General features: G+C 46.4%; 1 protein-coding gene and 1 pseudogene across 1 annotated transcript; both read right to left on the reverse strand.

Annotated features, from left to right (window-relative positions):
• Positions 1–27,789: 27,789 nt before the first annotated feature.
• Positions 27,790–55,761, reverse strand: LOC120847360 (annotated as a pseudogene).
• A 24-nt stretch (positions 55,762–55,785) lies between these two features.
• LOC8041578 lies at positions 55,786–83,084 on the reverse strand. Its single transcript, XM_029970620.3, has 4 exons — positions 82,941–83,084; positions 67,545–67,783; positions 60,981–61,140; positions 55,786–56,097 (listed from the first exon to the last, which is right to left on the reverse strand). Exons 1-4 carry the CDS (start codon positions 83,082–83,084, stop codon positions 55,828–55,830), a joined length of 813 nt encoding a protein of 270 aa, XP_029826480.3. The 3' UTR covers positions 55,786–55,827.
• Positions 83,085–144,179: the final 61,095 nt, after the last annotated feature.

Here is a 144,179-nt window from a genome sequence, read left to right on the forward strand (position 1 = left end):
CTCTATCCCCACCGCAGGTGTCACATTCTTGCGGTACTTCAAATTTCTGCAATGCGAAGTTTACTTACCCTTGACCGAAAAAACACGGTTCTCTTTTCTCGGGAGCTCCCTGTATATCCCTACACGACTGGCCTCCTTCCGCTTCAAAGTATGAACAACTATTGTCTTCAACGCGTGTAGGATAATTTCTGCTAGGATATATTAATTAGTGTTTGTTTTGTTTTCCGGGTTGTTTTCTTGGTGTGCTGCTCTTTTTGCGCCTCACTGGTGGTCAAGAGCACGCCGAGCTGTATCATTCAGCTTTCTCCGCCTCATGAGCTATAGAAACTATCAATTGAAAAACCTCAGAACGTGGCTCATAATTAGCATTCATTGTTTTAAGAGTTTTTTTCTCGTTAGATTCGGAGAGCCTTTTTAGGAGTACAATTTCGGCCCATTATTCGGAGTTTATCGTAGTTTATTTTTCGTTTGATTCCCAATCAACCGATGTAGGAAGAGTACTTTTGCTATCACTCCAAATTTTCAAGATTGAAAAATAAAAATCGATTAACCGGTGGCTACAATCCAGCCCTAGATTACTACGATCGCACAGGCACTATGTCACAGTGGCGGCCTTGCGATTACTAATACTAACTGTCCCTGTTGATAAAGACATTAAACTCTAACTGTTGAACTAACTGTAGAAAAAGACATATCAAAATCTCTGAACCCCTTAAAGTAGTCGTTTGAGCGGTTTTTTCTTAAATCCTGTTATATTGCTTCTCCTTGCGGCTGCGGCTTTGCGGGGTGGAGTGTGTTTATAGAAGCCTCAGCTGTCCCTCCTATGATATCGAAGGCTTCAGAACTTTCACGATTACTAAGTCACAAGCCTACCTACACCCAACGAGTTCCATCTGGAAACCAAAACAGTAGTTTGTGTCGTGATTCAGAATTACGGTGTCCCGTTTCTCGAACAAACCCTGACGGGATAAACAGTGAACCTTTTTTGGTCAATACTACGAGATTTTGAAGGAATTTGGGGTGCCCCTCCTGAGGACCGCAGTACCTGCACTCTGACCAAACCATTTTTGTAGAAAATTGCCTTTTTTGGTTCTTTTTAGCCATTGTGACCTCCACATTCGGACTTTTTCCGATTAATCCGAATTGAAGAAAACTTTATCGGGAAGTGTTTTTCGGATTTTATCGAATTTATCCGAAAACAGGGAACCCTACTTATAATGTCCACTCTTCTTGCGTAATCTTCCTGTCTGCAAAACGCTCATAAGACGCTGCTAGCAATCCAGAAGCCCAATAGATCTGAGTTCTGAGTTCAGAGTTTCAGAGTTTACTGAGACAACCGTGTCGAGGAATACAGTTGTCTGGGGGCAGTCACTCACAAAAGGCATCGACATACCTAAAAAGGCGACAGCCCCCTCCCCCTCCCTCCCGCCCCCCCCCCCCCCTCCTTTTCAGGGCCAAACCATCCAGCATGCCCAGATGAAACGAATGTCTGTGACACAGGACGAAAGGCGACTTGACCAGGACAAATAAAAAAAAAAAAAAAAACTCGCTTCCTTCTTATCGCAAAGGCGTTCGATGTTTTCAACGAACCTGTCTAGTCGTTTCCATAGTCTGCACTATATCGGAGTCGGGTTAGGACTCAGTAAAGCCCCGTCTCTTGCTTGCGCTCGTTGCCTACAGCTGGGTGGTGTCCGCGTGGGTGACGAAGTGTCATTGTTCTCTTTTGCCTCATGAGCAGGGCGAGGACGCGGAGAAAGCACAGGCGCACAGTCTATAATAGCCAGGGAGTGTTGTGATGGGTGACTCCTAAAGACCTTTTCTGCAAGTGCGCCACCATATTGAATTGACGTCACTTCCAGTATGGGCGAAAACATTGTTTTGCCTTTGCCACGCCAATAGGAGGCATTTAGGATATAAGCGTAAACGTCGCACTTTGTCGTTTTGCCTCCCCTTTATTTTTTACAATTTGCAGGTTGAAACGTCGGATTATTTTTTCGTCGCCCATACCGGATACGCCTATTATGTGGCTGGAGACGAGAGTACACAGAAAAGGTCTATAGCGTCGTGACACGCGACGCGCGCGCGCGCGAACACGCGTAGTTTTGGAACTGGATGGGAATTCCGATGGATCAATGTTAACGGGTGTACTTTTTGTAACGGGCGGTAGCTTGCGCCACCTTGCGGCATGGATGTCTGGCGGTTGGCAAACTCTGCTGCCTTCCGCGTTCCTCTGAAGGCACGCATCAGGCAACAGAATATCGGAGTTAGCTTTTAAGACACTAATTCTGCACTATATTTTAAATGCATGTATATTTTACGAATAAAATCGGGAAACACACAGTGCAGCGGCGGGACGCGTTCCTTCCTCTACTTGTGCTTAGTTAAATATGATTATTATTGAATTATAACTATTAGCGGGGTTCATTAAATTAAGCACAATAGGCGGAATCTATGCCTAATAAATTCAGCGGCCATGTGACTTTTTATTTTGCGAAGCTCTCCTAACATCTAGCTCATCTCATGGCAGCCATGCTTAAAAACGCATAAAAACCAATAACCACGAGAACGTTCCCAATAGCACATTCATGTACTATGGTTGTTTACCGGTTCTCGTTGCAATCCGCCGGCACAGTGGGCAAAAAGAAAATCAAAAGCGAGAAAAAAAGACTCTTCTGATCAAAGACGATGAAGCCTGCGGTCGGAAATAAGTTTTCCCGAGGCGACGAGGAAGCAAGTATACGAGCAACAGCGCACGTAGGCCCAAACCGCAGGGCTTCCCACTCCGCTACCGAACTCCGGAACCAGACCCTCACCCCCTCTCTCCTTCTTTCTCCTCCTAACCCTCCCCTCTTCCTCTCCTTTCCCCTGCTCAGAAGCCGAGCCCCGGGCAACACTTCCTACATAACAAGGCCGTAATCTTCGGTTGTGACGTCACGTACCGGAGGCCAGCTCGCACATTGGACGCATGTGCGTAATCTTGTTTGTTACTCAAAATAAGTAATTGCTTACAATATGAATTTCTCTTGGTCAAAAAAGTTATAAATTACCACGTTTTATAGATTATACGTCGCACGCGGTTTATAATTCAAAGAAAAACAATTCGGCTGAAAAAACAGTATTTTCCCTTACTCGTTTTTACTTAAAAAACCGTGGTGGAAAACGTCCTCGCGGGGCCGGACTTTCCTCCTTTATGTGGAGATTTAAAATATACGTAGATGCATTTTAGATTAGATATACCTTATCTTATCACAATGTGCACATTTCAAACGCCAATTCGCTTCTTCCTTCGATCGGCAACCAAATCCTGTAAGAACTAATTTGCGCAGCGTATGAACATTGCTCAAAACTTAAATTTGTTTACGTGAATACAAACGTAGACTGAACCGGGTACATGGTTCGTGCCTAATACGTATTCTGCGAGTAAAAAGAAAACTCAGATACACAGCTTACCTCGAAAGGTAACTGCGTTACTAGCGTAGAAATGAGCTTGCATCCCACAGGAATGAGCATTGGCCACCATCGGTGACTCCTAGGCAAAGCTTCGGCCGGCGTGTCCACCAGGTGGCCTGTCCGAACTCCGGCTGAGGTGCCCGCAACCCGAGGGAGGCGTATTGCGTAGAAGACTCCGTGTAACCGAGAATCAAATTGGGCGTCAAAAGATTTTCTGTTTTAAACATCTAATTCTGGAGATTAGAGTCCGGAAAATACGTTTGACTACTTGATCACTTGAGAGAAAAAGACATTGAATGCTACTTACAAAAAAGTAACCGTTCCCTTTTCGATTACTTTTGAAGCTTTGAGTCGTTATCTCACGAAACTAGAGATACAATGTTTAAACAAAGTTTGCTGTGGCAAAAAATACATATACCTTTCTCTGGAATTTTCAGGCGGTTTGAAGACGAGCCATTTATATTGTTTGTGTGGATTAGATAGGTCACCGGATTACAAACTACTTATTTTCTCAATACTTATGGAACATTCCGCTTGTCTTGCATGTCACAAAGAGCTCGCGTTTTTGTGACGCGTTATTGTTTACATTACGTAGTCCTGCCCGTTTGCGTGCATTCCCAACAGTCGGCTTGAACACCGGCACTATTTCGCACTTTGCTCGGACAGGCAATGATGAAGACTAATATAATAATTTTTGTTTTCATCTAGGTCATGCCCTAGATTAGAGCGGTCCACCGTGCCGGCAATGCATTTTTTTTCAGTACCGAGCGCCGTCAAGCGGTTTGTTTTAGAACTGCAAACTGAGGTCACTCCAAAATAGACAAAGAATCGTCCGTCGTAAGACACCTGTTTTTTTTTTTTCACTCTCATTATCATTGTTCTTTTGCAACTAACTCATATGTCATAGCTTTTTTTCTCTTGAGCTGTGCACAAGCCTCGCGGATGTCAAGAACTAAGCAATTTTATTCATTACTTTATTAATGATAATTATTGCGTTTATAATCGTCTTGTTTTAAGCGAAGTATTTTTTTATAGTAATTTCTTATTTCGCTAGCATTTTAATCGACAACTTCGCGGACGTTTTTACACAGAACTCTAAAAAAAAATACTTAAAGGGCGAAGCGAAAAACGGTCAAAAACACCATCAACACTCGCTGATGAAGGGTATATCTAGGGTTTATTAGACCCGAAATGTTTCCTTGCGCTCTCTTCCACAGAAAGTGATTCTAAAAGAATACACGGGCGTTATTGTTTGACTTTCCACATGCGTTGTATACACGAGCACTGTTCCTCGGCTGCCAGGTCAATCTCCGGTTTCATCAGATAAACAGCCGTGATTTACTTCCTTGGTTTCGACAGGGTGTGAAATATAAACCTATTCGTACTGTTCCGTTTGCACACTTCAGATCTTCACGCCCGCTAAGCTTTCGAGGTGCCCACAGTCCGATAGGCAACGTTAATGCCTACAGCTTTGGCGTTTGCTCTTCTGCGGCAGCTGATATCAAGAATAAAAGACCAGAAACTCTCTGATCAACACCTTCAAAGTGATGGATGAAACGAGCAAGCAAGACTGGCGAACGGGCCTTCCCAGTGTTGCAAATATATTTTGAGCTAGACGCCACGACGCGTCGCACCGAACTTCGTTGCCCCGAGGCAATGAAGTTCGGTGTTGACAGCGAGACAGGATAGTCAGGTGAGAGGTGAGGAGAGGTGAGACAGGACTTGAGACGGCGAGACGGGAGGGTCGAATATTGTATAGTAACCTGAAGAAGCAAACGCCGGGCACAGATTAATTAAGCGCGAGTCCTGTGTCAGCGTTCACGGGTGAGCCTCCTCACCTAAAAGACACGAGTCCCAGCCTGACTCTGGCCCCGCACTCCTCGCCCAATCTGTGCTGCCCGCTCTGGCCTTCGGCGGGTGACGTAGACAATCTAGCAGCGAGGCCTCGTCACCCAGGAGGTTGCAAGCACCTTCTCTCTCTTGCCGGGGGCGACGTGCGCTTCCGCCAAGCACCGCTCCGACTCCCCCGGAGAAGCGAACGTGCGAACGAACCCGCAATTAACGCCAGTCACGGATACCGGAGGAGAGAGAGTAATGGGTCCCTTGGGACGCGACGCGTGTTGATGCCTCTGCTCTTTGGACCGCGACTGCGGTTTGCGTACACGGCGTCGCCGAGCTGTTCCCAAAACAAGAGTTACCAAACTCTGTGATGTGGTACGTTGTGGTTGAAAAAATAGAACTCGACCGTTGGGTTACGCGCGGTCATGTTGTTTTGTCCCGCTGAGGCGCCAGCCGGCTTGGTATGGGATTCTTTAAGCCGCATCAACGCTGTTCATACGTCATAAAGACCCTTTTTATGGCCAACGCCACCAGGCATCGCTCCGATCTTTGACGTTCCAGAGGACTTTCGGTTTATTAAATATATGAACAAGGTCCACATTGAAGGGGAACTCCGCCGATTTTTCGGTAGACTTCGATTTGGCTGGAAATTTGCAGACCGCATCAATAACCCTTTCTCAAATGATAACCAAAATTTGCAGACCGCATCAATAACCCTTTCTCAAATGACAACCAAAATATTTTAAGCAAAGAAAAATTTTTCCGTGAAGTTATTGAATTTTCAAGTTACGCCGGCCGCGAGGGTTCCAGGAGGCGACTCTCAACTGGCAACAATGAAAGATCCCTACTTTTCCCTACCCGCGTACGTCACGAATGTGCAGGCAGACGAGCGACTCGGGCAGCCGCGGCCCGCGAAGTGGCTTTCCGGACGCCAGCGATCGAGATAATTTTCCCGCACCTTCAAGGTTGAAAGTTCCTTTGCAATGGGTAGCAGCAGTATGTGCTCCTCGATAGATTGTAGAAACAGTGCCGAGAAAAAACCTCTTTTTTTACCCTTGTTTTCGTGGGAGAAAAAAAAGCGTTCCCCGGCAGCAATGGAGGCCAGCCGCGTCAAGGTGCTTTTGCGCGAGCTGTGTGCCGAGAAAACTAGTGTCACGTGAAACATTTTCACTTTTGCTCGGAATACTCTATAGCCCCGTGCTGCGAGTTGAGTATCCTTCAGCAGCTGGAACAGCTTCAAGAGCGGCAAGCGCAAACTCAAGCCGCCGGACCATTACGACACCCGTCTAAAGAAGGGCGCTAATATTATCGAGAAATATAGTACACGATCTAGCACTATAGTCGACATTTTCCACAGTCACATTTGTTATTCACAATTGGTTCAGGGATTTTTTTTATTTTTTAATTTGTTTCTTTATAAACACTATATTTGTTTCGGACGTCGAGTCTAGCTCGGGCTACTCTCGGAGTTCCACTCACGCGGCCGATATGTTGAAGACGAGAAGTGACACGTCTAAAGAAAGTTCAAGTCTGAATTTAGACATGACTTTCGACATATTGCTACTCCTATCTGCTATTACAGAGGTTTATGGAGCAGGTGTTGAGCCCCATTAAAATACGATAGAGCCTCGCCTGGTTTGTTAAATGGTTGGCGCGCAATATTCTTTGCGGAAAAAGTGGTGAAAACGTCTTTAATTTGTTCTATTGCGGAGAAATTTTATATAGGGCTGCAAAGCTTTTTTTAAACATGAAAATATTAATGTTGTTGAGGGGATGCATTCAGATTTACAGCTGATAAAAACTGTGCTAAACCAACTTAATTTTTAAAAAAATCTTATATAGAATTACCCTTTTCCCAAGTGCTCTCGTGCATGGGTGTTTGAACGAGTTGCATTCTACTCAAAAAGTAAAGAGAAAAAATACGGGTACATATTTTTTAGCAACTTTTGTTAACTTATTTTTAGTTAACAGATTTATGATGTCTGTCTGTACCTCACGCACTATTGTATTTTCAAGCAAATATTCTTCATTTTGAGATGAACAGTGTGTTTGTGTATTTTATAGGCATTCCAAACCAGTCCCATGACCCGTATTCAAGACTTCTACAATACCCTCAGGGGAGCAGATATTGATGTTTTTAACCCAAATTTCGTAGCTTTCAAGACTGTTGTAACTAACCTGTGAACATTTTGTTGTGCATCATTACCAAGGCGTCAAGCTGTTCATGAGCACAGAAAATAAACAAATGAATGAATGAATGAATTCCATTGCACCTTGATGTTTGGCTTGGTGGTTGCGAAGTTCATTTAATCGTCATTTTAACACGATCTTCATGACCAGTAACCTGCCATCTGATCTACACAAATGCAGTTCATTCTATTCTATACATTCCATTGTTTACGAGAATCACAGTCTACAAGTCTTAGGTCCCAGCCCAGCACGAACATGTTCGTCGCTTTGAAGGAGAGCAATGTACGTGCCACACGCACGAACGCTGAAAATGGCATCAAGCGCTTTTCAGAAATGGTCTACAGATCTTTTGCTAAATTACTTAAGCACCAAGCAGCCTATTCTTGCCACATGAGTAGTTACACGTGCTGACGCCTGCAACAGCAACTTTTCAAAAGGAGATCTAAAACAAATGGCAGGTTCCTTCAGGTCATACGAGCGTGTGGGGCATCTGTACCCACATTCCGAGCATTTTCGGCGGTGCTTTGGCAATTCGTAAAAAATTGTATTGCGTGACTCTTCGACCTTTCTTCGCCAGCCATCTTCTAATAAAAGGAGAACGTGTTTACTGGCGATACTACGAAACTAGCGAGCCGCGGCTTAAAGGGGTATTCCACCGATTTTTTGAGCTACCTCAACTAACTATATTTTCTGACTCCCCGGCCTTTAGCCTTTCCGGTATGCTATTTAGCATCGCGAAATTCATAATAGGTATTGTGAAATCGGCAAATGAAAATGGTGCAAAAACCAATATTCAAACATTCGCGCACTTTTCAGTGCCGTGACGTCAGTGGCAGGCAGGCTTGCCAGTCGTGCAAGTAGTCTAAAAATAGAATATGCCAATCATTTGTTCCGTGCTGGAGCGTGGATACGGGAGCGAGCTTCCAAAGCACTCATTTGACACCAAGAAACTGCTTCAAATCTGTTGCGAACAACTTCTGTAGTCCAAAAAGTTAACACCTGCCTTCCACTGACGTCACTTCGTTGTTGTTGCCAGTAGAGACTTTCAGTTTGAAAAACATGGTCAAGACCAAAACTGTAAATTCAATAACTTCGCAAAAAAAAAAATATTTTGACCTTATATTTGGGATACTATTTTAGCAATGTTTGTTGGTTAGTTTAGCAAAATTTCAAGCAAATTGGAGACAATTAAAAAACCTTTAAGGCCTGTTCACACATGCAGCGCAGCGCTATTAGCGGAGCGCTTACCTCGCGCTAAGCACTTGCCGACGGGAGCGTTCACCAGCTTTGTATGGCACCGTCAAAAACTCCCCTTGTCCCATATAAAACAGCCCAAAACTTCAGTTCGACGTACAGCGCATTGGCACCGAACCCAAGGCACCAACTTTCATGAACCACTTGATTGCCGAGTTGTGCAACTTATTAAAATAGGTAGTGTACGTATTACTGTCTAAAAAAAAATCGGGGTTTTTCTAGCCCTATTGCAAAACCTCAGTGTTTTTTTGTGGTCTTTGATACGTACTTTTGCTATTCAATAAGTTATATCGCACCGTTATCAAACCCCTCGTAAAAGTTGGGGCCATCAGTTCGATGGCAGTGAGCTATACTTCGAACTTAAGTGTTGGGGTGCATTATATGGGGCAAATGGGTGTACGACAAACTTTTTTTTTTGTAGAGTGTACCAACTGGTGCGCGCTGCTCGATAGCTGTTCGATATAACTTACTAAATAGATAATATACGCATCAAAGACTACAAAAAAAGAAACACTAATGTTTTGAAGCAGGGCCAGAAAAACCTTGAATGTTTTCCTGTCGTCTTGAATATGTACAGTCGCCCAATTTTTTAATAATATCACGCGAGCGTCGACCGCCGGGACGGGCCGTGCCATGCCGCAGAGAAATCCGGCGTCACGGGAGAGATTAAAGGCCGACGTACACTTCGCGCTTTCCACTTTTGTCCTCCCCCTCCTTTCCTATATCCTCTCCACATCTAAGCTTGTCCCAACTTAGCCCCCCTCGCAGATTAGGACAGGGGAGCGCTAACAGGATTATCTTCCCTGCAGAAAACCGAGGTTGTACGTCGGCCTTTAAGCGCGTGCGCACAAAGCCTTTTCCGGGGAGCATCGTCTGCTAGGCTATTCCGCTGATCGCACACAGCCCCTGCTCTGTAGCAGAGAAGCGCGTTGCGCGGATTGTTTATACTCCGTTTCACTTTGTGTTGTACCGCAGCCGACGCTACGAGCCATTTTGGCCAGTCCATCGCTAAAAGTGTGTCACGGGGGGGGGGGGGGGGGGGGCAGACTGAGTTTTTCTAGGGGGGGGGGGGGGGGTGCTGCGAGTTTCCTTCTTGCCAGAGCTGGAGATTGAAGCTAACGAAAGCACGCTGGGATTCAATTCCCCATGTATTTTTTCAATAAAGGCAACGTGGGCGTTATTTTGTTTACATGCCGCTACTACAGGGTGATTCAAGGAGAGGCCAGGCTCCTTAAATCGACCGCAAAATTCTGTTTCTTAATCTATCGCGCTACGACTTTGTGCAGCTTTGCCCACAGATGGTGCATTTTTTTTTGTAAAATTTACAAAGAGCGAACTTACCCGAGAAAAAAGGAAAGAAAGAAAAAGGCTTAGCACTTGTTGAAACGCAGCGAAGCCACCGGTCTTCAAACAACACGGCACCGTTTCGCACGGTAGACAAGAGATGGCGCAAGGAACGTCGCCAACGTAACGTCCCTGGATATAAAAAAACATCGAGGGACTTAACGCCGACCAGGGATGGGCAAAATACATGCAAATATGTATCAAAATAGAGATAAAAAATACTTCGTCAAAAATGTATTTAATTACAAATCTGATTACATTTCCAAAAAAAAACAAAAAAAAAAAAAAAAAACAGAACATTTAAGTACAAGATACAAATACAACCAAATGTATTTGGTCTCCTCTAAATACTTTTCCAAATACAGTCCTCAAAATTTGCGTGAGCGACTTCAGGGCACCTGCAACGGGGTTCTGGGTATCGCATTTTAATTTTGCATCGCATACTCTTGTGTTAGTGTCCGAGGCTCTAGTAACGTAATAGAAATGAAAAAAAAATCAGAAAAAAAATGTAATCAGCTTGGACGTAATAGGTGAAAAAGGTACAGTGCTTCAAGCAGCTTTTTTTTGTAGATTACACTTTGGTACAGACTAACAAAGACCGAGACGACCAAGACGCGCAGCACTACACTCGGCGACAACTTTTCTTGGCAATGCAGTGGAAGGTACAGGCCAACGAGCTTGAGTAAACTTAGAGCGGTAAACCAGCGGTCAAAAATGGCCCCCCCCCCCCCCCCCGGTTGCCGCCATCTTGTCTGTTTGCCACATTAGTGATCACGTGACGTCAAGATGGCTGCGCCCAAAGGTGGGCCAGATCAGATTGATCAGATCGCGGTCAGCAGATGGGCACTCTGGGGCTGCGTTCGAATCTTACTCGAATGGCGCCGAGTTAATCCGGTGGATCAAGTCACGTGACAAGACAGCTGCAGCAACGCTGGACGCGGGTAGGTTTTCGAACGCAACGGGTAAGATAACTTCACCCAGGAGTGAGATAGAAGCTGCGTTCGATTTACTTGCACCTCCTGCGCCGGTGCAGCAAAGTGCAGGGCAGTCTACTTCGGGTATATGTATTGAGATACAACCAGAAGTATACCGCCCCACATTTTTCTGCACCGGTGCAGGAAGTGCAAGTAAATCGAACGAGCTTCTATCTCACTCCTGGGTAAAGTTATCGTACCTGTTGCGTTCGAAAACCTACCCGCGTCCAGCGTTGCTGCAGCTGTCTCTTCACGTGACTTGATCCGCCGGATTAACTCGGCGCCGTTCGAGTAAGATTCGAACGCAGCCCCAGAGTGCCCATCTGCTGACCACGATCTGGCCAATCTAATCTGGCCCACCTTCGGGCGCAGCCATCTTAACGTCACGTGATCACTAATGTGGCAAACAGGCAAGATGGCGGCAACCGGGGGGGTGCCATTTCCGCTGCAGGTAGTGGGTTCCGGTTTACCGCTCTAAGGTAAGACTCAGGCTCGTTGGTACAGGCCTGCGTCCCCTCTCCCATTTTGAGTGTACGCAGGCTTTCCTTCTCTCCCCGGAAATGGGGGAGGAGGAGAGCCTTCGTACACTCAAAATGGGAGAGGGGACGCGGGCCTGTACCTTCCACTGCATTGCCAAGAAAAGTTGTCGCGGAGTATAGCTAGAGAATTTTTTATTGCTGCAACTCGCACCAGTTACGAAAATCTGGACGACCCGCGCATTTAGAATGTTCTAGGCAAAAGTATGGATGAAAATCAGGCTGGAAAGCATCACAAGTTGTCACAGGCACTTATTTAGCCAGTCTGCTTGTGAACGTCGATTTCGTAACTATTATTGCCCTGGACTAGCACCGTGATCACTAAGTCACTAAACGCTTGTGCTTGACTGAGAGACACTGCATTCGGTGCAGAACGTAGTTTTTTTCCTGCTCTGGACACGTTCTAGGATGAGGAAATTGAGTCGTGACAATAAATTGGAGGGATGTATTTTCGCCCACAAAATTGTATTTAATTACAATTGTATTTGAAGTACCAAAGTTTTAGTATTTAAATACACACGTCAAATACGTTACCCAATTTCTAATTAAATGCAAATGCAAAATACACAAAGTATTTGAAATACGTATTTCAAATACTTGGATTTGAAATACTGCTCCTCCCTGACGCCAACGAATGAGCATACGGCGCCGAGAGCCGGCGTCTTTAGCAGACGATATTTTCGACTCAAAAGCAGCGCGCGTTCCGAAGGCGGCGACAGTCGCAGAAACAAAAACAGGCGCGGTAATAACAAGGAACTGCAGTTCCTTGCCTGCTAAAGACGCCGGCTCTCGGCGTTGTATGCTCGTTCGTTGGCGGCAGTTGGCGTCACGACCGCTTGCTTTATCTGCGGTCAGTTATGCCAGAAAATAAGGAACAGGGGCTGTGTGCGGTCAACAGAATAGCCTAAAGCGCCGTTCACACTCCTGCAACCGAGTACGACCGAGAGAGATCAGACCGGTTTTTAATCTTCTTGCGACGTCCTAACACCGGATGCTCTGCAGCGGAGCTGGTCTTAAAGGGGCCCTGCAGTCATATTTAAGCGTCTACTTTTTATGCGGTTTCCACGTCTCTTGGGGTTCGGGCAAGCCAGCGGGCACGGAAAGAGTAGCTGAATATCAATGCACCATATTTTAACCGGACGACACGGAAACCTCCTCCACCGATGAGGGCGACCCGCGGTACCGAAAGTGCGCAAAATGTGACGTCTTTGGTCCTGGGCTTACTACTGGTCAGAGTCACTAAAAACTTCTTTTTGGTCGAAATACAAAATATAAGTGGCGCGAACCGTTTCAATTATTTATAAAAGTAGTCTTTGTTCACCATTATAATGAAAAAAAGAAAGAAATGCAGTTTATAAAGTACGGAAACAAGAAATGACACGTCGACATACCCGCCGCCAAGCGGTGGAAAAGGCGGCGCATACTAGAAAGGAGTAGTGGGATAAGGCGCCGACACGGAAAAATCCCGGATGTACGCGGTGGCGCTGCAGTCGTATGGGCAGGAGGATACGACCGGCTCCGAGCGTTCCGAAGGCCTTCGGCGAGAGGCTTTGTCTTGCGGTTTGGCCGTTTCGCGGTATGGCAGCGCGAAGTGGCTCCCTTTCTGAACTGATCTTTACCCCGTGTTTGCTGTCGTTTGTGGCCAATGAAGTGTCATGCCGAATTAGTGTTTAATCGCGCAGCAAACGCAATGAAAGCCGCTTTGGCTGCCCGCTGCATACAGCCTATCCAGAACATGCTTTAGTGGTGCCCTCTGGCGCCGTGAACACGGAGTGCGGCGGCCGTGAGCGCTCGATGAGCTCACTATTCCTCCTCTAGTTCACGGCCACTCAAGCCAGGACCTACGACGTCATGAAGGAGGTTATTTTTTGCTTGTTTTTGTAATTCTAAATTGCCTATAACTTTTAAAATAAAGCGAATTTCGCGAAAAGAAAAGTTTCACTAGGTTACTACGTTCAGTGCGCTCAGGTTCGGTGCAAATTAAAAAAACAGTAAAAAGTCCTTCCAGGGCCCCTTTGAGACGTTGCAAACGGCTTAAGAAGCGGTTTGGTCTCTCTCGGTCTTACTCGGTTGCAAGAGAGAGCTTTGTGCGCACGCGCCTAATCTCTCCCGTGACGCCGCATTTCTCCGCGGCACAGCGCTGGCCGTCCCGGCGGTCGATGCTCGCGTGATATTAATAAAAAATTGGGCGACTGTACATTATCGATTTTAATAAGTTGTATCGCTCGACTCTCGAGCCGCTCGTGAATATTGGTGTCGTCAGTTCGACGTCAGTGGACTGAACGTAGAATTGTAGTTTTGGAGATGTTATACCTGGGGGGACAAGGGCTGTAAGTTTTACACCTCCCCCCCCCCCCCCCCCCCCCCCCTATTTCTGAGGGTGTACGTCATACAGATGGCAGTCCGCAGACACCGTTTAAGGCAGGCTATTTCTTTGCATGATGGTCATAAAACTGTCCCATGTTCGAAGTATTATGCAACATGTATTATGCAAACTCGCTTCGAACATGTCTGAGTCGTGTCCAAACATAATATTGCCGTCCTGTTTGCCTCGACGACTGTGTTGTTCGTGCAATGTGTGCGCAATGTGACTGCCGCTAAACACAGTAAGTGAAGTCGAAGACGGTTCCTTTGCGCTCTTTTTCCTGAAGCCGATTTACTGGGGTTTTGTTCTTCGTAGAGGTAATTACGGTACATCACCCTCGGCAAAGCGAGCTCGGCTTATTTTTCGGTGCCTTAACTGCACCCTCTTGCGGGTTACTGTAGCGAATACTTGTTAGAGAACAAGCTGTGGGCAAAACGTGTTTCTCCGACGTCCCCTCGGTTTCCACTAATTGGTCCAGGGAGGACAGGGGGATGAAGAGCCGAAGAGAAGGCAAACACACTGCCGTGGTTCCCTGTCGTGTTTGTCTTTTCTTCGTTCTCGTTTCCTGAGATGTTCATTCCCATCATGTCCAATGTTTACCAACTCGTCCAATTTGGCACCCTAGTAAAGGACAAAGAGGTCGGGCTCGTTAACCTTTCGCGCGAACGAATTTTCCGAGGGTGTTAAATGGCGGCTACGAAAGGTCACAGTGTCCTTTCGGTTAGGATGGACTTAAGACCTCCCACGCCTTGAATTGAGTCGCCAAGGCGTCATATTACCGCCCGCTTAGCCAAGTCAGCGTGACTAAGTAGCAATAAAAATTAAAAACAGAGAAGTCGGCGTAGTTAAGTCGGCAGCGTTCTTGGCTCCCACGCATGTTGCCGGGACTCGATCCCTAGCATCGCCTGTCGTTTTTATCTTTCCCTGAGTTATTAGGAGATTCTAGAGTGTATACCTTTGTTCGTGCTCACAATGTATAGTTTCAAAACAACCGAGGTCGTATGCTCAAGGCGTCCAGGGAAGCGTTAGGGGAAGCTCTTCCGCGAAGTGGAGAGTCAGTCTATGAGCCGAGAAAGCGAGGGAGAGGAGGAGATGAGAGGGGACGTGAGGACGCCAAGTTATGGTTGAAAGGATTAGTGGGTAAAGCTGCCAGTCTTTGTCTACACTGCGCTCGTCGAACGTATTCGAATGGGATCGCCAAACGCGGGATGCCGGCGTTTCGTTTTCTAACGCGTGCCACGAGTGTAGCAGAGACGAAGGCCAGCTTTAGGCCTACCCACTAATTCTTCCAACCAGAGCTCGGTGTCCTGATGTCCCCGCGAGTCTTCACCTCCTCCTTTCCCTCACCTTCTCGGCTCATCGCCAGCGCTCGACCCTGCTGTTACGCCGACATTCGACGCCTGCGACTCTTAGGCGCGAAACACATGTACGACGAAACCGTCCGATCCGACGTCCGACCACGCAATACGACGGTCGGAGGCGAGGGTTTTCAACGCTCTCCGATGCTACGAAAACCCCAAGGTCATTCCGGCAGTCCGCACGTCGGATTGGAAGGTTTCGTCGTACATGTGTTTATCGCTTTAAAGGGCAACTCCGGCCAAAATTCAAAATGAAATAAATTACTGGTACCACTGTAGTGACACAAAATACGACCCCAGCCAAAATATTACGTCCGAGAGACGCTGCATTCTCAACTAATGCCAAAATTAAAAATGCGACCCGCCGCGAGCCGCTGCTCCTTAGCGGGCGGCCAGCGGGTTGCCGATCGCTAAAGCAACATGGGGCCGTGACGTCAGTATCGTTCTCTTTTTTTTTTCTCCGGTCCGGGCGTTGCGCAGAGTGCGCTTCTTTGAGCCGCTACCCCCGCTACTTCGGCTTGTGATTGGCGTGTTTAGCCGTTGCTTTTATCTGTAGCCCGTGTAGCTTCGGAATAGCCTTTTGTTTATTTGCTTGTGAGGACTCCAAAACTCGTTTTAGCGAGCAACTCGGTGCGCCCAAGACTGCCCAGCTGTTCCTCGAAAGATGCCGAGTACAACTTGTAGCGCTGTGGGCTGCTGAAACAACCCGCTGCGCAACCGGGAGGTGCTTTTTCACAAGTTTCCAACGGACCGGAAATCGAAGAAGGTGTGAGTGAACGCTGTTCGACGACTGGACTTTGGACTTCGGCTTTTACGCGCCCGAGGAAAAATAATGAAAAAAAAAAAAAACAGACGTGTACAGCTCAGTACACGTGTGTTCGGGCCCCGCGGCCCACGCCGGAAAGCCTCAAAGCTTTGTGTCTGGGACTGACCCGCAGCGCGAAAGCGAGAGGGCCCCCGGTACTGTACGTCACTGGCAGCGCGGCGTAGAGCAGCGCCGCTCCATCCACGGAGCCACAATGACAATTTAGCCCTAGCGACGAGTACGGAAGACCGCACGCACGGCGACAGCCGCCGAGTACGGCACCGAACGAGTTTACTCGTTTTCCAGTCGCTAGCTTTTGGGTGTACAAGCGACGAGCACGTCACAGCGCACGCATGGCGGTGGCCGCCGAGTACGGCTCCGTACGAGTTCACGGGTTTTCCATTCGCTAGCTTTTGGGTATACGTAATAACCCTTGCTACATATGCTGGATAACTACCACGTATACAGAATGAAAACGAAATCAGCTTACCTCCTATCTTTAGGCGGCTAGCGCAACAGAGGTAGGTGCTCTCGGCCTGCGTACTCGTTGAACGAGAACGATCCTGACGTCACGTTCACATAGCGGCTGATTTCCAGTGTTGCCAAGGCCTGGAGCGGCTAGTTTCGGTTTTGCTGGCCGCGCCTTAAACAAAAATTTGAGGCGTCGATATCTTTAAACCTACGCACAATAACGAGAAAAAAAATTACACCTTGCAATTCAGGGACGCTGAATGCACTAAAAACAGTCATGATCCCAAAATCGAAAGTATGAACCGGAGTTGCACTTTGAAGCGCGAAGCACATGCACGACGAAACCGTCCGATCCGGCGTGCGATCAGGCAATACGACGGTCGGCAGGCGCGTAGCCAGGGGGGGGGGGGGGGGGGGGGGGGGTGTTCTATCGTCAGAACACCCCCCGAAATTTTACTCTCTCTCTCTTTCTCTCTCTCTCTCTCTCTATATACATATATATATTTAATTATTTTATTGTGTGTGTGATTGCACTAGCAGCTTGAAACACCCCCCAAAAATGTTTTCTGGCTACGCCATTGACGGTCAGAGGCGAGGGTTTTCAACGCTCTCCGATGCTACGAAAACCCTCGCCCCCCAAGGTGATTCCGGCAGTCCGTCCATCGGATCGGAAGGTTTCGTCGTACATGTGTTTCACGCTATATTCTTCTCTTTTGGTTTCTGGTGCAACTTCGCCACAATAAACCTTTCGTTCCTTTCGTTATTTCCTGTCTCTCTGCCGGTCGTTCGTGACAATACAGAGAGTATTTATTTTTAGGCTTTACATATTTGTGTTTTAGAAAGCTGAAGAGGCTACACTAATTCGGTCTGTCCAGATATGTCGTACGACCAGGGAGAGATAATATATAGGGCTGATTATTGTCTCGATTCGTCCGATAAATGCATAAAATGTGTGACGGAAATTTTCTATTTGTGCAAATGCACATATATGGTTCCAATTAGGAACTTTCTGAGAGTCATAAAAAACACCAAATCAATACAGTTTAGAAAGACTTCAGGCGCCTGGGAGCACAGTGGCGCGCTAAAATTACAACGGGTGCAACAGGCAATAAACTGTCGGTGCAAAAAACCCGTCCGCGCGGTTTTTTCATCTCTTATCCTCAACGAGGATAAGAAATGCACCGTCATTATTGCATGTGTGGTACGAGTGGTACCTTTCGAATATTACTGTGCTTCAAACGCGCTCAAATTCTTCCCACAGTTTTCTGACTCAAGCCCTAATCAGATGGTGTGATTATGCCTGTGATTTTGCATTCGCGACGTCGGTCACCGCAGCATTCACCTTGCCTTTTTGCCCCACGAACGACGCCGCAATTGCGAAATCGCAAGCAATATCGTTTTAGAGGTTTTCGATGACACTCGGCAAGTTTCTTATTGAAATCATATGTTTATTTTCACTAATTGAATGGTATTAAACAAATTTTAGTTAGTTATACGACTGATCGTGATAATGGACCGCCTATATTATTTCCCCCTGATCGTATAACTCATCTGCAGTAGTTTTTACGGCTTGTTTAAAACAAATCTGTAAACGTTAAAAAGAAAGCTCTATTTTTGTTTCAATGAGCGCCTCCGGAAATATTTCGATTGCTGTTTAAGCGTTGTTCGTGAATGCCTTCACGAATTTTAAGATCTGAATTGATAGCTTTGTATATTTGTCAGCCGGGGATGCGAGGTCTGATATTTAAATAAATCGATGGCTTCAAGAGTACTACGAATCATACGCACTAGATCGCTGAATTATTTATTTATTTAGAAATACTACCAGTTTCCATCGGAAACTTCAGTAGGGTGGTTAGAAGGTAAAATACAACTTTCATACTTTGTAATGGAATGTTGAAAAAAAAAAAAAAGACAGTGAGGAGAATGGGGTTACTCAGTAGGGACACGGGAGGATTTTAATACTATGTATTTCACTTGTAAATGGGGAAAATAAAATTAGACCAGTAGAATAGGATGAATCGATGGGAACAAGTAGAATACACATCATATGAGGTGATTGCCCAAAGCAGTTGAGAATGATTCTTTGGATGTGGAACGAACAATGTCGTCAGGTAACCTAATCAACTCAGACACTACTCGCGGGAAGAATGAGTATTTGAAGAAGTTGTTGTTTCTCTGATATTCCGTGAGTAGCCTTCCGTGATTCCTTCTCGTAGCTGTGGAAATGTGCGAAGTAACTTATTTCATTTCGTCTATAAGGGTTTGGTCACTTAATATTTGAAACAGCAACCTTAGTCTTGAGATGTTTGCCCTTTTCTCGAGTGGTGCTAGTTGAGCTGAATTGCATGAGTCAGAGTAGCGAAATTTATTAAAAATAAATCTAGCAGCCAAGCGCTGCACCTTTTCTAGTTGAGCGACGTGTGTTTTATGGTGGAGGAACCGTACGACATTAGCATATTCCATTATGGGACGTACCAGATCCTTATAGGCTATTAGCTTTTTTCGTGGGATGCTGATTTTAAAACTCTTCTTAGATAACGTAGTTTGTTAATTGTTTTGGTAGTAATGAAGTCGATGTGAGTTTCCCATCTAAGGCTCTGCTGAAATCGGAGTCCGAGGTGTTTGTACTGTTCGACTTTTTGAAGGAGAGTGTTGTCAATGCTTTTGGGAAATCACAGAGTACTTTTTTTTATTACTGATTGTCATGTAAACAGATTTTTTTTGCGTTTAATACCATTTGCCAATCAGAACACCAGTCACGGATCACTTGCAGTGCACTCTCTATTAAAATCTGGTCGTTTTCAGTTTTGACTTCGGTGTACAATATGCAGTCGTCTGCGAACAGTCTAATGTTTACATCAATGGTGTCTACTATGTCGTTAATATAGAGCGATAAGAGAAGAGGTGCTAGCACAGATCCCTGTGGGACTCCAGAAGTAACTGTGGTTAAAGGTGAACTGTGCCCGTTAACTTTGACGAACTGTTTTCTACCAGTATGGTATGCTTCAATCCAACTAACAATTTGTCTTGGGCCAAGTAAGGTTTTAAGTTTTAGCCATAATTTCGTGTGTGAGACTCTGTCGGAGGCTTTCGAGAAATCTAAACGGATAACGTAAGTTTGGCTACGATTATTAATTGCTCAGGATAAATCATGCACACATTCTGTTACCTGCGTTACTGTTGAAAGTCCAGATCTAAAGCGATGTTGACGGCTGGTTAACAGGTGATTTGTTTCTATGAATGCAGTGATGTGTTTTAGTACAACATGCTCAAGGATCTTGGAACAAGACGATGTAAGCGAAATGGGCCTATAATCTGACGGGTCTTTCTGATCACCTGATTTGTGAATAGGTACCACGTGCGCAAGTTTCCAGTCAGATGGTATTTGGGCTCTTTTTAGTGATTTAATAAATATTAGTGTCAGATACTTAGCAGACCATTCCGCGTAACGTCTAAGAAATACGTTTGAAATATCATCTGGGCCACACCATTTCTTAGTGTCTAGGCTTAGTGGGAGGGAGAGAATGCCAGGTTCAGATATAGTGATGTAATCAATGAATGGGGTCTGGCTGTGATTAAAAGGAGGTGTCCGTCCATTATCTGTTGTAAATACGGATGCAAAATAATCATTACATCCTGAGTGTTCGTGAGAGAGTGATTCGGTAGCGCTGGATTTCCGTGGGTTCACGCATCTCCAAATTTTGTCTGGGGAAGTTCTAATAAATGACTGAAGAGTGGAGTTCAAATACGATTGTTGGGCATCACGCAGAAATGAGTATTCCTTTGAAACCTGTGCACAAGGGACTCTTACGGCGGGCACAATTGCTGGACACAATCCCTGCTGCTACTCTTGCAGTAGTTGTGGCGACGTCAGAACGCCGTGCTCTGATTGGCCCTAATTAAAGAATAATGGGTAGACCTCCAGGTAACTTGATTTAAGGTCTACCCACTATCCTTCAATCAGAACCAATCAGACCTCGGCGTTTTGACGACACCACAACCCCTGCAAACGAAATAGACGAACTTTTTTGTCCGCACAGATGCCCACAGGAGCGAATGTAATTAATTATACAAAGTGTCTAAAAAAGAGAAGTATTTTTCACCCCAAAAATAAACGACGCATGGCGGGAAGCTCAGTCTCCGCAATCATGTAGCGCTAGCAGTCCGCAAATGATTGCGAAGTTTTAGAACTAGTCGTTATCTTATTCCAAAGTTGTAATTATCATTTTCTGAAGCTTTCAACGCGAAACTGGGGCCCGTCCGCGGTAGCTGACGCCACTAGTCTACATGCACTATTTGTGGGGCTCCGCCGGCCACCATTTTCCCAATGAAATGTTCAGAGAATCTTTTATACCTTTTTGATAAAGTAACCATTCGTTTTCAGACTTTAACATAGGGTCCGGACCAAGCGCTACATCTTGGAGAAATACTGGGCGTTCTACGAGGCGTCGTTTATTTGTGCGATGGAAACGAACAATGTACTTCTTTTCGGGGACACCGTGTATTTCTCGGACATAAAAAAAGTGTGGTTCTTGAGGTTTTAATTGTTAATAATGAACATGGTATTAGCGGGGTATATAATTGTCCAGGGAGTATGACAATTTATGTATTTTTATGAAAATAACATCTCGCAACACTTTGCTAATGGGGTAATGTCCTAAAATCACTGAGCAGGATACAAGAAAATATTAGGCACTTAGCAAATTTGAGCAATTATCTCCTCGAAACATGATAGGTTGGCTTATTTCCTAACAAAGGGACTTCCCCAGCAGTGCAATAGATATCTCTCGACTATGCTTTTAGTTTGTAAACTGAAAAACAACAACAACAAAAAAAGAAGAAAAGAATTATGCGTCTTTATTGCCAGAAAGCATGACCCATTTACAGTGCGATGTAACGTGAATCGTGATGTCATTATTAAAATACTGCTTTCTTTTTTTTACGTGTGTAAGGCGTCCAACGAGTTGCTAACCAGCGGAAATAAATTGCATATTTCGAAGGTGCCTCCCACCAAGGACTAGGAACTGTTTCAACTAAAAAGTGCGCTCTCTCTTTCTTTCCAAGGTGACAAGGATTTTGGAATGTGTTTCTACTCCTGATTAGCCAGAGTTTTGGAAGGTGTTTCTACTCCTGATTAGCCAAAGTTCTCTAATAATTTTCGTTTTTTTATTTACAAGAACTAGAAAACGCAGGGATATATTTTTTATGTTTGATAGGAATTGGTAGCACGGAAGCGCCACGGTATTCAGTGCGTCAGCAGGTTTTTGGTACTTCGGTTATGCGTTATTCGAAAGCGCGCAAGAATCAACGAAACCTGCTTCTTGGGGAAATTAATGACCGACTGCATGTTTGTGTGAGATGCCTTCAAAACCATTCTATATTTTCATCTCTTTCTTCTCACAAAAATCTGCGCAAACAGGAAATAAACATAAAAAAAACGAGCAGCAATAAGACAGGAAGCAAGGAGGGATCCCCCGAAAGCAAACGGCGGGGTTGGGAGCTACATTATATTAAAATATAAGTGAACGCAACGTTTTGTTCCAGAAGTATACATGTTAGACTTGCTTCCCGCGCACACAGCGTTCCATGTAAAAAAGCCTTCTTTGCTTGGGGAGGGGGGGGGGGGGGGGTGCTGCGGCTTCTGCAAATTGCCGGACAGGATCTGTGTTAATAAAACGGCTCGTTATTGCTTTGCAACATTGTGTATTCGAAACATTTTGACACGCCTCCCAGATGCACCAACCACGTACGAACTCTACAACCTTGAGAAAGTAAAGACCGAGGTTATCAATTCTCCAAAACTTGAGTGGCGTCATTGTTTTCATACATTTGGTTGTTAGAATCAAGCACTGTATTCGGCGTCAGCATTTAAATGCGATACTTCGTCAAGACTAGCGATTAGTCTCCCCTTTTGCACGAGCAAGTGGCTTCATCCAGCATCTCAACTGCAGCCGCTCACGCTACTAGCCTATATAGAAAGGCGGTAACTTTTCTAGTCCTAATAGCGGTGCGGAAAAATATTTACGCCGGCATCTATAGTCAGTATGAACCTCAAGAACGCGGGACAGTGCGACCCCGAGCGTCTCATTTCCGCTTTATAGCCCGTGAGACTGCAGCATTTGCTTATAAGAATGCCAAAAAATTAATCACGAAGTAAAAAGTGGGAACATAATAACTCATACCTGCGTTTGTTAAACTGCCAGTGACCCACTATAGTCACGTACGAATTTGTTTTTTAAATTTTCTGGAAAGTGTCATAATTTATTTAAAAAAAAAAGAGTATGTGGAATCGCGTTGTGAAAACATGAATGACTTTTATAGCGAATCCCTCCTTCCTCAAAATTCTGTCCGTCCGTCCGTAGATTTTCCGCTAAATTTAGCGGGAAAATCAATGTCTCGTGACGTATACCTCAATTAAGTGCCCGCTAAATTTAGGAAAAAACGTTTATGTCACGTGACCTGGCGTACGAGACCAAGAGACCGATTCGGTTTCAACGCGAAATTTAGAGGTAAAACTGAAGTCACGCGTCGCATACGCCGATTCAGCCTCCTTGCTAAATTTGGCGGGGGCAATCGAAGTTCTGTGACCTGACGTCACGATACCCGTACATCGATTCGCCTTTTTCGTTTAATTCCGCTGGAAAATGGATGTAAAGTGAGCTGACCTCACGTGACTTATTACGCCGCATTACTTTCCCCCTAAATTTAGCCGGAAAATTGACGTTACGCAACGTATGTACGTGACGTCACGCGCCAGGCCAGTTTCCCTGATAAATTTGGCTGTGTAATGTCTTTTAAACAAATTCAGAAAATAGCTCCTCAAATACTGCAGTTCACGCATTAGAAAAGCTTGGAGATAGAAATCGCTGTCAGTTTTTGAGATGACCGTTTCATAAGCTCAATTTACGCTGAAAAAAAAATAGCTAGTTTGCTCTGCCAAATTAAATACTGCTTTTGAACCCTATTAGCGTACGAGGTGTAATGCTTTGAAAAATTTCCCTATTAACTTGCCGTTTTTGCTTGTGTTGTTCATTGTCTGATAACCACCATAAGTACGGGCAGGTGGTTACTAATTCCCAAAATTACCACGTCACTCTGGACGTTCTTCGTGTTGTAGTGTGAAATATAGTTCAATTAGGGTAGATCTTCGTGTCATAGTGGGCCGGTTTGGGCTGCAAAACAACATTTGTGAAATTATTCGCAGTAAAAAGCCCCGACAATTCAGCGCTAATATTGATGTATTCTATCTTAATAATAACCCACGTCACCTTCATTAAAAAGATATTTCCGGTCATTAATATAACAGAGTAGCTCGTCAAAAAGATAAGAAAAAAAAAAAAAGAAAGAAAAGCTTTCTGCTGCATTGCCGGCCGGCGGACATCACACAGTTGTAAATATCTCAGGGTTTCATGAAATAATGAGCATTTCGTAATTATCAGTGAAAGTGGTATATTCCGTTACACTCTCAAACTTCCCTTATAAATTATATGCAGACGCTTATGCATAAAATCTACGTAGATAAAAAAAAATGCTCCGTATGAAGAATAGTCTAACACACGTATGACGCCACAAAGCCATTGAGTACTGTACCTAGCCTCTTCAGTTCCTTTAAAGGAGATTTCTGGCGAACTTTTGATACTCACTGATTGACGTCGACATTTATTCGAAAAATTATTAGAGACATCTGAAATAGCAACCCAAACCGCAAGTCATAATCTTTATCGTGTAGTTATTGAATTTTCAAATTTGGTGAGGCTCAAAGAATCTACTAGGAACGCTTTTTCCTTACGCATTAAAATAACTTTGATAGAGGGGAATAAATTCCGGGCAAATCTACGCCAGCAGAAAGAAAAAAAGATGCGGGAAACGCTGTGTTTTTAGACATGCCTGCTTGACTTGCAAGTTAGGTGACTGCACCAGTCATCTAGTTGTGTTTGGAGATTTATGTTTGTCCTTTGTCCCTTTGTTCACCTTCTCCAGGGTTCATTATTGTCCTTCTTGTCCAGCTCGCTTGAAACTTTGGATTAGTTGCAATGATCATCATATGCATAAAAAGCAGGCCGTTCACCCTTGTTGGCTTTAGACTGGCGGCAGCTGTTAAAACCCGTTTGCTCTACTGAGGTCTAACTCTTGGCTAGCTGTGTTGGTAAATCGCTCCAATGGAAGTGGAGAGGAGGTCATTTGTTCTATACCAGGACCAGTCGGATTTGTTTCGGTCACGCACCAGTCACCAAGTTGTGTTTGAAGATTTGTTTTGCTACGTCCTCCTTGTTCCCATTCTCCAGGGCAGTGGTTCTCAAATGGAGGTACGCGGACCCTATGGGGTCCGCGAAGGCATTTTAGGGGTCGGCAAAGCCCTGCCTCATCAGTCGAGTCCCCCAATAAAAGTTGTCCTTTAAATTTGTTTTCAATTTTCGGGTGTGTTTTTTTGTGTGTATGTAAAAAATAGAAGTCTACTTCACACTAGTCCATTTAATATATCATTCTTATATATAACCTATACCTCTTCTCTCTCCTCACCACGAACAAGGTCCTCCAGCATCTCTGCCGATCCACAAGGGGTCCGCGAAACTTCGATGGTTGAGGACAACTGCTCCAGGGATTCTTATTGCTGCATCTCAGACAGCATCGTGTTTCCGGGTGCGTGGGAACGCACTAACGTTGACGATAAAGAACGGCCTCATGAGCGGATGCGCGAGCCAGGTCGAACTTGACGGTCTCAGCGTTCTGCCGATGTCCCGTTGGTGCATTGAACATACCTCGTTGTAAGTAGTTGTTCATAGATTAAAGAGCTTCAGCAACGTCTCATGTAATATCTAGCAATTATAGTGATTCTTGTTCAGCTCGTTTGCACCTTCCACGTGGTTAGCAGCGATAGCGTTCGCCGAGACCTAGAGAAGACTCGCGCCGTCGAGGCATTTCCAGCGCCAAAAGGCAAGAAGTCCTTGCGAAGATTTCATAGGCTATGTGCGTACTATCGGCGCTTCGTTTGCCATTTCGCAAGGATTTCTGCTCCACTCACACACCTCGCGAAGGACGCCGATAAGTTCGAATGGGCCGACGTGCAACAGCAGGCAATCGACGAGCTGAAGCGATGACCCCAGACTCCTCCTGTTCTCGGACACTTTGACCATACTGCGGAAACCGAGAATCACACGGACGCAAGTAGCGCAGGACTTGGCGCTGTACTGATCCAAGTGCAAGAAGGTACCGAGCGAGTCCTTGCTTATGCAAGTCGGACACCGTCCAAGGCGGAAAAAAATTACTCCAAGACTGAAAAAGAATGTATTGCAATCGTCTGGGCAATCACGAAGTTTGGCCCGTACCTGTACGGGAGCTCGTTCCGCGTAGTCATGGACAATTACTCGCTCTGCTGGCTTGCGTACCTCAAGGACCCTTCAGTATGCCTCGCTCGATGAAGTCTCCGACTGCAGGATTTTGAAATGACTGTCGTCTACAAGTCAGGCCGCAAGCACAGCGATGCCGACTGCCTGTGCAGAGCCCCCTTCGAGACACCTCCCGACAGCAGCGACGACGATGACGACGAGTGCTTCCTAGGCGCAGTGAACACCGACGACATGGTACAATTTAAAAGAGATGATCCTGAGCTGCGCACGCTAATTGAGCATCTCAAAGAACGAGGGGGTACTATCCCCCGTGTCTTCTCAAGAGCCCTGCCGACCTTCGCCATTCGACAAGGTGTGCTTTACAAGGAAAACTTCGAAAACAACCGCTCGCCATGGCTGCTGGTAATTCCTCCATATATCTTAGAGAGATCTTCCAATCCTGCAACGACGACCCGACGTGGGGACACCTTGGTTACAGCCGTACGCTGGCCCGAATTCGTGAGAGGTATTACTGTCTCAAGCTCCCGAACACCGTTCACCTCTACACATGACCGTGCCGTGAAATCGCCGACGAAGCCGCCAGGTCTCCTGCAGCCGATTCCTCTCCACGGGCACACCGTTCCAGCAGATTGTAATAGATTTACTTGGCTCTTTTCCGCCATCAACGTCGGGACACCCCCGGATAATCGCCACCACAAATTACTTCACCTGGTACGCCGAAACGAAAGCCCTTCCTTCAGGAGCGGCTTGAAAGTCGCCAAGTTTTACATCGAGTCCATGATCCTCCGCCACGGCGCTTCCGAAGTTCTGATTACAGATCGCGGGTCATCGTTCATGGCACAGTTGATGCAAGTGATCCTCCGTCTCAGCCTCACCAACCACCAACGAACCACAGCGCACCATCCTCAGACTAATTGCCGGACAGAACGCCTAAACAAACTATCGCCGACATGATGTCGATGTGCGTCGCCGTTGAACACAAGACGTGGGACGAGGTCCTGCTGTATGTCACATTCGCCTACAACACAGCGATCCAGGAGACCACTGGTTTTACACCATTCCAGCTAGTGCACGGTAGGAAGGTGACCACGACGCTTGACGCCCTGCTACCTCACGAGCCAGCGAGCGACTGAAGTGACGACGGCAAAGGGGTTGCGCAACGAGCAGAAGTCCGCAAGCTCGTCCGAGTCCGGATCTAAGACCAGCAACGTGTCGATTCTGGCCGCTACAATCTTCGTCGTCTGGACGTTCATTTCCAGCCCGGAGACCGGGTGTGAGTGTGGACACCGATATGACGTCGTGACCACAGCGAGAAGCTCTTAAAGCATTACTTTGGACCAGACAAAGTCCTTCGACGCCTGGGAGATCTCAACTACTAAGTAGTGCCCAACGGAACGGACGCATCATCGCGACGCCGACCGCGACCAGAGGTGGTTCTCGTCGTTCGACTCAAGCGAGTGTACGCTCAATAGGACTGTACCCTTTTGTGTTGTAAATGACGTTTTAGTATACCGTTCTTCATATTTGCTTTCTTTTGTTCAGTTTCGTGTTGCATCGAGGCGATTCACTTTTAAAGTTAGGAGTAAGGCCGCGCGCGCAGCTGGCGTAGTAGGAAGAGCGCCCGTGGCCTAACGGTTATCTTGCTTGCCTCCCACGCGAAAACCCGAGGTTTGGTGCCTGGCCGCGGATACACCTTCTTGCTACTTCTCTAATGTCGCGTCCTGGTAAATTCGAGAACCCTGTTGCTAGTCCAAGGTTAGAATTTTCTACAGGCCCAATCTTCTACGCCGATTGTTCCAAAAGCCCGCGCTTCTATGTAAGCCCGCAGGAGTTAAAAGCCCGCCTTGCTTTCCCTAGTAGGTTTCGTATTTCAGCGTTAAACCAGGGTTTTTGTTTACGCCTTTGCCGTACACGTCTGAAGGTACAAAAGCCTCAACTAATTCCAATATTTTATCGCGAAACTGGAACTAAATCTTGTGCGGGACTCAGATAAACATATAAAAAGTTAAGACATATTTCTGTAATGCAATATTGTTGGCGTCAAAGTTTCCCTTCTCAAACATGAGTACCCTGCGTCTCACTTGTTGCTGTTCAGGTACGCCTAATACCTTCGATTCAGGAACAACAACGCCGTGATCACTTCTTCCAGGATATACCGGGACCCTAGAAGCGATATTTGAGTCGTTGCATAAAACAAGGTGTAAAACAGCCGTCAGTTTTGTCGGTTCTATATTATACTGACTCAGACCAAACGTATCTAATAATTTTGTGAACATAGAATAAACTCGAGATTTCTTGCTTGCTGTCGTCCAGGTTAACGACAAATATATGGCAAATTACAATCTCTTCCCAGAAAGACGGTGTCTGATATCACTGATGACAGACCTGATAGCAAGGAAATGCTTTTTTTATTGCCATCGGGTGACGGTACACAGTTCGAAACACATTAGTGTTCCCTTTGGGAAAACGAACGCTACACCATACCAATTCTTAATAATTTTGAAATTTAACCTCACAACTGGTTCACCAAGCTGAAGTTAGCAAAAAAACTCCTCCTCTATGTCAATGTTCCTCTTAACAATAAACCGTAAATCCTGGCGGGAAAACCTCAGTTTCAGAGACTGTATCGTCTAACCAAGGTTTGGTACTCATAACACTTTGTGGTTTCAGAATCATTATTAAAGATGCAACCTCATCAACATTGTTCTAGATGTTACGTCAGTCCACGACCAGCGCCTTAGGCTTTTCTGGCGTAACAACAATGTCATATTTTCTTGGGCTGACGTTAGAGGATAGGTGTCGTCACTCTGCTACATTCTGGGAATCAGGCGCACGGAGCAAGACTAGCTGTCCCGTGTCGCTGTCCCAGATAAATGCCTGCCCGAATGGTAACTTATTTCTCACACTTCAAAAGAACCCGGTTTTCTCTGTTTTGCTTTTTGTCTTCGTGTGCAGTTCCAAAGTTGACGCCGCTCTTTTTGAACTGAGAAACTGAAATCTGCTGAGATACCAAACCGGGTTCTTTTAAACCTAAATTTCTTTCGCTTCACATTTTCTCTAGCTTTCCAACTAGCAAAATTAGCGACGTTTGGTCGATTTTTCCCATCTTGAAATGCTCCAATGCGGCGGGCCCATTCAATCGGAACGCTGTCAATAGATAAAGTTTCTCTGCAGATGCCGTGATTAGGTTTTCATGGTATAATCGACTGGTTAATTTCCAGCCTCTTGGAGCACAGTGAAAAGCCGATGTCCATTCGGCTGGTCGTACACAGGTCTCTTAGTGTATTCGGCTGGTTCATTCATGGCGCTCTCAGATTTTTGGAAAGCGCCGTCCTTTGACTTGTGGCGCTATGAGGCACTCGGACTTCAAAGTGGGAGGGGTGGCGTGCCAGAGGACGGGTCACGTGGCTCCAGCCACTTCCGCTGTTGAGCTGAAAGAGAAAGATGCCGGTACGGCCGAGAGGCGCCATTGCCTTTGGGTACCATACAGATGCCGCTGTGCTGTGCAGTGAGTTCAGGAGGTGCTTGACGCTTGACGGGGACTGGATAGCAGCGACAGTCATTTTTCGTGCGGGCAAGCGGTTATGCGGCGGGGCTGCTGGATGGATGACCGGTATTGACTTTAGCCTTCGTATCGGACGGTAGCTTGCGCCATGACTGTGGTGCGGTAGCGGAAATTGCCCTCGGTATCCGGTTTTGTGTCAGCGCTCGGGGGCTCGGGCTGCTCGGAAAAGTGGCCGATCGTTCGGCTGGTGCGCTGTTCCTCTCGCTTGTATTTGAAGTCGATCGCGTACCTCTCAGATCCGATTCAGAGGATTGGAGCGCTGAAAAGCGACCAGCCGAATATACCATTCGATTCTTCCCACGTTTCTTTTCGCGATATGTGGGGAACCACGAAAAAGACTAGGTTTGATTGGCGACTTCTATTTTCAAGGTCATTTAATTTGGCCTAAAGTTTCAGTTCACTTTCTTGAACACTCGGGACTCGTCGTCCTAGTATGTTGGCCTTTGAGATTACTCTGTTAATTTTATTCTCAAGATCAGTTTGCTTTCTTTCTATGCGTGTTAATTTTGCCAAGACAGCTGCCTGTCCAGTGTGCAATTCTCAGGGTATGCTTTTAATGTTTCCCAACTGTTCGGTTTCCTCTATAGACATGGGGCGGGGGTTTTATTCCACGTCACCTGCCAAGAGGAGCAACGCTTCCGTGAACTAAAGACACGAATAATAAATCAGGAATGCCAACCCATCAATCGCTCAGTAACCAAAACTATAAGTACAACAATGCAGCATGCGTTTGCCGATAGGACACGACACTCCAACAAGCAGTATATTGATTGTCAGGAAGAATTTAGAGCATTTCAGGCAACTAACCTGATACATGAAACAACGTGAGTACGGGCCGAGAAGTGTGTCGTGCTCCACTGTCGCTTGACTAGGTAGCTTCCTTTCATGGCCGTAGCGGGGAGGATCCGGAAATGTCCCTCGGAGCCTGACCATCGGCCGGTCTTAAAGATAACACATAAAAGTTTCTGTAACCTTCGTTAGCTCAAATGGACTGTTGTTCGACGTCGCAAATACGGATATTGGCGTCCATGGCTCCGAGATGGGAACCGCCGCCGCCCCGACGAAGTTCGCCGCGAGAGCAAGGGTCCCGGCGAGCACCTGTACGTGAAGCAACGTGAGTACTTATAAGAGATGTTGACTTTTCTCTGACTTTTCGAGTGATATGGGTACTTAAACGTGAAATGAATTCGGCCGTGTCGTGGAGAATACGCGTAAAATTCTCATTATAAGAAAAAAAAAGCAGTTTGTCCCTTAAGGTCACGCTCACAGTCACGAACTCGACAATTGCCAGGAAAGTTTAAAGGACTTATTTTTTGTAATTGCTTTGAGGGGTTGAGAGTTGCCTAACTTGCCCTTCGTTAGTTATTCACTAAGGTTTACAGTAAAGGACGTAATACAGGCAAGAAAAACAAACATTCCGGTGGCTGAAGCTGTGTTTTTGTAATCAAGCCACTTCGTCTACACCGTTCTGTAACCAAGCCCCCGTGTCCCAAGCAGGCTCCTGCAAAAAAAAAAAAGAAGATAAACTGCATGCGATTTTTAAACATAAACCACCGCCACGTGAGCACATTTAGATTCAAGGTATTTTTCATAAAAATTAAGGAGATATCTTCGAACCCTCGTACATACATGAGGCCTTTTTGAATCAAGAAATATGGCGAGGAGTTTTGGAAATAATCTTGCTCTTTTTAATTACAGTAACTTAAAATTTTCAGGGCATTTAGACGCATGACTCTTTCTTATTGCTTGTTTTAAAGTCGTGGTTTTGGAGGGATTTCTATATGGAACCTCGCTACCTCGCCAAATGGTTGAAAACACAAAAAATAATGTGTGCCAAGTGTGTTGCTTCACTAGTCTTTCGGAACACTCGCTAGCCTTCTGGTTCATCGTTGTTCGTAAACGACGCCAAGGTGGCCCCAGTACAAAAGAGAACTCTGTGCCCGTCCTTTCAGGTCAACGGGACCGTCAGAGTCGACAGCTTTGCCCCTTTCGACCAGCCACCGCGTTACATTTTGTTGCTCTGGCTGACTCTTGTGCAATTTTATAAACACCAGCTAGTCTAGCGACGGGAACCCCGTCTCGGTGTTGGAAAAAGGGAAGAGGCCGAAAAAGGCCAAGGCGCCGGAGGCCCCTCTGCGTAATCCTATTGGGAATTTATTTAAAAAAAAAATTGAAGGTTGAGCACGTTTCCCTTTGGCAGCAAGGAACCTCCTGACAGTTTAGCACTCCGTGCTGGAGAACCCTTAGCCCGAACCTTAAACCGGCCCTCCTCTAGACGCTTCCTTCTACACGTTTTAGTCTATATTTTTTGGATAAAAAGGAGATCATGGCCAACTTTCTGTGACGTTCCTTGGAATAAAAAGGTTTAAAGAACATGTCAATAGTATAATATATTTGCGGTTTATGATACACAGCCAATTACAGTTCTCGGGGAAATTAGATTTGTTTTTAAAGAAAAACAGAAATTAAAACTTTTGTGACTGTGTCCCACATTATTCAATGCAAAACATAGTTGTAGAGCCTTAGAGTAAAAACTATACGCATCCAAAATTTTAAGCATGGGAACACATGTAACATGCAGACGACTCATGAAAACTTCTCTTGTGTGTACAGGTCCTTGCCTGGTTTCCACCTTCGGCTTTCGGGTCTACAACAGTCCACGAAGAGGCGCTATCATGTTTTTTCAAGACCCCGTGCTCAACCGCATAGATCATCGCGACGGCTCGTTTACGTCCCGTCAAAGTGCGTGTACGGATGAATCGCTCTACGGACTTCGAGTACATCTTCGGCCTCCCATCATCTTCCAAAACCACGAAGACATCGCTACCATCATCCGATGCCGATATATGCGCCTGGCCTTGTCTTGCCGCTTTGAGTGAGCATGGGAACATTTGTAACATCGCGACGGCTCATGGACTCTCTTCTTGTTTGTACGGGTTGGCTTCGACCCCCTCAATATATGCTAAACGAAAGAGCAATACTTACCTCCTGGTGTTCCCGTGCTCACAAGTGTTATTTGAAACCAGGTGTTAATGTGTTAATATCGCGAGTCTCCTTTTACTAACATCTGGAGACGCAGGAACCAACCCTGTTACTATGAATGCGGAACGGTTGAAAAAACTTGATGATATGCATTATATGTTGGTTCCTCTGACTCAACAATTAGCTCAGAATCAGGAATCGCAAACAGGAATACTTATATTCATCAATGTAATAAAACAAAACCAAGAATCAATGCGGTCAAGCATGGCAGATATTAACTCGAGACTTGTTCCCGTGGAATGCAATGCTTCCAAAGTAGGGCAGCTTCAACGCACAGTAACATAGACTATAATTGCCGCCGATTACACCCAGAAACAAAACGCGACATAAGACAAAACGTGCTAAGTCAGAAGACCAGTCTCGTCAAAATAATTTGCTATTTTTATGTGGTTACAGACGCAATCTCACAAACGTAGGCGCAGACGGAAGATAGAATCTTCTCTCTGTTTTTATTGAGTGTTCTTGAGCGGTCCCTTAATATGCAAGTCACTGGTGCCGCGATCGTTCGTGCCCATCGTCTCAGGAGATTCTGCCACGCAAAGTTCCGCCCTATCACCATAAAATTTGCATCTTTCAAATAACGTGAACAAATTCTGCAGTCAAGATCACCATCAAAATCGCTCCGTATCACTGTAAGCGAGGACATCTCGCTGTGTACGCCCAATGCCATAAAAATACTATTAAAACTTGGCAAGACAAATTTTGAGATGGAATAGGCTTCACATTGCGGGGTTGCTCTATAATCATCGCCGCCTGATCGGTCCGTGCCTCGCTGGCGTCCCAGGAAGCGACACTACGCAACGAGAAAACAGCGAATGGCTTACTGCGCTTCCCGGTCGGCCGTCCTCGAGGGCCGGCACTCCGAGTCCGGCAACCTCGGTTGTCAGCCGTCATTCAGAGCTTGCAGTCGTAGTCCGTGTCCAGGCCTGCGGATCGTCCATCCCACACCAGTGCTGCGTAGGCCAGTGGTTCTCAAATGGGGGTCCGCATACCCTTTGGGGTCCGCGAAGCCCTGCCTCATCAGTCAAGCCCGGTAATAAAAGTTGTCTTTTTCCAGGTTGAGAAGAAATGCTTCAGTTTTCGCGCGAGTTTTCTCTAATGTATGTCAATAAGTGAGATCAACTTCGCGCTAGCCCTTAGTTATATCCATTTATTAAATCAATATTATATTTTACCTATACTTTTCCTCTCCTCTCACCACGAACGGGGTCCTCCATCATCTCCGCCGATCCACAAGGGGTCCGCGAAACATCGATGGTTGAGAACCACTGGCGTAGGCGATCAATCATAGCCCGAGTTTCGCTGCGGAACCACCCCGGGATCATCATGACCCAAGCCGGTATCAGGGCTCGCCGTTCCTGCCATCCTTGGTCCGAACCTCACCGGTGGACCGCTCCGGGAATCGCTATGGGCCGTACCAGTCAGAACGGCTTCGTCGTTCCTGCCTGTCCCCAGCCTCGCGGTGCACTCTCTCCTACGCCAGCTCGTGTCTCTTCGGCCGACCGCCTGTCACGTGCCCTCCACCCCGTCGTCTTCTGCCCTCGCCTCCCACAACATCAACAAGTGCTACGCTTTTAACCCTTTGACCGATGAGGTTTACGAGTTAAGTCCGCCTCGTTTTTCTGTCGTACCTCACGCGCAGCCGGCTCTCTCAGACACAGCCAGCAGTCGTCCAAGGTTCATCTCTGGCAGTTTCGCCGGCATGAAATTTGTCGAGTTGTAGAACATACCCATCCTAGTTTACCGATATTTCTGTTTTGTTTACCAGCATTAGAAAGATACTAAATAAACGTGAGGAATTGAGTTCCATTATTGATACTACTGATTCTGATTTTATTGTACTAATTGAAGCATGACTTTTCGCAAAGGTACGGAGCTGTGAACCTTTGGATGGTTGATAAATATTAAGTGTCGACAGGGGTGACAGACAAAACAGATGCGTCGGGGGGGGGGGGGGGGGGGGGGGGTCCGGTTTGCGGTTGCTAACAGTATGCATTTTTTTCTTTTAAACACTGCATCTGAAGTAGAACCCTTGCTTTTATGTTATTCAGGAGAAATAGATCATAGGACTATGTTGCACCACCGTCATATTGATTATCATTTCATGAAACTTTGCATAATGAAATGCACAACATAGTGCTGCGCTTTCCCAGTGCGCCTGTCTTTCTTCTCGGTGATTTTGACTTTCCCGCTATATAAAGGTCATGTGACACCCATTGCATAAATGTGAACTCAGCAGAAAGTAATGCCTTTAAGAACTTATGCTTAGATTTCAACTTTTTGCAATTAGTCCTTGATCCCATGAGAGTGACACCATCGACAGCAAGTGTTCTAGACATCGTTTTAGCAAATCACCCGGAACATTCAAGTTTCGCATCATATCTGCCGGCGATCAGTGATCATACTGTACTGTATTTTGTTTTAGAGGCGATAGTGTCGAGGCCCACATTTAACCAAAACAAATAGGAGATTATAGTAATGCGAAATTTTATCAGATTAATAATGAACTTGAAATTTTTTTATCAATATTTGACAGAAGTTTTGATGCGTTCTGTAGAAAAGAACTGGAACTTGAATAGGCATGCATTTATTTTTCTAACTAATAAATACTCACCGTTTATAAGTATACTTGTAAACACCCAGTCACCATGGTTCAAAAGAGCCCTAAAATGACTGTCAAATAAGAAAAAGCGCGTGTATCGTGCTGCAAAGTTTTGAACCTGTAAGAGCCACTAAACAGCTTATCAGACTTAAGAAAACGGATAGAAGAAAGCGATGGAAGATGCAATGTCAAACTATTTTGCACATAGCCTCGCAGAGCAGTTGATGAACAATCCCTCGAAATTTTGTCAAATCGTAAAAAGAAAAGACTCTTTTTCAGTGTTACTTAAGTCATAAAGTGTTGATAACGTGCCCAGCGACGAATGTGCCGATATGTTAAATGATGTGTTCAGTGATGCGTTTTCTATTGTTAGCAATATTGATAGCCCTTTAATGGGATGTGCCATTACTTATCAATCAATACTATTTCAGCCGATACTGTTGGTATAACTAAGATTATTGTTGGATTGAAGTTGTCTTCTTCATCGGGTGTGGATAGAATTAACTCCAAGTTTCTTAAAACTACTAAAATGTACTCTTTCCTAATTCTCACTAAATGTTTTGAACAGCCACTCCAAGTTGTTTTACTCTTTGATTAGAGAGTTGGGAAGGTGGTTCCTCTTCCAAAAGGTAGCGATAAACATTCTCCCAACTACTACCATCCCATCTCATTAACCAGCATCTCAAGTAAACTTCTCGAGCCCATATCTATTCCAACCTCGTAAGCTTCTTAGAGACGAAAAGTTTCTTCACCACAGCACACAGTGGATTTCATAAATTATTGCAATGTAAAACTCAGCTTCTGATTTTAATAAATGACATTCATTCTATCTTTAATCATGGCTCATAGGTAGACTGCATTTTCGTAAGCTTCGCCAAAGCATTCGATAAGGCGTGTTTACCACTAAAGTAACTAAAACTGGCCATATTCAACATCGTCCCTAACGTGTATGATTCTAATATTTTCTGACTGACCGTTCGCAATTTGTTGCCGTCAATAATACCATGTCTCCACATGTGTCCGTTCATTCCGGTGCTCTAGAAGGGTCGGTTTTAGGGCCCTCACCATCTTTAATATATACTAACGACTTGCAACGTGCTTTCGTCTACCTATCTCTCTGCCAATGATTGTGCAATTTACAATAAAATTCAAGATGTATATAATTTCTTTGCACTTCAATCCGACATTAACTCTGTCCCTCGTTAGTGTGAGTCGTGGATAATGAACCTGAACACTAGTGAATGTAAACACAGGAGAGTGCCGGGTAAACCTTACGACAGTCCTTGTTATTACCTTGAAGGCAGCTTTTTGGAACAAGTATCATCTTACAAATAGCTTGATGTTCACTTAACTTCTAACCTTTCATGAAAGCCCCACATTCAGCATATCACTTCCCGGGCTAACTGCATGGTGGGCTACATAAAACGTAACTTCTCATTGGCACCTGTTTCACTTAAATGGGTTTTATAAAAAAAAAAAGAAATTAGCAACATCAAGGTTGAAATATTCAGCCTATATCTGGGATCCGGGTCGCGATACCCTCATCATGGCACCAGAGTCTATTCAAAATCGCTCAGCTCGTTTCATCCCATCGAACTATCATCGCACTGCTAGTGTCACATCGATGAAAATTAGTTTGCGTTTACCATCTTTCTCTCTGCGCCGTAAAATGTTACGCTTATGTTTATTTCACAAAATGCATTTTCATAATCCCATCTTCCACAATCAAATGTTAATTCTCACCCTTTACATTTCTTCCCGTATTGATAATCAGCATAAAGTTTGAGTCCCGAGCTCACTAACTGCTGCATTTCACTCATATTTTTTCCCTCGCACAGCACAAGAATGAAACCGCCTCCCCGGTTTAATTGCTATCATCACTGATCCTAATTTATTCTTAAATGCTATCACTAACCATTTTTCCAATGATCCATGACCTGTTACATTGTCATATTATTATTATCGCAAATTTGTTACAGTTTGCCCTCCCATCTTTTTGTACCTGCTCTTCTCCTCTATAATGCCTTCGGGCCCTATGGGTGTGTTCAACAAATAAAATAAGTATATTACTGCCTATCGATATTCTATGACTGCCATATAAAATATTACAGGGTACATTGCGATACTTGTTGTTGCTCGGCTGAAATTCTAATTTTAGTGCATGCCCCGAGGCGTTGATGTCCAAGAAAGTTAAGGATGGGTCAATTATCTGAAGAAACTGGTTAGAAAAGTGGATACATTGTGGATAGAAAATGTTCTTATAGACTGTCCCCAGTTTTACAATATAAAGTTTACAAACTCCGTTCTTACACATATGTCTATATAGTTCGAATCCAAAAGTAAGCCATGTCTGAAGAAACTTGTTAGGAGACGAATACGCTGTCTATGGCAAGTATAGATACGGAATTTTTTGCTGAATGCCTGTACACTTTTTTCCGAAAAGTTTTGCATTCAATCTATAACTTTGAATAAAAAGGAGGGGCGAATTATCTGCAGGAATTCGTTAAACTGTAGATACATGTTTGATAAGAAATTTATAGAAAAAATCCACAGTTCCTGCATAGAATATCGTTAAATTTTATCTTAATGGATTCGTTTCTTGCAAGCTGCTGACTCTTTATGGGACCATCGCTGCCACTGGTAAAAAGAAGAAGACATACTACAACAACACTAATTTTGTGCACGTCTGAAGCAAAATTACTCGTCAAATATACTTTAAGTATAGCTTCAATTTTTGATGTCTACTTTTGAGATGTACAGTTAGTGTACTTCGTATTTTAGAATTGTGGTCCGCGCGTTAACGCAGTCTGGCTTCTAATATAATATGTACATACAAAATGTACAGGCTTAATATAGTATTTCTGAACTAAATGCATTATTTAGTTAAGTTTAGTTATGTGTAGTTTAGTAGAAGACCAAAATGAGTACACTATTAGTGCATTGCTTTGTACAAAGGGTGCCCTTATATATTAATGGTTAACAACGCACTTGCTCTCGGCTACCCAATAATATATGGTCTTCAAAAAAGGCGCTTCATCTGGACTCTGTAACGACCAGTGGAATTCTCAATTAGGCTTTAATGGTGCAATCTGCCCGCGTGCAGTCGAGCTGGAGCCTGGAAATAAAAAAAAAGGTGCCTCCTAATAATTTCGACATCATTAGACGTCGATGCGACTCTAGATTAATGGAATGTCCTATTTTACGCAATAAACTGTAGTCGGCTCCAGACCTGTTCTTTGTTTCTGCGCAATCAGATGTATTTAGAATTTCGTTCATTTAGGAGAAATCACCGCATATTAAAGAGACGAGCCGTCTGTTCTATGGTTCGTTCATTCATTCCGCGTAAACAGAATTCCAAAACGAGGAACTTTAGGATCATAATTATTAATTTTCTCTTTCCGCTGCCATCATTACCTGTATTGCACAATCGTTGCGCAAGCTAGACTAACTATTCCCAAATGTTATCGTATTAAAAAATTCGGGGTATGCTACTCAGGGAGTTGCAAACGCAACTTCCTGAGTAGGGATCGTTCAAAAGGGGTCTGGTTCCCACATGGAAAGGAGATGCCAGGGGTAGGGACCTAGCCCGGTTTCGAACGAGGGTCGTGTGTATGACTATACTCTGTTTCCTTTTATACCATGGATCGCAGTGGAGGCTACGTGCCATCCTATTAGGACCGCCCAGGATATGCATCGCTATGACGTCACGACTTGCGAGGTCTACATGACGCCGAATCGTTGTGGAAAGAAGGAAGCTTGCGCTGGAGGCGGGACAAATAAAGGTCCTGCGTTCCGTTCTCCTTCTGGTACATGGGATACATGGGAACATGGCACTTGACGTGGCGGCACGCGCTTCGCTGTGCCCTTTTTTTTTAAGGTCACGCGACATTCACGCGGCAAGGGATCGACGGCTTCGATGGCGCACAGCGTCCTCTGCGCTTCGTCGTTATTACGAAAATCTGTATGGTTTGTCTCTTGCCACCGAAGATCGGGATTCTGTTTATTTGCAGCAATTTGTCTCTCCTCCCTTCGTGCTCCTATTCTGTAATACCCTATGTCTTTTTTAGCCTTTTTGAGTATTGGGAAGGAAGGAAGACGCTGTCCAACGGGGTTTAGTAACACAAAATAAGACTTTGTTCTTTGGTGTCCTGGTTGACCGAGTTACATCTGAAGTCTAGCATTGTAAATCTGTGCAAAGCGCGTTGCCAAAATAAATAAATTTATACGTATATGTATAAAGAGAGAGACATAGAGAGAAAAAGAATTGAATAGAGTGGAAGGCGTCGGAAATCGGGTCAACGTTTTTCCGACGAGAGTTGTGAACTAGACCGGAAAATGGCAATTTCGGTTTGAGACGCGGGTATTATATGCGCCGACATGTCTGTAAAGAAACTAATGACGCGAAATTACAGTAATATCTGGGTTAATGAATCAGTATTCTTCTTTGATGCTAAAAAAAAAATCACCATTTTATGGTCTCGTTCTTTTTTGGTAGCTTTAATTCTGTGGAGCTCACTTGTAAATGAAGGACAAGCTTAAAAATATGGAGGCGGAGGAGCGGAATGTCTCAGACGTTTGTTTCCGATTTGTTCACTTCATTTAAGTGTTTCCTGCTTTAAAAATATCTGGATTTGTAGAATATTTAGCTGCCACGAATCCAGCTGCAACAAGCGTCAATCTATGTCACCCCCCCCCCCCCCCCTTTCTATGTATTGATGACCATCGGAATAATATTTAAAATCCTTTGATGGCCAAAACATTACTTTAAATACTGGAGATCTACAAACCCTCACGTTGTTTTAGAAGAGAAGTTTATAGACACCTGATCTTTGAAAAAATACCTTTCTTCTTGAAAATGTTCCTAAAATGTTGCTCGTAGGTACAATTCTAGGTTTTGCAGCACTACTTCAAGTCGAACGATTAAAAGCAGTTACGACTTCGTAGGTGGCACAAGTGCAGCTTGTATTTTTTAGAGTAGAGATAAGTGCAATTAAATTTGTAGTGTGTGCAGCTGCTTTATTCTTGCTGAATTGAAGGTAGGGGTACACGCCATCATACCTCAAGTCCACTTTGGGCTTGGATTTTATTGGACAAGGGATCTTCTTTTAGAGATCACTCTCGATCCTCCGCTGCTAAGCCCAAGCTTTCTCGTGCCTGATATATAGTGCGCTAAATCTAAAAAGGTGCACGTTGTGTGGGAGAAAATAAACAAACTTGATTTGTTGTTCCTGGGCAAAGTTGACCTTCAAATGAATAATAGTTGGCTACTCGTCTGACTAAGGCTACTCATAGACGAAATGTCTATTTAGGCTTTCTACCGTATTTCTTCAAGGAGCCAAATCTCCAACCGTACCATCAATGAAAGTATGAAATTGCCCTTACTACCTTAAGAATTTTAGAGCGTACACCTTCCCCGGAAAGCACTTGGGAAAGCAAACCACTGCGATCTACGTACCTGCTCTGCGGCTGAGAGCATGCCATTTCATGTGTTTAAGGGGGCGATGCAACGATTTTTGTATTTTGCGCAAATACCGCTTAGAACGGATCCCTGACGTTAATGACCTGAAAAATACCCGTTCGTTTTTCACCACACGCAATCGAAGTCGCAGCAAAAAAATTAAGAAAACGAGCAAAATTCACTCCCTCAACTCGCAGCCAGAACAAGCGGCCATGTGATCTGGAGCCAATTATATGCCGCCAATGTTGATCATAGCCATGCGCTGGGGTTGGCAAAACACAGGACACGCGCTGCGTTTCAGACATTGTTATGGTTGGGCTGTTTTCTTCATTGCAGCGATTGGACACAGGACACTACCCGAATGCTTCTCGAGGTATAGATTATCACGAGCCCAAATTGAGTGCCCACGCAATGCTCGGGTCCAATCTATGAGCCGCATTCAAATATCGCCCCTGGGCGGTACTGCTACCGCCCAGCTTCGTCATCAGGTTTTGCGAAGGAGAGATTGAATGAAAACGCTCGGTTTCGTCCTCGAAATTAGAGCCCAACAAAGGAGTTCCTTGGTCAGTGGCGTTGCGTGCGAGCATCCTTGAGTCACACTAGTGCCAGTAAGCTCGCGTAAAGTGAAAAACATTCCAACTGAATATTGTTGCACCGGCCCTTTAAGGCACATGGAATGGGCCTTAAGGCACAATATGACTGCCGGTCCCACGATGGCAATCTTGAACACACCATTAGTTTAACCACTAGATGACGACATACATTCGTGTAGCCAAGAAACTAGTATGGCTCGTTGCACTGATGCTACTCCTCAGTTCTTAATTTCCTCCTTTCTACCGTATTCTGCATACTTTGCATGTTTGCCGGGTGCTCTTATCCGTGTCACGCGGTGCCAGTGCTGCCCAGTTTGCACAGCTGCTGAGCTAGCCCAGCTAGCCCAGCTAGCCCAGCTAGTTCATCTATCGAAGGAAGCCAAGCTGGGTAGCTTTTATTTTTTGATATGAGCTTCTGGTCCGCTGCACAGTGATTATCACACGCCTTCGTGAAAAAGATCACTCAGTGATTAAAGATCTTGCGGTTGGCCTGATCCATATTTAGATTTTTTTATTTGACAAGGATGTCGGCTAGGAAGCTAGTAACGCTTAAAGATAAATTTTTCTCATCAATTAAACAATTGCAAAGTAACTGTATGTAACAACATATTGTTTCGCATGAAGGCGTTGCATATTGGTTAAATGCCTCTAAAAGGGGCGCTTACAGAGAACGGTATATCTTGAGGTGCCGACTAGGACTTAACATTGTAGTGACGAGTACATAGTTATGATAACTCCGATAACCATATTCAATACTTTGCCGAGCCATTTCGCGGGCCTGACTGCAAACAACAATATTAGAAGTTTATAATGGGGGATATTTTAGGAATAATGTAGTAGCGTATTGGCGTGAGCCATGAACTAACAAAAAAAAAAACCACCATTCTTTCCCTGAAACAAAAAATTGTTCGTCATGAGAGTTAGTCGGCGCTGCCCGTAAAAATTGGTATCAGGTATCACAGCATAAACATGTATATTCCTTATCGCAGTAAATCATAGCATAGTGGACGTGAAAGCCGATGAGGAAAATTAAGCAGCGCCAGAAACACTACGTCAAGGAACTCGTCGTCTTCTAGTGCGTATGTTGTAACCAGCAAAACCAATAAATCGCAGAGCATGCGCCATGGCCCTGTGTTTTTAGTGTGCATGTGCTTGCGTGTCTTATATCTTTCAACCACCCTTTGATTTAGAATAAAACAAATACAAAACCTTTTTTGCTTACTCTCGTCCTCCGAGACCTAGTAGACATATACGATATGGGGGAAAAATAAAACATTACAATTTGCAGATAGTGAAAAAAAAAATTAATAAAGGTGAGGCAAGACGAGGACGGGTGGCGGTAACGCTTATGCCCCGAATGTTTTTTTTTTTCTTGGGGGGTGTGTGGCGACATATTAACAATGTTTCCGCTCATACTTAAAGTCAAGCTATTCAAGATGGCGTCTCTCACCTGGAAAATTGCTATAGCAGACTTTTTTTGGAAACATAGGTTGAAAATGACACTATATTTACTTTATCATTGAATGATAGTTGAAATGCGACTGGGTGCCACAGGAAGTAACGTGTGATAAAAATGCGCTCCCGGGAGGTTGTAGAGTTCCTAGATTACAAATGAGCTTGAAAAAATAAAACCAATTCAGAGGCGACTATAGTTATGTAAAAGTGTCTAGAGTTAAGGAACAGTACAAATGAGAAAATCACAATGGCCAGGCAAACACAATTTCCTTCTAGTTTAGGTTAGTGTTCCAAAGTCACTAGATTATAGAAACGAAGCGCCAAGCTCCTTGTTTGGTCGCCGTTTTGGTCCATGGAAAAAGCAGTCTTTCCTTGACCTCTCATGTTTGGGCGAGCCAATGCTAATTCGCGGCGAGTGGTTCCTTCATAAAGACATTCTTGTACAGTTATATTTTGTTTCCACACCCAAGACTAACAAGCACATCTTCACACCAACACCAACATGAGGCGTTGCCGCGCTTGGTAGCATTGAAAAATAACTTTCCTGTCAGGAAATACGCACGGAAAACAACATAATAGTATGAGATTATGGCATAAACCGAATTGAACAGATGATTGCATATACAGTTCCAGGGACGATTACATTGGCGAGGAACGCTTTCAGTACAATGACTGGCCATCATGATCTTGGCGCCGCTGGTTCGGAATGACCCTTTCAAAGCTTGGACTGGACGGAAATGGCGATTGACATGGTAAAAAATACTGCTATTCCAATCGCCTTGTGGGATTTTGGTCCTCTGTATGCTACTACCCGTTTTCATCCTCCAGGCAGACAGACGGAAGAGGCAAAGGTGCTGCTTTTCCATCGGAATCCAGTAACTAAGCGTCCCCAGTGATCACTCTTCACCAAACTATTAACGGTGACAGGTTGAGGGTGGAGTATAAGCATGAGGGCTGACAAAGGCACGGGCGTGAGCGCTCCAGGGCTTGCACGCTAGAACCATGGTCAAATCTCTGAAACAGCGTACGATGCAGAGAGCAAGTCGCCTGCTTCTTGTACCAGAGTTGAGGTGACCTGAGAATGACACCGCGCTCTCATTGGCTTTGATTGAAAGGATAGTGGGTAGACCTCAATCCTAGATGCCTTGAGTTTTACCAACTATATTTTTTTTTTCAATCATCCGATAAGAGCTGGACGTTCTGACATCATCGCGACCCGTGTACAAGAAGCAGACTAACTTGCGCTCCGTATAGACAATCTGGTAACACTCTTAGCGTCGTGTTCCTTCCTTGTGCGATGGCTCATTCACACAGGTCATACAAAAGCGGTTTTTAGAAGCAAACATCATTTGAACCTACTCAAGGCATGTCCGTATGTAATGTTGTCGTCGTGTATGATGTAGGGGAAGTGTTACTGCGGCTGGACGGTGTCACGTAAGACCCTTAAAATGCTGGTGAACACACTAAAATAGAACGCGGACGATGTTAGCATTTTCCCGAGGATTCGTTTTAGGAGCAACAAGTTTACAAGTAACATACAGTGCATGCAATCGTTACATGCACAAGAAAAAATAAAAGAGACGCAATGAATCGCACATGAGAGAGGAATCATGACCCTGCTGACTGCTCTATCGCCTTCTGAACACGACAATTTAAAAATACTCATTCGGAGCTGACCAGCTCCATGTTTAGAAAGGTTACACGTGTGTTTATTTGTTCTCGTCAGTATTTCGTGTAATGCGTAATATATTTACGTTCAAGGAATGTATCTGAAAGTAAGAAAACATCAGTACAAGCAATGGCATTTTATGATTGTAGCAAAAAACAAAAAAATTGCCTCACTTCACAATTGCAACCTTATCATACCCTTAATACAGCCTTCAAAATAAGGGAAGTTCAGTGCAACAGCACCTTATTTTACGATTATAAAATGCGCATTTAGTCAAAATAAAATGGCTGAAAGATAAAGTCATGGCCATATAAGTCGTTGAAATAGCATTTTTAGGCGCTTAAGGATGTCATATGTTTGAAGTGTGTGGCTTTGAAAAGTACCTTATATGCGCGAGTTATCGTGCAAACAAATTGTTTCGCTGTGCGAGGCTCACGCTCCGGTTACTTACTTTACCTCCACTGTAAACTTTTGTGAGCTAGATATTTTTTAAATGGTCAGTTGAAGAGAGTGACAACTGCAGGAAGATCTTTCAGTTGCCAATAAAGCTCTGCATAATTGGTATCCTGGAAGCAGTGCCACCTTGCATTCCAGGACTAGAATACAAGCAAATAAAAAAAAAAAATCAAACACGTTTACAATTCCCTGTAACGCCGAATTAGAGCGCAGCTCTTGAGGAAGAGGAGGGGAAGGTAGGGAGAGGAGGGCATGCCCCTCCTCCTCTCCTCCCAATTAGTGAGACGTTTGCGCTAAATTCCGCGCTAAATGTAGCCGGAAGTTTTCCCGCAAAATTTAGCGGGGAATTTTTCCGCTACATTTAGCGGGATAAATTTGCCGCAAAATTTAGCGGAAAAATTCTCTGCTAAAGGTAGCGCAAAAATTTTCCCACTAAATTTAGCGGGAAATATTTTCCACTAGGTTTAGCGGAAACATTTTCCCGCTATGTTTAGCAGAAAATTTGTTCTCACTAAATTTAGCGAAAAAACTTCCCCGCTAAGTTTAGCGGGGAAATTTAACCATATGCAACGCGCGGTGACCCTCGTGACGTCACACGTGACGTCATTATGGGAAACGTCCCGTAATGCAACGCGCGGTTATGCCGACGCCGACGGCGACACCTCTCAAGCCGGAAACGGGCGTCTAAGAGCTGCGCTCTAAAATGGGTGAATTGAGCATCCGCTAAATTTAAGAAAAATGTTTTCCGCTAATTTATGAGGGACATTTTTTTCCGCTAAACTTAGCGCGAAACTTTTTTCGCTAAACTTAGCGGGGAAAATTTTCCGCTAAATTTAGTGAGGAAATTTACCCATAATGCAACGCGCGTTGACGTCACGAGTGACCCTCGTGACGTCACACGTCTGACGTCATTATGGGAAATGTACCGTAATGCAACGCGCGGTTACGCCGACGCCAACGCCGACGGCGACGTCGCCCAAGCCGGAAACAAGTGCGTAAGAGCCGCTCTAAATACAAAAAGTACATGGTTTTTGGAGTAGCGGCGCTGCTGCCAGCTTACAGATGCTACCATCCATTACGAAAATGGCAGATCTGTACTTATATAAAAAAAACAAATATGGATATATAAAAAATTGGGCAGATCAGCCATATCAAGAACATCAGTTTATAAAAGCCTTATATAACCAGATCTGCCTAATTTTTCATATATCCATATCTGGGTTTGCCAAATAGGGGTACATCTGCCTCCCATATCAGGGTGCTTTTTTATTTTTATTCTTGCAGATTTGTTCTTAAAAAAGTCATGGAAGCTACACTTAGGCGGTTTCTGCGAGTGAGTTTTACGCCCAGGGGGACATTACGTGGGCGCTAAGCTTTGCGATTACTCGGGTAATGTATTAAAATTCACCAATGAACTTTTCAATTAGTGAAAATAGACATAGGGTTCCAAAAAGCAGCTAGCGGGGCGTCGTCCAAAATCCCTAAATCAGTCATTTTCAGAAAGTCTTTCGACACTGAGAAGCGCACTAAAGCCACCACTCGTGGAGCAGGTACAAGGCTGGCGGTTTCAGTAAGGCGCCCGCGCAATTTTTCTCTCTTATCTAGCCAAAGCCTCGTACCTGGTCCACGAGTGGTAACTTCAGCGCACTACTGCGCTTCACACGCGCTCAGTCTTTCTAATAATCACTGGTTTAGGGGTTTTGGACGACGATGAGCAAGTTTCTAATCGAAACGATATGTCTAATTTCACTAATTAAAAGTTAATCAATGAATTTTATTTACTTAGCCGACTTATCGTAAAGATTAGCAAACTACATAACGTCCCCCTGGACGTATCACTCTCGCACAAACCGCATAAGTGTAGCGTTCACGGCTTCCTTTAAAACAAATCTGCAACAATACAAAAACAAAAAAAAACGGTATCTATTGTGCTGGTAGTTGACTCTTCGGCCATCCACAGTGGGAGCAATGGTAAACCGTGCCGCGCTCGGCTGCGCTCGGCCGATCGCCGGTATCCCGACGATCGTTTCGTCGGCATGAACCGCGAGACAGAGTGTCCGTCAAGTTAGAGAAAGTACGAGCGGGAGGAGAGGAATACGCCCGCGGATGACTTAGCGTTTACCAGTATTTTGCAAAATCATAACAATCATTCTACAAGCGATTCGTCAAGCCGCTCGTCAAATTTTGGAACGCGTAATTAAGAGTCTGTGCTGCAGTTGTTTTTTTGGCGACACGTCAAAACTTTGTCGGCGGCATGTCGAAACTTTCTGCTTGTAGCGCAATCGCACCAATGCCGAAACAATCTGCATAATGATTCTCCAGGCCGCCAGGAGATAGACACGGCCTAAATCTAGAGGTAATGTGGAAGAATACATTTAGGAAAAATGATTAATTGTCACGAAGTAGGTTGCAGCGCACAATACGTTGACAAGACGCGACTTGAAAGGTGTTGTCCGAGGGAGATGTCGACACGGCCACGGCAAAACCACCACTCGAACACAGAAACGAGAAGGTGCCCGTGAAGATTCAACAGGATGTAGCACAAGCTGTCGTTTGTCGAACCGAACACTGAACGCATCACAAAATATTATTCGGCTTCTTTGAAGAAATCGCTTGGAGAAGCAGACATACGCATCTGCCACAGAGGGAGAATTCACACGCCAAACTAAGTCCGGCTAAACGCATTCCGAGATCGGCAACGGCTATTGCGTTATCCGTCAAACGACGTGACCACTCACCTTTTACAATGCTTTCAGCTTAGGGAGAGAGAAAAAAATCGAAGGAGAGGCCAAAACGGGGTTTACGAACACAAGGCTTATCTTTAGCGGCCACAACGAGGAGATGTGTCACTTGTAACGAAGGTTGACAGTGCTGTGAATGCTATGTGTGGCCTTGGGCGCCAGGCAGGTGCAATGTCCTGCTTTGTCACCAGATTCTAGACTGTAGTCACGTGACCCTAACCGGAGACACGATTCGCCTAAAACACGCGTAGCGTCTACCCTGCTGTCAATACCGAGTGAACATACAGCTCGATGAAGTCTAGCTTTTGAACTCAAAATGATGCGAGTTTCAAGATACTATGTTTTACGCTGTATAACCTACAACACAATTTTAAATGAGAAAATTAACGCGACTATTTTTTTTGTGCATGATGTCGACAAATAAATAGATAAATAAATATGTATATATATATATTTTTTACTAATGAATTTAAAATCACGTGTACACTGTTTCAACTTTTTTTACGAATGAGTTATACATAAAAGACACCGCGGACAGCACATCTTCCGACTTTCAACACACGATGAATCGGCATCGCTCGCAAACGAACGGATGCGATACTGCTCGAACGGTTTTGAAAGAGCTGCGTATTGCACTCCGGGCGCAACGGCTTCCATTCGAAAAGAAAAGGACTCGGGACGGCGAAGTAGCGTCTTGCATCTTGAGTAAGCTAACGGTTCGTGTTTACCCGCTCAATTTAGCGAGGAAACATGAAAAAAATTTAGTTTCACTGCCAGACTTCGCGGAAAAATTGACGTCACGTGACATACGTACCAATTCATTTTCTCGTTAAATTTAGCGGGGCGGCTACAGCGATGGCGACGCCGACGCCGCTTAACTCGGAAACGGGTGCCTAAGAGCTGCGACTAAAATCCATTTGATTAACTCGCGTTCCGATCGCACTTCGTCATATTGTCACACATCAAACATACAACCAAATTTCATTTTTCTTTCAATCTTCGAATTGCGCAATTGATTAATTGGTCCAAATACCTGGAATAACTTCACTTTAAGGATGTTGACAATAGTTAACCAATTACATGAGACTCATGCAATATCGATCAATCAACTAGTGTCTTAGCGAGTACATATTACTTGTTGCTTGCACGACTGAAACGGGCCCATATATCATTATCAGGATGGTGATATATGGACGTATTTACGCACTTATACGGCCAGATCTGGCAGTATTTGCCCACCTATATGGCGAAAGACGGCCGTATTAGCTCCCAAGCTCCCATATCTGGCAAAATACAGCCCTATTTGACTGCTTATATTATCATATCTGAACGTATATAAAATATATCAGGGCCATATCTGACATTTTCGTACGGGATGCCATGAGCCATGAAGCATGAGACATCTCTCGGACATTAAGACAAGCAGGCGATCTCCCCACCTCCCGTTCTTGCCCAACACAAGAAACCTAAACGGCGAAAGCGCATTCGCTGAGTCGGTGGTTAGACAAATTCGAGATACACTGCTACCATCAAAAAACGAAGCCTACGAAGTAAAAAGATTCCTGAATGCCTATCGTGCTATCTGCTGGTACAGGCTGCCCTCGCACTCTGCTCGTGATCGTTTTGTGATCCAAAGTTGAAACCCTTTTGTTGTTTTTGTAAACTAAAACATAATCTCTCCTCTTCCTTTTTTGTGGAAAATAAATATTAACATTGATTAACATTAACACCGGTAAACTCAATTTATTAGTCAGACGCACTACATGAATTATAAATTTATCAATCAACCGTGGAAGCGTTCCGTCTCGCTGAAATAAAGAAAAAGAGAAGAAATTGACACTGTCGATGATATCAGGCCCCTTCATGTTTCAAAAGTAGGTCAAGGTGCGTCGATGAACGAGGCACGTGCCACGTGCAGCGCTTTGGAAGATCATGGCGGCACAGCGCAGCACTGAGTTAGATTTCAGACGCCATGCTCTTTCCGAGAAGTTCCGCGCGGCACGTGTCTCGAGCATTTACAGAACAATGAATGGCGCCACTTTTCCTAGGATAGAGGGACTTTACCGATGGTATAGGGTGCCTACATGTCTGTCTGTCTCAGGGTGAAGACATCCATTGTTGCCCTGAGTGTGCAAGCGCGTGACGCTCTCGCGCACTTGGTGCGTGACTTGGGCGGTAAGATGGCGCCTACGCATTAGCAAAAGCTACGCGCTCGAGCTGAGTGACACCAGATTGCCCGCACTTCAAAATGCATAAAAAAAGATTGGGCGGAAAAATGACTGAGATGTCACCACTCAAGCAAAAGCGCGCGTGTGTATGAAGGCACTCTACGATGGTAGAGGCGCCAGCGCCGCCCTCAACGATTTCCTGAACTTTAGGGATGAACAGTTTTTGTGCCACACATCAGGTGTCTCAGCAAAGCACCAAAACAGTTTTATTTTAGGTTACCTAAGCTATCCAAATGAGACGACCGAATGCCAATCACGAGGGAAGTCTGATATATAGTAACATATGTATACTTATTACAATTCGCTTCATTTGGTGACATTAATTTCGTATGTTGAAATGCAGATGCGCCAAAACTGTAAAATTTGATAGGCTGCTAAAATATTAATAATTCAAAAATAACCAAAAGCCCTTGTCCACTTCCTCATATACCTACGGAGTTCAAACGTTTTGCGAACATTATATTGCAGCTATATTATACTTTCAACGAAGTGGAAACTGCCACCAATCGAACAATAATATATTGCTATGTTTGCAATCAAATAATGTATCGTCATTATTAAACCTGCGCCTCAAAAGTTATTTGGATGTTGAAAATGCCAAAACCTAAACGTGCAGCTAATTAAAGAAAAAAAATCTATCTAATATAAACAAGAAGATGCTCTTGCTGAAAATGTGATTTTCGCCCAATATCGGAGATGTCAAAAACGAAGTAATACACAATTTATAAATGCGGTCGTCCCTATCTTCTTTTTATATATTCTTAAAGGCCGACGTACACTTCGCACTTTGTACTTTTGCCAGCCCCCTCCTTTCCTATATCCTCTCCACTTTTTATATTGCCCCAACTTCACTCTATTTGCAGCTTAGGAGAGTGGAGCTCTAAGAGGATTATCTTCCCTTCAGAAACCTTAGGCTGTACGTCGGCCTTCAACAAACAAGCGTAATCAATTTGTGTTACTTTTAATGGTCCCTTCAAAAAATAGGAACTAGAGGAGCAAGTGAAATTTCGCGCCTTCCTACCTAAAACATAACTTGTATAAAAGGAAGGATGATTTAATTACATTTCCAATAAAACCGCTCATTCAAGAAAGTATTCAGAATGAGACGAATAGCGAGTTGGCAAAGAGCGCCTAAATGGCTAGAATCAGTGGGACCGTGGCCTTAAAAAGGTACAGAAGCAAAATCGTAGCGCCTCTTTCTTTATGTAGACGTGGACTTGGCTGCTAACAAACACAAGTCTTTCATTCGTAAACCCAAGAAAAGCATTTCTAAAACGAATAAAACGATTTCCCAATAGAACCTGGTAGTTGGGGGAGGGGGGGGGGGGGGGAGCTTCGTTACAATGTGTCACGTCACGGGCCTGTCAGGAGCAGCGCCACGGCGCGGCGTGTCCGATGGAGGTGCCAGGGAACGAGCGGCGCTTGGCACGCCTTTCCGATCTACATAGTTTACCATACCTCGGGTACCCCACTTGGCGAGATTGTAACGCGTTGACGATAAAGCTGGCGCCAACTAGGGACAACGATCGTAATCACGGTATACCAGTGGCCGCTTATGGGACCGTGATTTTGCGAGAGTGACGTCACGGGAAAATATATCGAGACGCATCGCGCCGCCTAGATGGATGAGTTTGAAGCGCTCGCCAGAATCCGTCGGTTGAAACGAAAAATATAGCCATACGCTGAAAATACGAGAGTGTGATCATCATTTACGGATGTCATGAATCATATTTCTGCCGCTTCGAAGCATTCAGGGAATACTTCAAGTTTCGATTCTGTACCACGTTAAGTCATGGTGAAGTCAATATATCTTCAGTCTCTCCATTCGCCGTGCTCCGTCCGTAGGTTGCAGCCATTGGCTTTCCAATACGCTTTACAAAAACGTAGACGCTCCAGATTTCTTAAAGGGGTCATTAAAAGATTTTTGTCCTTTGCGCATATACCGCTTAGAAGCAATCCTTTAACGCTAATAACCTATGAAACACGAGTTCGTTTCTCACCACACACAATAGAAGTTGCAAAAAGAAAAGAAAGAAGAACGAGCAACGTCCACTTCCTCAACTCGCAGCCAGAACAAGCGGCCACGTGATCTGGAGCCGATTATATGCCGCCAATGTTGATCATAGCCACGCGCTGAGGTTGGCCAGGCACAGGACGCGCGCTGAGCTCCGAACATTCTCACTGTTCTGCTATTTTTGTTGTTGCCGCGATTGAACGCGGGCCACTACCCGAATGCTTGTCCAGCTATAGACGCTTTACACACGCGCCAAATTACAGCCGCCATTGCTGACCTTCTTTTGTCTTACCGAGAGGCCGAGCAACTGAAACGGTAGTTGACGATCCTGTACGAAGGCCGATGCTTTAGAAAAAAACACAGTTGAATCTAATATGGCAATAACCTGGCCTGTTATGGTAATGATGAAGTGAAATAAAGGGAATAAGAGGAAACAAAAACTGAAGGTCAGTTATGGCGGCGTCCATGCACAGCTGCTGCAAAGCGTCTATATTGCTCATCCTGAGCCCAAAGCGAGTGCCCACGAAATGCTCGGGTTCAATCAATGAGCCGCATTCAGATACCGTCACTGAAGGATACTTCGACCCCCACGCTACGTCATCACATTTTTGGAAAGGGGAGATTCGAAAAAAAAAAAAAAGCTCTCGCTTTTATTCTCGAAATTACACCGCAACAAAGCAGTTTCTTGGTCAGTGGCGTTGCGCGCGAGTATCCTGGAGTCCCACTAGTGCCTGTAAGCTCGTGTAATGGGGAAAAAAAAAAGAAAAACATTTTAAGCGAATATTGTTTCACGGCCCCTTTAAAGGGGAAAACTGACAGTATGCAAAAAATATAGGGGAACTTAAAAAAGATTCGAATTAAAAAGAAACGAAACAATTGCGAGTCACTTTATCGAGTAAATGACAGATATAATATCGCCCACCGTGATGTCTTTTCCTTCTCCGGAACCCGGTGAAAAACGAAGCACACTCCGCTATGCTTCACAGCCACGCTAAGTCCGAGCGCTGCCAACGAATCGATGCATCCAATCAAACGGAGCAAGAAAGGCAACGTCACGGCGCTAGTCGCTTTTGTGTGTTTGTTGTCATCGGCTGAACCAATTACGCAAAGAGCAAAACAACAACACCAGCAGAACAAGAAAAAAAGAAAACAAGATTACGGCTTATTAACTGTGCTATTGTCTCAGAAAGTAACATCAAACTCACTGAAGCAACCGGCACCGTGACGATGCATTTTTTTAAGCTGCTTGATCTGCTCAATCGGGTCGTAGCGTCATCTTGACGTGCAATACCGTGTATTCACCAATACAGTGTTTCCAAACAAGCTCCCTTTTACCCACACTAGATGCGGGCTCTACGGGTGAGCAGAAACCAAATTCAGGGAGAGTGAAGCGTTTTGCGCATGCGCAGTACCGACAGCAGCGCCACCTCAGGGACGTGACGTCAGAGAGTTGAGACGGTCTATAGCAAACAGCGCGTGGCGTTATCAGGTGACGCGAGAAAGGTGACGAGGCGTTTGTAAAACGCTGAGAGCGTTCGCGCTTCTTACGTCCGCCCTGACGTGGGCGCAGAAACAGTAAACTGAGCCGTAAAACGTAATGAAGGCCGGTGAATTTTGTACACGGCGAGCACTTCCGTAGGCGCGTATACGTCGAGGCTTCGTCGTAAATTCCTCATGCAGCAAGGAGAGCTTGACTTTCTATGTTATGGGTTTTGTCTTTAGCGTTTCGGGCAGACTCATGGACGTGTTCTTGGAAGAGATCGAGATTGGTGCGGTATATATGCCTCCTTGGAGAAAGTGACGTCTTGATTAAACCGAAGATTTATTCCTTCCAGAATAAATAACAGGAACACAAAATCAAAAACAACAAGAACAGAAGTTGGTAAGAACAATTGAGAAGAAAGCTTCGCCTTTGTGGTCGTTTCGATAAAACTAAGCCCGCCTTGGGAATCAACCTTTTTGGAAATACGTAGTGCATCCGTCTGCTTTGGGCATTATGGCGTTCAGATGTACGGCACGTGAAGTTATCTGAGAAGCGAAGACGAAGTTTGTGGTATGAAAGGACCTGCCACCTACTGAGCAACCTAACAACGAAGTTGACGCTGGTTTAACAGTTCGTGGTTTCATCAGAACCACAGTGTTATCAGAACGCAGAAAAGGCAAAAGGAAAGGAAAACAAAGCACGTGGTTACCTTTTTTTTTCGGTTAGCTCTACTTTTTTTGTTGTTGCTTGCTCTGAGCTTTTAATGATAAGAAAGAATGAATCATGCCGCTGCCAGGATATACAAAGTCAATGAGTCGGCACCGAGCGTACATCGAAACAGCATCGCAGTTCCCCTGGTTGCGAGGTTTCCCGAGATTTTCGGTAAAGGTCCACTGCCTTTGAGCGCGATGTGTTTAAACGGGCCTTTCGGGAAAATCAAACCCTTTTGTACCTCTCGTCAAACCGCCTTGCACCACGCCAAGCGGGCAATTGTGTGGCTGCTCTGATGTGCACTCGGGCCGGTGCTTACGCTCCATATGAACGTGGAAGTAGCTCAATTCCTTCTCCCTTACCACATCGAGTTCTGAACACAATGAAAACAAAGCGAACCCATCACAAAGATACACACCTTGTTTTTGTTATCGTCCCAATTTCTTTGCGTTCTGAAATTGCAAAATGGTAAAAGAAACATGTACCTCTCCTTCAATCTAGGGATGCTCCTCCACGCGCGGTCTATCGAATAGTCATAGTGGGTCGAAAAGATCATGGGAGGAGTTGCGCATTTCCGGAGTAGTCTATTCTGGAAGGATTAAAGCGGGGAAGGTATGCTCAGATCGTGTAGGCAAATTGGAATAAAACGTAGTCGAGTGCAGTGAACGAGTAGTCGTAACTCTCAATCAACGCTCGAGGCCGGCACAACGGTAGCCAGCAACTTTCTGGAACAAACCCGGCGGAACCCGACGGGAGCGTTGACATAGCTTCGTTCCATCAGCTGGCTCGTGATGGCAGGATGGCTCAAAATAACTGTGCCGTAAAGTACCACGGAACCGCCTACTTCGTTCAAGCGCTCACTGTAACCATTTCCCAAACTTGGAAATTCTGCAAATGATACGTTAATCGCCCGATTTGACCGGACAACCGCCCGTGTCTAAATCAACCCAGTTCTCAGTGAAAGTGGTGTGGCTGCTCCCCCGGTATTTTACGGTAATAGGCAAACAGGATTGTTAGAATTTTAACGTGACGGAAACATTTTTGTACTTTTATTAAAAACTAATTAGAATTAATTTTTCACGTTTAGAGTTGATCATTCACGGTCATGTCCCACAAAACACGCATGTTTTTTCTCTCTAAGCCGTTCTAATCGCAACAAAAAAGAAAAAAAAAACGAGCAGCGTTTATTTGCTCAACTCGTAGCTAGATCTATTAGATGTCGTGATTGTGCATCGATTACATATCTCCAATATTTATCACGGCCACGCGCAAAGGTTGGCGAAAGCACACGGTGCGTGCTTACTTTAGGCATTGTCGTGCTTTGGCTATCACCGTCATAACAGCGACTGGACGCGTGTCACTGCCCGAATGCTCGTCGAGATATTGATTGAGGCGAGCCCAAACGAAGTGCCTACACCGTGATCGCGTCCCCGGTCTATGAGCAATATTAAAGTATCGTCCCAGCAGCGAATACGCCATGACCAAATCAAAACCGCAATTCCCATTACTACGTCATCAAGTTTAGCGAAGAAGATGAAGGAAAAAGTTGGCCCTTGTCCTTGAAATCACACCGCTATGAAGAAGCTCCTTTGTAAGTGGAGCTCCGCAAAAGTCTACTCGGATCACAGTGGTGCCAGTAGGCTTGTGTACAGTGAGAAACCTTTCAGCTCAGTATGTTTGCTTGGCTCCTTTAACTGTCTGAAAAAAGGCAGGTTAGATAAGGAGAACACCGGAGGATCCAATATTACTTCTCCCCAAAGTGTTCTAGATAGCTACAAGGTGTTTGACCTCACCTTTAGGTAATACATTTGAAGACTCCGGTTGCTGGCATATCTCGAGAATGTTTTTATTTGCGTTAGACTGCTCAATCGCCCCTAAAAGTACTTGAGGATGTAGGAAGTCTCGTAGACTCTCCTGAGGAGAGGGTAGACACGGCCACAGGATCCTCGCACGTCGTCCAAATCCACGTCGACGACGCCCACGCAGAGGAAATGCCAGTGCCGCAGTACCTTGGCGATCTTCTCGAAGACCGTGAACTGGTCTTCGTGCGTCACCCAGAGGTCGCCTTCTGAGGAGTAGGCGGCGTCGTCTTCGACCGTTTTGGTTCTGCCAGCACGCTCGTCGCATGTCTCCGAGAAGGAGATCTGTCAAACAGAAACACGACGAAAGATGCTTAAAAGTTCGAAAAAGAAAAAAAAAAAAAGAAAAGAGACAGTGTAAACTAAAAAAAAAAAAAAATGAAAAACGTTTACAATCCCCTGCAACGCCGAATTAGAGCGCAGCGTTTGAGGAGGAGGAGAAGGTACGGAGAGAAAGCCATGCTCTTCCTCCTGTCCTGCCAGCCTCCCATTTAGGAAAAAATTTCCCCGCTAAATTTAGTGGAAAAAAATTCCCGCTAAATTTAACGGAAACATTTTCCCGCTAAATATAGTGGGAAAAATTCCCCGCTACATTTAGCGGGGCAATTTTCCGCTAAATTTAACGGGAAAGTTTTCCCCTAAATGTAGGGAAATTTTCAGCTAAATTTAGAGGGAAATTGTTCTCACTAAATTTAGCGGGAAGATTTTTCCTCTAAATTTAGCGGGGGAAATTTTCCGCTAGATTTTGCGGGGAAATTTTCTTGCTAGATTGAGCGGTGAAATGTTTCCGCTAAATTTAGCGGGAACATTTTTGCGCTAAACCTAGCGGGGAAATTTTTCAGCTAAATTTAGTGGGGAAATTCTTCCGCTTGATTTAGCGGGGAAATTTTCCTGCTAAATTTAGCGGGGAAATTTTCCTGCTAAATTTAGCGGGGAAATTTTTACGATAATTTTAGCGGGGAAATTTACCCATAATGCACCGCGCGGTTACGCCGACCATAGAGTTGTTATAAAGTATGCTAGAGGTTCAACTGGCGCTAGTGTCTATGGGACTTCCGTGACGCAAATTGAAGCAGACAGCAACCAGTCTACTTCTGCGGTGTTCCTGTGCATTCCTATGGGAAAACGCGCGTGCATTTTGTCTCTTCGCCGGAAAATAACACGGAGCACTTTGGTTATTTGGGTCGTATCAAATAGTATGTACCTTACTTAACATTGTAAAAGTGCAATTGCTTTAGTTAGCGCATTTTTCTTCATCAGTGATCGATGTCCAACTTCGCTACATTTCAATCCCAAACGTGTGTTCCGCAGCAGGTGTTTAAAAACAAGCGACGATTCAAAGCAAAATTACAATCGAAATGAATATAGAGTGTGTTCATGGCTCTCCAGCATTCCGGTGACGCTTACATATTGATAATGTGCCAGTCCTGTCACTATATGAAAATGACCCCGTCGTGCATGAGGGGATAAAAGCATTCAAAACGAAAATAATAAAGTACTTGGCTGTGAAAGGTGTCTCTCCGTATTGTTTCATCTACAGGGAAGCTTTTATCGGGCACTTGTTCTCAAAGATTTCGAGCGTGCGGGTGATATTTTTAACTTAGAACATGCATCTTCGCACAGAGCAGAACGAATAAAGCGGTACTTACTTATTTAAAATCGGAATATATTACGTGGCCTTCAATTTATTTTGATAGTACATGCACGGGTAGTGGCTGATCTAGTGTTACTGCGTAGTTCTTGCCGCCTCCCTTAATTTCCAGATGTCTTTCGTTCGTTTGGCACGTATATTTCCCATGCTCAAAAGCGCCGACATGGTGTTCGCGCTAACAGTGTCCGACAGTGCACACAAATACACGTACGAAGCCGTTTTAGCACTCTTATGATCGAGCGCAGGGAGAAAATGCACTCACTCTTTCCCATAGAAATGCATTACCGGAAGTCAATTTCGGACTGGTTGCTGTCTGCTTCAATTTGCGTCAGCACACTAGCGCCAATTGAACATCTAGCGTACATTATAACAACACTGTGACGCCGACGACGACGGCGACGGCGACGCCGACGCCGACGCCGCTCAAGCCGGAAACGGGCGACTAAGAGCTGCGCTCTAAAAAAAAAAAAACATGAGCCATTCCATTCTGCGAAGGTAAATGACCATCGAAGCTGCCTACCACACGACAAAGACGCGCACACGCGCGACGGTACCCCCATTCTGGGAGAGCGGAAGGAAAGGAAGCTAGGCACTCAAGCGCTTGGAACGACGGCAAAGAGAGGGCGCTGCGAGCGTAGACATGGCCGACGCGGGTCGCACATCCACAAATCTTTGATAAATCTTTATTGTCTACCTGTGAGTCTACTGATCTGGAAAATGGTGCCTATTGCTAGCTAATCTATTAAAAACGCATATCCAAGTGATGAGACGTATAAGCGCAAAGAATGAAGCGGATTTGCATCGAATTCGGGACCTGGGCTTTTGTTGACGCACATGAAAACTCCACGGAACCCTTGCCATAAACAGGTTCGCTGTAAAAAAGGCAAAACAAGGGGCGTTCAAAATACAAACCTGTGCCATTGAGTTTAGCGTTAGTCAGACACAAGCTCTTTATCATAAATCATAACTGATAAGTATATTAATAGATGGTGCAAGCTGAGGCAATAATGGCGAAAAGCGCGCGCTTCGTCACTTTTTGGCGTTTCCTATTGACAGCCTTGTGATTGTTTTGAGATTTTCACTCACGTGAGCAAATTTATGATTTATATTTGTGTGCAATCTGGCACTTTTCTCCCCAGCTTTTATGTTGATGTCAGTGCAGTACCGCTGAGATAGACTTGTACGTTTACTGTTAACAGGATATTAACCAAATTGTTGACCTTTCGTTCTCATTTTTTTTAGAAACAGTTTGGTATATATTTTGGCCTGCATTTTTATGTCGCAAATAAGAAATAAACAAATAAATAATTCTAGTCTCACTTGTTATGGTAACAGCTTGGGCGAGTTGGGTGCTTATATTAACATGCACTACAGCGCTCACTGCACACGCTCACCGTTTACTGTTTATTGTCACTATAGGCTCACTGTTTATTGACAGCCAAAACATTAATAGACCATTATGAAAATACATGGCGCCACCACCGTCTGCTTGTTGCATTGTTACGATTTGTTGTACGGCACGTTGGTTTGTTTTTCTTATTTTAGAACGCAAAGTAAGTAGAAGGAAAAAAAAAAACAGACACTGAGTCTTACGCCGCAGAAATAACCTGGTCACATTCTTGGTATTAACGTTATACTTTGGTCCAATCAATGAAATTCTAATTGCCGCTTATAAATTGGTACCTTGCTGTCTTCTTTCCCACCTATAGTACACAAAGCTCTAACCCTCCTCACCTACGTTGGTAAACTTACCCTGTTAAATGTAATGAAGAAATGAATTAAATTAACGTCACACAGTAATGCAGTTTTAAAGCGGTCTCCTGTGCGACACTGATTTCAGGGCACCGGTATTAGCAAAGCTGAAAGCGTATTTGCAGGATTGCGCTTCGCTACAAGTTACTATGGCAACCAAGTACTGCGTTGCTTGATCGCCGTTAAAGATTACCGTCGTATCTGTACGTAAGCTCCTGCAATGTGGTGATGCGTGGTCAAATGCTACTGCGTAAACTGGCCTTTATAACACCATAGCTCACGAGGGTCGGGTTTTCCTCTGCTCTGTGAGGAAGTAGAAGATAGATTGCAATGAGCCTGCGCATTCACGGAACAGACCTGTTTAAACGGAGACACTACAAAAAAAAATCTGCAAACAAGTAAATGTTTATACAAATGCCATAAGGCATCCGCCAACATCTAGAGAGTATTCTCAGAAAGCTTCATTTGTTTAGACTGCGTAGTTATTTTTGAATAATTATTTTCAGTTCACTAATGGACTTTAAAAAAAGCTCGTGAGTCTGCCTTCCCGCACAACACTCGAGAGCCAATTACCGCAACTTATGGAGGCAGCTGAGCGAATTACAGTGCCGAAACATATGTTTGGACCAAAAAACGCAGTCTGAGTTGTGACGTTAAGCATTGCAAAACTTGCATTGCTTGATGGCACAACTCAGACTGCGTTTTTGGTCCAAACATATGTTTCGGCACTGTAATTCGCTCAGCTGCCTCCATAAGTTGCGGTGATCGGCTCTCCAAGTGTTGAGCGGGAAGGCAGACTCACGGGCTTTTTTTAGAGTGTGCTAAATAAAAGGTAGAGGTTCGAGCACTTTAAACGCTTTTATATCCATTCCATTTTTTGGCATAGTCACTAAATAAATATATATCGTTTCAGTACGAAACTATCGGGAGGCGTAATTTTTGTGTCTTATATACCGACATTTTATGGGGCAGATTATTATGAACTTAGTTTTCTGCATTTTAACGTTCCTTTGTTACAAAAAAAATAATAATTTGCGAGGCTTGGCAAATGTGGGAAAATCTTGTTTTCTCATTAATTTTTGTTTAGCTGAAAAAATATTGTTTTCTGAGTAATTTTATTTTAGTTGAAAATAATCCTATTTTGTGAAAATCTTTTCTATAGGAATCGACAAAAGGTATTCCAGTATGTATTCCACAGGAAAAAAAAAGTGGTTGGCAACACCATTTCTTAACGATAGGTTCATTGAGCAGATTCCATGCAAAGCAATGCTTAACTTCGTTCCGGGGGTTGAGTACCTCATAAAATTGATTCACCGGGCTGAAACTTTGCACGCCCTCCTTTTATGCAGCTACAAACACCGCCTGCAGGTTTCACGCAGATTTAGTGAACGGATCAAAAGTTAATATTCCCAGGTAGCGTCCTCCCTTAAAGTCCTAACAGTCCAAGCAGGAGGTGCTCAACGAATTATGGGAATGTCCTGTAGAACCTTCATAGCTCCAGTAGTCTCTACCAAGTGACACTGAAGTGAGCGAGCGAGAGAGGTTCATATGAAGGGTGAGTAACCCTGTTGCTTGCTTGCCCCCGCCTAGTCGCTGGCGTAGCCCCCGCTGTCTGCTACAGCCGACTGTGTGCAGACAGTTCTCAAGAGCTCGTTCTGGCACCGGTGAAGGGCGCTGGACGCATTGCAAAACGGTTGCTCGCAGAGTTCGTAAGACTTTGCTTGGGCAACGGTTGTGGGGGCTCCCATGATCAGCGAAAGCTTACACGCTTGAGAGGCTCCGACTTGATTGGGTCCCCAACTCCGTGCAGTAATGGCGACTGTAGCGTGAAGCCAATCCCCGATAGCGAGATAGTGAAGCAGGTCCTCTTGTTCAGACCAAACTCCAGCTCCTCCAGCAAGGACATGACGGTTTTGACGTTTGATCTGCAACGGGGATATTGGGCTCGTCTGTCGCCACGGTCTGAATTGTGGGTATAATAAAAAAGACAATAACTGGCTAATTGCAAACCTTTGATTGTGCAATGCACATTCAGTGGATGGAACCGACCTAAAAATGTTACAGATCAGTTTGGCATGCTCCGACGTTTTAATGTACCACGAAGATGAGGATGAATGGTGCATTTGCAATTTTATAAATTTCGAAGTGCAAACTTGCCTAAATCAGATTTTAAAACCGAAAGACAAAGATTTCTTCTATAACTGCGTATGCAGTTAAGCATTTTTGGACCAAAAGAAAAATTATTTCCATGGGACATTTTGGGGCGTTTTCGTGGACAAAGAAGGGCACGAGTGCATACCCATAATTATTTCCTCCCCACTCTCTTTCTTTGTGTTAAAACAAGCTTCCCATACTCCCACAGCATATTTTCCCCTTTAAATAGACACCAGAAAGGGTTAGCTCTTTTTTCGTTTACACGAAGGTTATGGTTCTTAGTTCTAACTTTTGACTGAAACAAGTTTTCTCTTATACATTTTCAGTAAACAAATGCACTACCGATCCGCATTTTTCTTACAAATTATCTGGCGTCGGAACATGCAAACTTTATACCTTCAGAGCTAAAAAAGGTGTGCCCTGTGGTACTCAGCACGGTGAAACGTTATGTCCAGTGACAGAGAGCAATTTGTCTTTCTAGCTTTAAACATAATATCAGCCTTGTCAGTTGCCCTGCTCCCTTTGTAGATCGCAGCGATTCGCTCTCCCAAAGTAATTTTCGCGCAATGTTCGTATGGTGGGAGTAGTAGTTCTTACAAAATTGGGTCATTGAAGGAAGAAGCGATGCTTTTGGTGTTTGAAGCATATGCGTCTCGATAAGAAAGCATATGCCCCGATGAGACAGCATATTCTCTATATAAAGGGAAACATTAGTAATTCTCCTCGAGGAACCGAACTTTTGTTGAGGATAGACACCCCAGATTTCTTGACGTGTAACGTCAAGGGCATCCTGTTCTCGCTAAATTTAGCAGGCAAGGTTTAGTCTTACATTTCGCGAGGGAAGTTTTGCTATTTACATTTCGCTACTACTTGACGTCGCTACCAGGGCCCGTTTGCTCGAAGCGCTAACCGCGGCTAAAGTTAGCCGCAGTACCTAGGAGAGGGATTTTTTTTAATCACGTGACTGGCTCGGTAGGGATGCGGGGAAACATGGCGGTGCCACAGGGAGTGAGCGCCGCTCGCTTTGGAAATATTATGTCGTTGTAGCTGCAATATCGGGCGCGTTAGTCAGCAACGAATGGTGCAAGATGCTTTTGCTTTGCTTTACCTCACTTAAACCGCAAAGCATGGGCAATGACATCGCCGCATTTTCTAGATAATCTTTGGATTCTGGGCATTCCTAAGCCTAAATGAACGCGATAATTGTCGCCATGGCAACGCCTTTGCAAAGCAGACTGTTGATAGCACACAAAAGCAGACAGCGTCCCAACAGACCTCTTTTTCTAAATTATCCAACCACCGAGGTGCATGCTACGACTGTATAGTTGCACGCGTCGCACGTTCTGGCGTCTGCAGCATTAACCGTTCTAAAGCAAAAAGTATAAAACACATTTTGCCTTGCACGCGCGTTCGTTAGAGCCTTATCATGATTATTTACTTCGAATCTGTTATATGAGGAAGACCAGCGCGCGATGACCGTAGAATTATACTTCCAGCGTTCTACTCGCGATGCTTGGATAATGGACCTTTTGTAGAAATACGCGGTGCGCATGCGCGGAGTATTTGATGCGCCTGGGTTCGAGAGTATCTAGTTCTAAACAATCCGCCATCTTGCGTTTCTAGCCTTTGCGCGCCTTGGAGACCATTGAGACTCAAGTTTCGATGTTGCGAACAAGGTGAACACGAGTCATCGTACTGACGACGCCCGTTCTAGATTACGACGTGCACCGCAATCATGCCGGTGAACTGTGTAGTTTTCGGCTGTCGGAACTATTATCGCCCGGGTTGTGGAACTAGCTTTTTTGGCTTCCCGTGTGCTAAGCTTCATCCCGATAAGCGGGTAGCCTGGAATCGTGCCGTCAGGAGAGTTGACAAGTCCGACCCCTCGAAGAACTGGAAGCCGAGTCAGCTGTCCAGACTATGTAGCGCCCATTTTATTACAGGTAAGGTCACTTCCAATTTTTGCAAGCGATAGAGCTTTGCGAAGTGCGGCGGTGATCACAGCCGGCGTTAGACAAGGCACACCCGGACTATGTCCCTACACTGATTAGCTACTCGCGTCCACGGCCGTCAGCCCTCGGTCGGTTTCAACACTGGTCCTCCAGATCATCAACCCAAGGTGAGAAACTTTTGTTGGAAATCAGGTCAGCTGAACACGAAAAAACAAGGACACGATGAAAGAACTGGACAAAGAGAACGCTATCAACTGAATTTTACTTTGTCTTCTTCCCGGCCTAGGCCCTTTTTTTCGTTCTTTTTCTTCGTCTAACGGCAGAATAAACTGTTATAAAAACCTTTTAGCCTAGTATTTAACGGGGTGTGGCAGACCGCAATATTCTTTTTTTTTCTTTGGTGGCCAAGGCCTCCAGCACTTCACGCGCAAAGGAGTTCTTGTTCCTATGAAGGACGGTTATGCTGGTGAGCTCGGCATCGCATCCACAGGTCCGGCAATGAGCTGACAAATGTCCTGTTGATGTGCTTCTCACCGAGGCTGCGTGCTCAATTGCTTTATCGTTTATACATCGGCCAGTTTGGTCGATGTATAAATGCGAGCAGCGAAAGAAAACTAAGAGCAGCAAAAAGAAAACGAACCGGTAGCACACAAGAAGCCTAACGTGGACGTTGTTTTCTCTACAAATACTCTCCAATCCAGTGCGCCTCAGGTTCGCCCATCACCCCATAGGTGGCAGCATATATTCGCCAAAAGGTCCATTTAGAAGAAAGTCTCCTGGGACGCTGTCTGCTTTTGTGTGCTATTAATACCCGGCCGATTGGGTCAAGGCAATCCGCTTTCCAAAGACGTTGCCATGCCGACAATTATCGCGTTCATTTAGGCTTAGGAATGCCCAGAATCGAAACACTATCTAAAAAATGCGGCGATGTCGTTGACTATGCTTTGCGGTTTAAGCGAGCTAAGGCAAAGCGAAAGCCTCCTGCACCATTCGTTGCTGACTGACGCGCCCGATATTGCAGCTACAACAACATATTATTTCCAAAGCGAGCGGCGCTCACTCACTGGGGCGCCGCCATGTTTCCCCGCATCCCTACTGAGCCCAGTCACGTGATTTCAAAATCCCTCTCCTAGGTACTGCGGCTAACTTTAGCCGCGGTTAGTGCTTCGAGCAAACGGGCCCAGGTTGCGTGACACCGGCAAACTTATTCCCCGTTTAAGTGAGTTTCGTGGGAGCCCAAATATCTTGTAAAGAGGCTCAAGGAATGGGACTACTGTCCGTCTTCGGAGTCTGGAAGACACATATAGGTGAACTGAAGTTCTTTGATAAAAGACGTCCTTCGTGCTCCCTACAGGTAACACAATGCATTAAAGGCGCGGCTGTGGGAAAGGTGCGACTTTTAGGAAGGAACTTGCGGTATACAGCAGAAGGAAGAAATGAAAGACGCCTTTTTCTTTGTTCAAAATGGGCTTAGTCATTTGTATTGGCTATTACTACTAGGGTAGGGTCACTAAACTTCAGTGTAGGAGGCGGGACAATGGGAAAGAGAGAGGGCAGACGCAGAAGCTGGTATTCAGTTCAACATAAAAACGCACACCTTTCTGGTCTCCTTCCTTAAGAACGCAGACTTCTTTTTTAAGCAACTTTTATGCATTGGGGAAGAGATGCTTCCATTCCATCTCCAACTTATAATTCAGGGGTGTCATAAATGGCAAATAATTTTAAATTAATATAAATATAAATCGCTATCTTTTTACCGTAGTTCACATGTTCTATCCTCCTTTTACCACCTTTCTAGCATCCCAGTAACTGCTTGTTCATCGTATAAATATCCAGGAATTCATCTGACATCTCACCTGTCATGGACCACTCACATAAAATCTGTCATCGCCGATGCTAACCGCACTCTCAGATTTCTTCGCCGTAACCTCAGACAAGCTACATCGCCAGTAAAAAAAAAAAAAAAAAAACTAGCTCATACTACCTTGGTCAGAACTAAACTAGAATTCGCTTCTTGCATATATGGTCACACTGGCAGGCATACCTAATTATACCCCGTGTCACTAGTTACGTGCAGTACGGGCGAAGGAAACGCCAAGAGAGGGGAGAAAGGGCAAGCACTAGAAAGGCTGGGGTAGAAGAGAGAAACCTCCTCTCCTCTCTAACGTTCCTAGTGCTCTCCCTTTCTCCCTCACCCTTCAGTGTCATCCTCTCCCGTTCCGCCTTCCTAGTGGTCGCCCTTCCTGTCTTCGACTGGCGTTGCCTTCGCCTGCACTGCACACAACTAGTGACGCGTAGTATAACAACCTGGAATTCGTTCAAAGCAGAGCCCTCTGTTTTATTTATTCGGTTCTTCTGTTTTATTTATTCCCCTTACGCAAGCACATCAGTATTTCGCCAATCATCCAACCTTGACACTCTTTCTCACCGCCGCAGGGTGTCTCGTCTTTCTCTTCTTCATCGGATCTTTTATTACAACAGTCATCTCAGACAGAGTTTGCTATCGCCTTCTTACCGCATTTTCCCTCGTCTCGACCATTCTTGTAAAATCTGTCCAATTTCATCGTCAACCGTCACTCACCAAATGTCCATTTTACCATTGGCCATTGACGACTGGAACTCACGGCCTGACTTAATTGTTTCCTTATCTGCCACTAAGAATTTTTTTAAAGCCATTACCTTATTTTTTTCCTAACCTAAAACTAGATTGCGGCGTGTTTTTGTTGATAAATAGTCGTGTTATTTTTTTTAGGTGTTCATTTCCTTGTATAATGCCCCCTGGACCTTCAAGGAATAATAAATTATGATGATGAACCGAAGCACGTGGAATTCGGTAATATAGAAGTTTCCCGTACACACGACCATGCGAACATACTATACACTTCATGGTGTACAAAAATATTATGACCACCCGTACATTGCGGGAATGAGTGGGCCTAGCTGACGTGTCATCCGCGTTTTCTGTAATCTTCTGCGGATGATGGTTAACGGCTGCCAGGGAGACAGTGTATCATTTTGACGACTCTGTGTGCGTGTAATAGAACACACTGCTGATTTAAGCCACTTTTACAAAGAGTAGATCGTGATGTCAAGATCACTGCAGACCAGATAAACCCATTCATGGCTTTTCTTTCCCGCAGCAACCGGAATTTCCCATCAGGAACACGCTTTATGCCACTAGGCCAAAATTGTGCTAGACTGCAGGACTGAAGAGAATGATGAAGAATTTCACTTAATGCCCTGGCCAGCTAATTAGTCATCAGTCCTATTCAGCACATCTGATATGTAATGTGCCGCAAGCTCAGAGCTCAATGACCACTTTCTCGTAATCTACAGTAATTGCGCGACCTGCTCGTACAAATCTGGTACTATCTTACTCAAGGCACTGACCAAGGACTTGAAGAATTTATGCCAAGATGGGTTGCAACGGTTTTGCGTGCCAAAGATGAATAAACAGGGTGTTGGGTGGGTTAAAGAGTATAGCAAGGGTAACCAACTCGCCCATCAGATTATTATAGTTCAATTCCTTTCTTCTACAATGGACTCTTTTCAGTGTTTATCCCCCGTGGACGCCGTTTTTTCGAAAAATAATTTAATCGTCATATCTGTGTGTAGAACAATATCCCGTTCTTTCGCCATCAAACATCGTGTGGTGCTTGACAACATCCCGGAATTTCAGCGCTTGTCCTGTCTACGTCTTTCACTTGTCCTTGTCCTTTGTGCTGCGGTGTGTATTATGTTGGGTAGGTGGTCATAATGTTTTGGGTGTTCAGTGCATAGTGTCGTATAAAACCGCAAAAAGAGCTCAAAATTGTACCTTATGGTAGGTAGGATCTTCATGGAAAGTTTTGTTCTTTCAAAATTACAGAACTTGTGCGAATACAGGTTTGAATAGAATGGCCCAGCGTTAATCCAGATTTAACGCTGTTAAGAATACCGGTTCTTGTGGCTTTCTCTTTCACTGCGAAGGCCACGTATGAGGAAGTGTTTTTAGATTCCAACCAGAAATCGCACGCCCCTAAGAATTACGTCACTAACGAGTAATACTTTTTTCAAGTGTCCTTCACCCACTAAATGCCTTCGCAATTATGCACGTTCGCAGAAAAACGGTGCAGGAGGCTTCGTTGATGTCAAATGACGGTACGGCAGAAATAAACCTCTAAATTGGGACTTCCCTATATCCCCTATATTAAAAAAAAGTATCAAGGGACTTCAGGATGTACCTTCGGTGGACAAGACCAGCGTCGTTGAGGGGCGCTGCCAGCTGCGTTCTTCCGGCTGGTTCGTCCAGCAATCCGTGAGTCCTGACGAACACGAAGTCCAGCAGAGAACGGAGATCGTCCTTGAGGAGGAGGGTGGCCCCGTACGGAAGCATGGCGCACAAGGTCAGGTTACCCCAGCGGCTGTCCTGACGCACGCTTGTGAAGAAGGCCACTGCACCTTTGGCAGCGTCAAGATTCCCCTACGCAGCGGGTATTCGGCATCCGTTACAACTGGGCTTCCCTGTTTTCGGTAGATACCGTTGGACTTCGAGAAATGACCCCCGAAAACGTTTTATCAAAAGTAGAAAAAATGAACAAAGCCGAATTCGAGCAGTTCTGAATATAAAAGGCCCTAGGAAGAACGCACCAGAATGACCAAACTTGGACACAATAATGTTTTTCGTCAAAACGTCCGTGTTGTGTAAAATGTCTATTATTTGGCTTTTTATGACTTTTTTTTTGGTTATCCGCATAATAGAGTACCTGACATGAACGAAAGATGCTATGTATCAACCGAACAACCAACAGTGAAACCTAATTCCGGCACTCTTGGTGCAGGGGGCAACAGGCGTCGTCACCTACATCACAAGCCTCACGTCCGCTGCTGCGGCTCTAGCATTCAGTAGACTGTAGTTAAAATGTGCAGTTTGTATACTTTGAAGCCTATTCACCCAGCTGCGTTTGAGTCAGAAAGTTGAACCGGTCATTATTCCGGTTCAGTTCGGTTTCGGATCCAGTACGTTTTTTTTTATTTGCTTCCGGTTGAGTAGTCAATTCAAACTCCCGGTTCGGTCACCGGTTTCACTAAGCGCTAACCGGTTGAAACTGAAGTTCATTCATGTCTTAAAAGTAGCGCAAGGTGCGTCATGGCGGCACAGCGCAGCACTGAACTGGATTTCATACGCCATGCTCTTCCTAGAAGTGGCGCGCGGTACGTGTCTCGAGCATTTCCATAAAAATTGATGGCGTCACGTTTCTCGGGAGTGAGGGGCTCTAGTTCAAACTGGTTCTTAAAAAAAAGTTTACAGCTCCCAATCGTTGAGAAAACGTGTTTAAAGCGGCGTCATTTGCATTAAACAAATTGATCAGTCCTATGCTAATCCAAAGTATAGTAACAAAGATATCTGCAACACGTCACAGCAAAGTCGTTGAGCATCGGCGTCGCGTTCTCTAGGCGTGGGGTGCGTGAACAAAAGCGCTCTAAACGAAATAGGCATCTGACCATTTCGTTCTCAACGCTTTGTTTCTTTTTTGTTCCCCAGAGTATGAACACTTGTCTCACTGCGCGAGCTCAAGGCATTGACAGTGCTACGGCCCAATTTTGTTATTTCTTCGTATTTTTCTAGAGAGCGCGTGCAGTGCAGCCTCCTATATACTGACAAGGCCTGGCAGATCGCCACGAGAAGCGGTCGCCGAAATGGAAAAGGTGGAGCGGCAGACTACTGATGAGAGGAGAGCCACGTCACTGGCGCCCCGCTGTGGCGAGACCCCGAAACACACTTCTTCCGAGCGAACAAATGTGCTTCGGGTCCTCGCCACTGCAAAAGCTGTGCGCTGACGTCCAGGCTCCCCGAGAAATGGCTCTTTGATGCTCAGTGCTACCAGATCCTCGCGCTCCAAATATGCGACCGGGCACTCTATGGCTCCGTCGTTGAACTGCCAGGCTTTGTGAGCATAGAGGAGGCTATGGTACTACATTTTCCAAACGACTTTTTTTTTGTTTCTTTTTACAGCGATAGCTGTTATGTGCTCTCCCCACCAAAAAATGAAAGCCGTTTACAGCTCCCTGTAACACCGAATTGGAGCGCAGCTCTTGAGGAGAAGGAGGGAAGGGTACTGAGGGTTACCTGTTCTCGGGGCGGGGGGGGGGGGGGGGGAGGGGTGTCGCGTGACCTCGGGGGGGGGGGGGGGGGGGGTCATGTGACCTTGGGGGGTCACGTGGCCCCCAGAAAACTTTTTCCGCTAGATTTAGCGGGGAATTTTTCCGCTAGATTTAAACGGGGAAATTTTTCTGCTAGATTTAGCGGGAATATTTTCCGCTAGATTTAGCGGGGAATTTTTTCCGCTAGATTTAGTGGGGAATTTTTTCCGCTAGATTTAGCGGGGAATTTTTCCCGCTAGATTTTTCCGCTAGATTTAGCGGAGAAATTTTTCCGCTAAATCTAGCGGGGAAATTTTTCCGCTAGATTTAGCGGGAAAATGTTTGCGCTAGATTTAGCGGGGAATTTTTTCTGCTAGATTTAGCGGGAAAATTTTTCCGCTAGATTTAGCGGGGAAATTTACCCATAATGCACCGCCCGGTTACGCCGACGGCGACGGCGATGGCGACGGCGGCGGCGACGCCGACGCCGCTCAAGCCGGAAACGGGCCCCTAAGAGCTGCGCTCTAATAAAAAATTGGGATGTGTGTATGTTTATATACATCCTAGAACTTGGTCTGCCAGTAGATGAGAAATTTAGACAGTGCAGTACAACCGCTAGCCGGGGGTGTTTCACGTGCATCACGAAGTAGTGATACACGACTGCATGCCTTTACGATGCTTATCCAGATCGAAACGGGCAGGGGTGGGGATTGAACCCAGGATCCCGGGTTCTGCAGTGCGAGCTCTCACTCCACGTGCTCCGAGTTGGTGTGCGCTAGCCCACTCGGACACCGATCCCCCCGCTCTCCCGACCACTGGAAATGACATTTGTTGGTGATGTTGTAGTTGTACTAGTACTTAGTTGTTTATGTAGTAGTTGTAGTTGTTGTTGTATTTGGCGATGTAGGGCGTCCGTCGTCGATAATGCCTAGTATGCGAAATTACATGGCCGCCGCCCTCAAGAATACCTGAGTCGACTGCGTGGGAAGAGGAGTCGTTAGCTCTAAGCTACGCCAAAGTTTATTCTTGTTTTCTGTGGTATTTACTGCATGAGAAGATGACAGGACAAACGGACAAGCATAGAGTTGAAAATGGTTATCCCCTATTAAATAAAAAATGTAATTCACTAGGTATTCTTCAGATCAAGGTTTTGCTATCGGTTTACACCCGGAAGACTGAAAAAGGAAGAATTTCATATATAATAACGTTACTAGAAGTCAGAAAGGTCGAGGCACCTGTCAATGAGAGAATACTAATCTGGGCGTTCGTGAAGGGGAAGCTGAAACACTCCTTAAAAAAATAAGGTAGAGGTTGATTTTAGCGTAGTTTTACCACGTGAGCCTGAATATCACGTTTGGTTTTCCCGAAGATGAACCTAACCACGAGAAAACGCGAAAGATCTCCGACCAGTCGCTGCGCTATGAGATAGTGGCACTATTCAATATTGTGTAATTGCTCGGGACACGTGCCGCGCGCCACTTCTGGGAAGAACATGGCGTCTGAAATCTAGATCATTGCCGCGCTGTGCTGCCATGATCCTCTCAAGGGCTGCACGTTGCACGTGCCTCTTTGCACCGACGCACCTTGCGCTACGTTTGAAGCATGAAAGGGCTTTACGGAGTATGGGTGTCAGTCGCGCTCATCGCTGCTTCGCCTCCTGGCGCCTCCAGAATTTGCCACCAAGAACAAAGACGTCGACAGCCGTCGACGTTTTTGCTATTACTTTGATGTTTGCTTTCTTTCTCCTTGGGGAATATTGCTTAGTAGCAGGGAAGTAGAAATACTCCCTTCCCCCCCCCCCCCTCCCCCCCACACACACACACATGAAACACACAGATAATTGCTCTTTCGACTCTTGGCATAGTCAGATAATCTCCGTTTTACCTTACGATGTTCCACAATCGGACGCTGCGCTCTACCCCCAGCAATCTAGGGCTATAGCTTATCACGTGACTTCACACTCCGCGTTGCCCCGCCCTACCGGAAGGGCACGTCACACCCTCCAAGCTACGGATGGGCTCCGGTGTCTCGCAGCGCCCTTTCCGGTCCATCGTAAGGTGAAACAAGGATTTAGAAGTGTGCGCCAATGCGCCGACTCGCCGACGCCGAGTCGTACGTCACATAGGCGTGAAATATTTTAGTTTGTTTCATTATTATTGAGCCGTCTCTATGTCGTCGCCTTTTGTTAAGTCAGAACGGCGGCGTTGATGCCACCGCCGGGAATAAATATTTGACTTGGCGCTAACGTAAGAACGAACGGCTCGAATTTTATTGCACTGAATCGTTTATCGATAAACCGGTAGCCTCCACGTAAGGTTGCGGTTCCGGCTGTGTTCCGGTTTGGTGAAAAACAACGGTCTTGCTCAGGTTTTCCGCTCGGGTTTGGGTTTGGTTCGACACCCTGGTTTGAGTGTGTTTCTCCGCGCTTCAGGAAGGAACGGAAGCGAGACACTGGCACATCTGCAATTCGTGCGAAAAGAGCAGCTTAGCACACGACATACGAAGCAGATATGTCCCGGTTTCTAGGAACCGCAACACTGTCAAACGCGCACAAACGCTGTCCAACACAACTGTGTGTATGGACCTTTAGGGTACCGTTCTGCGCCACTGAACGTTGCTGCACAGAGTGTTGCAACGGGCGGCGGAGAGGTCGGGCCAAACAAAACATGCTCGAAGCCGCTTGTTTTTGATCGCTTTGGAGTGGCCACCCTTACAATCGCTGGAGTGGGGTCGGCGTGCTCGGCGATAAGCCCGGCTACACCCTCGACCTTCGACCACGCCATTTCCTTATTTGTGCATCCGGTACTCCTCAGTAGCCTTGATGCAACTATACGCCGTTCGGCGCTTAGCTGACAGGGTGGCCAACGTTATGCGCCCGTTGATCCAATAGTGCGTGGATCCTTCGCTGCCTGATGGCGCAGTCGTCCGTGCCCACGCGCCGAGAGTGGGGCCAGGTGATGAAAGGGAGGTGGTTGATTGGTACGGCAAGCGCGTAGTCCCCATCGCCCCGTTAGCTTGGACGTGAACGGAGCATACCAAAGCGAGAGTCCAAGCGACATAATGGTAAACGTTGTATGCATGCCTATAAGAAAAAAAAATATATATATATATATAGCTACATTTTTAGTCGTCTAATTTGAGCACTGTTTGCCAACAGGGTCTGCTCCTATCAAGGTACTCGGCGAATATGTGGAATGATTGGATGAGCGCGTGCACTGAGAGGAAGCGAACATTCAGGCAATGTTGCGGGGCCGTATTTGCCACTCCAATTCTTTAGACGTGGCGCCACTCGTTTTCCGAAAAGGCGGTTATAGTGAGGGTCGAAGGTGCGCGCCAGTCTACCACTCGCTGAGCCCGCCTAGTGTGCTGGCTTCCCTGAGCGGCAGAAGTTATTTCTGCTTGTACGTGGAAGCGAAGATGTTACGAGAGTAGGTCTCCTCCTTATACTGAAAACAAGAACGATGTTTAGCGCAATATACACCCCTGGAGGCACGTTTTAATTCTGGAACGAAACCGAAGCTAACCTCTATTTTGCAGTGAATCTATCGGGATAGAACTATGGGTGTCAATTTCGGAGTCTTTTATAACTCAAAGTCCGTCTCACAGCGTAATTATTGAGCTAAAGTGTTGTTGGCGGAAACTATTTTTTGACATACGTGTCCTATCCAGGCATTTCAAAATATTTTGCAGAGTTCGGTCTCCCTTTAAAGACAGGGTCATTTATACATCTTAAAAATAATATAGAATATTAAATTTGCTGAAAAAATCAGTTTTATTATTGGTGTGTTCTTGCTGCCTTCTTTCGCTCAGATCATTGTCGTGTGAAATGATGAAGTGGGGCGTTTTAGTGGTTTTTGGATATTAGAGTGATTAATAGGTTTAATATTATTTCCAGCATAAGAATAGCAAAATCAATTCAAATTTTACAAAATATCGCCATGGTGATGAGTTTATTATATGTACACAGAACGTTTAAATTAAGAAACGCGGTTCTTATTACAAAAACCCAAAAACGAAATGCGAGCCAGAGAGCAGAAGTCTGTGTCTTTTAAAGAAACGCGTGTCGTATAGAATTCTATATTTCATCCAGTGTTTGACTGTTTACCTATCTTCATAGCGATGTCAAAGTTTTTCATATGCAAAAAAGAAAACAAAATAAGACATGTCTTGAAGGACTAGTATGGTCATAAGGGCGTAGTTTTGTGATCGTGACGATTATTAGGGGGCCTACATTGCCGCAAGTTGTATTGATAATCATAACAACAACTATAACATAAGTTACTCCTCTAATACGTAGTTTTTTACGCTGTAATACACTTTGTTGCTAACGAACTAATATCAAGCGCTCGAAGAACTATGTGGCAATCAAAACTGTGCAAATTATCATCAGTGGTGCCAATTGCTGTAGTTTTAATTCTAGTTGGAAAATATAATAATCTATAATCAATGAAAACATTCTAGCTAATCTGAGGAATCCACGCAAAATTACACGAATTGTGTGTAATGCAGATGGTGCTATCAAAGTCGCGACTTTTGACAATCGGCAAAACTTTCAAAGTCGCCACCAAACCTTCCGGACCTTCTTCCCCCCCCCCCTCGCCCCCCCCCCCCTCGCCCCCCCCCCCCCCCTTTCCCTCAAAAAAAAAGAGAAAAATAAAAAGCGTTTTGTTATTTCCAGAACACTTTTTTTTTAATTTTTATGCACCGTCGTTTTGCCATTTTCAGCCTTCCTAGTTCGAAGGAATGTCTACCTGCTTGCACATCTGCTCACTGGAACACGTTTCGTTTGGATTGGAAACCGTTGATACAGTGGTGAGTTGTTAGTATTGCGTATACGAGCGAACGGAAGCATGCTGTGCTCGTGTGTTTCACACTGCGCGTGCGCGGAGCCCAAAATTGCGCTCTTGGATCGGCGCACGGCGATGAGGCGCATTCACAACGTGGGGCACGAAAATCTAACGCAAACGCACACCGCTTGCGTTTGCTTGGATACGCAAAATTAAAACTTTCTAGTAAGGCACAATACAATCCCATACCGGCTGCAGCTCTACGTTGGGACAATGAAGAGTGTTGTTTGTTTTCGGAAATGACATTTTGCGAGCCTTGATCGCGAGCACTTTCGCCGTGCCAGCTGAGCAGGAGAGCCCTCACTAGAACTGTTGTGTACCCGGACATCCGCCACGCGCTCCGCGCGTGAGACTGACGAGCCGAGAAGCGCATGCCTTGCGCCGAGGCTCGTGACCACATTCTGACCGGCGTCGGCGATCGAAAAGCGCCGCTCTTCCAGAATAAAACCTTCGGGTTACCACCCTCCTTGTGCTTTGCTTCAGCGGCGACGAGGATGGGATTCTTCTGCGACGGAACATTACGCTAAGGTGAGAAGAAAGCAAGGATGGGGTCACGCCCGCCCGAGTTCGACGAAACGAATAGCAGCTGGAACACGTACCGAATTCGCCTGGAGGCCTACTGTGAAGGCCACGGTGTTACGGATGCGGCGAAGCGTCGAGCCCTTCTGGTATCGTCTCTCAGCGACAACGTCGTCCGAATTGTGCAAAAGCGCTGCCAGACGACGTGCGTCAATAGCCTGACCCTACGAGGGCGTCGTGAGCTACCTTGAAGAGCACTACGATCCCCAAGCGAACGAGATTGCTGCCAACTACGCGTTCTTTTCGCGCAAACAAGAAGAAGGAGAGAAGGTTCAAGACTTCGTAGCTGACCTGCGGCGTCTCGCCAAAAATTGCAATTTTGGCGGGAGCCTGGACCGTATGCTGCGGGACAGAATCGTTTGTGGCATGCGGGATGACGAGGCACGACGTTTCTTACTCACACGTAAGAAATTGAACCTCGAAGAGGCAGAAGAATTTGCAATGTCATCGGAGACAGCCGCCGAGAACGCCCGAGCAATGCGGAAGACTGATTCCGGGGACGGAGCTGGCGGTGTGCATTTTGTTCGAAGTCGACGGGGCAATCGGCGTCCTAGCGGACACGGTACCAGCGCCAGCACAGTCAGTCCAAGCACTTTGTGTTGGAGATGCGACGCACATCATGCCGCGGACGAGTGCCGACACTGCAACTCTGTGTGTCACAAGTGTGGCAAGAAGGGGCACTTGGCCAGGGTATGTTCGTCGGGTCGCGCTACTCGGCAAGGAGCGTACACGCTGAAAGATTCAGATAACGACGGAGACGGCGAGGAAGAGATGCTCCACGCCCTGGTCGCTCACAGTTCGTCTAACCGAGACATCGTGAGACCGACCGAACAAGACTTACTGTGGGAAGACCGGAAGCTGTGAATGCTTGTGGATTCGGGATCACCAGTGAGCGTGATACCAAAGAGCGTTTTCAAGAGACATCGCAAGTGGTGGCCCGCGTTAGAAAAGACTCCCCTTCGCTTGTCGTGCTTCCTAGGGCCTCTGCCGGTGCTCGGTAGAATTTCCATAAGGGCCCAGCACGGGCAAGCACTGGTGAGGAGCGTTCTGGTCGTTGTACATTGCGAAGGACCCTTACTGTGTGGCCGAAACACGATTCAAGCGTTCCAAGACGTTGGTGCGTCACTGCTAAAAGTGGAAATGCTCTTTCATGTGAACGTGCTGCGCGGAGACGCCCCGGTACAAAGAATGCTGGAGGAATTTACTGACGTCTTCGAAAAGAAGTTGGGCTGCTGTGAAGGCCCACCTGTGAGCCTACATAAGAAGGAAGGTGCTCTCCCCCGCTTCTGCAAGGCGCGTCCGGTGCCATACGCACTTCGTCAAAAAGTGACGGCAGAAATCAACCGTCTAGTGGCAGATGGGGTGCTCTCCCCGGTCTGTATTTAAGAGTGGGCTATAACCAGTTGTGCCGGTGGTGAAGAAGAACGGTGATATAAGGCTGTGCGGCGATTTCAAGCTAACGGTCAACCCTGCTACACACCTGGAGCAGTATCCACTGCCGAAAATTGACGACATTTTTGCATCACTGTACGGTGGAGAGGTATTCAACACTCTCGATTTACGCAATGCGTACAATCAGCTTCCCCTCGACGAGGAGGCTCGTAAGATGGCTGTGTTAAACACGCACCAAGGCTTGTACCGCTACAACCGTTTGGCTTTCGGCATCGCGTCTGCCCCAGCCCTATTTCAACGCCGTATCGAGTCACTTCTGCACGACCTTCCACGTGTTAAAGTATATCTGGATGACATCATCGTCGCAGAAAAAGAGAACGATACATCAACACTCCGACAGGTGTTTCAGCGGCTACGGGACAGCGGCCTTAAGTTGAACCAAGCCAAATGCAAGTTCCGAGAGAAGCAAGTGTCGTTTTTGGGACACAAGATTGACGCCATGGGTCTGCGCCCTCAGCGAGACAACCTCCAGGCAGTGACAGCAGCGCCGAGAGCGACATCGGTAAGCCAGCTGAAATCCTTCCTGGGGTTAGTCACGTATTATGCCAAATTTTTACCCAACCTGGCAACGACCTTGGCTCCGCTATATCGGCTGTTGGCAAAAGGTGCGTCATGGCAGTGGGGACAAGACCAAGAGAAGGCCTTCCAAGAGGCGAAGCGCTCTATGGCTGACGAAATTTTCTGGTCCATTGCGATCCCAGGAAGCAGTTGCGGCTGGAATGTGATGCATCACGGGACGGACTCGGCGGGGTGCTGTCACATCGCATAAACGGAAGGGATTTCCCCATAGCGTTCCGTTCAAGGACAATCAGCAGAACGTAAAAATTCTCAACTCGAAAAGGAGGCGCTGGCCTTGGTCTTTGGAGTTTTAAAGTTTCGGGATTATCTCTTCGGAAACCGCTTCACACTGGTGACCGATCATAAGCCACTAACGGCACTGTTTCATCCGGAGCGGCCGATTCCCCGAATGGCGGCGGCCAGAATTCAACGGTGAGCATTGCTTCTGTCAGCGTACCAGTACGACATCGAGTACCGGAAGGGGCAGCAGAATGGTAATGCCGACGCCCTTAGTCGCTTGGCTTTGCCGGAACAAGGGGATGGCAGCAGAAGCGAGCTTATGGAGTACGTGTTGTACAGTCAGCACTTAGACGACCGAAATCTGTCTGCACAAGAGTTGGCGGCCCTGACCACCGAGAACAAGATCCTCCGGCAAGTAAAGAGGTGGGTTCAAGGCGGGTGGCCACCACATTTGCGAACGGAGTAGCAGACTTTCCAGCCTTGCTTTGTCCGAAGGCATGAACTCACGGTGTGCCACGATCTGATCTACTGGGGTCATCGAGTGATTCTCCCGGCAACTGCGAGAGCGTGCCTGCTGAAGGAGCTACACGATACCCCTCCCGGGATCTTGGCAATGAAGAGTCTCGCCGAAGCAGTTTTTTGCACCCGGGCTTAGACCAAGAAATTGAGAGACTTGCAAAAAACTGCCCGCAGTGCGTGCCGTGCTGGCCGATGCCCGCGGCTCAGGCTCCATCAAAGTGGCCAGAAACTAACAAACGCTGGTGCCGCCTGCACATGGATTTCGCCGGTCTTGTGGACGGTCACGTGTTCTTTGTCCTGGTCGATTCGGACGCCAAATGGATTGAGGCTGTCCCAATGAAGACGGCAACAGCGAACGCAACCATTGATGTCCTTAGAGGAATCTTCGCTCGCTTCGGCCTCCCTGAAACACTGGTATCGGACAATGGCCCGCAGTTTTCAAGCGCGGCGATGGCACGATTTTTGAAAGAAAACCACGTGTGTCATCTGACAACCGCACCATATCACCCGCATTCGAATAGGTTAGCCGAGCGGGCTGTTCGCACTCTTAAAGAAGGCCTAAAGAAAAATAAAGGCGACACTCTACAAAACCGGATTACCAAGTTTTCATTTCGTTACCGGTACACTCCTGTCAAGGACGGCAAATCGCCGTCTGAGTTGTTGCTGGGCTACCAACCGAGGACAAGACTAACCAGCTTCTTCCCAAGCTGTCAAGAACCAGAGCACGCCGTGACTTTCCCATCGTCTCCAATCATCAAATCACCGCTACTTGCTCCGGGAACGCGCGTCTGGTCATGCCAGCATCAACGGTGTCCAAGGTGGCTACCGGGAACGGTAACATCCACGCAAGGGAGGCGGATGGTCACGCTCAACATGCCAGATGGACAACAGCGGCGGCACGTGGACCAGCTGCGACAGCGAGACGCGGAGAAGACGCTGCGAACGCAGCTAGATGCCAGCCACGCGCAACAGACCGACGGCCCAACGGCGGATGACAAGCTGGCGAGGCAGACAACAGCGGAGGACAGTGCCGGCAGCTCCAGTGACAGATCAGAAGCGAACCCAGCGACGAAACCTGTCTTACCTACGCAGCCTGTAGCGGAAGACAGCGCCGGCGATTCCCCTGAGAGGTCCGAAACGGAGCTGGCAGACCTTGTGCTGCCCAGACGGTCAAGGCGAAAGCGACAGCCGCCGGATCGTTTGCATTTTTAGGGGGAAAGAGATGTTATGTACTCGGACATCCGGCACGCGCTCCGCGCGTGAGACTGACGAGCCTAGAAGCGCATGCCTTGCGCCGAGGCTCGTGACCACATTCTGACCGGCGTCGGCGATCGAAAGGCGCCGCTCTTCCAGAATAAAACCTTCGGGTTACCACCCTTCTTGTGCTTTGCTTCAAGAACGCTTCCGGTTTCCACCACGGGAGTGCGAGCAACGAGCTCAAGATGTGAATTGAGGTGTATTTCCGGCTCAATCTTTACAGTTGAAAAAAAAATTCTAACGCGTAAAACAAGATATGGGACGGCGAATCAAAACGCAAAAAGAAACGCGCCAATCAAACGGCAAAAAAAAAAGAGAGAGATAAAAAAATAAAACGCACATAGAACGTGCGATTGCAAGGCAGCCAAGCGAGCACCGCCATTGATTAAGGCCGGAGGGAAACAAAATCTCATGTGTGCGTTTGGCGGGTAAACAAACGCACTAGGTGCACAAGGCGTAGACAGACGTCCATGTAAGAGCGGAGAGAGAAAACAAATGCCTTCCCCTTTCTCACCCCGCGCGTTGTCTGTGCCCCCGAGTTGGGTGTACCTAACACGCGGCTGGTGTTGAAAGTTGGATTAAAATCGCGCCATTTCAGAAATTTCAAGCTCAAATGCGCGGATTGTGATATGTAAGATATCGTGCAATGCTATGCTCAATAAAAATACTAACCTGGTCCAATTGTGTTGTTATCTGCGCGCAAAAAAACAAAAACAAAAAGATATGGCACAACTGTATCAGAGTGGCCGGTCTCTCCGGCGAAAAGTAAATCCGGTTGCTGTAGAGTTTTTTATTATACAAAGCTCGAACTGGGTGTAGGCCTTCAGCGACAATGAGTGGAAGTCTAGAACAATAAATAAAATTGTGCTCTCCTGACGCAGTAGACGCACCGGTTGAGGGAACTACCGCCGGCTTATTCTACTGCTATTGAAGTGACGGAAGAAAGATACGCTGGCTGATCATTTACTGGAAGAAAAGAACAGAGACCTATAGGCTGATTTTGGAGTAGCCATAAATATTCTGAGAAAGGGAACCATTTTACAACGGCAGCCACGAACAAGAGTCCGATGTTCGGTACAGCCCGCCGGTGCAGCCCAAAGATGGAAACGGCAACCTCCCGGTTCGTCGTTTGCTATACTCCGTTTCACCTTATGTTGTACCGCAGCGAAAGCTAGAAGCTCAAGCTCATGGCGTTGGCAGGTGCCTTTAACGCACGAGAGCTTGTGCCGTCGAGATGCGCCCTAGAGCAAGGAGCTCGCGCTCGTAGCCTTCCCTGCGGTACATCATAAGGTGAAATAGAGTATAGCGCAATTGGGCGCGTGCCCTCTCGCTCGTTTTACCCAGCCGAACCTACTGAACTCCCCGGATGTCTAGAGACGGTGCGGCGGTCGAAAAAAATGGCGTCGCCTTGAGAGCACTAAATGGAATGGTCTATACTATAAGGACATGATGAAAAAAAAAAAACGCGCAAAGGACAGGGCAAGGATAAGAGATAAAGAACACACAAAAGTGGCTTCACATAACGCCTTTTCACTTCCGGTATGCCGCGTTCCGCCATGTTGATGGACAACGACTACTACTTTCCTCATGCATGTTGACATTCAGTTATTGGCGTCGTTCATGGTGCTTTTTTTGCCCTTGTCCCACTAAAGCGACATACAGAAACAAAAGACAACGACAAGTTTCAAACCACAGTCTTTCGCGATTTGAGAGGCTTTGTAGAATAAAGGAGGCTATGCTCAAACAGGAGCATCATGCACGGGAGGGTGGCTTTGGCAGGCTTGCGATCGCTCGTGCTTACTTCACGAGCACCGAACGAATAAACGCCTGCCAAAGGTACCATCGCGAGGATGCTGCATGGGTTTGAGGCTTGTCGCTGTCTTTTGTCTCTGTCTGCCGCTCTAATGGGACATGGGCATTACTCGCACCAGCGTGACGAATGATTCCGTCGACGACAAAATTGACTATATATTGCCGGGGACGTGGCTGAACCGAATAAACCCATCATCCCACACTTATCCCGCTTCTTTTTTTTTCCGAGTCACCCCGGAAGCAGGCCTTTGTTTTGCAAACGTGACCAGGCGGTGCTCCAGTCACAGCTTTGACATCGCATCGACCTTCCAGTTTATAAAAATATAATGAACAAAGCCCACCTCAACACTACTCCTTGAAACGTCGATGAAACATTGAACCACCAATTCTCCAGGCGAACTCCAAAAGGACCAAGAAGCGAGGAATCTGTTCAATGTTTCCGAATATTCTTGTACACTAAGTTGTCTCCTTTAAAGGCCTGTCCAAACAGGATACTACAAAACTCACGACTCCGGCAAATCGTGCCGCGCTCCGCTTACGGCCATCGGGAGGAAATTTCTCTCCGTCAAAGCTCCCGGGGGGAAACTTCCCCTCTTCAAATCTCCCCCTCGCTTCCTCCACGGCGGCCTTGCTCTGCTCATCACGTGGGTCCGGAGAGCCACTCACACGCTTTGTTGGCTGTCGGTCAATCGCTCAAGGCCTCCGCTCAGAATACGGAACCGCATCGGACGCCATCACGACGAAAGTGAATCTCGACAAAGAAAGCAGATCCGAGGCGGGCGAAACGCACCCTTCGACGCAAGAATGTCCCAAATCCACCCGAAGCCGGACCTCCTTGGCCTTCGAGCCGAGGCGACGGCGGTACGCGAGGGCGTTGGCGAGGTGAGACAGACGCAGGTGGCGTGTGACGTCAATCTAACGAGGAGAGCAGTCGTGATCGTAAACATTTTCACGACTCCTGCAAACATTTTCACGACTCCGACAAATCATAAAAATAGAAGCGTCCGCTTCAATTTTCACGATTTGTCGTAATCGTGCGTTTTGTAGTGTCCTGTTTGGACACCCCTTAAGACGTTAGATCGGGGAGCCAAAGGCCCTCACTAAATCTCCAACTACGTTGTCCGTGTAGCATTCATGCTTTCTAGCACCGGAAACAAAAGCAAGCTCGACAGGCTTGCAAAGACGGTGCAATCGGCAGTCGCTTGGGACGCAAGCAGCGGTGCATGCTTGTAAAGAGCAAAGTGGTCTATATACTTATTGATTAATTTCCAAGCACCAAGGATAATGCTGGAAATGTAGGTCTCCGCTACGATCGTGCTGGCGCCTGCAGCACTAACTGTTATAACAAAGGCCAAAACAAATGACATCTTGCACAGCGTTCGCCACCGCCTTATTTTTGTTAATTACTTTTAATTCTTTACGTGGAGAGGGCGAGCGCGTGCGGCGCGTGTACATGCATTCCCAACAGTTTCCTTGACGCTGGGGTAATTAACACTAGGTCTATTGGATTCATCTTATCTGCCGACGGGGCGACTTCTCCATCGCCGGTCTGTTTGTAGTACGAATAAAATCCTGCAAGTAAGCATCGACTGCACGACGATATTATTTTTTATCACGCCCCCCCCCCCCCCCCCCCCCCCCGGCCCGTGCTCGTATGGTGCAGTCAATAAACCCTTTTCAGACTTCCGTCACAAAGCATTGGCTGCTGCCATCGATTGGACTTAGGCTAGGGCTTAGGCTAGGTGGCGCAAGCTACGGCCCGTTACAAGGGGTATAGCCATCAACATCCATCCATGGACTGCGTAAGCACGCTAAAGACCCCAGGTTAGCAGTCGTACTGGACTGGCAAAATTGCTCATCTACAGTGTAAACCAGTGTCGCCTCATCCTGGCAGACCGACCTTACGCTGTATAATTCACTAAACGTCCAATTTGACTTTTTAACTTTGACACGAATCGCATTATAATGATTGGGTACGAGTCCTCGCCGAACGCTTACGTCGCACTTGTGACTCATTTATGCTAAAAAGTATGTGGTAAAGCAATGCCAGACAGGCGTAGGCGCGGACTTTTTTTTAGGTATTTTTCGCGACAACAAGCAACTCGATTGGTCTGGAAAACACTCTTCCGCGCACAAAAGAGATGCGACGGAAGTTCATCACCGCGGCATTCGGCGAGATTTTGAGCCGAAAGTCTGTCGCAAGAAACAGCCCCGTGGGGCACCCGGTCGTACCTGGAAGGAGTCCGGATCGAACTCGAAGTTGATGCCATCGACGTGCCGATCCTCCATCCAATCAAAGAGGGCGCCAGAGAGAGATGCCTTCGAGAATTCACGCGCCGATGCCTGGTCCACGAACACGTTCACCATGACCTGCATTTGGTGACGGCGAAATGTCAGCAGCGCCGTCAGCTCGCGTTGCAATGGGTTAATCTGCTAGGGTTGATCGAAAGCCATTGGATCGAAGCACGTTGTAGACAATAGGCATGTTTGATTGAAGCTCAGTTTAGAGAAAGCGGATTTTCGGTTTAGGGAAAAACCGTCTATCGAAGAAGGGACGCTGTTTAACGAATCCGTTCTGTCGGCGAAGTGAAATCTTGAGGCTGCTAAAAACTAGCGCGTGACTAAGGCGGCCTCCTTCCTCTCTTTACCCCCGCAAATCAGCCAAGACGCAAAAAGTTTTCCAGCGCCCAATCATCCAAGCAACCGGCTTGCTGATTGGCTCTGCTTCGCTGTCGGAGGACGCAGAACGGCCTGGCGACCCAGCGTTCGAACTAGCCGCCAAGTTCGGAGAATCGTGTTTCAATAAAAGCTAGTTCGCTTCGCGTCCATTTCCCCTTAACGGGGTTTCTCTATTAAGGGGATTTTATAAACGGGGGTCTCAGAACCGGCGTTTTCTAAGAAGAGCTTCCGTAAAAGGAATGCCTCCGCTTGTAGCGTCTGACCACGAGCGTGACGTTAGCTCGCGGCGACGCCAAGACAGATGGCCATGCCGTACTGCGGTGGCTCTTCACTCGATTAAGCGTAGTTGACACTTTGAAGCGGGACTCGGCAAACTAACGATGACGTCGTGCAAAGTTGAGCAGAAGTCTTCCCTCCCCTTCCGGTCTGCTTTGGGAGGTTATTTGCCGGGTAGAAAAGTCACCCTCCGCTAGAGGCCTTGGACAAAGCCTTGGAGCGTGTTCGTGGCGTAGGGCAGGACGTAGCCACTCTGCTGGCTGTCAACAAGGCCTACGCTTTCGTCAGTCCTCAATTTCCCGAAAAAAGAAAGGTATATAACAAGAGCTGCGAGGCAGAAAGCCCTTCCCGTGGTTGACGTGTCCTTACAGAAAGCTATTCTTCCTTGAACGCGTCTCCGACTATAGTGTGTTTCGCGTCCAGTCCCACCCATAAATCAAAAGTGTTCCTGAAGTTGCAACAAATGACGTCATAAAGGCCGGAGTGTCACGGTGTCGGATGTCGCGATCGTCGCAATTGATCTTAAGGTTGCTGACGAAAAGTGCGAGCGAACGCCGATGCCGCTGTCGTTGCGACGTCCTAAGTCCTGGCTGTCGATGCTTAAAGGGCCTCTGACACGCCGTCCCAAAAATATTTGTTCACCAAAGAATTGTTTACTTTACAGTTGCGTAGATTTTTTATAAAAAATAGAAATACGAAGCCAATTCAAAGCTCCCGCCAGTGCACCGTGACGTAACAGTGTACCGCAAGAGGTCGGGGCGGTCAGAAGGGAGGCATCGCCGGAAGTCACTTGAGTTGTATCACTCCTCGTGCTTACCACGACCGCGTGCGATATTTTTTAATATTTTTGTTATTCTCCGCACCTGCGCGAGCAATCCAAGCATACAAGGTTTCTTTATTTGCTTTTCATCGTTTAATGTTGCTGTAACGGTAGAAGAAGAGGAGTCAGTGAACCTAGTAAAAAAGTTCTGCTCATGTTCTAGGACAAAACACGTACTTGATACTCGACGTTTACTCGTACTCGGTAAACTCACCAGTTCGTGTATTCTCCAGACGGTAAATATCTTCAGCCTGGAGAGTATCCGATGATTCGACGACCTGTTGGGGCCGAGCGTTTGACCCTGGTTGGCGGTGTGTCGACTCATGCCAGGCACGGGAGCGGGAGTGGGGCAGGAGACTGGGAGCCGATCAGCGGTAACGAACTGTACAGTATGTACAGATTTAATTACATCCTATGTACAGGTTAGGCGGCTGATCGTCACCAGCGTTCATCGAGGTTGCGAGTTCCAGCAAAAGATTAAAAAAACACCACGCTCTTGCGCGCGCTCTTGCACCAGACCGTTTTCTTTCTCGTTGTCTTGCTACCCCCAGGTAGCTCGAGGCTGTAGGAGCGTCCTTTGTCCGGGACGTTCAAAACTACGCCAGATGAGTAGACTTCCCGGCGCTGCCAGTTCTGTCGGGGCAGCCGAGGCAGTTCCTTTCTTTCATGCCTCGGGAAAACGAGGGCGCCAGGTGTGACCGGTCCATCTCGCCGATCGCCGATACTTGGTGATGAAGCCGGACGCCCGCAGGGATACAACAGCTCTTCTGCCGACGGGTAAACGGTCTTGAGGTTGAGGGGTCTGCAACCGCTCTGCCGAAAGCCGATGGCTCGCTGCTGTCTTCCAGGCCCCAGAATCGGCGCTGCTACTTTTTCACCTCTCAAACATGCAAGCAGCGCATGAATCACGGAATCACAAAACATCACACAACAGAAATCAGCAAGCATTCACCCCGCCCGGAAATTCGCCAAGTAAAGATCACCCTAATTAATCTCACTGTCATCAAATTCTGCCGTCCGAGCGCGGCTGACCCACCAAACAAGACATCGAGAAAGCACTAAAACACTAGAATGGCTAGAAATATCTCAAGGCTTTATAGCGTCTGTACAACCCCCTTTCAATACATGCGACTGAGAGTGTCTGCATTCGAGTTCAGCTTCCCCCGCTTGTATGTTACTCGGAAGTTAAACTCCTGAAGTGCTAAGCTCCACCTTAGCAGCCGTCCGTTTTTTGGCGACATTTGCTGTAGCCAGGTCAGGGGACAGTGGTCCGTCTCAAAGGTGAATGGAGCTCCCGCCAGGTAACAAGACAACTTTTGTGCGGCCCAGACTAGACAAGCACACTCCTTTTCGGAGGCGCTATACGCTTCCTCCCGTGTTGTCAGCTTGCGGCTCGCGTAGAGAATGGGATGCTCTTCGTCCCCTTCTTTTTGGTACAGAACAACCCCCATGCCCCGGTCACTTGCATCGCACTGCACAAAGAATGGCTGATCATAATCAGGTGCTCTTAGCACCGGCCGCTCGGTGAGCGCCTTCTTTAGGCTCTGGAAAGCCTGCTCCTTCTTCTCGTCCCACCCGACTTTGTTGGGCTCGTTCTTCCTGAGAGCATCAGTGAGGGGACTGGCTACCTGAGAATAGTTCGCGACATATCGCTGGTAATAGCCAGTCAAGCCCAGAAACGAACGAATCTGCGTCTTTGTTTCGGGTCTAGGGAAGCTCCCAACGGCTGCTACTTTAATCTCTGAGGGTCGCCGACAGCCCTGTCCGATTACATGCCCCAGTTAGGTCACCTCCGCTTGCCCCAATTGGCATTTTTCGGCCTTTACTGTAAGGCCTGCTTCGCGTAGCCTGCGAAACACTTCCCGCAGGTGCGAAACGTGTTCTTGCCACGTTGCTGAAAAGATCGCGATATCGTCCAGATATGGCAGTGCGAACGTGTTAGTTCCACGAAGAACGCTGTCCATGAGCTTTGAAAAGCAAAACGGGGCGTTCTTGAGCCCGAAGCTGAGCATCAATGGGCGGAACGTTCCAAGTGGGGAAATGAACGCCGCATACCTGCTTGCCCGCTCTGTCAGGGGCACTTGCCAATATCCACGAATCAAATCCAGCGTGGAAATGTACTTAGCGGCACTGACTCGTTCTACCCTCTCCTCTATGTTGGGGATAGGGTACGTTTGATCTCGGGTGATCGTGTTGAGTCTACGATAGTCTATGCAAGGGCGGGGGTCTTTGCCCGGCACCTCCACCAGTATGAGTGGAGAGGTGTAGTCGCTCTCGGCGGCCTCGATAACCCCGAGCCGGAGCATGCGTTCGATCTCTTCAGCTAGTATGTCTCTCCGTCTTGGAGAGACCCTGTACGCCTTCGATCGCACTGGAGTACTCTCGGTGAGCTCAATATCGTGGCACACGAGATTAGTACGGCCAGGTCGATCGGAAAACAACCCCTCAAACTCACTGATCACTTTGCGCAGATTGCTCAGCTGATCTTCAGTAAGAACGTCGGTCTTTACTGCCTTGGCTATGACGGTGTCTACATCATACTCTCCCCTCTTCCCCTCCCAAGTAGGAATCTCCGTGGGGACTTCCTCTGGGGTGTTCCAAGCAAGGCTAACTATCTCTTTCCTCCCCACATAAGGTTTCAACAGGTTACAGTGATATATCCGTACTTTCTTTCGTTTCCTCCCCGACTCCACAGCGTAGTTCGTCTCAGAGAGCTTTTGCAGCACTTTGGCTGGACCTTCCCACTGCACCTCTAACTTATTTTTCTTGGAAACCCTCAGCAGCATCACTTGGTCTCCCACTTCAAACTTACGCTCCCTGGCTCCCCTGTCATAGTAGAGTTTCGCCTTCGCCTGCGCCCGCTGCATGTTCGCCTCAACTACTTCCTGTGTCTTATGCATGCGATCTAAGAGCTTCAACACGTACTCCACCACAGTCGGGTCTTCCCCTTGGCCTTCCCACGACTCACGCAACATGCGTAGTGGCGAGCGCAGCGAACGCCCATACACAAGCTCGGCCGGGCTGAAACCCGTGGCTTCATGTGGCACTGTGCGCAATGCGAACATGGTTGCCGGAAGACACGCCTCCCAATCTACTTTCTGCTCGAAGCACAGCGCGCGCAGAACTCGTTTGAAAACTGCATGCCATTTCTCTACGGCGTTTGATTGAGGGTGGTACACGGAGCTATGCACAACACGAATGCCACATTTCTCCAAAAATGTGTTCGTGAGGGCGCTAGTGAAAACACTACCCTGGTCTGATTGGATTTCAGCGGGAAATCCAATCCTCGCAAACACAGACAGCAGCGCGTCCACGATCTCGGCTGAACTCAACTCTTTCAGAGGACATGCCTCTGGGAACTTCGTCGCGGGACAAAGTAGCGTCAATACATACTTGTACCCTGACTTGCTCACTGGCAGTGGACCTACCGTATCTATGACCAGGCGGCGAAAAGGCTCTGTGATCAGCGGCACTAGTCTCAGCGGTGCTTTGTTCTTCTCGTGCGGCTTCCCCACACGCTGACACGCGTCGCACGACCGTACAAAGTTTTCCGCGTCGCGGAAGCAGCCTGGCCAGTAGTACTCTTGTAACAGCCGGTCCTTCGTTTTCTTAATGCCGAGGTGACCTGACCAAGAGCTCCCATGAGACAACTCTAAGAGGTCCGAGCGGTACTTCTGGGGCACGACCAGTTGGTCGAGAACCCTGCCCTTACGATCTTTGTAATGGCGGTAGAGTACCCCTGCCTTGATCTGATACGAGACGTTCCGTCTGCTTATGCCATCTTTGGCGGTATCATGCAGTACTGTAAGGCTCGGATCACTCTGTTGTTGCTCAATGAGAAGCTCTCGGTCAACCTGTAGCAAGGCATGAAAGCTACGCGACGAAGGAGAGAGTACGAGTCCCCCCTCGTCCCCCGTTTCGCAGCCAGGCACAATCTTTCCCTCTTCTATCTCCGCCGCGGTATCGCTTCTCGCGAGTTTCCCGGTTTCCCCGGCGGCGCTCCCGTGTCGCGTTGACCCCATTTTGTCCGTAGAAGTGGTCTCCGCATTGTCGGAGGAAGAGGGCCCGTCCGAAGTTGACTGACAGCTCGGTGGAACTTCATCCTCACTCCGACACACCACTTCCGCGGCTATTTGGCGCGCCCTGGCTCTCGTTAGCGCCTGCACCTTCCTTTCGCTAAACACTAGGCCCCTTTTTCGCAGCATCTGATCGGATTTGTTTGAAAACAAATAGGGGCAGCTGAGCGGCAGATTGCGGGAAACCGCGGCCTCGGTCTCCAGCTTCCCAAAGGGACCTTCTACACTAACGCGAGCAATGGGGAGGCAGACCTTTTGATCTTCGACTGCCTGCTTAATCCATGCACATTCACCCGTGTAGTCATCTGGCCTAACCAGAGACGGGTGCATGACATCGATGGTTGCTGCGCAGTCGCGAAGAACTCGGCACGGGCTACCATTGACTCTTAAGTCGTGTACATAAGGCTCTAGAAGCCTCCGGTTCTCCTCGTCATCGACGTAGTGAAACACCACTTTTGGCTTCCGACATCCCGCCGCGATGTGCCCGCTCTCCTGGCAGTTATAGCACACCGGCGGTTTGCGCTTTTCAAACGACTTCTCTCTTTCGGGTTTCCCCTTCTCACTGGATCTCGACTCTTTTGAGACGTCTTCGCTCGGAAGCTTTTGTTCAGGTTGCCTACCTTCCCCATTACGTTTACCGGCCTTTGCCGCAGGCCATTTGCCGGTTCCGTCGGGCTTCTTAGGTTCCCCTCTGGCTTCCCTCTCGAGCGGACGCTCCTCTCCAGCTTTTCTACGTGAAGCGTATTCCTCGGCCAGCTCCCCCGCTCTCTCGACGGTGTTCACGTCAGGCTTGTCTTGAAGCCAGAACCTCACCGCGTCAGGGTGGGCAACCGTAGAACTGCTCAAGGGCCACGCATTCCACTACCTTATCGTGCTCTCCGTACACATCGGCGCTTTTTAGCCACTCGATTAAGTTTGCCCGCAGGTCGTACGCGAGCTCCGGGTATCCTTGTTCGGGCTTCTTACGCATGCTACGGAATCGCTGACGAAAGGCCTCTGTGGTCAGGCGGTACTTTCGGAGCAGACTCGCCTTCGCCTTCTCATACACTTCAGCGTCCTCCTTGCTCAGACGCGCGACAACGTCCGCGGCTTCACACGGGAGGAGCGTCAGCAGTCTCTGTGACCAAGTTTCGCGTCTGAAACCCAGTTTTTCGCAGGTACGCTCAAAATTCACCAAAAAGAGAACAATGTCCTCGCCTACTTTGAACGGCTGCATCAGTTTAGACATTTTGAAACTCTCGACCTTCCTTTGACTTGACCCCTCTGAGCCCGCTGTCGAGCTGCCGCTGCTCCAACTCGAGTCTCCGAAGCTCGAGTTCCTTTTCTTTCAAGTCAAGTTCCCTCCTTCGGTCATGGTTTCTCTTCTCTACTTCTTCCGAGCTGTCAATGATCTCCTCATTTTCTAGATCTAAAGCCCGAATCTTATCAATGAGTTGTTGTTTTTTTTTATGGTTCTTACTACTTCTAATCCCAGTTCCTCTGATAGCTGAATCAGTTCCGGTTTCTTCAATTTCGCCCACTCCATGTCTATCGTGAATGCCACCCACGCTCGGAATATCCCTCTACTGAGAAGTACTCTAATGTCACGCTTCTTCAGTAGCCACTTAGGTACCCAAATGTCACCGATAAATTCCTAGCTATAAGGAACGACACTTGGCGAACCTCCGAACGAAAATGAACACCCACCCACCTCCGATGTCCGACGCATGTGACCCGATCTCCACCGCTGCCTACCAGTTGTTGGGACCGAGCGTTTGACCCTGGTTGGTGGTGTGTCGACTCATGCCAGGCACGGGAGCGGGAGTGGGGCAGGAGACTGGAAGCCGATCAGCGGTAACGAACTGTACAGTATGTACAGATTTAATTACATCCTATGTACAGGTTAGGCGGCTGATCGTCACCAGCGTTCATCGAGGTTGCGAGTTCCAGCAAAAGATAAAAAAAAACACCACGCTCTTGCGCGCGCTCTTGCACCAGACCGTTTTCTTTCTCGTTGTCTTGCTACCCCGAGGTAGCTCGAGGCTGTAGGAGCATCCTTTGTCCGGGACGTTCAAAACTACGCCAGATGAGTAGACTTCCCGGCGCTGCCAGTTCTGTCGGGGCAGCCGAGGTAGTTCCTTTCTTTCATGCCTCGGGAAAACGAGGGCGCCAGGTGTGACCGGTCCATCTCGCCGATCGCCGATACTTGGTGATGAAGCCGGACGCCCGCAGGGATACAACAGGGGTGCTATGTTGCGCTTTTTGGACTCCCAGGAGACTAGGGAGAGGGAAGTGACGTCAACGACACAGCAAGCGCAGATTGGGTGTTGACTTTGTTTTCTTCTGTCAACATCCAATCTGCATTTGCTCTAGTCGTTGACGTCACTTCCCTCTTCCAAGTCCCCTGGGAGTCCAAAAAGTGCAACATAGCACCCCTGACCTCAGTGTCTGAACCTTCAGCAATGTGATCGGGCGTGTCGTATGCTACACATCGTAATTTCTGCGAGCGTTCTAATTTTTATTTTCAAAACTCGATAGCTTGTTTTGTGCCCAGTATGGCTCTGTACTATCGGACTGATGGCATGCACTCGTGCACTGGCTTGTACTCGCAGCGCTTTCATCATTGACCTCCGTCACGTCGATCTACTGACTCTTCGTCCTCAACGTTTACAGCACTCAAAGTAAAAAACGGTGCAGTGATAAAAACCTAGTGGAACTGAGACTTCGCTTTCTACAATCGCTCGTGGAGAAGACAAAAAAAAATAAAGTCTTAGTCATGATCGTGGGGAGCACAAGGAGTGACACTCACGTGACTTCCGGCGAACAGAATTTCGTAACTAAGTCAATGCGTCCCTTCTGACCACCCCGAGATCTTGTGGTACACTGTTACGTCCCAGGGCACTGGCGGACACTTTGAATTTTTTTGGCGTGTCAGAGGCCCTTTAAGTCGATTCACAACCTGGAAAGCGATATGCAGCGGAACAGTTCTCAGCTGCGTCCACCACCGTTGCTGAGACAGTGCCAGAATCGCAGCCGCGGCAACATGACATTTCTATGACCTCATCAGGTGGAAATCGAGGGAACGTTTTTTAGGACGCGGTAAACCATTGCCTTTTTGTATACCGCAATGCCTGCAGAATTTCTGGCTTCCCCATGCTTTGGCGCTGTTGCTCCTGTTTCACTTAATCACCGCCTGGGGCGACACCTCCCCATATGATGAACATAATGTTTGCTCGCTGCGCACTGCCGCTATACCGCAACGTACGTGATTCCAATGTTTTCGGAACGGATATTTTAGCGCGGGTGAACATCAACATATGTAGTTTCCAATAGTGCACACATGTAGTGGATGATAGGTATGACCAAATAGGAATTATAACACAATAGCCGAGCTAGTAAACATTCAGAATGTCGAAACAGCGAACACTGAACATTTTTATTGTTGTGGGCAAGAACCAGGCGAAAAAGCAGGAGGTGAAAAGGAATTACACCAGCCAGAATCCTCTGGGGTAACAGCTTGCTACGAAGTCACCTAAGCAGCGTGGCAGGTGTTAGCTGTGCCGGGGCTCACGCTTCGTAATGATCTACTGCGCCTGCCGTCAGGCACTGGTAGCTACATCGAGTTGTGCGAAAGAGAGCTGGGCAGGTCAGCCAGTCAAGCAGCACCAAAAAAGGCCGTGGAAGGTTACACGGGCTCATCCAGCTTTGACGACGGGAGGCCTGAACCAAGCTGGGTTTTGAGTAAAGTTCTGCAGGATGCTGAGGCTTCACTCATATGGACACTAAGGGGTGCCTGTATACACAAACCCGTCTTAATATCCGTCGAAAGAAGTATCTTGTTCATACTGTTGAGTAGCCGAATTCAGTACGAAGTCTTTTCTCAAAACGGACTTTAGTCACCATTCATAGTCCCGAGTGTTGTTTCGGGTCTCAGGAAGTGATAGCCATGGCATTTTTTTTGTAAGACTCCTTAACGTGGTAAAAAAAAAAAAAAGAACGAACTCCCTAAAGCCCGATTTACAAAAGGTTTTTTCACAAGGTAGGAAATATCCTCCTCGCCACCCTTCACATTTCTTCTCCCCAACTTCTATTTTGACGGCAGGTGAACTCCTTTTGTTTTGCATCTTGTGAGTGGATAAGCCGGGAGCTTATCCTGGCTTATTCACCGTTAATATGCAGCAACGAGGAGAGTTCGACATGACTAAAATAGAGCGAACTTGACAAGGACAAAAGAAGCACACGTACGACAAGACTGGTGCTAACTTCCGAGTAAGTTTATTGCATCATCCAACCAAGCAATATCTACCATCGCCTGGGAACATAAAAAAACAACAAAAAAACACAAGCATAGTTATACATTAAGATTACATGTTTGCCACCCGCCTTTCTTCAGATGAAACCATTAACAAAGGATAATTCTTTGCCAATGAGACACACCGACGGCATGCTTACGCACTTGCCTCCCGCTTTTTGATAAAAAAACGCCTCTATAATTTTCCTTTCTTGTCCTTTGCTCCTTTCAGGAACTTGGTCAAATTGAAACGTGGTTTCTTGCGCATTGATTATTTTTATGCCCAGTAAGGATAGGACAAATCTTGGCAAAGCTTACAGAGCCTGAAAGTGATCAATGCGCAAAGAAACATGCCTTCATGTACGCTAACCGCACAAGTGGGGTTGTTTACAAAATTACTTTTTGGTGTGGCCGCATTTATATTGGACAAACGGGTCGGTGTTTTAATGAGAGAGCGCGCGAGCATAATCTGTCGGTACGAAGCAATTAGGGTGGTCATCTTGCTGGGCACGTTAAACGATTGGGTTTTAAACCGCTTTTGAATTTGACAAAGTTCATAAAGAGAGCGAAGGACAAGACAGGGAAATTATAGAGGCGTTCTTTTATCAAAAAAGCGGGAGACAAGTGCGCCAGTGTGCCGTCGGTTTGTCTTATTGACAAAGAATTATCCTTTCTTAATGGCTTCATCTGAGGGAGAGAATTGTGGTCTTTATTAGTTCAGGACGTCATCTATAAACTCCCGGCATTTTACTATATGTTTTACAAGCAAACCCTAGAGTAGAGTGCTGTGTGCGGGTGGAGGAGCGATCCATTCCTCCCAGCTGCTCGGGTGAAGTATTTTCGGTATTGTGTTGAAAGTTTCTTGTAGTGCATGTTGGTTGTAAGGGTAGTCCCAAAAGGATATGTTTATTATTAGAGTATCGGTGGCACTTTGCGCACTTCGGTTGACCTTCGCGTCCCAACAAATGATGCGTTATGCGCGGTGTGAGGAGGGTGCCAGTCTGGGTTCTTCGTACCAATGTAGAGTGCAGTCGGTTCAGAAATTGTGAGGGGGATGGGAGAGTGGTCCTGTTCTCTCTCCATTCCAACAGTGTGTTGGTTCTGTTGATGTGAAGTGTCTTCCTGTGTACGTAAGGGTCGTATGTTTGTGGCCAAGGAGTGGAAGGTCCCGGTTCAGTAATGGCTTCACGGGAGAGCTGATGGGCCAGCTCGTTGCCTTCGATTCCTGTGTGGCCTGGAACCCATTCCAATGTGACACGGAGGTCTGGGTGGTCTTTCATGATCTTGGTGAGGTTAGTCTTTATATGAGGTGGTAGGTTGTATTATCTGAATGTTCTCAGGGCGCCCTGGCTGTCAGAGCGGATTGTGATGTTTTGTAGCTGGGCGTTTTCTTGAATGGCCTCCGCGATGGTTTGCACTTCCAAGCTAGTGGGTGATGGGGCCTCGCGGCGTTTTCGTTTTTTTTTTCGTAGGGCCGGCTGGGGCCGTCGCACCTTCTTGAGTTTGGTGTAAGTAGACGGCATCGGTGTAGATGCAGTTGGTGGGTTCCGTTCGTTTTGAGAGCATATGGACCCTCTGTTGTCTTCGTTCTTGGTGGCGCTCCGGGTCCATGTTTTTGGGAATGGGTCCGACCATAATGTTTGGTATGGTATCCCAAGATAGGTGCGTGGTATACGTGCAATCTTCATGTATAACTTTTTTTTTTTTTACGTTCGCATGCGATGGTACATATTGCTTGGTTGGATGATGCAATAAACTTTGTTGGAAGTCAGCGCCAGTCCTGTTGTATGTGTGCCTTTTTTGTCCTTGTGAAGTTCGCGGTATATAAATCATGTCTGATACGAACCAACTAGCCCGGTCAAAAGTCGTGTTACAAGCAGAGTTCCCCCGTCATCAAGATAGCAGTGGAAAGGGGGGAAGGGTGGCGAGGAGGATTTTCCTACCTTGCGGAAAATGATTTTGTAGGTCGGCGCTTAAGTTTGACTTACAGCTACCATGCCAAATACCCAAAATAGCACCATGAATGGGAGAACACACGTGAGAGGCTTAAGGACGATTTACACATTTGGCGCTGGGTCCGACAAGTGCCAGGGTTGCTATGGCAACCGCTGCGTCGGCTCCAACAAAAACGGGTTTTACCCCGTTTCGTTGGAGATGACACAGCTGTTACTATAGCAACCCTCGCACTCGGTCCGGCTCAACGCCAGGTGTGTGAATCTCCCTTCAATCACGTCGTTTACGTCGCTCGCGTTTACTGTCTCGTATGGGAAAGCGGCCCATCCTCGCGGTGATTGCTGGCAACCGGCGGTTGGGCAGGCAGTACCGGTACACAGGAGACTACGGGTGAACAGACCAATTGGAGGGGCTTTCCAAGAACGATACTGAAAATGTGCGTGCGCACCAAACCGTTCGTGTTTTGCTTTCTTTTAGAGGCTTGCACGCTTTTTTTGCCGCGCACAGCAAAACGAGTGTCCTGTTTTGACAACCCTTAATACACTGTCTACAAACACTGGTCCGCGTTCGTCCACACCAAATATAGGCAGAGTGCGTGCGCGGGAACCAGGTTCGTACGGGAAGTGACGTGCCTTGGCACGCTCTGCACCGACAGCTACGCTACCGCATCGGCATGACGTTAGAGACGCGCGCTTAATGCATACTTTCGTACGACTTTACACGCAGTCGCATTCGTATTGTTCAAATCCGTGTTGGACTCCTTAGCAAGAAACACTGTTTCCAATTATATTGCGGGTCTTCTTTTTTTTTTTTTCTTTTCCCAAAGATGTACGACTCTGGCACTTTTAAAAAATTAGTCTATTGTCTAGCAAAGCTGAAACTTGGCCGGTGCGAGAGGTATTCGCCTCGAGATCGCACCGTGTCGCCACCGTGCGGCCGAAATTGGAAACACGCGAAAGCGGGGATACCGCCGTGCGTCGTCTGCTACGGGCGCACGCTCAGAAGCATGGATCTCGACGACGCAAGCCCGTTTCAGGCTGAGCTTGACATTCCTTACTAAATGTTTTATGCTTTTGTTGCCGTTTCTTCTTACTAAAGGTTGTGTTGTATCGTTTCCCATGCGTAGAAATTCAGCAAAGCGATTATTATGAAGTCGGAAGCTTCCATAATCTTGGTGTGTTGGTTTGTATACAATCGCTGGTCCCACGTATTTTTGTTATCTCGCACAAACCGCGGCTTTCATTAGCCTTGGATGTTGAGTGGGGCTGTGGTTCGATTAGAAAGTTAACCCGACTGATCGCTATCCTTTAATAAAATAATCAATCAATAAATCCGTATGCTGATTTTTCGCCGGTCACATTGCGTGAAAGACGTTAAAACTACACATTTTTTACTGGTTTTACTGTGTCATAAATGGCATATTGCATTCCCATTATAAACTTCACGTTGTGTGTCCTACATAAATATGAACACGGGAAGCCTTTTAAAATGAAGTATTTTTTGAGTTATTATTTAAACAGTATAATCACCCTCGGTGAAATGACAAGCACGCTGAAGTGGTTTGCCGTGCAAGCCTGTGTCACAAAAAAAAATAGAGACGTCAAGAATATTAAAGCAGGCATTTTTTACTTCTTGTTGACTTTCTCCAGCGCGAGGCTAAAATTAACCGTCAAGAAAATTGCAATGGAAGCAGTACTTGAATAATCTGAAAGTTAATCGATGAACTGCCCAATCCCGATATACGTTAGGTGAGGGCGGAGGCTGTTCGGAAAGTCGCGTGAAGGTCGCTAGCCCTCATCAGTAAAATAGTATCACTGCGGCCGATGCTGTCTATGTCGTGGTGCGCGTCGTTTGTTGGGGTCGCAGAGTCTACCGTGTTTCAATACAAGATTATTTTTCCAGAAATTTATAGTATTAGCCTCTTGACATCCGCGGCCCTCACCAAAAAAATTGAAGCGGGTGAACTCACACTACCGAGGACAGCATTTAATAACAGAAACATTGCTGCGTTGCTCGGTTACACTCGTTTTTTACAGTTACGGCAGATATATTAGGACAGTTTGTTTCACTTGTTTCCGTTATCCTGCCAACCGTGCAATTTGCTGATCTTAACTAGAAGAGACACTCTCTCCTCGTCGCAACGCAGTAGATTTGTTCCGACTCCAAAAAACTTACCCACACTATGGCACAGTAAGAGGGCAGAGGAACTCAATAGCGTAGTAATTTCCAATACAGCGCTAACTTATCTTAATTCCAAATATTTATATTACTGAAAAAGCTAGAAGTTTAAATAAAAGCATAGAAGCTGCGATTTCACAGCCCGCAGTACCAGTATTATGTTATCTGGGTTGGAATTTATGGTTTTTTTCTTTTAATTCCCGCGTTGATGAACCGATACATCCATTTTAAAAGAAACAAATATTTAACATAAATATTCCAGTTCAGCCGGAAACAGGCATCAGTCGTGGTGATCCATGCTTTCCAACGTTTGCATAGAGCAGACGACGCTTCCACAGAAGCGATTATATAAATTTAGGCCGCACGCTGGCAACACCATTCGATCTTCACTGAAGCACCGAACAGTACCGCATCCTCTACCGCTAGATTAGTTTTCTCACCGATAGTATGTGACAAACTAAACGCAAGAATCTACGCCGTCTCGCGCGCGAACGTGGAAAGCCTATGGGGCGGCCGTTCTCCTATCCCCGCTTTGATGATGAGGATGGCGCGACCGTAGCGCCACCTCTAGGTCGATCTCGAGGCCAATACTGCTGAGCTGGTATGCTCGTGATGATTAAGAGCACTCTAGAGTTAGGGAACTGTAGAACTTTACGTGACGTTTCGGTCTTCACAGAGTTTACGTGACGCGTCGGTCTTGACGTCGGCGTGAGCTAGCGCGTTGAGCTCGTTGTCGGAGGCTGCACCACGGCACTGCCGGCGACGCCGAACTCTAACTAGGCGACGCTACGTTATTTCACGAGCGACGACGTTTGGGCAGGGACAGGCATGAGAGCTATCGTAGACCGCGTTTCGCCCTCCACTAAGCCCTCCGCAACGAAGAAGCCGCTACTGAGCCTTCGCTCCCATGGCCTTGACTGCAGAGTTCCGGGTATCTTAGCGGGGAGCGGAGAGCGTTGCGGGTCGGCGAACACGATCTACGATACCTTCCTGGTGTTTTTTTGGTGGTGACCTTCGTCAGGTGCGGAGCAGAGCGCAGGGCGTGCGGTATTAGCGGTGATATGTTTTGGTGGCGCCCTCCTATGGTTTCCTCTCGTGACGTCAATAAGTGCGAAGAACAAGTTCGACGGTGTTTGTAATTAGCATGGTGGAAGCTTGAAATCATTGAGCTTTGAAACCAACTTTGCCAACACCGTCAAAGCTGAAATTCTTACATTGCTCTTATATTTGTCGAATGTGTCGATGAGAAAACCTTTGCTGACGTCATAGTCAGTATTCGGCCAGTCGCGGAAGGCCGACCACAGCGACGCTTTCGATCGCGCACGTCGCCAAAAGTGTCATATGTTCACAGCGCTGGACATGGGCTGAGAGGGCAGTGCGGTCCATCGCAAATAGAGGGCGGGATGTACGCACCAAATCAACTTTCTGACGTCAAGCCGCTAGAGCGGTGGCGCTGCTGTTAGTACTGCGCACTTGCAGACGCTTCCTCTCACGAAAATCTGGTTTCTGTGCACGCGCGCAGTCCACACACCCGGTGTGGGGCAAATGCGGGCTTTTCTTTTTGTAAACAACCTGTTGGTTACATACTTCGACGGTAATTGAGGAATCGAGAAACAACGGCAAGCTTCTATTCTGCTTTTACTTCGCTTAGACTCAAAACAATCCTTTCCGTTTTCCTTCGCTCGGATTAAAAACAAAGCAGTGCCAACGTTCACGATTCTTTTTTCTTTTTCTTTCTTAGAAACTTTTCTGGCGAGTTGGACGTTTTCCAGAGTGCAGTGGTGTCTGAAAGAAATACAAACGAAAACAACAACAACAAGAGCGACAAAAGGCGTATTCTAACTGAGTCTTTTTAGTAGTGTTTAAGCTTCCTTGTAGAAAAAGGAAACTGCAATGTTTGCTAAAGTGGCCAATACTCGTTTTCACCTCAAGTACCGTAACAGAAATATTTCGGCTTCTCGTGGAACGATACTACCATGCACCTACATTCGCTCATTTAAGATGTACGTAAGCGCATCTTCGATTAGCTTTATTTTAATACGCATGAAACAGTTAAAGCATGGTTTCTTTTTTAAACTACCAGATTTTGTGAGAATTACTACGCGCAACAGATAAATAATGCGATTTTTTTTGCAAGAAGTGTAGTTGACTGTGCACTGTGATAGATGTGAATGCCACCCCAAATTTCACGGAACTAAGGTTGTGGGTAGCTTTAAAACAGTACTAAAGCGCAAAAGACACGAAGCCTTCGTGATAAAATCACATTGGCCTACTGTCTGCGTTGGCACTTTTTCTTTCGCCTTGTTCCATAAGGAACAGTTGAAAACGAGCGTGTTGGTTAATAGATACAAACTTGAAAGTATAAAACAGAGAGGACGAGGACGGGAACAGGACATCTTTCCTGTTCCCGTCCTCGTCCTCTCTGTTTTATACTTTCAAGTTTGTATCCATAAGGAAGATTTTTTTTATCAGCCAAGCCTCTGTCATTCATGAATGTTGTCCGGCTACTTCGGTTTTCTAATCTACGTGCGTCTTTCTTACGCATGTGCATTTTTACCAATTCAGTGTGTAGTTAGAAGTTTCGCCCCGGCCTGGGTGTGCTATTCATCTTCGTTTCCTTGTTTTTTTTTTTTTTTGAGTAAATCTCCATTATGATTATAGTTACACTTATCAAAAATTGCCATGTGCTAAAGAATGTACGGTGCGACAACGGGAACGTCCTTTCTAAGAGGAACACTTTTATCGGACGTTTTATTCCCCGAGTACCGCCTGTAGAGAAGAACTATTGACTTTTTTAAGTAATGAAGCTTGAGACGTGAAGGAATCGTTTTGAGGAGTTAAAGTTCTTTTACTTCAGAGGAAAAAGTTCGGGAAGTTTCTCAGGCTGAAAAAGCTATCCCGTACGCGCTCCGCTGAGCTTCAGATCTCACGACCGCCCCAGTAAACAGACGGCGGCATGGAACAACCCACTTCAATTTCACTTTAGCGAGACAGAACTCGAATGCAAATATTGGTACGATCGAAAGTTGGCCGGCCCCTGTCGGACTCCAAAACCACTGCCTGTCTGTTCCGGAACGTTTGGAATCCCTAGTTCCCTCGACGCAGCGTATACGGAAGGACTATTCTTTCCGTCGCAGTTGTGGCAAAGTGGTGGTTTCGTTCGGTAGTTTCATCGTGTACAGGAAAATCACGGACATAAATAAACCTAAACGGAACAAGGCTCACTCAAGGCTAGGTTTAACTAAGATAAACCAAAGTTAGTTCTGAGTGCGCGCCAAGTTTTGCTTCGGTCTGTTTCTTCCTGTTGTGTATTCGGCGCTGATTTCTCGGACTCCGTTGTAATTGCACGCTGTCCGAAAACTGGTTCGTTCCATTACATGTCAATCGCGGACTATGCATTCGAAGATAGGATTTGCGGCCCTGCAAGACGAGGTGCGTTGACATCGCTGTAATTTTAGAGTGAAAGCGGAGAGGCATTAAGCTTTTCAAGAAGGCCCACAGCAGTTCGCCCCTGCCATACACTAGAACTGTCGGCAAGTGTCTGGTAACTGTAGGGTGTTCTTGCTTTCGAATATTAGCACAAAAATTGTATAGGTTTGGAAAAAAAAATTGAGTCACGATTTTAATGCGATTGAAATTTTGTACTAGTTGGAGAGGTTTCGCAAAATGCAGGCTTCAAAACTAACAATGCAAAAAAGTTTAAATGTGATATGAATTAAATTTTGGAGAGTAAAGGTAGCAAATCCATAACAGTATGGAAAGGTCAAGAAGTAGAATGCAGCGAAAATATAAGAACGTAATTGAGAACGACAATTTGAGTAGACGCTACATCGTCTTTACCATCAATGCTTCACATACGTTTCACCTTCAATCGGCCTCAGAATTAATGCGCAAGGATCGATGGGCACATTACTTCTATAAAAATTGAAAATAATACTATATATTATGTAAGTATATATTATAGTATACTATATAATATAGGACTATAATTATAACCCAAGTAGATATCCCATCAGAGAGCTGGGACTGTAGCTCAGTTAGTTATTAAAAGTATATTTTGGAGCTCATTTTGTTTTAACAGAGATGAGATGACTCTACGATCTAGTCAACTACAGATATACTTTTTATAAACACAAAAAAGCGGCAACCAAAATATCGCCCCTGCTCGACCCGACATTGGTTCGAGAGTAAAGGCCGCCAAGCCAGGAAACGCCAAGCCAAGATGCTGACGTCAAAACAAGTTCCGGCGCTGGTTCTTCAAAAAGCACACGCAGATGCCGCGCATGAAAAAAAAAGAAGAAGCTTTTCTGCGCACGCAGAATTTACACGGCTGCTGTAAGAGAACGCGCTTGATTATAAAGGGTGGGCTGAAACATAGAACACCCCATTTGACACCCCCTATATTCCTTACCACCTCAAGAGAAAAGCAAGTTATGCGGATTGTTCATACGCCGCGCGAAAAATACACCAACTCATGTTTACAAACAAACCGGAGCGCCCCTAGCGGCAGGCCATCAGCGCTGCGCATGCGCGATGGATTTTGGGCAAGAAGCGCCGCGTCCCGCAACGACAAATCCTTTGAATGTCACGTTGTCGGCGTCAGTGTGAGTCCCCGTGCTATTTCTTGCGTTGGAATTGTTGATTCTAAGTCTTCTTACCAATGTCTTACGACTTTAATGGCCTGAGCGAGATTCATGGAGGCTAATTACACCGTAAAGCTTCGCGTAAATAATGTGACGCGAGGCGAAATTCATTTGCGTGAACGTCGCAGAATGTACGATAAAACCTTGATGAGATTCTGCTCGCTATTTTCAGTCGCGACGTCGCTCGAGCTGCGAAACCGTGAACAGTAGCTTCGATGCTCGTCACCAATACTGAAAATCTCAAGCAGAATGTCTACGTTACGGGCTTGAATTGAGATAGTTGGTGCATTACTGGGGATAGGGCCAGCTTAAACTTGGGAGACGGAAAACGTGAAAAAAAAAAATAGGAGAAAGAGACAGAGATAGAGATTGTGCTGGACTACCAACTATGAATTTAAAGCTTCTTCCTCTTCTTGAGACTTAACTATCTGCTTCTTCTTTTGTTCTCATCCTTTCAGCCCCATAGAATCCCATACAGCCAAAGGATGAAAGGAAATTGAACGAAATGAGAGCCATATACATCCCACGTACAATCCCAGATTGACAAAACCGCAATCCAGCAAGGCGCGACAAACCGCTTATACTGGTTTTCTTCTGAGGTGAGCTTTAGAAGGACGTTAAACACCGCAAATACAATTTTTCTTTTGTGGTGAGCTTGATGGATTGACGTATGTCTCTTAATTTTCTTCGATCGCCATGGTCTCGAGGATCTCTCGTGCATACGGTTTTTTCGTTTGTTTCAAGGATGGTAATGCTGTTGAAGGCTACGCTGCATTTACAGTTGCGGCAAGGAGCTGATAGATAGCCCGCTGTAGTTTCCTTGAGCGATTCCTCATGCTCACGTCTCCTATCATTAATACATCTGCCAGTTTGGCATATGTAGAATTTGTCACTTGATAGGGGAATCTTAAAAACAACCCCCGCTGAGAGACGGTAAACTCAACTTCAAAAGAGCATGCAACTTAAATAGATAGTGTACCTTGAAACATTATTGTTGCCTTTTATGAAGTTTGCAAATTACGAGTCAAAGCGTGCTATTTGTGTGAAAAGATATTGGCATAGGTCTTATAGTTCCCTTCGGATGATAATGCACTGAAACAATTATGATTAAATATAGGTACCATTGCTTGCCCCACAAAAATTTGGATATCCACACGGTTGTTTGACAGCGCTGGGCAGATAAAATGTAATTGCGCAGGTTATAAATATGCACGCTCCCTTGGGACGCAGAAAAAAACAGCTTCGCGGCAAGAAGCTTCGGCGTCGTCATCTACCGTAAACCCGGCGCAAGCCAAAGGGAGGTCTCCCCGATGCCGACGCCGCTTTTCCTAGCTGAATGAGTTTCGTTGAGCCTAGCTGTCTCGCCAGTAAGTTTTCATTTTATCTATTTTTTATATAACACTTTTTTTTACATTCTTCGCGGACGACTACGAATTCAGCGTCTGGCAGGTTTTAAACTCAATTTTAATTGCTGCTAGCTAGAATGTTCATATCTTAATTTTTTTGTTGTCCTGTGCGAAGTATTGTGAAGATGTAAATTTTTAGCTATTTACTGTGTCAAATTTACATATATTTTCCCGAAATTTCTTGACTGTTTCAAAAAAATCGTCTCACTTCGTTAGAGAACAATCAATGGTACCGTTTTTGTCCTGGTTTCCTCTCTTGGTATAAACCTACTAGTTCTCTCTCCTAATTGTTACATCTCTAAAAATATCAATGTGAGTCTTGCACAAATATGCTCTTAAACGTATCTTGGATTTTACAAAGCGTAATAAAATCATCAGCAACACCATGTTAATCATTTTCGTAATTATAATGAAGAAGTGAAGGCTCCAGCCTATAAAGTGTGCCTGACTATTTGTCTCTACAGAGTTAATGCAAAAAGAAATGTAGCATTGTTAAGAGACAGTGTCTAAAAACTAAATTGACTAAAAAAGTAATCACTGCAAACAAGTAGAATCAGGCAAAAAATACAGGCAAGCATCTAGTAGAAATCTTTATATGTTTTTAACCTCTCACTTTGTTGAGATCGTACATTTACACTAACAAATGATTTGATCGACAGGTAACGCAAATACTTTACTAAAGGGAATACAGCCTGCTCCGCTCATCCGCATTAGGGAGCGCGCCTACTGCACCAATTGTTCCCCTGGCGGTGGGGCGTCTCGCCGGTGATGATTTCGCCAAGCCGGAGATTAAAGAACGCAAGAGCGCCGCCCGGGCCACTCTGCTCGGGCTATTGTAGGAGGATTTGATCGTCGATGTGCCAATGGTGGGGACTTTGTGCTATGTGGACGGCTGCAAGGACTGCGGATTGCAGAGAAGGGACCCGTCCTTCTTTCGTTATCGTCGGGACCCACGCATGTAAGTAGTCGGTATTTATCGGTAAATGATGGGATGAATCATTTCAGCTGCTGGGAATGGGCAGTTCGTTGCAGGTCTGCGGATTTTGACGTCGTTTCCAGAAAACAATGAAACGCATAAAACTGAGCCTGAACCTTTGCGCAACAAACAAGTGTGCTGCGATTATATCCACGAGGACGACTTCAGCAACCCGAGTTTGAAGAGTCAGGGGTGAGTAAATGCGAGATAATATGGAAGTATACGTCTGTACATTCTATTTCATTTATTTATATGCATCTACAGAGTCTTCACAGATCAAAGCGATCTAAAGTGCGATCTCCATTTCTTGAAATGACTTCGTACTACGCCGTTCTCCATAGTCTATGTCGCTACAATATTGATCTTCGAATCGCCAAGGTTAGTTCAAGGTGTCTACTTTTTGAAAATAGTTCTTTCTGCTGGAGAGTTGCTTTACACATCGTAGCAATGTATAGACATGGTGCTGATCACTCTTCTCCTGGCAAATCATCCAGTGCTAACTTCACATCTGCTATGCAAGAGAGCATGCCCATCCCGTAACTTAGGTTACGGGATGAGCATGCTCCCAACTACCTCACAAAAAGTGTATTCCAAAAGTTACTTATGACACCCGAACGGGAAGGGACGATGTTTTGCTTGGCTTAAAGAGGTATGATAAGGCTCCTATGTGTTTTCCTTTGCAGAATGTGAGGAAGTTTGGAGACGCAGTTTCAAGCAAGTTCAATCATAAGGTTGAAGTCTTGTTGTTTAAGTGGTCATGCAATGTCAAACTGAAGCTGAACCCGCAGATTGATTTTCTGCCTAGCATCGATGTGTGCGAGACATGATCTACATATTTTGTTGACAAGTGGCTAGATGTCTTGTTCAATGCTTTCATCGAAAAAGAAAATGAACGCATTCGCTCAAAAATTAAGAGAATTAAAATATAAAAAACCGAACGTCACCTATGAGTAGGCTGTTGTTCTTTTTAGTTCAGTCTACACCAGTGAACATCTGTCTAATAGAATAAAATCAGTGTCAAGTGTTGGCATTGCATTGGTCCTCAGTGATCATGGTAATTTATGAGAATAGTTTTTTTAATATTGAATATTTGTTGCCCTTCATATGACTGCATGTTGACCAATAAAATAGCAAGTTTAGTCTTTACGTCTGTTCATTTAAAATAAACAAATACTCCAGCTATGTTTTGTCGAGTGCCAAAGATTGAGTTTGTGGAGGAATAAAGCATTGCCATTGTTTCAATGAAAAATTTTTATCTACCAGATGTCCCAAATTAAAACTAATGATCCGCACTAAAATGACCCGGAAACATCATATACCTAAAACATTAAGTATCACTATATCTCGAATAAGTGTTTTATGGATCACATTAATGGAATAAAATTGTGAGTCTTGAATCCTATTAGAAAAAAAAAATGAACTGACTGCGGCACAATACATTTTTGCAAGTCATTTTCTGCATACCTGGAGTGGAGACTTTTAAATTTAATGCGATAATGTGACGGTTGTGGGAACCCTTAGTGTTCCTTTCCACCACATCGCGCGCTGCTGACGCCATGTGGCGATAGCATCGAAGGGGCGTCGCCGAAGTGGACAATCTCGTGCCCACAGTAGCGCTGCCTGAGGATGACGAGGCTAGAAAACGGACGTCGAGACAACTGTTACGTCTCTCGGCTGTGCGGGACGAACGAGGACAACTGCCTGGCTTCTTGAGCACGAGGCTCTGATCGCCGCCGCTAGCCGGCGACGTGCCCGGAGCTGCGGCCCCCCATGGAAGACGACTGCCCGGCTTCTGGACCGCGGGGCTTGGATTGCCGCCGCAAGCCGGTGACCTTCCTGAAGCCCTTGGATGCGGCTGTGCCGCGTCGAAACCAACGAGGTCACTTGCCCGGAACCACAGCTTCCCATGGACGCCGTTTACACGCCTCCAGACCGTCGGGAAGCCGACCCATGACTACCTTTGCGCGCTGCCCGTGGACTGCCCGGACATTGACGTGAGGCTTGCCTCGTAAACATTGTTGGGTTAATGAACAGTTAACCTAGGGCGTGTGTCGTTTCCACCCGAGGAAGGGGCGTTAAAGATCCGCCCACACGGTTAAGGACGTACCTCAGGAAGTTTCTGCTTTAAACGCGAATTCGCTGATTTGCGCTGCCCATTTTTTACCCTAAAGTTATTTTATGGACTCTAAGTAAAATGATTTTTCAGTGTTACAGCGTTTTTCTGTAGATGCTCGCACTGTAAAAAAATATACTACCGGACTATTACTCCTTTTAAAGTAGCGCATTTCATATACATCTACTGGTCAGATCGCGTGCACTAAAAGGCACCCTAGGTTACATTACATTTAAATGCCGTGTGTCCACAAATTTCTATATTTTATAAAATATCATCAACTTTTGCTATTTTATTTAGACTATAGTGCATGAAGACTATTTTAAATAATACAAGTTCTTCCAAACATCTTTTTACTCTAAAAATGTTTAGAGAACGAAGTACGACACATTTGGAGCAAACAATTGCACCGACCGAACGGCCTGCAGTGCACCCCTCGCCCAGCGGCGAATGCCTAATAACCATGGCGTCCATGGCAGTATGTGGCGCCTCCCACCACTCCGAATTCAATGGGGAAAAACTCAAGGTTGCTGGTCATCCAGCCATTAAAACTGTGCAAGACCTGTCCTCGCCGAGGCCATTGTACTATCAGGGAGTAGGACGGATTCTCCCAGGTAAACTATTTGACTAACGCTTTAATGACAGACATTTGAAATATTGAAATGATGTAGATGTTATGCGATGACCGGTAATGACCATATATGAAAAAAAAAGATGAGATCCGGATTTTCTTTTTTCATATCTGATCTGCGAGTGAAAAAAAATCACTTTTCTGGTCCAGTTATAATCACTGTCAACAACACACCGCAGGATCACAACCAGTATTTTGGCACGCTACTGTAGGAAGCATTACGCATTAGCCAGCATGGAGATTCGAACGAATGATTTTATTCCACGCGCTCCGCGCTCGTGCTCAAAACGCGGCACCGCTCGGAGACGTGGCGCCATCTATCGCTAGTTACTACATCTCTTTTCTCTGGAAAAGTCAGCGTAGAGCGTCACCATCAACATGGTTGGGGTATCGTTGTGGTGGCCTTCTTTTCCTTGTTCCTCTTCGCGGCCGCGGTCCCGGGTGAGGCTGACTCTGGTTAAAGTCACTGGGACTCTCTTCCGTGCAGGCTGTGTCTTTCCCCGTGGAGGTCAGCTCTCGTCGAGAATCCGTCGCCGTTCGTAAGTGTTCACGGGTTCTTCGGTGGACCCGACCCCCTGGGGTTAAAATGTCGTAGGACCTCGGCACTGAATGTCCCACGACTATGGCAGGTGACCATGTGCGCCGCAGGGTGTTGTAGACGGTGACTGTAGAACCCGTGTCAATGTCTGGCAGTGTTCTTGAGCTTCTATCGTAGTTCGCCTTTTGTTGCCGCCTTATTTCTGTGAGACGACGTGTGACAGCCTTGGGTGGCACAACAGTCGGCAGGTAATGTTCCGATCGCGCAGGTAACAGTGTTCTTGTGTGTCGGCTCATCAGTCTCTGTACTGGCGATTGGAGGACATCGTCTCGTGGAGTGTTGCGCCACTCAAGGAGGGAGCGGTAAAACTCTTCAGTGTTGGCACTCTTTCGCAAGAGTTGTTTGGCCTGTCTCACGGCTCGTTCAGCCATGCCATTTGATCGAGCGTGGTAAGGGCTTGATGTAACTTGTTCTATCTTCAGGTTTTCCAAGAACTGCTTGAACTCCTGGCTGCCAAATGGTGGGCCATTGTCGCTTATAAGTTTCAACGGCAGTCCATGTGTTGCGAATACTTTAAGGCAGAACTCTTTGACTTTGGAAGCTGTGGTACTTTTCATTTCTTCTACCTCAAAATAAAATGAGTAAAAATCCACCAGGATTATGTAGTCTTTTCCTTCATGAGTGAAGAAATCGGTCCCGACCAACTGCCAAGGAAGCGTTGGCAGTGCGTGGCTGAGGAGTGGCATCTTGGTGTTTCTTGATTTGTACTTCTCGCATTTGCTGCATTTGTCATGTTCGCGGTCAATGTCAGCGTTGATTCCGGGCCAGAACAAAATTTCTCGGGCTCTTCTCTTCATTTTGTCTTTGCCCGCGTGTGCCGTGTGGAGCAAGGTGAGAATCTTGGATCTGATGGCCGTTGGAATTATTATCTTGTTTGACCGCAGCACAAGGCCGTCTTCCTCGTGGATCTCCTCTCTGTAGGACCAGAATGGCCTTCCGAGCTGAGGAACTTGCTCTTTCTGCTCGGGCCATGACGTCTGTGCATACTCGCGCAGTAGACGCATCTGGACATCGGCTGCAGTTGCGTCTCTTATTTCATTTAGCCGATCTTGTGTGACAGATATGTGCTCCAGTGAATTGACTTGAAATTTCTCTTCTTCTTCTTGCATTGTTTCCTTCGTGGGAAACCGTGACAGTGCGTCCGCTAACTGCAAGTCTTTTCCAGGTATGAATTTTACTTCCAATGAGTATCTTTGGAGAGCCATCTTCATCCGCTGCAGTCTCATCGGGCACTGATGCAACGGTTTCATGAAAATAGCCTGTAACGGCCTGTGGTCGGATTCTACTGTTACGTTTGGTTGGCCGAATATGTAATGGTGGAACTTGCTGCAACCATGAACAATGGCCAGCATCTCTTTCTCGATCTGCGCATATTTCATTTGTGCGGCTGTCAAAGATCTCGATGAGTACGCTATTGGTCTTCCGTCTTGGGTGATAACGGCCCCTACTCCGTATTGGCTTGCGTCGACTGACAGCGTAATCGTCTTTTCTGCAGTGTAGTAAGCCAGCACTGGTGCCTTCGTCAAAGCGTCTCGCAGGTCTTCGAAACTTCTTTGTTGATCTACCGTCCATACCCATGCTATCTCTTTTTTCAGCAGTTCTCGTAGTGGTGCCGCACGCTCGGAAAGTCGTGGTATGAAGCTCGACAAGTAGGTGATCATTCCGAGAAATGTTCGAAGTTCCTTGCGATCTTTTGGTTCATTGACCTCCAGTATGGCTTTGATTCTCTCTTGGTCAACAGCAACTCCATCTCCAGTCAGCACTTGTCCGAGGTAGCGGACTTCTGTCTTCGCGAATTGGATCTTCTTTGGGTTAAGTCGTAGATTCACTTCACGGCAGCGTTGGAGCAAGTGTCGCAGATTCTCGTCATGTTCCTGGCGAGTCTTTCCCCACACCAATATGTCGTCCATCACGACTGCTGTTCCGGTGAGTCCATCTAGTACTTCGTTCATGACACGCTGAAAAACTTCAGGTGCTGTGCTTATTCCGAAGGGCATTCTCTTAAACCTGTACCTTCCATACGGAGTACTCATGGTGCACAACTTTGAACTCTCTTCATCAAGTTCGATCTGCCAGAATCCCGAGGATGCGTCTAGCGCAGAGAACACTTTCGCTCCCGCGATTCGAACGGCAATGTCGTCCATTGTCGTCATCGGGTAGTGTTCTCTCCTCAGGGCTCTATTCAAGTCAACTGGGTCCATGCAGATGCGCACTTTGTCCTTCTTTGCGACAACTACCATGAAACTGGCCCATTCTGTCGGTTCTTTCACTTTTGTCAGAACTCCCTGGTTCTCCATTCTTTGAAGTTCGCACTTGACCTTTTCTTGCAGTGCCACAGGCACCTTCCTGGCTGGGCGAACGACGCCTTGTGAACCTGGCTTCACCTTCATGTTGTACACAAATCCCTTGACCTTTCCCAGTCCGCTGAAAACGTCTGCGTATGGTCCGGCAGGGTCACAAAGATTTGTATCTGCTGCATTTGTGTCTTCGTGTTCTCTTGACACAGAAGCCAGACGCTTGATCATTCCAAGTTTTTCACTCAGTTCTCCTCCCAACGTCACCGGTACCTCTTCCTTGACCACAAAGAACTCCTCCTGGACAGCTCTGGCTCCATTCGACACTGTCAGTGTTGTTCTTCCACATGCTTTTTTCTTGTGGCCAAAAAACGATGATAGTGTGGTATCGCACTTCCGGACTTTTTTGTTTGATATTAGACGGATCAGTCTTTCTGGGATGACTGAGCAATTAGCCCCGGTGTCGAGCTTGCAGCGTACGCTATCTTTTTCTATTGTGACTGTCTCGCTCCATCGGTCTTCTTTCTCTATCTTATCCACGGTTAAATGGCACAGCAGATAATCTTCATCGCTGTTGTCCGTATCCTCGCGCTCTACTTGTCGTACTTTGGGATCAAATTTTCGTCCTTTTTTCGACTGGCGCCGGTGACGGCTGTCTGGTGTGTGGGTCTCGCTCTTGCAGCATTTTGCAAAGTGGCCTAGCTCGCCACAACTAAGGCACTGTTTTCCAGTAGCTGGGCACGTGCTCGCGCGATGAACAAAGCCGCAACGGTGGCAGGTGGCTTGGTCTGATCTTCTAAGCACCTTTACTGTCAGTGGGTCCTCGTGTCGCTCGTCCTTTCCGTGGATTTCGTTGAACTGTTCTTCAGTTCGTTCCCTTGTTCGGCATATCTCCAGGACTTTGTCAAAGGTAGGATTGTCGTTAATCAGTTTCTGCTGCAACTGTCGGTCTTTAGTTCCGAGTATTATTCGGCTTCTTAGCATACGTTCTTCGACGTCGCCGTACTCGCAGTTGCGTACAAGCACCCTCAGTTCCGTCAACCACTCATCAAACTTCTCACCTTCCTTTTGGTCTCTTTTCCCAAATATGAATTCGTGGTACGTGAGGTTGATCGCTGGCTTCATGTGCGCCGCGAACTTATTCTTCAGGACCTCGAGTTTCTCTCTGTCTTCCTCGTTATCGAATGTGAAGGTAGTGTAAATTCGCCTACCTTCTTCTCCGATGCAGACGAGAAGTGTTGCTGCTTGCACTTTGTCAGGTTGGTCCATCAGGTGCGTTGCTACCGCAAACAGCTCGAATTCCATTAGCCACTTCTTCCATGCGTTCCAGGGTTCGCTTGCCATGTCTAGCGGTTTCGGCGGCGGTAGTAGGCTTGTCATGGTGGCCGCCGTTCGCTCACTTTGGCGTTCTTCGCGGTCGCCACCTTCTCCGGGCCTACTGTCCAGCGTTGTTTCGTTTCTTTGAACCGCTACGAACTAATTTGGCTTAAATCGCTGCCACCATGTAGGAAGCATTACGCATTAGCCAGCATGGAGATTCGAACGAATGATTTTATTCCACGCGCTCCGCGCTCGTGCTCAAAACGCGGCACCGCTCGGAGACGTGGCGCCATCTATCGCTAGTTACTACAGCTACATGACGTTTTTACGTGATGAACATGAGCCGTCTAAAATACCCTGCACTCGAAGTATTAAAAATAAACGTTCAACAACGCACTTTTTAATTCGCGACAAAAATATAACCCGAGTGGCGTGTACATGTAGGAGAAAAAGTGAAACATCCTGCATAAATTACTTTCTTTCCTTTCTCGATCACAACAAATCGCCGAAGCTACTGCAGGATAAAACAAAAGTCAAGACTTGCTGGATTGTTTGAACGCTGGAATGCTACGGTGTTTTTTCAGCAAATCGGGTCCTTGGAACCCGATTTGCTGACCAGACACCGGAGCATCCTTTTGTTTTGGACAACATAAAGGAGACTTCATAATTCCAACTTTGCAGCGCTACGGGTGAAACGGGCAACATGGAGAAAGAAATTCGAGTGCTGGGGGAAAATGAACGGCAGATTATCTGATTATTGTTGGCGCCTACTGACGCAAGTAAAATTCTTACGGAGGACTCAACAATACACTCACGTAGAAAAGCAAAACACAATACACAATACTTAATACAACACGATTCATTTTCACAGTATCTACCAATTGGTTCAAGCTCACTATCGCGGTCGCCCACACATTTTTGCGCTGTTTTAATCTCGTCTCTACTTCCCAAGTTGTTCTCTTGGGTATATAGATGGAAACTTTTACCTTTATCACTCGCGTACGTTGTGCCACCGGAAACAGAACAATAAGGACCCACCGCGCCGCGTCCGAACTCAAACAATCACGCGCCGTACCATGGTGTGCGCGATGTAAACAAACTCGGCATCCTAACTTTTCGGGTATCAGGTGACATTCGCGTCCTGCTTAGTAACGGCACGTAGCGTGGTTCTCGTTGCGAGTACGTTACGAGGGTGGCTGATGTGTCAATGTGCCGTTTTGGCGCTGTGCTCTTATGTAGCTTAGAGTTCCTGTATAGGCTCCCTACGGGAGCCAGAGTTGCGCATTTGTTTTCCCCGCGCCGCCACGCCGCTATTCGCCGAGATCCATCACGTGAGGAGCAAAGCATCCGTTGGCGTGCAAGAAAGCCACCTTTACGGTCGCTCCGCCGACGTTTCTCTTGCCCCGGCGTATGTTTCCCTGCTTTCCGCCTCCTTTTCCTCCTCTCCTGTTTTCCATGCGCGGCGGCGCGCGCGGCGCCGCTATTAGCCAAGTTTAGTCACGTGAGGAGCAAAGCGTCCAGCTCGTGCGGGAAAGCCGGCGCTACGGCCACGCGCCGAGGCTGAATGCGCAACTCTGCTACCGTAGGTAGCTATACAGGAACTCTAATGTAGCTGTGCTGAATTGACCCAGTGCTGTTTTGTTCCGTGCTATTTTGAAGCATACTGCTTAGTCGCCATGCTAGTTTGATGTAGTGCTCTTTTGAGTAACGGTGATGCGTTGAGGATGTTGGTACATACTTGGAAAAACAGCCTGAACTTTGAAAAGAAACGTAGAGAGAAAGCATGAGAGATCATACGAGACGGCTTTCCTGTTTTCTCTCTACGTTTCTTCCCTACGTTCAGGCTGTTTTTCCAAGTCCAACAACGTGCTGTTTTGTCGCGTTCCCGCTCCATCGGACCCTGTACTCGGCTTCTCACAGTGTTAGTATGAAAGAGAGCCTAGTAGGTGCCGCTCGCTCACCCACCTTCCAGTGTGGGAACAGTCCCTGGCGAACATGGTGCAGCTGTCTGAGGATGACCTCGTCCAGGGAGTCCGTCTCCAACTCGGCGCTGAGGTTCGTCCAGGTCAGACTCCGGTACACCATGTGGGTGCAGTAGAAGCCCGGAAAGGACTTGAGCACCAGGGTGTCCGGTGGGGGCCTAAGGCATTTGCATTCTTGTACCATTGTTACACGAGCACACTTTAGAGTTACTCTAAGTCGGGTACCACACAATACTCTTGAGCAACGTTCTGTCACTATGCAGTTAAGGGCTCAAGGCTATTGGCGCACGTGCGCTTGCTACTCTTGAGGGCCGATCAAAGTTGTGCTCGCGCAGTCTCAACTTCTGAAATAGCTGTTTGAGAGTATAGTCTGTGGTTAAAAGGAACTGCACTGAAGGGTCACTCAGCTATTGCTACCGTTGCGCGTGTAATAGGGGTATTAATTACTGTAGTTAAATACGATTTACCCTTGAAAAAGTCACTGATGCGGTGTGGGCTGCCAAACACATGCCACGCGACGCAATAAAAAAAAAAGCTACACAATCGAGGATTTTGAGATGCTTCGACAACAATTCGACAGCCGCGAAAACTAAAAAAAAAAAAAAAACAGCAACGATAAAAAAAATGATACAAAAAGAGTGCGTGTAGATTCTGGCACGGCGTGCCTGGAAGGCTGAGACTAGAGTCTACTGCGATTTTTATAAAACGCAATTCTGCATGTGACGGATGGACTGCGAGACGAAATAATTCTTCAAAAACCTGAATGTATTCATCTGCAACAGAAAGGGACGGGAGTGGCGGAGAATGTTGCGAACGGTTATAAAATGTACAATGAAACTATGATATTCAAATAGCGCAAACGAAGCTACTTAAACGCCCCACGAAGACAACTTGAAAAATCAGTTTAACGATTGTTATGATGGTGTCTTTTAGGAAAGTTGGACAAAATTTTAGCCCGAAGTTTGGCTTGCTCGCCGCTCAAAATTATTTAAGAGATGCTTCCAAAATCACACCGGGACCGCGATGACAGCGACATTTGATACAGCAAAAAAGTCCAGCTTTTGAGCTACGTGGAAAGCGCCATCAATTGAGACTCGTCAGGCTATCGGGAAAAATTAACGAAGTCCCCTCGTCTTCGTTTTCGCTTGTAAATTGTTAAATCAAGTTCGTTTTATAATTTCATAACAAGGAAAACTGTACATTTTTTTTTTCAGAAAGGCTTACTACAATATAAATAAAATACTATTTCAGTCCGAGGGTGAGTGGAGTGAAAAGACTGAAAAGCCGAGCGCCTTTAACTCGCAGATGATGAGTGGGGACTGACTTGAAAATCGTTTAGCGTGGCAACAATTAGCATTCGAATTTTGTTTTCTTCTGATGAAAAAACAGAAATGGTGCGTCATTATGTTTTGTTTGATTTGTCGCACGAAACTGGGTTCCTCGGGTGACGGGAGCTGCAGAAACCGTTCCAGGTTTACGTGCTGCGATTTCCGGTACTCCTCCGGGTTCGTGTCTAAAAGCTTTTGACAGACCTTGTCTAGTACGACTCGATCTTTGCTGCGCATCCATCCAGCCTCTCATACAACGAGACCTTCCTGCGCCCGAGGTGTACTGAAGTCTTGTGCGCTAACATGTGGGAACGAGGACATCGATGAAAGCACCCCTCGCGAGCCCGAGGTTCCGTCGCGTTTACGCCGAGCCTCCTGGAGCAGGACCGTAGTTGCGGCATGTCTTGTGTTTGGAAAGATGATGGCGTCCGAGTTAAAGGAGCTGTGCAAAGACTTTAACGTTGAAAGAATTGGCATGTTTTGCTTTTCATATTGTTCACCTTTTCACAAATGACAGAAACGACGCCTCCTTTCATCGAAATGTTGCTATTCCGCCGCGTAATAGCGAGTCGAAACTTAGAATGTTCCCCGACCTGCTGCCGCGAGCGGCGGCCATGAGAAACACGCGGCGTGACGTCAATGACGAACCTTGTAGAAAGATAGCAAGTTGTGCGAATACCTACTCGATAAAAGGTAACCTTTCTATAAATCTTGTCGTTCCAACATATATAGAAACGCGTCAAAAACCTGGTATCATCGACAAAACTTTTATTATACGGAGTTTTAGTGGCACCATCTATTCTAGGTCCACAGAACCATCAGCTCCACCTGCTACCGCGAACAGCCGCCAGAAGCCGGAGGGTGAGGGGGACAGGGCCGGACGGGTATGGCCGGACCCGGATGAGACTTTCCTCCTTTCACCATATTGTTCGCACGGCGCCCACCAGCACGTGGTCGAGCGGTCACGAGCGGATGAGCGCTCGCTGCTCACTGATGGCTCTAAAGAGAGAACTTTTCCAGAACCCCGCGCCTACTTCATCAACGTCACATGGCACGTGATCCGAAAGACGACATACGAGTTGAGAGGCGGCAAAAACCTTGATCTTTTTTATTTGTTTAATAAAAACTAGGACATTCTGGCAAAATCTGTTTTTTGCAGTTCACTTCACAAGTGTCAGGCATCAACTTCCACAATAATTTAAGCAAAGCGCTAAAATCGTTGCACAGCTCCTTTAAGTCTATCACGGTGTTCTGTCTGACTTGGTACGTAACAGCGACACGAGACAATTATTGCACTTCGTAATGCGGTAGCACTGCTCGCAACGTGATTGTCAATAAAATATATCGACAAGAAATAAGGCCCACACCATAGCCTCCTCTATATGCACAAAGCCTGGCAGTTCGACAACGGAGCGATAGAGTGCCCGGTCGCAGATTTTGAGCGCAAGGATCAGGTACCACAAAGCATCAAAGAGCCATTTCTCGGGGAACCTGGACGTCCGCGCAGAGATTTTGCAGCGGCGGGGACCCGAAACACGCTTGTTCGCTCGGGAGAAGTGTGTTTCGGCGTATCGCCGCAGCGGGGCGCCAGTCACGTGACACTCCTCTCATCCGCTGTCTGCCGCTCTGTCTTTTCCATTTCGACGCATGCTTCTCGTGTCGATCTGCAAGGCTTTGCCATTAAATAGAAGGCTATGCCCCCCCCACACAGTGGCGTTTGAATGCGTTTGACTGCGTTGCGTCGACAAACGGCCGCTAGTCACAGGATGATCTGTGCTTCGTGTGCAGCGTGGCAACCCATTCGAGGAGTAGATTGGCAAGCGACATGCGGAGCACGAATCTCCTGGTTACTCGCAGTCGTAAAAAGGTACATAACGGTCTATCAAACCACAAGGCGCAGCTACAGCTTATCGCGCCGCCTACGCTCATGACGACTGACTTTTACCGAAACCGACGGTTCACTGTTGACCTCATCGCCGTTTTAAGGCCTGGTTCACACTTACAGCTAATCCGCTGCCGCCGAAGCGGAATCGACCGCGGCAATGCACAGTGGACGCTACGCCCGGCGGCCGAATTCTTGCAGATTCGCCCGCCGATTCGCAAAGTGTGAACCACGCCTATGGCAGGTTATATGGCGGGGAAACTAAACGTCACCTTGGCTTCGTTGATTTGTGCTATACGAAAGAAGCTCAATATAACTATAAAATTATTGAGCATATTGCCAGTTCACTGGAAAGCCAGAAAATATCCTTTTCTAAAAATTTTGAAATCGTCTTCATGGCCTCTTCAACATAGTGCAGGGCGAGAGAGGTGTTCGGTTATGCACTCTTGAAGGATGCGCAGCCTTCAATGGCGACGATGAAAGGGGAAAGGGGATTTTGCCCTAAACTAGTCTTTGATGAATGAGAAAAAAAAGATTGTGCTTCAAAACGTTTGTTTTGCACTCACCAGCTCGTTTCAGCATCTTCTTTTTGAATAGCTTTTTTTAAAGAAGCGATGCAAAATGTTTTTACTTTGCGTAAATACCGCTTAGAACGGATCCATGAGATTAATGACACATGAAACACGAGTTCGCGTTTCACTCACGCAATAGAAGTCCCAGAATTAAATCAAGGGAAAACGAGCAGCGTTCACCCCCTCAACTCGCAGCCAAAACAAGCGGCCACGTGACCTGGAGCCGATTATATGCCGCCAATGTTGATCATAGTGGTTGCTCTGGTGTTGGCAAAGCACAGGACACGCGCTGAGTTCCAGACATTGTAATAGCCCGGCTCGTAGGATGACTGCTTCTCGAGCTAGTAATTATCACGGGCCTAAATCGAGCGCCCACGCAATGCTCGAGTCCAATCTGTGATCCGCATTCAAATATCGTCATTGGGGTGTATTGCGATCTTCACGTTACGTTATCAAAATTTGCAAAGGAGAGATCTAATGAAAATGATCGCATTCATCCTTGAAATTACACCGCAACAAAGGAGTTTCTTGGCCAGTGGCGTTGCGTGCGACTATTCTTGAGTCCCACTAGTGCCAGTAAGCTCGTGTACAGTGAAAAACATTGCAATAGAATATCGTTGCACCGCTCCTTTAAGCTTATGTCCATTCTTCTGGTGTGACCCAAGGATCCAACTCTGGACCGCTTTTGTTTTTCGTATTTAGTATTGATATGGATCTGTGGTGCCTTAATAATTCTCAGTTGTTGCTATCCACTGATAAGTCGAAACTTCCTTTCAATATCCGTTCACTCGCCAGCCAGGTGTACACTTTTGCAATGTAACGTGTCGCGCGTACAAGAGTAGTGTTTTCCATTTATTTTTGTCGATCAATGTCAATGGAGCCAACCTCTATCATGGTGTAAAACGACGGAAAGCAACTTTAAATGACAGGAATTTCGGTTCCACTTTTATTTTACGCGTGGTTGCATTCGGGGCCTTCGTATTTATTTTAATAGTATTTTTTCTTCTTAACATGTCTCTCAAATTGTTGGTTCAGCTGTAAGATTGCTGAGCTCGGTATCTTGCTTGACCAAAACATTTCCGAATATATTGTGCATTATTTTCTTATTTTGCAGTCTGATTCGTTCCTGCGTTGTGTATACAAGCGTTGTGTGGAATTCTCGGAGAACAAATGATGCACTGCAAAGCGAACAAGTTAAAAATGTTTTTCTTCGAATTCTTTAAGATCGATATTTTTGGCAAAGGCGTTTTATGACTATACCTACGCACTTGAGACTCTTGGCTTACAAACGCTATAAAGTCATAACGTTATGCGAAATATTAATAATGCACGGAGTAATTTGCGACCACCCAAGTAGCACAGGAGGTGCACGTGGGGCCCACGTGGGCAATGGGGGCTCGGGCAGCCCATACGAACCCCACGTTGGTCCCTCGCCGGCGAAGCGTGGGCATACCCAACATGGGCTGCCCGCCCAGTGAAGCGGTGGGTTGAATATGCGAGGCCGAATTGGGGCAGAGTGTGGGCAGGCCCAACTTGAGCTGCCTTGCAATAACCACGTAGGCTACGCGTGGGCATGCCCGAGTTGGGCTGGCCATCTAAAGCCCCCGCGGGTCCCACCTCGGCTCAGCGTGCGCAAAGTTTACGGAGAGGGAGGCTCCATGGCTGCAAAGCGTGGGCATGCCCAACTTTGGCAGCCCATGTAAAATTCTGGTTTGTCCCACTTTAGCTTTTGAGGGGGCCAAGTTACCAACGGTGTGGGCTCCACAGTGGCAAAACGTGGGCATGCCCGAATTAGGCTGTTCATGTAAAAACCCCGTGGGTCCCATCTCGGCCCCGCGGGGAACAAGTTAGGAATAGTCTGGACTCCAAGGCGGCAAAGCGTGGGCATGCCAACTTGGACTACCTGTGCAACTCCCAAAACGTGACTTTCAGATAAAACTGAGATTGTTTACTGCACTTTATGAAAAGTAAACATAAGAAATTGGCTTAATTTGATGCCGAATCTGCGAGCATTTTCATTCTAAGCGTGAGCGAGAAATTTTAGGATTGCTAAATTTTTTTTACTAACTTACTACTCCGAGTATAGACCAGTGTCCGCGCCAATTCCGGGGCGCCGCCATGTTTATCTACGCTCGCGCCACCACGCGGAAAGAACTGGCAGGCAGGGAGGGGGGGCTGCGTTGGCGGCGTTGCTTTGGGTAGCTGGATGCGGCAGGCTGTCCGAATGCACCGACACATCGTGAAAGATGTCTTCACCAGAAGCCTCTGCGGCCCGTTCTTCAACAGGCAAGATGTCGTGAACATTCGAGAACCCATCTCGATCAAGGAAAATAAGGGAAAACCTTTCTTGTCTTAGATGTTCTCGGTGTCTGCTGACCCTTGACATCCGCGTTTCAGTCCGGGTTCATTGCGTAGTAAATATTTCGCTACCGCTTTCGTGTAGCTTTCAAATGCTTGATTGTTGGCTTCTTGTATACGACATTACATTCGTGGCACGTTTGAGACCGATTTTCGCGATCTGCTTGCCTTTCTGCGGCAGCGCGGCTCTGCCAAGCCGAAATAAGTGCGAGGTGTTCACTTGATCGCACGCAGTTTTAGCGAATGAAAACGAGACGACGACGTTTCATCGAATGACTAGCGAATGGGTCTAGTTACATAGACAGCTCGGATTAGCTTTCTTTTGTAATGTGGCGCCTTGTCTGCCGCTGCGAAGCGGCGTAAACGAGGGCTCCGAGTATGTTAGCACGCGTCCCCCCCCCCCCCCCCCCCCCCCCCACAGACACACACTGCGAGCGTCTGGGTTCGAAACTATTAATTGCCAGTTCTAAAGGATGGTACTTACTTGAAGTGGGAGCTGGAATTATACGAGGTACCAGGAGACACTTACTGTCGGGCAACGAAGCACGGTGCCTCTGGGGGCGGAGTCTAGGAACGCTACTGATTAATATTATGACAGGCGATCAGTTATGATAGCAGACGAAACTTCGACTCGTTTGTTCAGAAGTTCGCGGTGATATTTTATTAGCCCTCGTTACAGCACACCAAGGATCTTAGGCAGTGAAATTCACATCACGCAGGCTCGTCCGTCGTAGTCAAATGAGCGCAGTCGACGATGAGGTGTAATGAGCTACTAAGCTTCACAAGGAAAATGCGCGTGAGAAAGAGTTTTGAGCAAGTCCAAAACACCGATCCAGCAGACGCACGTACGTACGTTTACTCCGGACTTCATGAACCCGACGGCGCAAGATCAAAGAGCACCGCCGCCATCGCCACCCGGTTTTCTCTGCACTTTGCGCGACGACGGCACTGCAACGGAGGGCACTCGCCTCGGCGTTAACAATCCGCGAAATAGATTAATTTCCCACTCTTGAAGCCATTCCAAATGATAAATGAAAATACCTCGGCGTTGTTGAACATCTGACGACACAACCAACACAACTGTGCCGCTGGCTGCGTGAGCCTGACACAAATGTGCCGAGCGCCTGCTCGGCACCGTTGTTGCTCGTGAAGGCCTGCTTATTTGTAGTTGAGACGATGATTCCACATCTTTCGTGGTGCTTGCAATAACTTCGAAGGGCAGGGGAACCTTCTCACGAGGACGTTGAAGACACTCAACACCGGAGCCACCAAAGCAATCGCACAAACCGTCGCCATGTTTGCTTCTTCTTCGTCACTCGCGGCGCGGTCAACTCGTCGCGAGATGTTTTCTGGCTCGGCTAGATGAAAACCAACAACGGCAAAGTGGCGTATGGACACACGGCTCTCACATTACGGGCACTATTCACCACATTCGGTGGGAGTTGATACCACGAGGGCGCCACAGTATTTGGTGCCCCAGTAGACTTCCGGTAGTGTATTTATTTATTATTCAGCAACGCACAGCGGTTGGATAAAAAAAGTTTCCTTCAGAGAAAATTTTGTAGTATGTTTGTAAGAACATTAGTGCATTGTACAAAGTAGTGCAAATAACAAAAGGAGGAAAGACAAATGCAAAAGAAGTGGAAAACCGGAAGCGCGCAGGGGTTCGCCGATAGGGGGTGGTAGTGAGCTTGTTTGCAAACAAACATCGGTGAATACTCACATACCGCGGTAAACAGGACCGATGCCGGCGAAACGGCAGTCGGCACACCAGCGAAGAAGCCCTCAACGGGAACCGACGGCGCAGGCCGACGCAGCCCCCCCCTCCCCGTGAGCGTCTGGGTTCGAGATTATTGTTCGCTTTTGCTCCTTGCGGTCGAGGCTAAAAAGAGCACTTCCGGACAAAGGTCTATATGTTCAGAAGGACGTTTTACGTTGGGTCGATTTTTTAATGCAGAGAATTGAATTTAAGGGTGAATTCGAAACATATTCGTCAGAATGTCGTAATTGTTCAAAAATTTGTTGTCTGTAGACGGCTAAAGCTGGCTATGTATCCCGATTACCTGTCCAACAGGATTTTGAGGAAATGTGCGCAATTGCGCACAATTTTGAACAGACGATTGGTGTATTCCTACTGATGTCAGAGGAACTTTTTGGAGAGTCACTGAAGAAAGCATTGTGCTCGCTGTGCCGTTAACCATGGAAGCTTGATCAGCGGCCTCAAACCTGGCTGGTTGCTGTGGAGGATTGTATTTCTTTCTACCTTGCCACGTTTTGGAGCCGAAGATAAGGCAGAAAGTGGTGATAATGGCTCTTGTAGATGCCTAGCCCTCTCTGCACGAACTCCGTGACCCTTTGAGCGCTTGTTCCATTTCGTACACTTGAAACAGCCGATTTCTTTGTTCCATTTTGTGCACTCAAACAGCCAATTTGTTTGTATGACCTTGCTTGAGAAGTTTTACTCATTTATCGAAATTGTAATATTTCCAGTACGACAACTGGAAAAGTGAGGCATGCTCAATTTGGCATACACTGCAATACCCCAGACCATAAGAAAAATATAAAATGACCCGAACGAAATGAGATTCCCGTGGAGACCCCACGTGGGCTACCCAAGTGGGACTCCCGTCGGTAAACCTTATTAAGCCCACTTCGTGTTACTTGAGCAAATCGAAGCTTAATTACTGTATTCTGTTAACTTTTATGTGCTTCTACGTTTCAGCAAGCACTCCTGTTTGTTTTATTCTGGTTTTCAAAAGTGTGTTTGATCACCCCCATGCAGGTGTCTTGCAATGGCATAGGTCTTTAGGTGCTTTTACAAAACATGTGTGTTTTAAACGCGAACTCGAAACTTTCACTTGCTGATTATAACAATATGTTCTTTTTTTTATTTTTGCGTTGTACTGTTTGTATATTCACGAACGTGCTTCAGACCAAGATTTTGCTTGTTCTGTGGCACTGAATAATAAACCATTATTATTAGTAGTAGTAGCGGCATGAATATAAAGAACGACATTGTAAATGCCCGCCACGTCATTGTACCAAACTTCTACCCTAATTTGCACAAATATCCTCTAACTTGTTTTCTATGGCGAATAAGTGGCGTGGAGCTTTTATGCGTCTAATGACATCGCATCATCATTAGTCGCCGCTCCGCAGGCCTTGGTGGTATGGGAAACTTGCCCCTACTATAGACCATTTCATTGAGCGCTCTCTGGGCGGCACCATTTTGTTTGACCGCAGCGCCCTCTCCACACATCCGGGAAGTTCAGCGGGTTCGGCGGGCTAAAACGAGAGAGAGGGCACGCGCCCGACTCCGCTAGCAGACGACAAACCGGGAAGTTACCGTTCTCCATTTTTGGGCTGTATCGGCGGGCAGTACGGAACATCGAACTCGCGCTCGTGGCTGCCGTTGTGAAGTGGTTCGCGTTCTTAGAATAGTTGTGGCTACACCAAAATCAGCCTATAGCTATCTGTTGTTTTATTTCGCTAAATGATCAACTAGCATATCCCTTTTCCGCTACTTAAATAGCAGCTGAGTCAGGCTGCCGTACTACCCTCAACTACTGCGTGTATTGCGGCAGGAGAGCACGTTTTATTTATTACTTCAGACTTCCACTAATGGTCGCTAAAGGGCTAGAGCAGTACGAACTTTGTATAGTAAAAAAGGTACAGCAATCGGATTTACTTTTCGCCAAAGAGACCGGCCAATCTGACACAGTTTTCCCTATTCTTTTTTTTTTATTTGCACGCAGGTAACAGCGCAATTGGACCCTGTGAGTCGCTTTATCTAGCATAGTATTACACGACAACTGGCATACCAAAATCTGCCCATCTGCGCTTGAAACTTCCAAAATAACGCGATTTTAAACAGAGTTTGCACGCCAGCCGGACGCTAGCTACGGCCCACATCGCGGAGCAGACGACGTGCGGGGTGAGAGGGGAAGTGCATTTTTTTTTTCTTTTACCCTCTCTGCTATGACCCTAATGGAACGGTCTGTAAAGGCCCGCCGAAATAAGAATTGCACTAACTTGATCACACCCTCAAACCACCAAGGAGCACAAAATTCGCTCCGAATAGGCTGGGCACATGCCATGTACGTATAGGTGTGTTTGACGTAACTTGATGTCTTGGTGTCACATAATGCCATATTCCTTCGTTTTTCACAAAATTGACCTTTAAAAAAAATAAACGCGTGAAACAATATTAACGTCTTCATCCAGGATGAAAGCAACGTGGTCGTGCGGCAGTTCTTAGGCCCACAGTGTACCAGGCTGCTGTGGAAACAAAATCTGCGTCGAGAGTCGCCTTGTTTCTCGTAATGCCAGCGGATTGTATCCCGAAAGGGTGCTACAAGTAATTTTACGGGAAAGAAAGCGCCTAGTATTTAAGATTTCGGTCGGCCAAGCTGTGTGAGGAGAGAGGCATGAATTGACATGGGTAACCCAGGAGTGGAGGAAAAACGCGACGAATGTTTTCTTTGGCCGTCCCGTTTTTCCTCCGCTCCTGGGTTACCATGTCGGTATTAAAGCTCGCCTGCACAGTTTCTTTTGTTGCAGCAAAAGCGATAGGCGCCGTGACGAAAAGGATTTCAGATGGCCCATTATGGCGGCCGAATAAACCCCTATCGAAAGACTGCCCTCTGTTGGCAGCTGCGGTATCCCTGCACAATGACAAACTAAACCTGCAACGTCACGGCGCACTTTACGCGTTTGGTTAGATTAGATGGTTCACCCACAAAAAAGGTGATGAGCGCAATGACTTCGCACTCCCGACACTGTTTGATCTGCTCGTCGGCTCCCCCCGAAAGTTAAAGAGGCGTTCGCCTCTTTAACTTTCGTTGTTTTATGAGATGACTTGCACGTTTCACGATGTTAGTGCACGTTCCACGATGTCACAATGGCTTATCTAGGAACTTGAAGTTATTCTGCCATTGTTCAGTGGTTCCAAATATCTAACAACCGGACCGTGACTTTCGAAAAGTTTCAGTGAGCACTGCACGATTCGCAGCGTATGGTATGTCATTAGTAAGTTTATTATGGAAGCTTCTGACGAGTCTGTCACGCTTAGCAAAGTCTCGCCCTTGAACCCTCTTCCAGTATCGTATACCAAAAATTACGAAGCACTTGACGTACCGTACGATAGTTGGCGCGTTGCAGCTCGCATATCGTTAACTCAAGAAATAACACAGAATTTGTGTTAACATGACTATGACATGGGGGGATCGGTGTCCGAGTGGGCTAGCGCACACCAGCTCGGATCACGTGGAGCGAAAGCGCGTGCTGCAGAACCCAGGCATCTTGGATTTAATCAACTCCCCTGCCCGTTTCGATCTGCATGAGCATCGTACTGGTGTGCGGTCGTGTACACTAGAGAGTTTTAGTAGATCGTGTTTTCAGGCCACGCTAATCGTAGCGGGAGCTCTCGCTGCCACATCGATGCATGCTCTGAAGCGCGCGCTCGTAGCGGTAGTGGGCCTTTGAAAACGATCTACTATAACTCCCTACAAATGCGTGGCGCACGTTGAAGACCCCAGGCTAGCGGTTGTACTGCACTGGCTAATTTCGCACCTACAGCGGGGAGACTCATCGCCCGTTGAGGCAGACAAAGTTCTCGGCTGTATAAACATACACACCCAATATTTTTATGACTATGACTAATTTTCGCCGAGGTCACTTGAATGGAAGCTCTGACCTGTTAAAGGCCTCCTTGTTGACGAAGCAGAAGATGGGTCTGGCGCTGGGGAGCAGGGCTTTCCAATCTAGGGGCAAGTTCCCCAGGGGCTCGTCAAGGTGTTGGTAGGAGGCGGAGCGGGCGGCGATGATGGCCATGGTTGAGACGGCTACGCGGGCGACAATGACGCACGTGGCCAGCACCGTGAAGCCGCTGAGCCAGTTGACGACATAGTTCGGCACCAGGAAGCGCTCCTTCTCGTCCTTTAGCTCAAAGTCCAGGGGCTCGCCGTAGTTCTCGAAGTACAGCGGATGCCGCATCCTTCCTTCGCCTTCTTCTTTCTCGTCTGTCTGTGGTGCATCTGAGAGAGAGCACGGGCGAACGTACAAACGCACGGAGGCGACTCGAACATGGAGCGTGGGGAAGCTTGGATCAGTTCGTGCTGCAGAGATAAGAAATTAATTAGAATCCAGGATTCCAAGTACTTCCAGGGTTCAAAATATGCCTTTCTCCTGGTATATTCGGCGGTCCCTTTCCAGCGTTTCTGGTGCGCTCTGAAAAACTGATGCCCATTCGGATGGTCGAAGCCGACCACTCTAAGTATAATCGGCAGGTTCCTTTAAAAACACATCTATAACTATAACAATAATTTTAACCAAATAAAATAAAATAAAATACTTTTTAACGCATCTATAAACTATAACAATAATTTTTCTTCTTTTTTACCTTCACATGCCTAATTCTTCTTTTATGTCTTCCTCGGAGAATGCATTAAACTTCCAGTTGGAGTAAGCGCTCTGTCCTGTCCCCTCTTCGTTTCCTTGGTGTTTGCGCTTTTGAATTTTTATACAATGTGTAGCCAACTAGCCCAACAGTTAATTTTGATTCTTTTAAAGAACTCGGATTTTTGGACTGCGCAATCCTGTGGAACGTAGCGCTGGGAGGCGCTCTGACTTCAGGAGCGGTGGGAGTAATGCCACCAAATAAGCTACACTTCAGAGTAATTACAATTACCCATCTTGTGGCTTAAAATCATTGTTAAAGGTAATCAGAAGCTCTGTCGGAAAACACGAGAACGCTTTTCCGTCCTCCACAAATGTTTAAACAGTTCGCAAGAGAGCAATGCAATATTACACGAGCTTCCTAACACCGATTCTAATGTTGAAGAAATCGCACTTTCGAATCGTGACGATCGCAGTTGCATCTGCTCTGCACAAGCCCAGAAATGGAGGCGCCCACAACAATATCAGAAAACAGAGTGCCCATAAGCGTAGCTCATTTAGTGGCTCTCTACTCTGTTTCACCTTATTTCGTACCGCAGGACAGGCTATAAGCGCGAGCTGCTTGTTCCGGGGCAGATCTCGGCAGCACAAGCTCTCGTGAAGTAAGCGCAGCTGTCAACGCTATGAGCTCGCACTTCCAGCCTTCGCAGCGGTACAACATAAGGTGAAACGGAGTATAGGGACTATTCACTGGCGGGCCATATCTGTGTGCGACCGAAGCAGTGGTCAAACCGAAGCGCTCGTGCCCAGACCGTGCTAGGCGAGCTCCAGGTTTATTGTTATGCTGTGTTAGTAAACACCGGATTGTGGGGACAACAAACTCGATAAAGCGCCCCCTATAGTTTGATCTCCTGCCCAATAGGTGGGAGCAACTTTGAGTTGGAGCGTGAGAGCGCGTTCCAGAAGACCGATCACGTGATTCCAGCTACTTCCGCTCCTGAATTGAATGAGAAAGAAGCCGATACAGCTGAGATGCTAAGTTTACGTCGGCCGCCGGCGAGTTTCAAGACCGCACACTGATCTCACTGTGCTGTGAAGTTCAGTTAAGTGATTAAGTGATTTATTGTCACTGGTACTGTTATTACAGTTAGTACAGGGGAGCTGGGCGCTTGACGGGGTATTTCCTCAGCGAAAATCAGCGTCCGCGGTGAATGCTGACGTTTTTCTCGCGGGCATGTGTGCATATGGCGGCGGCAGTGCTGGTGGTCCTAGGGTGACCACCTTCCTGCTAGCGAAATGCTGGACACGGGGGGGGGGGGGGGTAGAGGAAATTTATTAACACACACCACGAACCGAGGTTTTGTCAATACATTTAACATCATGTGCTGTTTATACACCTGCTAATTGTATTGCAGCAATTAAGCTCAATTAATTTTTACTAGAAGTAATATATCTCTTATGGTAAATGGGTTATTAAATGTGTCGAAGGTGAAAACATAAATATCGACTGTAGAAGAACTCAATGCATCAGATAAAAATAAGAAACATTAAATCTCTTTCGGGTTATTGTTTCTTGTCAACGCTTGCTTTTATCAGCATAGTCAAACACAAAGTTTTAACATTATGTTCTTTTTCGACCGTTCCGAGTTGCAGGCTCTGCCTTGTGTGGCTGTGTTCCCTAAAACAAAGATCCACAGCAACCCTTTTGCATTGACAGAGTGATTTGAAAATAATTACGATATTTTATATTGAAACTTTTGGCGAGCAATCTTTCTTAGAATAATTTGCCACCAAGGGGAGAGGCACAACGGAGCGTGCGCGTCGGTTTTCCTCAAGAACGACGGTCGCTTCCCGGAATGCTTGGATAGAAAATGGTGTACCATTGCGATTCACACGATTACCAATGACCTCCGGGCTTCCCGGTGCCCCATTGTTCGGCAGCGCCATAAATTGCAGAGTGAATTTTACGACAGTATGAAATGGGGGACATTTTGATGATTTGGGAATTCGCTTGCGGGACGCGGGACACAAGCCCTTAATGCGGGACAGTCCCGCGAGTCGCGGGACGGGTGGTCACCCTAGGTGGTCCGACGTGAAGGGGTGCTGAATAGACAGTTGAATAGTATTGGCAAAACCTATACAGTTATTATAATGTACACTATAGGTGCAACTGGCACTAGTGTCTATGAGACTTCCGGTTTCAAACTGAAGCAAACAGCAACCAGTCAACTTTTGCGGTGTTCCTGTGCACTGTTATTGGAAAACGCACGTTAATTTTGTTTCTTCGTCGAAAAATAAAAGGAATTACCTTTATCAATTGGATCGTAGAAAATAGTAGGTAACTTTGTTTGCATTATAAAAGTGAAACTAATTTGTTACAGTATTTTCCGATCAGTGACCGATGTTTAACTTCCCAGTATTTCAAAACCAGTCCTATATGTTACACGGAAAGTGTGTATTTGTATATGTATAAGTTTATTTTAAGTACCCAATAACGGCCGAAGCCTACACGTTTGTGCACTTGTTAGTAACAACGCAGATTACGTTTAAATACAAACAGGAAAAGTTTCATCATTACACACACGTCTTAAAAACCACAAAGCAGACACACGCACACGAATCGATTAGTTACAAAGTATAAACATTATTTCCATACACGAAGCACGCACTTCTTAAACTGGCGTAAGTTAGGACTGAAAATGCCAATGTCATTGATTCCAGATGATTGAAATAGTTTTGCAGTTGGCCTGAGGGTGACGTGCAATGAGTATCATTGACATGGAATGTGCAGTTATAATAAACATTCCTTCCGGGTATATGATAGTTAATAGATGAGGCCAGAGATATAATACCGTAAAAGGAATGCATGGAATTCAAGGTCACACGAACAGCTTCTTGATGCAAGGTTAGTAATTTGCGATTGTTTAAGTACTTTGTCGTAGGCATATGAGTCATGTGCAGGTGATCCAAAATGATAAATTTCGGCAAATTATTCTTGTACACGTTTTACATTTTTGGAAGCTGTAGCACTGTATATATTCCAAATCACAAATCAGAAATCATGATTTTGATGAACCATGCCTCGATAAAGCGCGAAGAAAAGGAAAACACTCGAAAAACACTTACAAAAGCTTAAAGTTGCATCAAGAATACGAAAACATGTGTTCACAACTTATGACGCATGCGAGTTAAAGTTAAGTTTGGAGTCAAGCCTTACTTCAAGATTTTTCACAATCGTAACGCGAGTAATCAGCGCAGCTTACAAGTGGTACATGTGAAAGATATTACATATGTTTTTTTCATTGTTAGGATCAAGTCCATTGACAGATGGCATTGAAATCTTCCTGTAGTGGCACATTCGTTTAAAGTAGAAGACACGCGGCAAATCTAAGCAAGAATATCAGTCGAAAAGGACGTAAGTCGTGTTCAGGAGGCGCCAATATCCCGATGACCCTAATATTGATAATCTGCGAGATTTTTATTCCACTAAAATTACCAGCAATAAGATAAGATAGAAGTAGGAAGTGCTGCGGCAACGTTGGCTGCAGGAAACATGGATTTTTGGTCCTGCAGCGATCGGCGCGGCAGATTTTGGCATCCTCCAAGAAGTCCACCACTCTGAAAGCCGTAACTCTACGCTTGCCCTCGGCAGAAGTTGAGGTATTGTTGTCAGCCAGATTTTAAGATTTGTACGCCATGCATCACCAATATTCGTCGCTTTACTGCCCCTATATATGCTCCCAATATGAGCAGCATAGTGGATATAACGAATGTTATTTCTTGCCGATCGCACTAATTACTCTGCTTTAATTTATTTCGACCTTATACCTGCATAGGTAGGTGCTGACTCAATGTTAAGCCTGGTTCAGACAGTTGCGTTTGACTGCGTTTGACTGCGTTGCGGCAGCGAGAAATCAGCACATCCCTGATGCTTATATCGCGTGCCAAGATGATTCCTTGAATTGAATTCCACGCTTCATACGAAGTACAGACGTGCCGGTGACTCGCTTTCGGTACTCGACCCAACGCAGTCAAACGCACTCAAACGCAAGTGTCTGAACCGGCCTTTAGTGCGTAGTTCTTGACGAGCTTCTTTATTTTCAAGATTCTCTTTATTGCTTTGGCACGTGAACACCGCTGCAGATAAGCGCCGTCACGGCGTTCGCGCTCACAGTGTCGGACAGTGCATATAAAAACATGCACCAAGCCGTTTCAATATAGTTTTTAATTCCCCTATTTTGAAAAAAGAAAGCCGTAACTGACCAGCATTTTTTTACCGTACTGAGAAATGTTCCAAGCTATGTAGTACGTACGAATTATTTGTGATATTTGCTCTCCTAATCAAGCGCACGTAGAAAATGCTCACTTTGTTCCATAGAATTGCGTCCCCGAAAGTTGGTTTCAGAGTGGTCGTCGTCTGCTTCAATTTGAGACCGCACATTAGCGCCAGTTAGACCTTCATTATAATAACCCTATAATTCACACAGCATGGCGGTCTAAAGACGAAGTCCTGAGTATGTTTTACGAACACGCGAAGAAAATCGCGGCTGGCAACAACCCAGTGTTGGGCAAGCTCCCGTCTCCCGTCGAGTGCCCAGATCCCTTCCATACAATCAAAATCAGGCTGGCTCGCAATGGCTGACAACCTACATCCAAAGGACTAAAAGGAGCCACCAATGACACCTGTGCGGACGTACGCAACGGGAAAACAAGTGCTGGGCATTGGGACCCTGTTTCATTCCTATTGTGTTGCTTTCAAATCGTATATGTAGTTTCTTGTGTAAATAAAATTGCTTTTGTGTTTGCACCAAGCATCTCAAAGCACGAGAAGTAACAACTCGTGCTGGAGAACCGGGAGATCCAGGGTTCAGTCCTTACTAGTGATCGACCGAATCTGTCGAACTTGTGAAGAAAAGTTCGGAAAAAATTCGTCGAAAATTCGGCAAACATCTGCGTACGCGCGAGAACGCGATAAGGCCATGGATTGTAAATGGACGCCGTGTGGTTACCATCGTACAGTGTAGTACTAGCATCGGCTACTGCGTTGTGCGGAGTAGGCAATATGGTAAGTGCGTGCTTTTCAGCCTTTGTAAGTGCGGTTCTTTTCACTATGTTCTGCCTCAAGAACAGAATATCGACCAGAAACTGACGCAGTCCACTGCGCAAGTGACAAATGATGCGGTACGCTCTAGATAACGTGATTTTCATTTGATCTTTCCAGTGATGCAACGAGGTAGTTGCAACATTGATTGACACGTACTTTTAAGCACTCCTCGCAATCATGTTTTCTGCTCATAAGTAGCTTGTGCCAAAACAAAATATTATTGCCTTTTAATTAGCACTATTTCGCGGTTTTCACCAATCCCCATAAGAAAAGAAAAAAAAAAAAGAAATATCATGCTCGACGTTGCAAATCCGACACTCCTAACTCTTCATATCTTCCAGCAGGCGCTAGTGTCTCTTGTACTTCAGCAGTGACCCTTTCGCATGATTGTTTTTTATAAGCTTCTTTTCATTGCACATAGCGGCTATGAGAGATGCTTGAACTTATATTTGGGCAGTCAATGCCTTAAAATTTATTAAAATTGTGTCATAGAAGCTACATGAAGCATACAAAAGGCGAAGCATACTGACCGAAAAGTGAGACTTCACCTAGGACACGGGAGTTGTCAGCAAGTGTTGCACTCCAAACCCAGATTTTTTTGGCCCTTAAAAGGGCCCTTTGGCCTTCAGGCACTGGAAAGGGCCCTCGTAACTGTCAGGGTCTGCGGTCTTGGGCTTTATTTTGCTCCAAACAAGAGCTGCCACTTGAGCTCTTCATCTGAAGCGTCTGCCTCGAGCGTTGGTGTAGATACCCCGCAATGGCGTCCCTAACGCGGTGCGTGTTGTCTGCCTCGGCATTTGTGGTGCACACCGGTTGCAGGTAGATCTGCCGTCGCCACGTCGCTGAGCCATTGCGGCTCGACACCTTCGTTGAAATGTTAAAAATTCAGCAGGTTCACACAACAAGCCGGGCATTGTCCACCTCGCACTCCATCCTCTTCATAATGAAGCGGAATCGTGTTTTGACCCTTCCGATGGCGTTCTCTATGACTCGGTGAGCGGACGAGAGCTGTCGGTTGAAGCTTTCCCGTGGAGAGCCTTTCTTAACGTCCTTGCAAGGCTACGGCTCGAGCATGCTGGACGTTGGTGGAAACGCCTGGTCGCACAGGATCGGGGGCGGCACAGTAATCCCTGTGACGGTGACCATGGGCGTCCGCAACGTAGAACCCTGCAGAACTCCCTGTGGTTTTCGTTTACGATGGGCCGTCCCAGGCCGAACAAGTTGGCGATAGTGCGGTCTTCTGCGCTCCAGCACAACTTGTACAGCGGAGCATCAACTGTCTTCTTCATCGGCATGGTGGAACGCATGGATGTAACTTCGCGCTCCATGTGGGGCCGACACACGCCCACAAGGTACCTAAACGTAAGCGGTATGACGCGGAAGGACTGCTTGACGAAGTGCTCCGGCAAATGGGGTTGAGTGTCCTCTAACTAGCGTACGTTCCTCAAAAACGCTTTGATACTTCGTGGAATGGCACTTGAATTACAACAGCAGCGAACATCAGGTCGTTGGTGAGGAGCCTTTCTTGAAGTCGGACGTTTCTGCACTGGCTGATCGGATGTTGAGCCTCAGCAGCGTCCAGGCACTCTGCTGCTGTGCGTATAGATAGCTCAGGAAAGCGATCCGACGTTACGGATCCATCGCACTACGATCGTTGTCGTCAGCAGGCTCCATCGCTACAGGGTCACGGTCTCCGCTTGAATCGATCGTAGACGTCAACGTCAACGGTGGATACAAACCCGGCGAAGAACGAAAGAGCGCGAGGAACACCAGTGAGCAAGATGCACGGTGTTCCAAACGCAGACGAGCCAAGTGGCGGAAAGAATACGGATACGAATTACTTGGGATTACGGCTGACGTCGTGTCATAGTTGCCACAAGACACCTAGTCTCGGTCAAAATGTAAAATAAACACTACTTTACCTGGTTAACAATAAAACAAACACTACATTGCTGGGTTAACAACAGACAGCTATTATGATAGACATCACCCAAATGATATTTGACTTACCCGTCTGACACTATACGACTTAAATGTCATTTGAAAATCCTAAAGGCCTTTAGCGTAAACGACATTCAAGGTGCCCGTCTGGCAGGGGTAGTACCATCTTATGGCTTAAAATCATGGTTGCCAGTTGATCGGAGCTTGATCTTAAATTGGAATAAATCCATTTCCGTCGTCTAAAATTGTTTAAACAGTTCGCGACAGGGAAAAGCAACGTTACCTGAGCTTCCTAACACCGAATCTAAGGCTGTGGAAGTCGCACTTTTGAATCATGAAGATAGGCAGTTGCGTCTGCTCTGCAGAAGCAATTAAATGGAGGAGCCCCCAACACTATCGAGGAACAGAGTGGCGATAACCTAAGCGTTGCTTATTTAGTCGTTCTAGCTGTGCCTAGTGCGTGCGTCACGCTTTCGCATTCCCATAAGTAAGCGGTCTTAGGTGTCTCTGCCGGATTTTTTTATCGTGAGACAATTACCTTGTCACAAAAAAAAGATGATACACTTCCTAAAAATAAAATGGACGCAAGTAAAATAGGACTAGGAAAAAAAAGAAGAAAGCACGAAAGAACTTCAAAGGTGTAGGTCGAAAGCGAAACGGAAGAACATGACTGACATGCATAATATAGGATGTGTCTGAAAAGGGGAGAATTGAAAAGAGGGAATCCAATTTCCATGCTTGCCCATTGCTAAAAAAAAGATGCAATACATTGATCCACAAAACAAGTCAAGAAAAGCCGTACGGCTTCCGTTTCAATCATTGAGCAATCCCCATGCCATCGGGTAGGATATGTGTGCTTGAGAGGAGGACGTCTAGGACTTCACAAGAAGCCCGAGCAAACCAGACGGTCCCTTTTTGGCCCAATGGGCATAGACTATACCTCGGTGTCTACGCAATCGGGAGAGGCTTGCTCGGGAAGGGCGTCTCCTTAAAAGACCCCAGCCAAACGGATTCTTCCGAGAATTGCGTCTGCCGAGTATTTGATTGTTTGTTCAAGGATTGGGTGAAATGGGCTTTGCTGCACAGCTTCCAGCTAATAGCCTAGAGCAGGTTACAAGCCCGGCCGCCTGGCTTTGTACGAAATAACCGACACAAAAAGGAAAGAAAAAAATATTGGCAGAGACCTTTATTCCAAAGTTCTCCAATGCAAGAAATGCGATGCGATAGTTTAAATTGGTTTGAAAGCCATTAAACCGTCGTTTCGGGTAGTGAAGTGGAATCAAACATGTACATGATACACATAATAATTATTTAAGTGAACTTATTGAGTAATTACCTCAAAAGTAATTTGAGTAGAGTAAAAATTTCTCAAATAGAAAGTAATTAAGATAATTACTAATTTTCTTAAAAAAAGGCGAATTACTTTTGAAGTTACTTCTATATTCTTTTTTATGGTAACAAGAAAGTACGTAAGTTTTGATAAGTTAGCAAAATTGTGCTAGCCAAATATGAATCGGCTTGTTGTTTCACAGAAATGCTTTAACAGCTGGTTCTGCTTCTGCGTGCCTAATTGTTTTGTACTTCTTTGTTTGTTTGGTCAATGATCTACTGCGAATCTGTCATTTCTACTTAGAGGTTTAGCACTGCCTGAGCTTGCTCTTTTAGACAGTGTTTGCTTGTTTAGAGTGCTGCATTAAGTACATATTAAAGTACTTGAAGTAAAATAGAAAGTAAGTGAGAGGTTAGGTACTTTAAGTAACGTAGTAAATAGACCGGGTGCAGTGTACTTGAAGTGACGTGCTATAAATACAATATATTTCAAGGTAAAAAACAAGTCATTTGATACAATCTTTCATGTTGCCCTTCCGTTCTCTATACAGTGTTTCTTTAACTGGTATGCCTTGCTGAAGGGGTAATCAGAGGTGCATTGGTTTTTTAAGTAAATGACAGCAAATATTGTGTAAAGAAAAGTCGTCACAGATTATTTGTTTTACTCTCGCCGACGAGCAGTTTGACGCAATCAACTTTTAAGGCACTCATTTGTGTAGGTCTTATTGCCGCTATTACCTCACTCAGAGAAATGACCGGATAACGTCTCGAAAGAACGGGTTTTCACACACCGATATGCCATTTGTTTTTCAAAGTCGGGGAATGTACATTGAAGTCGTAAGTTTTAATTTACACAAAAATAACCACAAAAAAAAAACTCAATAGATTTTATGTATATGCTCAGAGCATGTGCTTCAAGTAAAATACAAGTTTTTCAAAAAGTAGTACTCTAAGTTTCATGTACTTAAAGTACTTCCCAACACTGCTTGTTTATTATTGTTTATATAAAAATGTTGGGGGAATTACTAAGTTTTCTCGAACGATTTTTGAATTTTTGACGATCTGCATGTTCCGAGTTTTGGGAGGAAATGTAACGCAAAAGGGCCACCTTTGCGTTGCCATTTAGCACGCGATTTTCCGAGTACAGCACAAACTACGGGGAGAAGCAGGAACAAGCCCTTTATTCAAATGCCTCAAGTCTTCTTGAGCTTCGGGACACAAAGAAACGCCAGTCTTCGGCGCTAATCCCGCAGTTACTCGGCCTCTCTTGCGTCGTGTTCCTTCGGTCCTCGCCCGTCGCAGCAGTGTTGTTGCAGTGTGGGGCTCGGGAATATCTTGGGGGGTTTCGGACTCTCCAAACCACTTTCTGCCCCCCCCCCCTTCCTACCCACATGCTTCCCCCTCTTCGCAAATATCAGCTGATCTTCGAACATCTTATCTTTCTTTGAAGGAATGTTTGCTGATAAGAAAAACAACCCCAAAAGTAAGAAAGTAATATTTAATTTGAGTGGAAGTTACTCGGAAAAAGTAATTAAAGTAAGCTACTAATTACCGAACTCAAGTGTAATCGACAATTAATAAAGTACTCAGAAAAGTAGTTAAACTATAGTAACTTGAGTAGAGTAGTTGAATTACGCACAAGTCTGAGTGGAACTCTTTGCTTTATCGATGCACAGGTACGTGAGTCTAGCGCATCGGAATGCTTTTGTTTGTACCAGAATTCGTGCATGGGAGACACTTCCCAAAGCCGCGAGCTCGTGCCCATTTTTTTTTCTTCCCTGCCATAGCCTCTTTTATCCTCCAAGGCATGTCAAACGGCGAAAGAATCTGGCCGCTATAAAAAGGAAAGGAGGAACAAGGAAGGCAGTGCGCGCATGGGCAATACCGCCCATTCTCCATCTCACGAACGTCTGGAATAAAGATAAAGGCACAGGCGCCTGAGCCGAGCTCAGCAGAATGCCTTTGTCTGCACAAGAACACGCGAACAGGAGGCCCTTTTCAGAGCCATTTGCTCGTGCCCATGCCTTTGTCTGCACTGTAGAGGCTTGTGAAATGATGTATAGGCAGGGGCCCTCTCAGCCAGCGCCAAAACTGCCGCGTCGGTGAAATTCGGAAACACTGACGCGTTCCTTTCCATTTTTTATTCTAGAAAGGTGGAGATGTTATTTCAACCTTCCGCTTTTGTTCCTCTAACTTTCTCCATACGCCTGTAGCCTCCTTTCTGCTTTCTTATTTCTCTGTTGCTGTTTGTTTTCGTAAAAAGCTAGCCAGTTAATGTGCTGCTGTCTTGGTGGCACCGTTCTGTTTTGACCTTCGCATTTGGCCTGCTGCAAACAGTTTGGGGCCTGATTGATAACAAAATATGGTGACCGATAACAAGGTTGAAAGCTAAGCATCTCGTGCCTTGAGCGTTCGGTGATTAACCTGCCATTGTTCGTACGTGGATAGCACTTGCGTGACGAATAAGGGCGTTTGCACGGCTAGAGGTACCGCCAGCAACCAACCGCAAACGCGTTTCGCGGAGAGGCCGCAGGCCGTCGCGTGGCGCTGGCTGAGGGTTCACTCCTGATCTGGCCCTGAGCTACCATATCGATATCCGTTCGGCACCGCTCCTCGCCTTTTATACGGCGGGCGGGCGCTCCATGGCTTCGTCGGGGAATCGACAGGCTTTTGAAGAATAAGGGAGGCTGTGGCACTGAAGATCTTTGTAAGATGAAGTATAATAAACTCTTCCGCAATAAAATGCACCCGTTCCATAGACAACAGCCGTTGACCTTTCAGTTGATGTGAAGTAAGCGGTATGCTGATGCATTTTTTTAGATCTTACCTAATGTAAACTTGAATGCATCTAGTCTCACAGCCAATGGGAAAGCTTATGGGGCTAATGCCCCCCCCCCCCTTTCCTCCGCCTTGCCTGAATTGCAACCAGCCTTATAATACCTATTACCACCTAGAAGACAAATCTTCCGCATAACCTCGTCGCGTCATTGTTAGATTAATTCCAACTCGCCCCAAGCGGCAGAGGAGTTCGTCTTTACGTCGCCGAATGATAGCGTCGCTCTCGTTGTGAAATGCTACACGACGCACTGGCAGCGATGCTGAAGCAAGAGGCGGCATTTCGTAAGTCCACTTGAGGTGAGTTTTTCCTTTATATTTATCTTTGGGGGGGAGGGGGAGGGGGGGGGGGCGCAGTTATTGTCTTCTAGGAGGTATTGTTGAAACACATAAATAACTTCCCCTGCCCAACTCATCTTATGGACATTCTACCTCAACCCACCCCCAAGGGCACGAAAAAAGAATGTTTCTGTCTACGACACAGTGCGCAATCCGTAAGCGCATGCGGCTTTTTACTAGTTGGAAGGTACAAAGCACCCGGTCTGTTCACGTACGTATCCAGTACACGTGAGTGTGAGTTTAAGTAGGAATTGTGTGCAAGACTTGTGACGCAAAAGCTAAATCCTTCTTCAATAGTCAGCTGGTACGTAAAGTCATACAAGGAGAACAACGATAAATGTTGTACCTTCGTACGTATTCGCGCCGTTCTTAATCTCTTGATGACCCTTACAATTTTGTGAAAGTGCTGTACAGCCCTCGTGGCAAAGTTGTACTTGATCGTGTCTTTGCTTCTATTTTTTTTTTGTTTTCTTCTTTATTTTTCTTGAGGGGGGAGCGATTGCTCAAGAAAGGGCAGTAAAGCCGTCTAGCCGAAAATACAAACTTAATGGTCAGTTGGGAGCGCAGCTGAAGTAGTGTAACAAGGAAACTTTTATCGCTAGGACGAACAAAAACAAAATAAGCAATGCCCGCCTTTTATGGCCCAAGAAGAGCACTAATTGGGGCAGAATTTTAAAGATAGGAAAGCTATACGCGCTCGAGTCATCAGGCCCTTCAGAAGAGCATTTCGTATTCAGACTTGCTAGGCACGATACAAGGCCCAAGGGTGCCTTATTCTGAACGCGTTTTCATCGAGGCTCGCTCGGACATCTGGGTTGGATACACTGCCTTAAGTTGTGCTTTACTGCGTTCCTCTTTCGAAACTTGTAACGTTTTGCGAGGTCTTTGGCTCTGATAGAAACCCTTGACATTAGGCTATTTCGCCACACAATTAATGAGGGACTTTTCACTACTTACTGAGCACGTGAACGACTTTCTTAGTATTTGAGAGCTTAGCCTTGACCGGTGTCTCACCGCCAAATTACGATTATTTTTGTAGCTTAAGGAACAAAAGAGTTTGGCTTCATGGTGTTCACGTTCCTTTTTCTTGATTAGTTTTTTGGTGATTTAATCAACTTATGTCGATACTCATTATTTGAGAAGCGTTATTAAAGTACTAGGGACTCAGGATGGCCCGTTTTTTTTAACTATCAGTGGCTAAAGTATTAAGACGAACACAGTCTTTTGGTCACGGTTAGAGCAAAGTCGACGAGCACACAGGCTGCTGCTGGCTCGTGGAAAGATCGTGAGCCACTTATATAAGCACGGCAATGGTTTGTTCAGCATCCCTTCAAAGGCGAGTTCTGCCTCAGTGTTTTGGAGAGGACTAATTAGATCCAAGAATCATGCTTCGTGCCCAAGAAATGGCTATCACTTATTTTTCCCCGATGCAGTTTTGAAAAGAGTCTATTATCCGTTTTTTTCGTTCGTTTGTTGCGCGCCAGTTACGTTTAAACTGGTTATTACTTATTAGATTAACCAAATGGCGGAGTCAGAGCAGGGAATTTGAAAATAGGGGTCCCCAACGCCGTTGCTTAAAGGGGTGCGGAAACCTCATTCTGGGACTTATTTCTTTCCTTCAACATGACGCAGGTATCAGTAAAACCCAAGAAACATCAATATTTTGCTGAAAAAAGCAATACAACATATTTTGAACAGAATTGAACGAAAACCAAAGACCACCTGGTTTTTGGCTTTAAAGCTTCGATGGAATGTCGTGGCATCGGCCTCCGGCGGCAGCGCATCTAGATGGGAAGTACTCTCACTTGTATTGATTACATAGGTTAGAACGTAAAACTGAAGGTTTGATGAAGGAAGCCGAAACACAGTTTGCCACCTTCGACTCACTCTGCCAGCCAATCGCTTCAACTCATTCTCCGACGTCACTAACCCCAGGGACTGATAAATTATCGTTTTCAACATGGCGCGCGTTGCATTCAATGTCGTTCTAGCGGAGGGACGCCGAACTTTCGAAGTGACCTGGTTTCACGTCGCAGAGCTCGGCCGCTTTTTTGCGCGGTAGTTTTTGTGCTACGATGTGATAAATCTGCGATCACCTTTTTGTTCATCTCAGTCGCCGTCGACGTGCTTTGTGGCCCCGTTTGGACGAACGCCTTAGCCTCGTTCAACGAGACCGACAAAAGCGGTGTTAATGTTGATGGCACCTCCATTCGTTCAGTGCTCGCCACTGAGACAAGTGACGTTGCAAAATCGTGGCGATGTGAGCCTGATTTCGTGGTAGTTTTTGTGCGACGTTGTGAGCATCGTACAGTCGTGTTCTCTGTGCCCTGTGCCTTCGCTTGGAAAAATTGCGTCCCACCGAGACCAGCGCAAGCTTCCTCTAAGCCGATGCCTTCCCTTTGTTTGTTTAGTGTTGGCCTGTTGGCCCTTGTGACGAGGAATGTCTAAACTTTGTCGTAGTGTACGCGTTTTTTCGCGCTGACGTGAGAATGCTGCGCTCACACTGCTATCGATGCGATAAGCAGCTTGAAACACTCCAGTGATGCAACCGCCATGCTATAGCGCACCGGACCTAGCCTGCTTCCCCGCTCGCTTTAACAAGTGGATGATAAGCGCTGGTATGGCACCTTCAAAGCCATAGTTATTTATTCGTGAAGCTGGCGCCCTCGCCAAATCTCCTCCTTGTGATCAGTCGTTGAAGAATCAGGTGTGAAGAAATGGCCTCGTCCTACCAATGTGACACATGATCCTACCATCACCTTCGGCAACATAAAGCACAAAATCCACCAGCAGCTCGCCTCGTACGAGATAACAGAGGTACCTTAGCCGCCTCGTGACGATGTCGTTTCGTTCAGAAGAAGGTGCGAGCTCGCGCCCGAATCTAACGTTGCCGATGTCGCCATATCGGCCAAGTCGCGGAGCAGACGACGCACTAACTGTTGCCGTAGCGTGCACGACTGCGTCGGCTCCGCGATCTCCCAATGATATGTAAGAGACCTCGGGCACTCTGACTAAGCGAGGTTGTAACGCGTTGACGCCACCGAGTGTCAACGCTCATAACTACGGTACGATTGGCCCTACGGAGGCCGATGACGTCGCGGGCAAGTTGCGGCCGCGACGGATATCCCAAGACGCACTGCTGTCTTCGATGACCGATTTTGCAGCGCTTCCAGAATCGAATATTTAGAACTAATATTACAGCCATTCGTTTGAAATGCAACCGTGCGACTGTCAATAGCACATACAGTTGATTACGTTTAACGTATTTGTGAACGTGAGAGGTATATTTTAAGTTTAGATTCAGTATCCCTGTAAGGAACCCTTATCGTTGGGACTCACCCACCCAAATACCCTAAAATCACACTTCCTTTTCCTTCACGTCAAGGCCTCATTAACCATGAGCGAGCGGAACAGGACACATTTTTCGACAAGGCGGTAAGTAGAGCTAGTTGGTTTAACATCGTCAAACGTGAAAAAAGCGCAAAAAATTGAACAAAGGACAGGTGAAAGAAGTGCACGGACAAAGCGCTGTCCGTGCACTTCTTTCACTTGTCCTTTGTTCAATTTTTTGCGCTGTTTTCACGTTTGACCACATTTTTCGCTCTGCTTTCGCGAAATAGAGATCTCGCACTAACATACGAGGAGAAGGAGCTTCTTCAATGTTCGGAAATGGTGACTGCCACAGAGGTATGTGTAATTTCGTTATTTTTGTAACGCGAGTGCAGTTTTAATGCGGCCGTAGACTAGCAGATGACACGACAACGACGACAATGATGCAGCGTGATTGCTTCTGTAGGGACCTATGGTTAGATTTTTATGGATGCAACTGTAGGACATCGAATCGGGACTTGACTATTTTGATTGGTAGCATATGAGTGGAAGAGGAACAAGTAGGAAGACAAGCCGCGTATGATTGGTCCCTGCTGCATTGGATGCGCTACGATCTCATTCATAAAACTTTAGCCTATGTCCTTTGTAGAACTGTATATAATGTATCTAAAAGAGTCTTACATGTCGAATTATAAAAAAAATTAAGCAAACGCGATGGCGTCTTTAAACGGCCAATGGTCTCGAGTCTTCTTCACCTGGGGCGAGAGAGAAGATATTACTAGGAAGCCTTACTGTGCGCTTTGCTAGGGTGATGCCACCCTTTGTAATACCACTCGCCGAAAAACCAGCAGTCATTTTGTTTCTCGGCGATAATCTGAGGGGCTTATAACCCTCCCGGAAACAAGCACCCTATCTCACAAGTTCGAAGCAGCGTTGTGGAACCCACAGAGGGAGGATTAGCATTTTCCCCCTCGGATGGGAAGACCGATGGACACGAAGGCCTCTTTCCGGCGCACGGGGAAACAATGAGAGGAACAAAATGGCGGTGGAAGAGGGTGTGGGAAAGGGAGACAGGCAGTTGGCATCACTCTATGCGAAGCGCACATGAAGGCACCCTGGATATTACGACGCCTGGCCCTTGAGCAGACGGTCTGCCGACACTCGGACACCGAGTGTCCCACTCCGAATGGACCTTTTTCCGAGAAGCGTTCTGCGGACGTGCGAGCGCCCGATGCCAAGCGGTGGAAGTCGGCACGAGAAATGGAGGAAATTTGGATGGAGGCTGTGAATCTTCTAGCAGAACACGTAATTGCAGCATATATACAATTGTGTTACACAAACAAAGTGGACGGAAAGAAAAACACGACGTTTGAGTAGACGCGACAGATGCCCCTCTTTAAAATCGCGTTGGTCGCGCGACCAGTCAACAACTCCGTAGGGGAAAAAATGTTCCTAGACTGGCGGCTGTACCTCTAATCGCCGTAGTCGTCAGCTGTGCAACCTGTGCTTTACGGGAATCATTAGTTCTTCACGCCTACACCGCCTCTTCCTATGAACTATGGTAAATCCCCCTTCCTGCCGCCGTGCCCATGGTCACCCAACTTTTGGCAATCCGCCACATTTAGCGAAAGTTTCCTATTTTGGGATTGTCTGTTGTCTGTCCCTCAATGGAGCGGGGTGCCGGCTTCCCTCGTCTCCTGTGGGCGCCGGAGAAGTAGAACACCGTCGTTCGGCTCATTTCGGCTCCGTCGGCCCGAACTCGGTACGAAACTGGTTCGAGATCCCTCTCCTTTGGCGGCAGCGCCGCACGGCTATATCGCTGGGATGGGGTAAAAAACGACTGTGTGAATGACGCCTTATGTTTCTGATTGCCTCCTGCCACACCCGTCTGTCGCCATTGCCATCGTTGCTCGCTAGGTCATCTTGTATTTCGCGGGTTCTCCCTGGTGCTCCACACGTAGCTGATCACGATCTGCGGCGCAGCTCACACAGCGAAGAAACTTGTAGTGTAGCTCCCATTATCGATTGGTAGCACAGACCATTTCCTCGACGTTTAGCTCCTGCAGCCACCGCCTGGTCCCAGTGAACACAGAACGTCTTGTAGACGTCTTGAAATGTCTAAAATGAGCTCAAGACGTCTTGGGCTACGCAAGATGAATACAAGATAACGTTTCTAGACGTCTATAAGACGTCTTTACCTGGACGTCTACAAGACACCTTGTCAAGCTGTCTGGAAGACATATTTTTATAAACGTCCAGAAGACATCTACAAGACGTCTTTTGTAATCTCGAAAATATTTTGATCTCAACGTCGGGATATCCGAAAAAGTTTCTATATTTTGTATAAATCTGTTTTTCATGGGTGTCTTTTTTTCCTTATCAACGACGCTTTTATTACTTCACGTTAATTATTACACATTTCTCCACCCCTCAAGAGCCTCTGTGCGACGTCACTCACGTTTACAGCATAATCGCGCACAGAAAACAGTACAGGTAAGTACAAACGTAACGTCCGACGACGTGAAACGGACGGTGTTCGTCGTCCACTTCGCCAGGCCGCGCTACGTTGCGAAAGGAATTGTCTGTCCGCGTCTATTCGCGGCAGTTTGTATCTCAGCGCTGTGGTACGTTCAAAATCGACCAAATAGCGAAGATTACTTGCGTAGAAAAACATTTATTTCGTGACGAAAGTAACATCAACGAAAAAGAAGCAGATGGTGCCGCAGGCCCATCTGCTTCTTTTTTGTTGATGTTACTTTATGTCCTGTGCACAAACTAATAATTTATGTCCTGTGCACAAACTAATAATACTAATATGTCCTGTGCACAAACCCAATTACTAGACTTTGGCGTCGGAACTCACGGATATGACACTAAAACGGGAAGCCGACGTCCGTCCCGTCGAACTGGACCAAGCGCGGCCGTATCGTTCGGTCTACGCACTTTCTCGGCTCCAAGACAGGTCCACGTCGACGCGCCGACTCACTCAATCGAGCGAACAGAATAAACAGAACGACATTGGCAAAATGTGCACCAACACAACCACATTCAACCAACTGACCAGCGGATACACTACATGACACACGCCCCAACGGCAGGCAGACGAACACACAACACATCCCGAGCGATCCGACTGGGGCAACGACGGGACGAGGGGACCACGGCAAATGCGGGAGCTGGCGTGAAGGCTTCTGTGCAACGTCCGTCGCCAGCCAGCCGACGCCGAGATTCGAGCAGGGTCTATCTCGGCGAAAGCTTCGCCGGCGTTTCGCAACGCGGTCGGGCGCGCGCGCCCGTCGACGTTACGTTACCTGAGGCGGTCGACAATCCACGATTATCGCACGCTCACCAAGGCTGCCCACTCATCAGTCAAGCACATGGTGCTAAAACAAGCACAATGACAACACACAATCTACCGAAACACTCAACAAAAGTAGCTCACACCACGGTGCACGGACGGAACCGACCGAGCTCGAAGCACCATATATAGTGAGGTGAGTGGTGAGGTGAGTGTGTACCGGACCACCGCCACTGTCGCGACGAGCACATCAATGACTCGGTGGTGCGTAATGAGCCGGAAACCGAGGGACCCAAAAGAAGACGCGGGGAACATACCAGTCAGAATAAGACAAAATAGACGCTAGGACCGCATTACATTTTGACGTCACGACACTAATAAATAGGGCCCATAACAACGAGCAAGATCCGTAGGTGTTCAAAGGTGTTCCATATGTTTTTATTTTTAATATGAACATTTTAGTTGTTAATAAAAAGACATCCGATTTCGTATTTCTTGGATTCGTTTCCTTTTTTTTTTGGTCGGTCTACCTGCTTGCGAAAGG

Source organism: Ixodes scapularis, unplaced genomic scaffold (genome assembly GCF_016920785.2).
Source record: "Ixodes scapularis isolate PalLabHiFi unplaced genomic scaffold, ASM1692078v2 PGA_scaffold6__148_contigs__length_123643588, whole genome shotgun sequence".
Taxonomy (NCBI): Eukaryota; Metazoa; Arthropoda; class Arachnida; order Ixodida; family Ixodidae; genus Ixodes; species Ixodes scapularis.

Excerpts from the sequence above, each read along its gene's own strand:
- LOC8041578 (XM_029970620.3), bottom strand. The coding sequence starts at position 83,084 with ATGCAGGTCATGGTGAACGTGTTCGTGGACCAGGCATCGGCGCGTGAA. Across the intron at positions 67,784-82,940 it reads TCGATCCGGACTCCTTCCAG|GGGAATCTTGACGCTGCCAA; the intron begins GTACGACCGGGT and ends CCCGCTGCGTAG. Across the intron at positions 56,098-60,980 it reads AGTCGGAGCCTCTCAAGCGT|ATCTCCTTCTCGGAGACATG; the intron begins GTAAGCTTTCGC and ends TCTGTTTGACAG.